This window comes from Balaenoptera physalus (genome assembly GCF_965194825.1).
Source record: "Balaenoptera physalus genome assembly, chromosome: 13".
Taxonomy (NCBI): domain Eukaryota; kingdom Metazoa; phylum Chordata; class Mammalia; order Artiodactyla; family Balaenopteridae; genus Balaenoptera; species Balaenoptera physalus.
The window spans coordinates 59,250,621-59,369,467 of record NC_138892.1 but is presented as its reverse complement, the minus strand read 5'-3'; the positions used below and the strand labels follow the sequence as shown (position 1 = coordinate 59,369,467).

The 118,847-nt window shown below is 49.1% G+C and overlaps 8 protein-coding genes and 1 pseudogene across 14 annotated transcripts; 2 read left to right on the top strand and 7 right to left on the bottom strand.

Annotated features, from left to right (window-relative positions):
* Window positions 1-11,990: 11,990 nt before the first annotated feature.
* SDR9C7 (short chain dehydrogenase/reductase family 9C member 7) lies at window positions 11,991-24,082 on the bottom strand. Its single transcript, XM_082421729.1, has 4 exons — window positions 23,705-24,082; window positions 20,340-20,598; window positions 19,520-19,692; window positions 11,991-12,907 (listed from the first exon to the last, which is right to left on the bottom strand). Exons 1-4 carry the CDS (start codon window positions 24,003-24,005, stop codon window positions 12,690-12,692), a joined length of 951 nt encoding a protein of 316 aa, XP_082277855.1. The 5' UTR covers window positions 24,006-24,082; the 3' UTR covers window positions 11,991-12,689.
* LOC309641321 (retinol dehydrogenase 16-like) lies at window positions 24,007-37,378 on the bottom strand. The gene is made up of 6 exons (XM_082421169.1): window positions 36,064-37,378; window positions 35,594-35,666; window positions 33,864-34,383; window positions 32,802-32,916; window positions 31,963-32,236; window positions 24,007-30,987 (listed from the first exon to the last, which is right to left on the bottom strand). Exons 1-5 carry the CDS (start codon window positions 36,394-36,396, stop codon window positions 31,982-31,984), a joined length of 1,296 nt encoding a protein of 431 aa, XP_082277295.1. The 5' UTR covers window positions 36,397-37,378; the 3' UTR covers window positions 24,007-30,987; window positions 31,963-31,981.
* Window positions 37,379-39,257: 1,879 nt separating this feature from the next.
* LOC309641595 (retinol dehydrogenase 16-like) lies at window positions 39,258-53,945 on the bottom strand. The gene is made up of 5 exons (XM_082421725.1): window positions 53,820-53,945; window positions 44,190-44,572; window positions 41,822-42,080; window positions 40,800-40,963; window positions 39,258-40,245 (listed from the first exon to the last, which is right to left on the bottom strand). The coding sequence occupies exons 2-5, from the start codon at window positions 44,500-44,502 to the stop codon at window positions 40,028-40,030; spliced, it is 954 nt and encodes a 317-aa protein (XP_082277851.1). The 5' UTR covers window positions 44,503-44,572; window positions 53,820-53,945; the 3' UTR covers window positions 39,258-40,027.
* Window positions 51,628-58,668, bottom strand: LOC309641601 (17-beta-hydroxysteroid dehydrogenase type 6 pseudogene; annotated as a pseudogene). Its single transcript has one exon. The product of its transcript is annotated as a 17-beta-hydroxysteroid dehydrogenase type 6 pseudogene (transcript).
* Window positions 58,669-62,214: 3,546 nt separating this feature from the next.
* Window positions 62,215-65,883, top strand: ACKR5 (atypical chemokine receptor 5). 3 transcript variants are annotated; one of them, XM_082420486.1, is made up of 2 exons: window positions 62,215-64,111; window positions 64,522-65,883. In XM_082420486.1, exons 1-2 carry the CDS (start codon window positions 63,977-63,979, stop codon window positions 65,824-65,826), a joined length of 1,440 nt encoding a protein of 479 aa, XP_082276612.1. In that variant the 5' UTR covers window positions 62,215-63,976; the 3' UTR covers window positions 65,827-65,883. The 3 variants fall into 3 exon arrangements, with proteins under 3 accessions (XP_082276612.1, XP_082276613.1, XP_082276614.1); XM_082420487.1 differs by having other exon boundaries at window positions 64,018-64,207; window positions 64,632-65,883; XM_082420488.1 differs by having other exon boundaries at window positions 64,032-64,111; window positions 64,632-65,883.
* A 56-nt stretch (window positions 65,884-65,939) lies between these two features.
* ZBTB39 (zinc finger and BTB domain containing 39) lies at window positions 65,940-76,051 on the bottom strand. Of its 4 annotated transcripts, none has more exons than XM_082421690.1 (2): window positions 75,910-76,051; window positions 65,940-74,364 (listed from the first exon to the last, which is right to left on the bottom strand). In XM_082421690.1, exon 2 carries the CDS (start codon window positions 74,318-74,320, stop codon window positions 72,185-72,187), a length of 2,136 nt encoding a protein of 711 aa, XP_082277816.1. In that variant the 5' UTR covers window positions 74,321-74,364; window positions 75,910-76,051; the 3' UTR covers window positions 65,940-72,184. The 4 variants fall into 4 exon arrangements, with proteins under 4 accessions (XP_082277816.1, XP_082277817.1, XP_082277818.1 ...); XM_082421691.1 differs by lacking the exon at window positions 75,910-76,051 and adding an exon at window positions 75,379-75,768; XM_082421692.1 differs by lacking the exon at window positions 75,910-76,051 and adding an exon at window positions 75,441-75,768.
* LOC309641320 (uncharacterized protein) lies at window positions 74,391-83,998 on the top strand (the record flags this gene model as incomplete). The annotated part of the gene is made up of 5 exons (XM_082421168.1): window positions 74,391-74,443; window positions 75,416-75,662; window positions 75,761-76,337; window positions 76,905-77,252; window positions 81,328-83,998. The coding sequence occupies 4 exons, from the start codon at window positions 74,391-74,393 to the stop codon at window positions 76,997-76,999; spliced, it is 972 nt and encodes a 323-aa protein (XP_082277294.1). The 3' UTR covers window positions 77,000-77,252; window positions 81,328-83,998.
* Window positions 83,999-84,334: 336 nt separating this feature from the next.
* TAC3 (tachykinin precursor 3) lies at window positions 84,335-96,503 on the bottom strand. Its single transcript, XM_082421728.1, has 8 exons — window positions 95,545-96,503; window positions 91,151-91,242; window positions 90,463-90,581; window positions 87,939-88,047; window positions 87,717-87,746; window positions 87,170-87,223; window positions 86,693-86,767; window positions 84,335-84,614 (listed from the first exon to the last, which is right to left on the bottom strand). Exons 1-7 carry the CDS (start codon window positions 95,634-95,636, stop codon window positions 86,694-86,696), a joined length of 570 nt encoding a protein of 189 aa, XP_082277854.1. The 5' UTR covers window positions 95,637-96,503; the 3' UTR covers window positions 84,335-84,614; window position 86,693.
* MYO1A (myosin IA) lies at window positions 91,173-118,520 on the bottom strand. The gene is made up of 29 exons (XM_082421689.1): window positions 115,346-118,520; window positions 115,124-115,239; window positions 114,768-114,862; window positions 114,473-114,577; window positions 114,242-114,288; window positions 114,035-114,098; window positions 113,735-113,833; window positions 111,602-111,705; window positions 111,339-111,486; window positions 110,745-110,863; window positions 110,578-110,664; window positions 109,158-109,223; window positions 108,901-109,005; window positions 106,849-106,911; window positions 106,443-106,643; window positions 106,043-106,269; window positions 105,478-105,678; window positions 105,121-105,214; window positions 104,515-104,664; window positions 104,337-104,405; window positions 103,818-103,892; window positions 99,040-99,174; window positions 98,000-98,106; window positions 97,477-97,609; window positions 97,210-97,362; window positions 96,904-97,031; window positions 96,498-96,628; window positions 91,469-95,600; window positions 91,173-91,242 (listed from the first exon to the last, which is right to left on the bottom strand). Exons 1-27 carry the CDS (start codon window positions 115,457-115,459, stop codon window positions 96,502-96,504), a joined length of 3,132 nt encoding a protein of 1,043 aa, XP_082277815.1. The 5' UTR covers window positions 115,460-118,520; the 3' UTR covers window positions 91,173-91,242; window positions 91,469-95,600; window positions 96,498-96,501.
* Window positions 118,521-118,847: the final 327 nt, after the last annotated feature.

Genomic DNA, 118,847 nt, shown 5'->3' with positions numbered 1-118,847 from the left:
GGGATCTTCCCAGACCAGGGCTCGAACCCGTGTCCCCTGCATTAGCAGGCAGATTCTCAACCACTGCGCCACCAGGGAAGCCCCGACAGTTTCTTAAAATGTTAAACATACCATATGATCCAGCAGTTCCATTCCCAGATATCTACGCAAGAGAAATGAAAACATATGTTCATATAAAGGCTAGTTGAATTTCACAGTCACATTATTTATATTAGCCAAAAACTGGAAGCAATTCAAATGTCCATCACTGGTAAATGGATTAAAAAAATGTGGTATGTCCATATTATAGAATACAATTCAGCAATAAAAAAGAAGGAACTATTGAGATAAGCAGCAACATGGATAAGCCCCCAAATATTATTCTAAATAAAGGAAGCCAACACAAAATACTACATATTGTATGATTCTATTTATATAAAATTTCTAAAAAAGGTAAATCTATAGAAACAGAAAGCAGATCAGTGGTTGCCTAGAGGAACCTGGAGTGGAAGTAGGAATTGACTTCAAACAGGCACAAGAGAACAGTTTGGATGAAGAAAATTTTTTATTACTGGACTGTATGATACTTGCACAAATTGTATAAATTTAGTAAACAATTCTCAAACAGTACACTTAACATCTAATTCAGTAAGTGAATTTGAGGTATGTAAATTATACCACAACAAAACTGTTAAAAAAAAAAGGTAAGGCTCTCTAACTGCAAAGGAATCAAAGACCAAAACTGATTGATCATAAGAAATGTCTCTGTACTCATCTCAAATCTCTGCTGTTAAGAGAGGCCCAGGTATGTTAGGAAAGGAGAATTCCTAGGGTCTGAAAGTCCAATCCAAAGAAATCTCAAATTCCAACCATTTGATCCATAGATTTAGAAACGCAATTATTAAAACTTTCTATCACCAAAGACTATAAAGGAAGAAACTGTTGCTAAAGATGTCACAGAAGAACTGACTTATTCTGTGTGGCAGAGACTGCCAGCTGTCCCACAATATATATTCTCCCCTTCATCCATAATAATGGAATTTTTAGGTGAATGCATGGCTGCTCAGAGTGAGGACTACAGTTTCAGTCTGTCTTGCAGCTAGGTGTGACAATGTGACTAAGTTCTGGCCAATACATGTGAGCACAAGCCAGATGTGCTATGCCCTTAAAGGGCAGACGCCTGTCCTTCCTTTCCCCATTCCTGCTGGCTGGAGCCACCTTGGACTGTAGGATGGCAGAGCAAAAAGACAAAGGAGTCTGAACCCCTGACAGATTAATAGAGAGGAGATACTGTATCCTTCCAGGTTTTTCCATGAGGAAGAAAGAAACATCTGTCTTGTGTAATCCACAGTTAATTTTGGTGTCTGTGACATGCAGCTGAAACCACACCCTACAATAAGAATATGATCTCTTGTATACAATCCAGAGGCTATAGAGTGTGGGCAGTTATTTCCAAATGTATCCATTAACCATTCAGAAAGGAACGAAGGATGGGAAGGACAGAGGGAGGAAGGAAGGAAAGGTGAGGGAAGGGTGAAGGGAGGAAGGGAAAGAGAGACAGAGGCAGAGGCAGACATTTCTATCCAGCCCTGATATGGAGAGTTTTCCTGCTGAGTAAACAAGAAGACCAGTATATACCTAGGGAGAATGGTTGTGATTCTTAAACCTCTCTTTCTTCATGTAAAGGAGAACAAAAGCCAAATGAGAAATGCCAGGAACTACTGAAGCCATTCTGTCATGGAAAGGGAGGCTCTTCCAGGCTTCTGGTTCCAGATCTGAGCCCAGAGCTCATGAAAATCTCCCATGATGAGGCTGTGGACTAAAACAGGACAGGACACTGGAGAGTCAAAGGGTGACCCAATGAGACTGCCTGGGCAGGAGAAGAGGAAGAAATTTTCTTCAAGATAAAATTGCAAAAGGCAGGAAATTATTTTGAAATTATTATGCCCCAAACTATGCCAGTGCTGGAGGAGGAAGGGCATAAACATAGATGGGAGACAGACATTGTGGTGGCCTCTGGGATTCAGACAAATTCTTGCCTTGTGAAAACACAAAGAGTGAAGGAGGGTTCGGAAACTGGAAGAGAAGGAACCAGCCTCTTCCACAGGCTTGCAAGAGGGGGCACCTGCAGGAACCAAACAGGCAGAAAAACACTTTTCCCCAGGAACAAGGATCTAGCAGAATACATCAAAATTCTAAAACCTCAAACTAAGCCACCAAAAAGTGTAATAAATTGAAGATGAAGAAGAAACTGATCAAATATGCCCTTTCTAAATGCTGCCACTAGCAAACTAAGAAATCTCTATTCTTGCTTGAGTAGATGGCTGGAAGGATATGCAACTGCTACAAGAGCAGATTCTGTAGAAAACAGTCACTGCCTCCAAGAATTTGAAGTGTCAGACTTGGAGAGGCCCACAACCCTGATTAACTTGAAATGCTGCCTTTTTCATCTATTAAAAAATGTACACATACATATTAATTGTAGAAATGATACCTAGGAATAAATTTAACCAAGGAAGTGAAAGACCTGTACTCTAGAAACTAAAAGACACTGAGGCAAGAAATAGAATACGACACAAATAAATGGAAAGATACACCATGCTCATGGATTGGAAGAATCAGTATTGTTAAAAAAACAAAAACAAAAACAAAAAAACAAGGCAATCTACAGATTCAATATAATCCCTATCAAAACACCAAAGGCATTTTTCACAGAACTAGAACAAATAATCCTAAAATTTGTATGGAACCCCAAAATACCCTGAACAACCAAAGTAATCGAGAAAGAAGAACAAAGCTGGAGACATCACACTTCCTGATTTCAAACTATAATACAAATTTACAGTAATCAAAAGAGTACGGTACTGGCATAAAAACAGACACATAGATCAATGGAACAGAATGGAGAGCCCAGAAATAAATCCATGCTCATATAGTCAATTAATCTACGACAAAGGAGGCAAAAATATACAATGGGGAAAAGACAGTCTCTTCAATAAGTGGTGTTGGGAAAACTGGACAGCCACATGTAAAAGAATGAAACTAGACTACTTTCTTACATCATATGCAAAAATAAACTCAAAATGGATTAAATGGAAGATGCCATCGTCTTAGAGATCCCACCCAACACCAGCTCCCATTGATTAATCAAGGGAAGGGCCTCTGACCCAAGCTAGGCTTATGATAGAGCCCTCAACCCCTGATTACAATTAACTGATTCAGGGATTGTCATCTGATCCAAGTACTTTTTTTTTAACTTAGCTCCATGATGATGAAGCTATGAGATGTGAGGTTCGGAAGTGTCAAAGGCCATGTGTCATTGTGAAGAGGAAACCAGTCTCAGAGAGAAGCTAAGGTGTGGACAGGAGCCAACACCTCCACTTATACATTCTTTCCTACTGAAAGTTTCCAGCCCCTCTTTCCTACTCTAAGATACCAACTCAGCAACCTACTCCTCTCTCTCCTTCCTTTCACCCACTGTCGTATCATTGCCATCAGTACACAAACATGATGCTATTTCTCCCATCTTCAAAATGAATGGAGTCTCTTGACTCTGCTTCCCTTCCAGCGACTGCCCCATTTCTCTATTTCTTATTAGAGCAAAACTCCTTGGAGGAGCTCCCTGTACTCATGGTCTCCAATTCTTATCCTACCCTTCACAGAAATGACTTTCTGAGATAGATAACCAAGAGGGAGCAGGCCATGGAATGGAGATCACCTGATGATGAGAAGAGCCAAAACATGGGACCTGGTCTGGGCAGGACCCACCCTGGGAAGAGTGGAGGCTGTTCCATGAGGCTTTGCATGAGCCCACCAAGGTTGTGGGGATGGACATAAAGAGGGCAGAAAAGGCAAGTGGAAGTGAGGGATTGCGCCAGGACCAACCTCATAATCGGCGGTGGTGCCAATGGGTCATTTGGGGAGAATTTGTCCTCCCAAATAGCATATAATTACGTAGCATTTACTGTGGACTATGCACTATTCTATGTGCTGTACACATATTTTTTTTTGCATGTCTTTTTTTTTGAATTTTTGAATTTTATTTTATTTATTTTTTTTTATACAGCAGGTATTTTTTTTAAACAATCCAATTTATTTATTTATATTTATTTATTTATTTATTTATTTTTGGCTGTGCTGGGTCTTTGTTTCTGTGCGAGGGCTTTCTCTAGTTGCGGCAAGCGGGGGCCACTCTTCATCGCGGTGCGCGGGCCTCTCACTATCGCGGCCTCTCTTGTTGTGGAGCACAGTCTCCAGACGTGCAAGCTCAGTGGTTGTGGCTCACGGGCCTAGTTGCTCCGCGGCATGTGGAATCTTCCCAGACCAGGGCTCGAACCCGTATCCCCTGCATTGGCAGGCAGATTCTCAACCACTGCACCACCAGGGAAGCCCTACAGCAGGTTCTTATTAGTCTATTTTATACATATTAGTGTATATATGTCAATCCCAATCTCCCAATTCATCCCACATATTACACATATTAACACATTTAATCGTTGCTACAACCCTATGCAATAGATACTATTATTATCCCCATTTTTGCATATGAGGAAAATGAGGCACAGAGGGATTAAGTAATTTGCCCAAGGTCATACAGCTAGTAAGAGGCAGATGAGGATTTGAACCCAGGAAATCTGATTCCACATCTATGATTTTTAACCACTATTTGAAGGGAAATAAAAGGCTTGCCGTGCAAAAAGCAGCAAGCGTCCAGGTACCTGAATCCACCCAAATCGCCTCTCTCAGGTCCCTCCTATAAAAAGTCTGGAGCCAGGACCACTGGGGTGTCCATGACTATGCAGTCATCACAAAAAAACTGTCGCCCTGGAATCTACAGGTGGTTCATATAAGCTCAGGTCAAGTTGTTTCTTTCTTTTGAAATGTTTTCTACCTCATTCCCTTCCTCTCTGTCTTTTTTTTTTTTTTTTTTTTTAAATTAATTAATTAATTTATTTATTTTTGGCTGTGTTGGGTCCCCGCCTCTGTGCGAGGGCTCCCTCCAGTCGCGGGAAGCGGGGGCCACTCCTCATCGCGGTGCGCGGGTCTCTCACTATCGTGGCCTCACCTGTTGCGGAGCACAGACTCCAGACGCGCAGGCTCAGTAGTTGTGGCTCACGGGCCCAGCCGCCCCGCGGCACGTGGGATCCTCCCAGACCAGGGCTCGAACCCGCGTCCCCCGCACCGGCAGGCAGACTCTCAACCACTGCGCCACCAGGGAAGCCCTCCTCTCTGTCTTTTGGAAACTTATTCCCTCTCCTTGCTTTCCCAGGTATTTACTCCTGTAGCCCCTTGTCAACAGTTTCCTTCCTCTTCTAGCTCTCGATAGGAATCTGCTGGATGCTGCCAGCAGACAGAAGTCCAAAGTCCAAGAAATTAGGGGGATTCAGGATGAACAAGGGAAATTTGGGAGAGAGTAGGAAAAGAACCCCCTCTCTCCATAAATTGCTAAGTCTCCCCAGTTGCACAGAAGACAGGGCACTGATTCTCTAGCTTGGCCTGTGACTTCCCAGCTCCATCATCTGGCTCCATCTCACCTTTACAAAGTTTTTTATATACATTACCTCATGTGTGCTTTACCAGAACCCCTTGAGGGGAGATATTATTATTCCCACTTTACTGGGAAAGACATTGAATCACTGAGGGGTTAGATGACTTACCTAAGGTCACTCAGAGTGGAGAATTTTATCGCAGGTATCCAGACTTCAACTCCCATGTCTCACTGCACCAGCATGAGCAGGAACTATGAGCAAAGACCTCTGCTCTGGGTCTTGCTTTTCCACACTAAAAGTATTCAAATGATCTGGGGTGAAATCAAAGTTCTTTAAACAGGACATGGCGTAATGTATATATAAGAACTTTGTAAAATTGTGAAGTGCTATACAAATATTATTTGTTATTAAATAGTTTGTACTTATATGAAGCATGTTTATATACCTACAGCTACATGCCATGGAGTGTGACTAAGTAGAATCAGCTGCTGTCTTGGATACAGATGATTGTTCTTTTCTGTCAAAGTAAATAATTAAGAGCTCATTTTATAACTTGATAGTATCTCTCCCTTATTTAAAAGACTGGTGTCATCTCATGGGGCCACTACTTGGAATAAGAGGACATTCAGATTAAGAGAAATATACCTAAGTCATACTTCTGTCCCCCACACACTCCTTTACTCAGTGGGTGGCTACAGCAATGTTGTCTTGGTGACATCCAGGGTGTCGCCAGCCTGTCTGATGTTTGGTTCCTCAGCTGCTGGACCCGCTTCCCCATCAGACATGCAGCCAGCACCCTCAAGCCTCACAGGTCCAGCTGCCTGGCCAGGAGGTTCCCAAAGTCTGAGTCACATGTCACAATTAAGTCGTAGTTGTCTTGGAGGTGGCTCACCCCTCACTGGTCTTCCCAGATAACAGTGCAGAAGATGGAAGAACCCGCTGGGGGAGTTTTCCTCCTCCTTCAGTAGAAGGAGCAATTCAGATCTCTCCTTTCCTGGCAACCTTGGAAGAGTTGGCATTTCTCTCCTTACCTACAAAGCCCTCTGAAATGTCTCCTAAGTGGAGTCTCAATTCTGCCTTTGAAAATTGTTTACTTGCAGTTCATATTCATTTCCTGGTTGAAACTTGTCCCTGACTATTAAATAAACACACACAATTAAAAAAAACCCTCACTCCTCCTGTTCCTCTGTCAGAAATTCCAAAAGGAACATTTTGTTATTGTTTCAAGTTTGGCATTAAAATTCTCTGTATCTTTTTGTTTTGGTCCAGATGTAGTATTTACACTGCTGTTGCTCAAGAATATCTCAAATAGTCTGGCCAGGCAATAGTTCAGTGACCAGCAAGCCCCGATTACTCTGGATGGTGCGCTGTCCTCCCACCTCCCATCATTTCTGAGTTGAGGTTGATAGGAGATCAGACAGCTGAGGCTCAGGGGAAAGGCAGGCATGCCCCACAGGAGAAAAGGAGGCCATGGAGGACAGAGGCTCCCCTCCTTTCATGGGGAAAGAGCTGGAAGAGAGGCCCATGCAAGTCTGGTTAGAAGAGGTTCAGAAGGTTCATGGAAACAGAAGCAAGCCACATCACAGCTGCTGGCCAGAAAACCCTGCTACAAATGTGTGTGTACGGAGATGCTCCCCAGGGTGAAATTAAGCACATGCCCAAAGAGTAGGATTCAGAAATAGAAGGACCTGCTCTGCCAGTTACTTTTAAGGTATGTAATTACCCTCTCTGAGTCTCAGTTTCTTCCTCATTAAAACTGAATAATAATATCCTTCTTTCAAGGTTGTTGTGAATATTAAAGTGCTTAGAACAGTGCCTGGTATGCAGTAAGCACTACGTAAGTGTTTGCTATTGTAGTGTGTGGTGAACCGCAGGGACTGGAATCCTCTCTGCCATTTATTAGCTATGTAATTTTTTTCTAAAATTAATTAATTAATTTCTGGCTGTGTTGGGTCTTCGTTGCTGTGCGCAGGTTTTCTTTTTAGTTGCAGCAAGCAGGGGTGGCTAGTGGGGGCTACTCTTCGTTGAGGTGCGTGGGCTTCTCATTGCGGTGGCTTCTCTTGTTGCGGAGCACAGGCTTTAGGTGCACGGGCTTCAGTAGTTGTGGCTCGCGGGCTCTAGAACGCAGTCTCAGTAGTTGTGGTGCACGGGCTTAGGTGCTCTGCGGCATGTGGAATCTTCCCGGGCCAGGGCTCGAACCCGTGTCCCCTGCATTGGCAGGCGGATTCTTAACCACTGTGCCGCCAGGGAAACCCCATCAACTATGTAATCTTGTACAAATCTCTTAACTTTCTGAGTCTTGGTTTCCTCCTTTATAAAATAGGGATAAAACCACAGGGCTTGTTGCAGGGATTAAATAAAAATTAAATGGATAATATATGGAAAACACAGTGCTTGGGACAGAGTAAATGTCCAATAAATGCTAATTATTATTATTTCTATGATTTTGTTGTTACATTTTTTTCATCATCTCTAGTCTTGCTCCTCTTGTACCCCTCCAGTCCAGTTCATTTCAACTCATTCCTCAATGGCAGCAAAATTATCTTCTTTAAAAGTAAGTAGCCTCAAAAAGAATCTATAGTGACAGCAAGCATGTCAGTGGTTATCTGGAGCCAGGGCAGAGGAGAGGGAGGATGAACTGCAAAGGGGCACCAGCGAAATTTCTAGGATGAGAGAAATGTTCTATCTATTGACTAATGGTGGATGCACAGGAATATTCATATGTCAAAACTCATCAAACTTTACAACTTAAAGGATGCATTTTGTTATATATAAATTTTGCCTCAATAACAATGGTTGTTTCAAAAGGTAAGCAGCCTCCCTGGTCTTCTATTAATTACATTACTATATTTTCTCTTTTCCATGACATTTATCAGTATATAAAATTATTTCATTCATTTCTTTATATGTCTATTCCCCAACTCCTCTCCCCATCAGAATAGAAACTCTTTGAGGGCAAGGGCTCTGTCTGTCTTGTCCACCACTATAACTCTGGCATTTAGAACTATGCCCAGAACACAGTAAGAGCACAGTAAATTCTTCTTGAATTTATTCAGACTAACTGATTAAAATCCTTCAATGGTTCTACCACAAATTATACACTGATTTCATCCATTCTCATCATCCTCACTCCACTACTTTAACCTAGGGTAACAATAATTTCTTGCTTGGATTATGCAATGGTCTCCCTGGAGGGTGTCCTTGCTTCTACCACTGCCCCTCATTTCAGTCTCCAAAGAACCCTTACAGTGATCTTTAAAAAATTTAAATCAGATCACGTTACTCCTCTGCTTTAAAAAAAAATGTGGAAATAATTTGATTAAGAGGCTGAATAAGTGAATAAGAAAAGGGAAGTCAATTTAAAACTCTAGGAAAATACAAAAGCTATATAAGAAAAGTTGTGATCCTAATATGAAATAAACTAAAATGTAAAATTGGAGCACTATAAATTTCAGTCCACAAATTCAAAACTACCTCAACTATTAATGATGGGGTGGGGGAATAGCCCTCAGAGCAAAAAACTAAGTCTTCTATCTGCATAGGTTACCTCTTAAATGTCTATTGTGCCAGGACTTCCCTGGTGGTGCAGTGGTTAAGAATCTGCCTGCCAATGCAGGGACACTGGTTTGAGCCCTGGTCCGGGAAGATCCCACATGCTGCGGAGCAACTAAGCCCGTGCGCTACAACTACTGAGTCTGGGCTCTACAGCCCGTGAGCCACAACTACTGAGCCCACGTGCCTAGAGCCTGTGCTCTGCAACAAGAGAAGCCACCGCAATAAGCCCGCGCACTGCAATGAAGAGTAGCCCCTGCTCGCTGCAACTAGAGAAAGACCACACGCAGCAACGAAGACCCAACGCAGCCAAAATAAATAAATAAAAGAAAATTAAAAAAAAAATGTTTGTTGTTCCAGTCTACATGCCTTTTTTTTTTTTTTAATGTAAGTAAGCAGAGTGCCTTTTTTTTTTTGGCTGCGTTGGGTCTTCATTGTTGCGTGCGGGCTTTCTCTAGTTGTGGCGAGCAGGGGTTACCCTTGGTTGTGGTGTGCGTGCTTCTCATTGCAGTAGTTTCTCTTGTTAGACAGCATGGGCTCTAGGTGCGTGGGCTTCAGTAGTTGTGGCACACAGGCTCAGTAGTTGTGGCTCGTGGTCTAGAGCGCAGGCTCAGTAGTTGTGGCACACGGGCTTACTTGCTCTGCAGCGTGTCAGATTTTCCCGGACCAGGGATCGAACTCTTGTCCTCTGCATTGGCAGATGGATCTTAACCACTGCACCACCAGGGAAGTCCCTACATGCCCTTTATATCTGGTGAATCTCTACTGCCTTCTTGCCATGGTGGGACACATGTGTCTTCTGTGAGGTCACCCAGAGTCTCATGTGCCTAAACACACAATGCAGCTGGGACTCTCTTGAGTCTTGCCACTTCCCCAACATACTACCAAAAAGTGAACCCTGGTCTTCCCTCATCAGAATTCACCAGAGTGAATCTCCTAGTCTTAGGGGAAAGGCCCTGCTTCTCTGAGACATTGTATAAACCCACAAGAAACATTCCCTTTTGCTTCTTTCCCTAAATCCTATAATTTCTCTAAAGATATTAAGGTTGGGGGAAACTAAATCTGGAGAAAGTACAAGAAATGTATTTATTCTATTCCATTAGATATCTCACCCTAGGTAAAGAAGTACCAAATTGGCTCCCTACTTGAGTGGGGAAGGGGGAAATAAGAAACCAAGGAGCAATGAAAATGTGTAAATTAATATCTCAAAATATTACCTAGCTATAGGTAGTATGGCTACTCCCCCTAGTAAATTTTTGTGTCTTCAACAAAGAAAATTTATTTTTGACCTAGATTTAACCTTCTCAATAGCATGGAGTCTGAGGTTTGAATTTTCCAGGGCAATAGGCACTGTGACTGTCTCCCCAACATTCCCATTCTGTCTCGTGATTAATCTAAACAATTCGTGGCAATTTACCCCCTTGTCAGTGACTGGTCCACAGATGGACAAACCTAAGCCATCCAGGTCTCATTTGGGTCAATGTGATTTTTTTTTTAATATAAATTTATTTATTTATTTATTTTTGGCTGCGTTGGGTCTTCATCGTTGGGTCTTCGTTGCCATGTGCAGGCTTTCTCTAGTTGCAGCGAGCGGGGGCTACTCTTCGTTGGGGTGCACGGGCTTCCCATTGAGGTGGCTTCTCTTGTTGCGGAGCACAGGCTGTAGGCTCAGGGGCTTCAGTAGTTGTGGCACGAGGGCTCAGTAGTTGTGGCTCATGGGCTCTAGAGCACAGGCTCTGCAGTTGTGGTGCATGGGCTTAGTTGCTCCGTGGCATGTCCCAGACCAGGGCTCGAACCTCTATCCCCTGCATTGGCAGGAGGATTCTTAACCACTGTGCCACCAGGGAAGTCCCTGGGTCAGTGAGATTTAAGGAAAGCCTCGGTGAGGGCTCTGGGAAAGAAACTTCCTAAATCTTTAGTGTCATGGAAAGACAGGCTCTTTCTTTTCTTATAAGTTGTGAATGAGGAAGCACAGAGTTCCCATTGCCACTGGCAGTCATGCCACAACAATAATGGTAATTGGATTTAGGGTGAAGACTAAACTGTGGATGCCAGAGTAAAGAAGCAGAAAGATGATGCAGTTATCATTTAGCTATGGGGTCCTGCCCTAACTCTTTCTTTGTTGTTTAAACCAATGTGAGTTGACTTTTCTGTTACTTGCTGCTACCTGATACAGAGAATTTGGTGCCAGGAATAGACGTGATGCAAATAACAGACTTAGTGGGTTGTATGGTGGCCCTCCAAAAAATACGTCCACACCCTAATCCCTAGAACCTGTGAATGTTACCTTCCTTGGAAAAGGGGTCTTCGGCAGATGTGATTAAGTTACATTTAATTATTTTCAAGTTCAGCTGGATGTTGAAGAGACACCAACTAAAGACATTTTAATTTTAAAAATTCACATTTGACCTTTATTACATGATCACTCATCAAGATCAAAAGTCTTTTCAATAGAACTTCATATGGCTAAGAAGTTTAAGGCTTTTTAAAGAATAATAATTTCATTTCATGACTTCTTTGACAACGTTACTAATTTCGGGAATTTATTCTCCTGTAACTAAAATCCTAGTCTGGGAATCTAAACACCTGAGCTCTGTCAAGGCTATGACGCTAGGGGACCTCCCGTAAGTCACTTCCTCCTCTGAGCGTTAGTTACACCTATGGAACTATCAGCAGTTTCCAAGTGCCCAGATGCATCAGAATCATCTAGGTCCTTTTTATAAATACAGATTTCTGGGCCCCACCCAAGCCTAATGAATCAGATTTTCTAACACCAAGGCCCAGGAATCTGTATTGTAATTAACCAGGTGATTATGATATACAGCCAAGTTGGGGAACTACTGAATTAGATAACCTCTAGTGTTCCTCGTAACTCCAAAAATTTGATTTTCTGATTTCTGTTTCTTCTATCGCTATCCTGTCTCTGCTACTAGATATTGTGCTAAAATACAAAAACAAAACCACAAAATAAAGAGTGAAAAACCAAGACCATGATTTAATCATATTTGTATGCTTCCAGCACCTACACAGTGCCTCGTCTATAGCAGGCACTCAGTAAATATTTGAAGAATTAATCAATGGTGATTAAACGAATGTTACTTCATGTGAGTCCCAATCACCTATGGATACAGAAATCCATAAAAGAGAGAGAAAATACTATGATAAACTTTTGCGTGATATAATCTTGCATTCCCTGTTTGTCCTACTACATACTTCAAATAATGGTTTATGTGAATAAGGTTAATGCATATTTAGAGACACAAGAGGAAAGTGGTTGAGTTCTCCTGTGGGCTACATTATCCCACAAAATTTCCCAGTGGTGGTGATAACTGAGGGAGGCTCATGATTCAGCAGGAACTAGTTTTCCTCTCCTTGACTCCTCCAGGTCAAGAAAAAGCCATATCCTGATTGGGTGACAGATGTTCTTGGGACCAGGCTGCAGGTCTTTGAACCTGTAAAGGCCACCTCAGGTTTCTGTGAGGCCCCAGTGAGTGGGAAGAGGCATTCACCTTCTCTTAGAAGTTATCCGTAAATTCACCAGCAGCAGGTAGGGTGTCAGCCAAGCAAGGTGTCCCCAGAATATCTGATACCCCCCTCATGTGACCCTACAGTGCCTTCTCCCGCCCCCCTCCTCCACACTCCACTGACCACCCCTTAGGCTTCCCCAGCTCAGACACTGTCTGCTGGCCTTGGAAGGTACCGCCTCAGGATGAAATCTGTCACGGGGGTGGGAAACTTAGCCAAGGGGAGGTAGAGGAGTTTGACATCCAGGCCAGGGTGGTAGCGGATGCGGGGGTTCCGGGAAACAATAGCATGCTCCATGCTGTTGGTGACTTGGCTGATCCTTGGCTCTGCCAGCTGCATCGTGTTCTTTAACTTGTCAGTATCTGTTTGAGGGTACAAGAGGGGGGAAAATCAAAGGTCCTATTATTCTTCATTAAAGATAGTTTCTTCTGAATTCCATCCAAGCTCCTTTTTCACCAGACCACTGATCTAACATCTCAGGCAGATCTCACAAGCTCCAGGTTGCCCCTTAAACAAACACCCTATAAATAATCTTATTTCTCTTCCCGAATTCAATAGTTGTGAATTGAATTCCTACTATTGCATTAGACTAGCAATGAGAAGAACTGTGCCCAGTTCTGCCACTTATTAGTTGTGTGACTTTGAGCTTAAACTATCATCATCTGTAAAATGGGGATAATAATACCTGCCCTAGAGAATAATAGCAGCGTAGACAGTGGAGGAAAGAGGATAGAAAACAGGTGAATATATGTGCACAGAAAAATTGGAAGGAAATAAGGAAAAATACTGTCTGTCTGGTGAAATTCCTAGTTGCTAGAGGGTTTTTTTTTCCTCCTGTGGACTTCCTAGAGTTTCCAAATTTTCTACAAAAGCATGCAGGGAAAAGATGTTATTAAAAAATAGTAACACTGTCTTTGCTTTGGTCATAAGGTCATTATGGGGTTCAGATGAGCTAAGGCACAGACCGGTACCTTGTAAGGCTCTAGCACATGTGAGGGGCTGTTCTGTCAGCCTGGTACACACGGGTGTGGAGATGGGTCCAAGTCTGCTGTAGCTTACAGCACAGGAGACAAGCCACACAATACGCTTCAGGGGCCCTGATGTGCACCCTCACCCCAGGACTCTGGGAAGGGGGCAGCTCAGAGGGACTCATACTTCACTGAGCGCCCCAAAGACTCAGGAGGAAGTGGTGCCTGAGAGTCAGACTTCGTGATACGGGATTAGAACTTGAAAACAAAGAGGGAGCAAAAGCTAGCCTGACTTTGGGGATGGTCCAGGAAGGCAGAGAAGTCACCCCTTCTGTGCAGGATACTGGTGGGCAGTTGATGAGGGCAGAACAGTGTCGTTCAAGTATGCTTTACCCCCCTCTCTGACTCGGAGGAACTCCCTTTCTGTTTCTTAAAGAGAAAACTACTGCAGTGAAAAGAGGCAAACTACATTTTGGGGGTCCCAAAAAGAGCCACACTGACTTAAAGCCAGATTGTCTATAGAGCAATAACGTCTTAGCAATCCGACACTCTCTGCTCCGTCCTTGGGTCTGACACAGAGTCCACCACAGCAGGTTCCAGGCGGGGAGGCGAGTGTCAAAGGACTCATTCGTGAAGCTCAGGGTTATGGCTCCCTCAGAGGCAGGGAAGGCTGTGTGGGCTGATGAGGATGAGGCAAGCTGATGGGATGAGATGGCGTTGGAACTAGGCTCTGAAAGATGGGAGGACCCACACAGGCAGTGGGGTGGGAGAAGCTGCCTGAGACTCTGAAATAGTCTAAGGCACATCCTTTCCATGTTCTCTCAAATATTTATTGCGCCCCTGCTTTGTGCTGGGCACCCAGGTAGACATGGATTGAGGGAGAGAGGGGTACCCTTTAGCCCCTGTCAGTCTCCTGGACAGTGAGGAAGAACTCGGGCTTTGCATTTGGGCATCCAGGAAACGTTTGTGCTATTGTGAGAATTTAGCAAAATAAAGTCTATAAAATAGCAGGCACTAGGCTTTGGCACTCAGTATGGACCCAACGGTCCTAGTCCCTCCCTAGGAAGAAAGGGGACTAAAAGGGGAATTTTTGGTGGCTTCCCTGGCAGGGTTGAGATAAAGAAAGAAACTTGGCAGGTGGCTGTGTTGCTGCGAAGTATGCTAACAAGCCAGGCTGTGCTCTGTGAGGACCAGAGCACTGTGTCCTGTTCGCATGCTTATCCCAGTGACTCTGTGTGCTGCTTCCTCGGGAATGTGCCTAGGTTAGGTTGCTATTAACTAGCCATTTCCAATATGGTTCTATTTTGGGGGTAGCTGAAAATCACTCCAAGATACCTGGCCTGTTCCCGGATTCACAAGCCAGGGGCCTGTTTGATTGGTCATAACAGCTTGCTGGAGTTCGTGTCCCGTGGTGCTTGTGACCACTCCTAAGTATTTCTTCAGTCTGTCTCCACAGCACCCACCCCCCCCAAACACTACCCCACATACATACATACTTCCCACAATGACCAAGACCTTTCACTTCATGCCTTTGTCAGTCCTTCACTGGGTTTCTGAGGCGGCCTCCCAGCTGGTCTCACATCTCCACCCTCATCCTTCCCAGAGCACACAAATCTGATCAGGTCATTTCAGAGCCATTTAATAAAAGGCTCTCCAAAGCCCTTCAGGATGAGAGCCACACTTCTTCGTTTTTCTTTTCTTTTTTTTTTTTTTAGAGCAACACTTCTTATTGGAGCCATCAAAGTCTTCTACTATCTGACTCGTAATGTCTCCCAGCTTCATCCCCACCCCCACCCCTTTACACTTTACATTCAGGCCAGACTAGTCATAACAATGATGGCTAAGATTGTTGAGCCCTTATTATATGGCTGAGCTGAGTACTTTACAGTCTTGTTTAATTCTCCTAACAACCCACGAGAGAGGAATTATTATACTTTATCGTGGAGAGACTGAAGTTTAGAGAGCTGTGTAACATGGTTAGAGGGACTACTGTCGTCTATACCTTGCATCCACACCCCCTTCGAAAGCACGCGAGTGCTATATGCCAGGTCTCCAAACTGTTGCTCATGCTCTTCCCTCTGTGAAACATTTGCCACCTCTTTCCCTTTGGTGAGCTCCTATTTATTCTTCAGAACTCAGTAGGACACCAATGGGCACCTCTGTGACGGCTTCTGTGACAGCAGAATTAAGTCCCTGTACTGTTGCTTTGTTTTGTATGCATGTCCATTGTTGCACAATTTGTGTGGCATTATACTTGCTTTCAGACCTCCCCTTCTAGATTCCTAGAGATTTTGTCTCATCTGTGTATCCCAATAAACACTAGTAAAACTGAAGTAAAAATTAGAGTATGATCACTCGGAAAATTTTTTATCTAAAAGTAGTCAAATGCCTGCGTAAAAATTTTCCTCTGAAATCATGGAGAGAACTACAGACGAATCAGCCTATAGTATTTTATAACCCAACCCTTACTTTTCTTCTGAAGAACATCAGCTTTTCAACAATGGTTTTCAGAGGAAGTTTGCCTTTCTACACATTCTTTTATGGACCTCACTGAAGACTCTACAGCTTCTGCCTGCATCGAGCTACTTAGAAAACGCCTTTGTGAGGTTTCCAGATGCTGGCTGAATCTGTGTTTCACCCCAGCCTCATAGTGACCCCATAAATAATTTGGATCATGCTTTGCTAACTGAGAGTTTTAGGGGAAACTCACAGGGAATATATATTATCCTCCCCCCAACCCCCAAAAAGCTATTCCCCTTGTTTATAGCAACAGCTACAGATTTCTCTCTGGGAATCCATGCCTCTTCCATTCTGAGTCCTTTGGTCTAGGTAGAGTGCATGACCCAGCCTGAGCCAATCAGAGCTTCACATTTCCCTGGGTACAGTGATGGGCTCAGGGTTGAGTACATCCTGCAATTCCCTCTGTTCCTGTCATCATTGGCCCACCAAGTCAGAGTAAATCTTAGACCGTTTGGGGGAGCTACTGGAAAGGACTATCCTGGGAGGAGATGAGGAGATGCTGCAGCCATGTGACCACCCCAAAGGGGAGAGAGCTGTAAGCCTGAAGCCAGTACAGAAGAAGCAGAGCCAAGAAATAGGGTGATTTGAAATGAAAATAGAGCTTTCCTCAGCTAGTGAAGGGTTTACCATGGCTGGATTGTAAAGGACAAGTGTCAGCTGAGTGAGCACAAGACAAAGGGCAGTCACATGGATTAACACAGATGGTGTATTAGCTCTAATTCTATTGAGTTATTTAGCATTTGAAACATCCAGCCCTCTGTTCAAATATTTATTGCAATTCCTGGTTACTTTAAGACCTCTAACAGGCCTGAATAAATCTATAAGTACTGAAAAAAAAAAAAAAGAAATAGGGTGAAAGCAGGTCCTAAGAACATCATTTGCGGACTGGATCATGCAGTGCCTGAAGCCCATATCTTTATACTTTTTAGTAATAAGCATCAAGAAATTCCTTTTCTGCTTAAATGATTTGGGTTGGATTTTCTGTCACTTGTAACTGAGAAAGCCCTAACTGATCCTCAGGACTTTTTTTTCTCCTCACAGAATTCTAATATGTCCAGAACTGAAAGATTACTTTCCCCAAGGAATACTTCTCCAAATACTTCTCCCTGACTTTTCCCTAAATCAATGAATGAATAATGCCTCCACCCATCAGGTTTCTTGAACTAAACCTAGCACTTGTCCTGGATGGCTTTCTCTCCCTCCCAGTACCAGGAGGCCTAATACACACCGGGCATCTATCAACTTCTTTCCATCTCCTCCACTTCTTTGTAGCCCAAACCACCAACATGTCTAACCTGGAATACTGCAGCAACGACAGCAGTCTTTCCCAATCACAAATCAGATCACATCCTTAATCCTCAGTGTGCTTTGATGCTCTAATTTATCCTGGGTACCCCCTGTTCCACTGCACTGCTCCCTACCCTCTGGTATCTTTAAAGTTCCTCTAAAGAGTTTCCTGCCTCAGGGCCTTCCTGAAAAAACTTTCTTGCCTATCCACTTTCCAACAATGCCTAACTTATTCTTCCCCAAAGTCAACTCAGAGAAGCTCTGCCTACACCATAATCTAAACTGGGGCCCCACTCCCAACCCTATTCTTTTTTTCATGGCCTTGTGTTTCTCCCCATGGTAATTATCCACATTTGTCACTAAATGTGTGTGTTGTTATTAAGATCTATCTCCTCCACTGGGCCTTAAGCTGCAGGCAGCCAGCTGTGTGCCCTGCTGCTTTGTCCACTCTCACTCCCGGCCCTACCCAGTGCCTGGCATGTGGTAGGCTCTCAATAAAATGTGTATTAAGTGAATAAATGGCTGTTATGGTTTTTAAGTTATGGTGTCTTGGCTTTTTACTCTGTGGATGTATGAGGTCCAGGAGAGCATGTCACTAAAATAACCACCCCTCCCCCCCAGACAGTTAGATACCTGCCATTAATTTGATTGAGTGATTATATTTAGCCCATTCAGAGTTTCTGGGTATATGTTTAAAATTCATCACTTTGGATTTTGGATGATTGCTAGTTAAGAATATCTCTTTGCAACACAAGAACTTACAGCTTGCAGGTACCAGTGTAATAGAGAAAAGGAGGCCATGCTCTTTTTCTCTATTACACTGGTAAATAGATAAAAACAACAAACTTTTAAATCAAATTGTTCCTACCAGGAAGCAGATAATATTCTAAGCACTTTTTATATATTAACTCATTTAATTTTTATAACCCATTACAGATGAGAAAACTGAGTAACTGGCCCAAGGCGAGCAGGAGACATGAAATTTACACTCAGGTAGCCTAGTTTCAGAGTCTAAGAGCTTAACCACAACAGGAAAGTGCCTCTCAGGGATGTTCATGGAAGTCAAGTAAAAGAGAGGGAAAAAAATCTGGGTTAGGGAAATATATGACTAGGCCACTGAGGCCCAAATGGAGCAGGACGGGGCTGAGAGCCGGCTGCTTCACTCTGGACCAAGGGAACCTCCTGAGCCAGCAAAATGCCAGCCCCACCTTTCTGTCCCACACAAGGGCAGCTCCAACGGTGACCCTGAGGGGCTGTTCCCCCTCCAGGCACTTGGAGGCGAGAAATGGAGAGAAGCAGGAAACCTTGTGGATGATCCTCTCCTGAAACCAACTGGCTTGGCTTTGGGATTAGATGCTCTGAGTGAATGTGGGGCCTCCTGGTCCTCAGAGTAGGCCTCTCTCTCCTACCACGAGGTACTCCACCAGGTCTTTTGGCCAATCCCTCCTCCGCTGCACCTGCAGCCCACCCCTCCTCTTGTTCCCCAATGGTTGGGGCTCCGTGCATCCCTCAAACCGGAAGAATTCCCCAAACTGTGAGTTTGGGACAGTATAGTAAACAGCTGTGATGTCCCTCCTCTACTCTCCAGAAACACCTGAGATTCACAGGAGACCCTTAGGCCAGGGAGAAAGAGAGCTCCCAGAGCCCCTTCCTTTTAAACATTCGTGTGATTTTCCTCTTTACTGGTTTGACAAGCACTTAGTGCATGCGAGATACTTCACAGATATTAATCCTCACAGCAGCCCTGTGAGGTAGGCACTATCATTAACCCCATTTTATAGATGAGAAGACTGAGGCTTAAGGCGACTAGGTAACATTCTCAAAGTCTCCTAGCCCCTAAGTGGCAGAGCCAGGCTTCAAACCCAGGCAGTCTGGCTCAAGTAGCTGTGCTCTTAATAACTTCTCTGTACTCATGGCAGTGCATTTTCACCTGATTCACCTGCATACGGGTGTTTGGGGGGAAGGCAGGTGCCAGGGGTGGGTGGGCAGCAACTCTCCTAACACCCCCATCTCCCCGCAGCTATGGATTTGTCACTCCCCCAGCAGTTCTCAAATCCCAGCTCTGCCACCAGCTGTGTGGCCTTGGGCTCATAACCCGTCTGAGCCTCCATCCCATCATCTGTAAAATGAAAGTGGGTCAGTGACCCCCAACACCTCTCTATCCCTCTCAGAGATCCCTTCCTCTCCTGGGGAACTCACAGGTATGGAAGTACTCCTCTCCATAGCTCTCGCGGGTCTCCTGAGGCAGCCGCTCCCACAGCTTGCACATGCTCTTCTCAATGCCCTCCATGTTCTTCTTGCCCAGAATGGATGTCCGGTAGTTCCCCGGCTCAATGATGCTGACTTTCACCCCGAAGTAGTGGAGCTCACGCCTAGGAAAGAAGAGCTGGACCCAGTCTGGGACTCCACGATGACAAAGGATCATCAGGGAAAGTCACCTCTGACACCTCTAGAGAAGCTGATCTCCAGAGATCAGGAACCTGGAGGTGTGCCCCCCACCCCTGCACCAGGCCCAGCACTGCTTTCATGCAAATAAGCTCTTTCCCAAGTCTGTCTCTGGACAATGCACATTAGGCCAGCCTAGCCGGGAGGAATCTAGACCAAAGCCTTGCTCCGACCAGGTCCCTCCCACTCAGCCCCACCCCCAACGCCTAGGTGGCAGAGGAGTGAAGGGGTCTACGCAAGGCTTGCATCCTTCTCGGAGGGTTGCCCACAGCACATCTGCCCCCAGACCTCTCTGTCTGTTTGGGGGACCCTCCCTCCTACTCCCACAGGCCCAAGTTGCTTATTCTGAGACAGCTCAAGGGAAGGCTGCTCATCACCACCCCACCTCTTCTCATCCCTCTTCTCTGGGTCCCTGAGGAAGGTCCCTATAGGTCTAGCCTTCCTCCTGCTACTGTTTTAACATCTTCCCTCCAGACCTTGCCTGCCCACAGGGTGCCCCCACCCAGCCCTCTCTTTCTGAGGTGAAACCCCCAGAACTCCTACCCTGAATGGTTTGGCACCTGGGCCCAGTCACCTGATGCTGTCAGAGAAGGCCTCGACGCCAAACTTGGAGACGCAGTAGCCGCCACCAATGATAGCCACACGGCCACCAGAGCTGGACATGTTGACGACCCTGCCCCGGGCTTTCTTGACCATGGGCAGCATATGGAGAGTCACTTCGATCAGTCCCACCAGGTTCACGTTGATCACCTTCACAAAGTCTTCCTTGGTCAGCCATTCATTGGGACCACTGGGCAGGCCTACACCAGCGTTGTTCACCAGGGCCCAGAGGCCTGGGGGCGCAGTGGAGGGAGGGAGAACCAGACTAAAATCAGCAGTGTCTCTGGAAAAGCACCAGGGCCCACGACCCCCCAGCTCAGGGCTGCTGAGGATAGTTGAGCATGTCACAAGGCACAAGACAGCCAGTCTGGCAGCGTGGGGTGGGGAGCTATGACAGCCCAAAGCCTTTTCCTAATGGGCTTTCCCTACAGGGGCAGTTTTTCTGATTCACACAGTCTGCCAGCTAGCTGGACACTGTACCAGCTACAATCCAGGCTTTAGCTAATAGCATCTAAGCTATTGGCTCTGGGAAAAGAGATCTCATTTTCATACCAGTGAATTAATGTTTCAATTCCTTCCCCTATCATGCTTCCCCCTCTCTGTTCACCTGAGTGTAAGAAACCAACTCCATTTCACACATTACCAAAATTACTCTGTTCATTCATTCATTCATTCATTCATCCATTCACACATTCATTCATTTCATTCATCTGTCAGTTACAGAGGAAGGTGCTAGAGACATTAAATGAACAAAACATGGTCTTATTCCTCAATGATCTCAGAAACCAGAGAAGAAATAAATAAGACTTATAAACAAATACAGAAGACATTTAAATAAAATAATTTTGGAAAAATGTGAAAAGGGCTCCCTTTGAGATATTTAAATTGAGTTGGTATAAATGGAGAGAAATATTGCTAGGTATTGTCATTCAGCTCTGCAGGGGCCAGGCTTGAAGAGCCTCAAGTTCTAGTCCTGGTTCTACCTCCAGCCTTGGACAAGTCACTTCCTTTCCCTGGGCCTCAGGTTCATTGTTGACTGGATTAGGACAGTTGTTTCCAGCCTGTGGTTTGCAGTCCTGAGAGCTTTCAGGCTGAACCCCAGAACCTGATAAGGAAGGGAGATGCAGGACAACCTCAATTTTCATTTGTCTTACATATTGAGTTTCCAAGTAAAATTCCACTTGGGGGAGGGGCTTGGGGTTCCTTCCCTTTCCCTCCCCTTATCTCACTACCCCACCTTGGCCTCTGTAGCCTCAAGATACTCTTCCACACACACATGGGCAGGTCTGGATGTAAACACCAATCATGGTTCACCGCTTCCCCTAGGCCTGGGGTCCCCACACAAGCTGTGTCCCCATCCTATCTTCCTGCCTTCCTCCAAGTAGAGACCCCAGGAGACCAACTGGCTGGCAGAACTCAGAGCCTTCCAAGCTAAGGGAGACTCCTGTCTTACAGTGGAAGAAATGAGCTCCTGAGACCCAAAGACTGTAAAACCCAAGTGGTCTCTGCCTGTGGAGAAGGGACACACACTCGCTGCTGCCTCTGATCATCCCTGGTAAATAGCTCTGCCTGCTGGCAAACCAGGACAACCTTAATTTTTTTTTTTTTTTTTTTTTTGCAAAGAGAGCTAGAGAACTTTCAATACAGTGTGAACAGCTTTAGGGCCATGCCAACTTGTCATGGTCCAGAGACTCTGAGGGGCAAAAAGAAAGCATGCAAGTATCCCTTCCTCCCATTTTCCAGTGCTTCTTAGACCAAAGATGTTGCCCAAAGGCCCCCCCCCCAGAGATGTCCCCATACTAATCCCTGGAACCTGTGAATATGGTGGATTACGTGGGTAAGAGGAATTAAGGTAGCAGATGAAATTTAAATTGCTTAACTGACCTTAAAATGGGGAAATTATCGTAGATTAGCTTGGCGAGCCCAATATAATCACAAAGGTCCTTCTAAGTGGAGAGGGAGCCAGAAGACAGAGAACCAGAGAGATGGCAGCATGAAAAGGACTCAGCCCAACCTTGCTGGCCTTGAAGATGAAGAAGGTCATGAGCCAAGGAATGCAGGTAGACTTCAGAAGCTGGAAAAGGCAATGAAATGCAATCTTCCCTAGAGCTCTGTTAACACTTTGATTTTAGTCCAGTGAGACCCATTTTGGACTTCTGACTTCCAGAACTACGAGATAATAAATCTGTGCTCTTTTAAGCCCCTGAGTTTGTGTGCATTTATTACAGCAGCAATAGGAAACTAATATACCCAGTGAGTCATTAACACAAGTGGTTCAAAGCTGAATGTAGGGCACTGGGCGGAGGCAGCCTGTTGAAGAAAGAAACTGACTCTTGCTGAATTATTCATAACTTAGTTCATTTGACAAATATTTATTGAGCACCTTACTAGATGCCAGACACTGTTCTAAGCACTAAGGATATATAATAAATAAAAGGAAAAAACACCTCCCCCACTAGAAGCTTTATTCTAGCAGGAGAAATAGAAAATAAATAAGAAAGATAAGTAAGATATATTGAATATTGGATAGTGGTAAATGCCAAAGAGGAAAATAAAGCAAGAGTTACTGTCTGCCCCTCCTGGGCCCCAGAGCTCTCCTGCCCTGACTCGTGTGCACAGACCCCAGGTTAGTTCCCTCAGGAGTCAGGACTTGCCCCAGGTTGCTGCTTCTACAACTGAGCCATTCCTACACCCACATCTTGCGTGTGGGAAGATCCCTGGGTGGGCCCCCGTCAGTCCTAGTCCATCCCTAGCCCACAGCCTCCTTTCCCAATAAGAGCAGCCACCCTGACATAGGCACTTACCCTTAGGTCAACCCAGTATCCATCATGATATGAGGAAGAGGAGAGATCTCACTCCCCACCCTGCAGTCTAGCCTGACACAGTCAAGGAGAACAAACGTCCCCACTCGGGGAGTCCAACCTCATGTTCACTCTCTCCTCCCCCTAGCCTGATCCCGACAAGAAACGTGCTCACATTTTTATAGGAGCTGATAGTTAGGACTACCAAAGTCCCAGTGAGGCAACTCCATCTTTAAACGTTCGGACAGATGGAACGCATATTCCCTCCCTGACCTGCTAGTGCAATCTCCCCCAAACCCTGCCAACCCTCTGAGTTTCTGGGAAAGAAAACTTCCTTGGGAAATCACCTCTTCATGTGGACAGTCCAAACCCTGCAACAGGTCCAATCCCACTGAGCTACAGACCCGGCCCCTTTCTCTACATCACCTCTCCCATCCCATCTGAACAACAGGGTCCCCGATAACTGTCAGATACCTGTGGGAGAAAGAGAGAAAAAGAAGGATAAACTGAGAAAGCCAAAGAATGCAATTCATCCCACCTTGCTCGCCCACTTGGTCCCTCACCCACTGGGCTGCTGCTTTGATGCTCTCAGTCTTGGTGACATCCAATAGGGTGGTCTGCAGCTGGTAGGAGGTATCCTGCTGAAGCTTCTGGGCCCCCTCCTCAGTGAAGCAAGCAGCCAGCACCCGCATGCCCCGATCAACCAGCTGCATGGCCAGGAGGTTCCCAAATCCCGAGTCACAGCCCGTGATGAAGACGTACTTGTCCGAGAGGTTGCGGACCAGATTGCAGTTCTTGAACCAGCGGTACATAAAGGAGAGGTCCGTGATAGCTGCCATAGCAGAGGGGAGAGGTGATGGCCAAGAAGAATCGGGCTCAGGAGATAGCAGGAGAGGCTGGTCCTCTGAGCCCCAGTCTGCTGGAGCCTGTTGAGAAGAGCTCTCCTCCCTTCTGCTGTTGGCGACAGATGCACAGCCCCTGGGTGAGCCACTCTATAACTTATATAGGTGGATGCATCACCACGCCAATTTGCCTAGATGCAAGAAATTCAAGTCCAACCTGAAGCTTTGTCACTTCAGACAGCCCTGGTGGCTCCCTCTCTCTCTCCCCCAGCCCTAATGGGTGAAGATGCCAAGGATGGGAAAAACCACAGTGGTGATGTTAGTGCTGAGAAGTGGCTCACCTGGGTGGTCTGAGCAGAGGAAAGAAGGAAGGAGGACTCAGCCCAGAGGACCCTCCTGGAAAATCCCCCACTTCCAGCCCAGGGATCAGAATCATTTGTCATGAATGCGGGCATGTGAAGAAATGTAACTGTTATTTTCGGTGGAAAAATTAAGACAAATTCACTAATGCAAAACAAACAAAATTTGTTTTGTGCCCTCCAAACCCCAAGAGAAATGAATTCCAGGTTATCACCTCTTTGGAATTCTCTGTCCTTAGGTGAGTCTCCATTATGAGAGATGATGAGAAATAAAGGGTCTGCCCCAGGGTGGATGTGCCCCCATTGTCCTGAGGTCAGAGGCAGCAGGTCCCCTCTTAAGGGAAACTGGTTATGTGAGGCCCCAACTCCCAGAAAGCAGAAACCCCTGAGGGGCTCAGGGCCTGGGTCCTGGGGAGGTGATGCTCAGGTCACCAATGAGGAGTTCCCACTGCACTCCAAGCAGGCCCAGCACCCCCCTCACCCAGCAACCGGGCAAATGGAGGGAGTCAAGGACCAAGGACACATAAGCTCCCCCGGGCAGGGCCCCCAGTGAGCATTTTTCTTCTACCCCCAGGACCAGATACACGCTAGGCTGAGCTGAGGAGCCTGAAGGGGGGTGATGTCAGTGAATGGAAGGGACTGTAAAGTCAACTGACACAGTGGCTAATGGAAAGCGCAGAGGGAAGGGAGGCCAGGAGTCAAAATGATTCTGATAACAGGTAGAACCACAGGTGTCAAGAAAAGTCAGGAGGAGACACTTTGGGCATAGGGAGAGAAGGCAGGAGAATAGAGTTCTGATATGAGCATTACTGAGACTGAGGCCCAGCTAGATGATAGGCATCATTGAGACTGAAGTCCAGCCAGATGATGAGGATGGCTCATGAATTCCCTGGGCAGCTGTGGGAAGGGCCTGGGGCCAAGTCCTTGGCCCTGAGAGGGGATGACATATGGGAAGAGCAGAGGACTGGGGTCAGGGACTTGGAAAACTCTCAGGGTCAGGACTTGGAGGGAAGGGAGAGATTCCAGGCAATGGGGCAAAGAACACACAGAAAGGTAGAAGGGAAGCCAGTAAAGAAAAGGAAGCAAGGATATGAGACCGAGGTATGAGTAGTGAGGGGCCATGCCCAGGGCTGCATAAAATATGGGGACAGAATTATGCTGGAGTTTGTGGTGATTCTTTGGATAAACCTCTAGGGTCACCATTTCTCAGAATAAGCCTGAGAAAAGAGCCCAGGCTCATCCTGAGGGACCCGGGACCAACTGCCTACACCTTCCCTGTCTAGAGGGTCTGACACAGAAATAGGGCCACAAAGTTCTCTAGAGTGAAGGGACAAGGATGCGTCTCTATGCTCTATGCTATCTATGTACCAAGGTTAGTCAGCTCCAGAATGTCACCACAAATCTCAGAGAGTCTGGCCATTCTATACCAAGGGTGGTGGGAGTAGGGGGGGTGGGGGTCAGTTCATGGACCCAGCCCTGGGGAGCAGACCCAAAGCCTGCAGGGTATGGAGGTAGGAGGTGGGAGGTGGAGGCGAACCTCACCTACTTCATACCCACCCCAAGCACAGCACTGCCTACAGTGGATCTGGGAGGCATCTCAGAAGTCTGTCTGCCTCCTTGGTGAGTGAACAAGGAAGTCTTGGCTGGAAGAAGTCAGACAATGTCACTCAAGGGCTGAGCAGGCCCAGGAGTGTCCCAGTTCTTCAGACAGTCCCAGATGGTGAGATCCAGGGGTTTGTCTCTAGACCTGAAAAAGAATGACTTGGAACTGCCCCAGCACAGGCCTGGGCCTGACTCATCATCTCATGGGCCTGTCTGCTGACTGCTGGCTCAAGCAGCACTTCCCTGGACTCAAACTCCCAACGTCAGAAAAATGCAGGTCATGGAATGGGGGTTGGGAGGGCTGCAGGACCACGCAGAGGGCTCTTCTCCTAGGACTGAGAATGCTGCCCACTCTGATGAGTGGCCTCCCTATTCAGCTGGCACATGAGGCTGATGGGTCAGGCTGGTGGTTGCCCTGTGCATCCCCAACCCCTGCTCACAGGTATTTTCAGTGGAGAGAGGACCCTTTGCCTCCTCCAGGCCATTTCCATCCTGTGGGATGAGGAAACGAAGGCACACTCTGAGGAGATGACCAGAGGCAGAGCAGGTGGAGCTGAGCCCCCTCCCAGCGGCTCACACCCTCCAAACAGTGCAGATTCCTCAGGGTGGCAGGAGGGCCAGGAGGCTCAGAGCCTTGAGAGGCTGCTCAAGAACCAGGGCACAGATGTGTGCTATTGGATCCCTGTTTCTCAGCTGCAAAACTTGGCCCTTTCTTCCTAATATCCCCAGAGCCTCAGAAGAAGCCTGGAGCAGAGATGAGGAGGAGGATGAGCTACATGACCTTAGAGACTGGAGAGCTCCCTCCCTCCACCTTTTCTCCCTCCTCTTGAAGCATCATCCCTCACACAGCAACCCAACTAGACCTCCCATACACCCCAATCTTGACTTCACAGGGCCCTGGCCCTTGAGGAGCTCCAGCAGACCATGGCATCCACCGGGAAGGAGGGTATGTAGCTCTTGGGAAGTAGATGAGCTTGGCATCCCGGTCAGGTGAGTATCATCAGGTGTGTGGGTGGCAGGCGGTCAGAGCGCATCCATGCAGTTCATGACCAAGGACAGAGATTCAACTTGCAATTTTTCAAAATATTTTCAGTTATTTTGATGTTTGTTCAGGATGAGAAAGTTTCCTTATATACTTCCACATCCCTCCTTTCCAATTCACAGCTCTAATATGGGAAGAAAGCTTCTAAGAAATACTGCCCTCCCCCCGCCCCACCCCCACAAACCCATGTCCCAAACTAATCCATTCAAATTCTCCAAGAAGCGCCCGAACTCTTACCCCAGGAACAACTGTTCCACACTAAGCGACCTCTGGCTCTACTTCTGAGAATATCCAATACATAAATTGGATCTCTCTATAAACACTAGAAATCTAAGCACATTAAAACCAGCTGCTCTAATGTCAGTTTGCCATGAGTCCACAGGTGTCTATACTCTCCGGCTTCAGTTTCCTCCCAAAATAACAAGGGGTTCAGATGAGACAGTGGTTCCCAGGTTTACCAAGCCTGGATCCTTTCCTTAGGTCACCAGTTGACCACATGGGATCCTGGGGATGGAACTCATGTCCCCACTGTGTGAGTGAGTCAGAGCCTGGAGGATGGAACTGAGACTGGAGGAGGTGCTAATGATGGACCCAGGCTTCCAGACAAGGGTTTGCTTCTCTCCCCAAGGTCCACAGCTCACTCACCTGAGGCCAGGAATGTCTTCCCATAGAGTTCCTTGACTTCTGGGATGGCCCAATCCCATGCCTCCTGGAAGCCCCAGAAAACATCTCAGGGTTGCTCATGCTGGTCTTGAAGTAACCAGGCTCGATCATAGCCACCTTTACCCCAAACTAGGAGAGCTCCCTTCTCAAGGCCAAGAGGCAGAGGGACAAGGCATTCAGAGCCTCAGGAGACAAACAAAAAACAATAAAATCTCAACACAGATTGGGGTGGAATAAGCTTGAAAACTTGAGGAGTTGTGAAGTGCAGCAGCCAGGGAGAGAAAACTCATGATGATGGTATTACTTCTGCATAGAGTTTGAATATTTTTCTAAAGAGTTTACATATATGGGCTTATCAGCTCTAAATTCTACCAACTGTGCTGTAGGGCACCACTTACATGTTATCTCCTCCTATTCCCCTCACATGTATTCAGTCCCCAGAGTTTGCCCATTTTACTTCCTCCATACTCCTCAGTCTCCTCCCTCCCCTCTCCTGCTCTAGCCAACAACCTGGCCATCTGTCAGCTGGGTTATTGTAACTGTCCTCTGAGGAGCATCTCCCTGCCTGCGGTCTCAGCTCCCCAGCCTTCAGAGCCATTCTCTGCTCTGTAGCCAGTGGGTTCTCTAGAGGTTGCTTTGACTATTTTAGCTCCCCTGATTAAATCCCTTCCATGGGGTTCCATTGCCAACAGCAAGATGGTCCCCAACCTGCCCAGGGCCCACATTCCTCCACAAGCCCACCCATGCCCACCTGCCCCTGGTGGACCCCACAGCATAGGCCATCAACAATTACTCACCCTGGGCCTAGGCTGATACCATTCCCTCATCCAGAAAGCCTTCCTGCCTTACTCTGCCAGGTTGCCATGTTCCCAAGTTCAGTTCTTCAATCCTCAGCTCAGACCCTTATCTCCCGGACCCTCCCCTCATTCTGCTGACTGCCAAGGCTACCATGGCTAACTTAGTCACAAGCATCAAAAATGATGGCCATGGCATTTCTGTATCTCTTGTCCCTTTCTCAACTGTCAGACTTTTTAGGTAAAGGACCAAATCTTCTTGAACCCAAACACATTTATTGAACACTCACAGAAGTGCCCAAGAAGTATCTGTTGATTCGAGTCAAATGTCCTACCCCCAACTCAAGGGCTCCCTGAAGTTGAATATCACAGGGGTTATGGACATGGGCTCTGTGGCCAAATAATCCAGGTTTCAATTCTGCTTCAGATATTTTCTGATTGTGGGCCCTCATCCAAGGCAGGGATAGATTGAAGCAAACTCTCTAGTCCTGGGGCCCATCCTGACACCCAAAACTTAGAAAGGTGCTTCCAAATGATAGACCTACACAGAGAGAGGGGTTGGAAGGAAGGGCCTCTAGGTCTGTGAAGAAAGGAAACCCCTATAAAAGTCTCCCCCACACAAGAAGCACAGAAGCAGGAGGAACCAGGGAGGGCCTCTGTGCCAGGCCAATACCTGAGGGAGTCTGAGAAGGCCTCCACACCATACTTGGACATGCAGTAGCCCCCACCCAAAAGACTCAACAGGCCCATGACGCTGAAGACATTGACCACATGGCCCCTTGCCTTCCAAACTAGGGACAGCAGACTCAGGGTCACCTCGATTACCCTCAACAGGTTCACGTCCAGTATCTTCATCGAGTCCTGTTTGGTCAGCCAGTCATTGGGTGCTGTGCGCGTGGAGATGCCGACGTTATTCACCAGGCCCCAGAGTCCTGGGAACAGTGAGGGTGAGAGGGCAGCACTGTGCTGCGCCTATGAGTGAGGACCCAGCTCTGGTTCCAAATCACCTTCCAACTGAGGTTTTTAATTGAGTCAACAGCAATGTGCCACAAGGTATAAGGGAGAAGAGTTCGGGAGAGGAACTGTGGGCGTGGTGGCTGTAGGGTGTCAGGGTTTGGATATTCTTTGAGCTATTGGAAGGCAGAGATGGTCCTACTCATTTCTCTGCTCCTCAGTGCCTGGCACTCAGTAGGTAATAAACCCATCTTTATTAAGTGCATAGACAGAGTTTGGGAAAATAGAGTGCTGTTCACAAATATCATATAGGAGAGAGACAGAGACAGGTAGAGAGGAATGATAAGAAACAGAAATGAAGGGAAAACTAGAGAAGAGAAAGGAAAAGGGAAATGAATGAAAAAAGAAAGGAAATACCAAAAAGAAAAAAAACATGAATAATCACTTTCTGCAAGCTGGTTGGGAAAGACACACTTGAAAACCCAGGGTAGGAGAATTTAGAGAACAGGGTTGCATTGGACATCAGGGGACAAGCTTTGAAACAACCTGCATCAATTCCAAGGCAACACCAAGGCTTTGAGAATCAAAACATTTTGGGAATCTTCTCAGTAAATAAACACAAAAGAAATCTGGGTTGTATCTCTGCCCCCATTGCTCCTTCAGCCACTCGGTGGCCACAGCGATGCTCTCAGTCTTGGTGACATCCAGGATCACTGTCTCCAGCCTGTCTGATGTCTGGCCCATCAGCTGCTCGGCCCCCTGCTCCGTCAGACACGCAGCCAGAACCCTCAAGCCTCGCAGGTGCAGCTGCCTGGCCAGCAGGTTCCTGAAGCCCAAGTCACAGCCCGTGATGAAGACGAACTTGTCCCAGAGGTGGCTCACTACCTGCCTCTCCCAGTACCAGCGCAGGAGGTAGTACAGGCCCACGAGAACTGCCAGGCACAGTCACATGGCTTTGCAGAGAACAGTGCCAGAAGGCTACAGTCGTACTAGAGTTCCAGCGCTCTCTGCCTTGGAGTCCTCAGATATCTTCCTGATCACACTGGAGTCCCCTCTCATCTAGATCTTATAGTTCAAACTGTCTGTGCTTATGTCAACCCCACTCAGTAAATGTTTACTTCTGTGACATTCCAAATGATTCAATAAGTCAACGCTTTTTAAGGTATATAATATTAAAACATACTGTTCAATGGCATAACATTCCCTGAAGTCTCTATAACCTCATTTTTATAATGAGGAAGGTGAAGTAAGATGACCGGGAGATATCTCCCACTCCAATTTATACTCAGCCCAGAAATCTGCATGACTTTGAACAAATGCTTTCTCCACTGAGTCCATACTCAGACCATCATGAGAAGAGTGGACACATAAAGAGTCGGGGTCTCAGGAAGCACTGGGACATCAAGGGAATTCCTGCCCTGAACACAGTAGGTGCTCAGTAAAGATTAACAGAAAACATAAGACTGGGGTCCAGAAGTGACTCTCACTCTTCTCCACCAGAGGGTCGGGGGAGGGGATCTGGACCAGGGGACCTGAGGGTTGGCGGAGGCTGGATGGTGGTGACTCTAAAGGAGGGGACAGAGGGAGGACCACAGAGAGAGGTTTCTGGTGAGAGAGAGACTAGATGTCTCCAGGGAAGGGTCTGGGCCCCACCTGTCCCTTAGACACCTCTCCTTGTTTGTCCGTCCTGTGTCTAATCCTGGGAACCCATGTCACTTGATAAGCCCCAGAAAGACACATTAGCCCCTCACTTCTGTGGATGAAGGATGACCTCACTTCCCTCTTCAAATCCCTCCTCAGGTCACCCCACTCACCCCTTCTCCTCTGTGAGGTCACCTGACTCTTCCTCTCATAGGCACACACCCACTGCTGCCCAAGGCATCAGTCTCAATCACTGGGCCTGTGTAAACTTTTCAACTTTTATTTTCAGGAAAATATAATTAATGGAAATGCATGGTTTCAAGACAAAACAAAAATTGGTTTCTGTGTCCTCTGTCAGGACCCCTACTGAGGACAGCCCTTTTCCAGCCAAGGTCTGCTGAGTTGGCACCTAGGCTGATGTGTCAGGCTGGTGGTCACCCTCCACACACACCCCTGTCTACAGGTATCTTCGCGGGGGAGGGACCTTTAGCTCCCCCAGACAACTTTTATCCTGTGGGAGGGGGAGACTGGCCAGGGCCAAGGCACACCCAGAAGAGGTGGACAGGGGCAGAGGGTGGGGGGCTGAGACCCTGCCAGCTGCTCACACCCTCCCCAAAGTGTGGATTTTTCACAGCTGCATGTGGATCATGAGGCACTGAGAGGCCACTCAAGGAACAGGACACAGACGTGAGCTATCGACCCCTGTTCCTCAGCCACAAAACTTGTTCCTTTCTTCCTAATATCCCCAGAATCTTAAGTAATGTCCCAAGAGAAGCCTGAGGAGGAGATGGGGACTGAGGTGGGATGGGTGTCCCCGGTGACATGAGAACCCCTTTCTCCACTTTATTTCCCTCCCTCTGATGCATCCCCTCCCCACACAGTCCCCAACTGCCCCCTACCTTGCACCCCAGTCTTTGGTTACAGGGCCTTAGCAGGCCATGAGGCACCCCAATACATCATGAGATCCACCAGGAAGGTGGGCATGTAGCTCACGGGGAGGTAGAAGAGCTTGGCGTCCCAGCCAGGGGAGTATCGGGTGCGGGGGTGGCAGGCGGTCAGGGCATGCTCCATGCAGTCGGTCACCAAGGACAGATCCTGGCTGCACTTTGTCTCCCACAAGCCAACTGATTTCATGCCTGTCCAGAATGAGAAAGAACCCAGATATATTCCCACCTCCATCCACTCTCACTCTGGGATCAACTTATGGAGCAATGTTTCTAAGAATCCCTAGACCCCCTAAATTGAATCCACCTAAATTCCCAAATGAGTGCCCCAACTCTTACCCCAGGAACACGTGGTTCCACACCAAGGCACCTCTAACTCCATTCCTGAGAATGTCTGGATTACATAAACTGCAGGTATCTACAAACAATAAATCTAAGGACATGAAAACCAGCTGTTCTAACGCCAGCTTGCCATGAGTACACAGGTATCTTCCATATTTGGTCTCAGGTTCTCCCCAAATAACTAGAAGTTCAGATGAGACAGTGGTCCCAGGTCTACCAAGCCTGGATCCTTTCCTTAGGTTACCAGTTGACCACATGGGACCCTGGGGATGGAGCTCATGTGCCCACTGTGTGGGTGAGTCAAAGCCTGGAGGATGGACCTGAGACTGGAGGAGGTGCTATGATGGACCCAGGCTTCCAGACAAGGTTTTGCTTCTCTATCCAAGGTCCGCAGCTCACTCACCTGAGGCCAGGAATGTCTCTGCATAGAGTTCCTTGACCTATGGGCTGGCCTGATCCCATGCTGCCTGGAGGCCCTGAGAAATTGCCTCAGGGCTGGTCACAAAGGTCTTGAAGTTACCAGGCTCGATCATCGCCACCTTCACCCCAAAGTAGGAGAGCTCCTTCCTGCAAGGGAGGCAGGCAGAGGGGCAAAGACTTCAGAGTTTTTATAAACCAAGACACAAAAACACACACACAAAAATAAGACGCCAATACAGGATTTCAGTGCGATAAGCAGGAAACTCTGGGAGGCTGTGAAGTACAGAAAAGCCAGAAGGAGAAATCTTATGATGATGTTATTCTGTACAGAGTTTGAATATTTTTCCAAATATTTTATATACATGTGCTTACGCTTCTAAATCCTACCAGTTGAGTTGCAAGTTACCACTTAAGTGTTATCTCCTCATATTCCCCTCACATCCAATTGATCACCAGGTTTTTTATATTTTATCCCCTCTGTACTCAATTTCCTCTCTCCCCTATCCTAACCAGTCTACTCCCTGGTCATTTATCAGCTGGGCTGGTGTAATTGGACCCTAAAATGCATCTCCCTACCTGGGATCACTCCCCTGCCCCATATTCAGAGCCATCCTCAGCCCTGCAGCCAGTAGGGTCTCTACTGCTGATATGATTAATTACTTTCCTTGACTAATTGCTTCCATGGGGTTACACTGCAAACAAGGCTCCCCCAACCTAATATCATAGCAGTAATGTAGGTGGAGCACATTGTAGCCAAATTATATCGGTGACAATTCTATCTCACTTTCTGATTGTGGGCCATCTTCCAGGGCAGAGTAAGTTCATTCAAACTCTACAGTCACCAAGTCCATCCTGACACCAAGAACTTAGAAAGGAGCTTCCCAACGAATGCCTGGCAAAAGCAAGAGAGAAAGTTCTGGAAAAAAGAACTCTAAGTCTGTGATGAAAGGAACCCCCTGTAAAAGGCTCCAGAAGCACAGAAGCAGAAGGACCAAGGTGGGAGGGAGGGTCTCTGTCCCAGGCCATAGCCAGAGGGAGTCCAAGAAGGTCTCCATGCCATATTGGAAATGCAGTAATCGTCACCCCAGAGGGACATGCGGCCCATGACGCTGGAGATGTTGACCACACGGTCCCTCACCTTCCGCAATAGGGACAGCAGACTCAGGGTCACCTTGATCACCCCCAACAGGTTCACGTCCAGTATCTTCATGGAGTCCTGGTTGGTCAGCCACACACTGGGTGCAGTGGGCATGGAGATGCTGGTGTTATTCACCAGGCCCCAGAGTCCTGGGAACAGTGAGGGCGAGAGGGCAACACCATGCTGGGGCCCATGAGTGAGGACCCAGGGGAGGTTCCAAGTCACCTTGCACCCAGTGAGGACTTTAGGAGAGAGGCCGCAGGGGGAACGGCTGGAACAGAGACCAACATGCTGCCTGCGGGTCTGGGGAGACCAGACCCTGTAAGTGGTTGGAGGACAGAAGGTGCGCCGCCCTCCTGACTCAGTCTTCACGCCCAGCCCACTGCCTGGTGACAAGGGGCAAGCACCCCAGATTGGATGAAGGCAGGGACAGAGGCTGAGGAAATCTAGTGGGTCCATAGTTTGGAACTCGGAGGCTGAAGTTTTGGGTTTTCACAGTCCATGTTGCCCTTGCAGACATTATCAATATTCACCTACATTTTCAGATTTTCTGATAGCTGCAGGACTGAGTGCTCAACAACCAGTATGAGGGAAAGAGAGGGAAATATAGAGAGACAATGAGGAAGGGAGGGGAAGAGAGGATTAAAAGAGACAATGGATAAAAGACAAAAACAAAAAGATGAGTAATATCTGGGTGGAGATTGGCTGGGTAAAACATACCTGAAATCTCAGGTTTGGGAGAACATGTTGACAGGCCTGGTATTGACCTCTAGGGCCTGGCCTTGAAATACCCGCATCAATACTGAGCAGTGTTCCTGCAGGAATCTGGGGAATTCCATGGGGTAGGCTTTCAGGGGGAGGCAGGGCTGCCTCTATTAACCACCCTCCCCCAAATCGGAATTTACACTTTGTCCCAGAAAAATCCACCCTCTCTTCCCACCCACACAGGAGGCGACTCTGACCCCGTGACTCTCAGTTCACAGTTCACCCAGCTTCATGGAAACGTCTCTGCAAGACTCAAAGACACATACCAAATACTTAAACACTTACCAACTAATAGAACTCAGGGCAGAAGAGCAGGGTCAGGGGAGTTGGGTACAGGGTGTTGGAATTATTAACACACAGAGTTAGTCCCTCCCCTGCTCAGTACCAAGCCTGCCCTTGTAGGAATGTATATTCTCCCACCGTATTTGACACCAAAGACCCAATTAATATACATGGTTACAACATAGGGAATTGGGTAGAAAGAAGTTTACCAAGACATCATTTATGTTGAATCCAATGAATAAAATGTGGGAAACAATTACATTCATGCCATGAGGTACTTTTTACCAAGCAGTGCTATTCTAAAGTATAGAACATTCTCAATCATTATTTATTATGTTTTTGAAGAGATTTTTGTTATGTGTAAATTTGTTCAACTTCTTTCAGTGGAAAATTAGGATACAAATTATGTACAAAATGTAATACCATGTATGTCAAAATGTTATCAGTACTTATCTGAGGGTGGCGTGAATTGGGGTAACTTTGGTTTTTATCCATGTACTTTTCCCGTTTTTCACAATGATCATGTTTTAAATCTATACTTAGATAAAAGAAATTAAAGTTCTTTCCTTCTACCATAAAACACACACACATAGAAAAACGAAAAATGAAAGAGAGAAAAAGTGATAGTAGTTTTCTGACCTTCCTTAGACAAGTCCTGACAGCTCAGTGTTGTCATCTGAAAATGGGTGACATTTAAACCCAAGTAGGACGACTACGGGTCACCAGCAAGAACATGATCAAGTGCTGAGAACACAGCTCAGCTCCAGCGCTGCCCCCCAGCCCCCCATGCAGCCTTCCAGCCAGAGCAACCGTCTCCACCCCTCCTCCAGAAAGTGCACCCTGGTCACTCAGCATCAAGAAACCCAGACCTTTTGCTGAGAGAGGAGGGGACACCAGACAGGAAGTCTGCAAGGACACATTCTCATCAGGGAAAACTCTCCCCCAGGCTGCAGAGCCTCAAGGTTGGGAGGTGGGTGTGGGATGGAAGAGGCTTGGCTGGTAAGCTGGGTGAGGAGAACACAGGGAGGACTTCAAGTCCTGGAAAACACCTTGGGAAGCTTCCCCAGGTAGCTGTCATGGGGTCTCCACTTCACAGAGAGGAATCAGACTTGAGAAATATGGGTGGTACCTCTGTCCGTCACATGTTCCTTTACCCACTCGGTGGCCGCAGTGATACTCTCTGTCTTGGTGACGTCCAGGATCACCGTTTCCAGCCTGTCTGACGTCTGATTCCTCAGCTGCTTGGCCCATTGCTCCGCCAGACACGCAGCCAGCACCCTCAAGCCTCGCAGGTGCAGCTGCCTGGCCAGCGGGTTCCCAAAGCCCAAGTCACAGCCCGTGATGAAGACGAACTTGTCCTGGAGGTGGCTCACCACCTGCTTCTCCCAGTACCAGCGCAGGAGGTAGTACAGGCCCACGAGGACCGCCAGGCACAGCCACATGGCTTTGCAGGGGACAGACACAGACAGGCTGGGGTGAAACTCGAGTCTGGCTAGTGTTGAGACAGAAAGACTTAAGAACACACACAATGTTGATTGGCCAACCAGCCTCCAGGCTCTCTGGCATGGAGTCCTCAAGATTTTCCTGTTCACTCTCTTTGGTGAGTAATACTGATTCTGGCCCCAATGTTAATGCTTTTTAGTACATTTACACCATTTCTAATAGATGTCATTGCATTTCCAACACAACCCCTTGAGGATCTTTTACAACCACCATTTCCAGGTCCTCCCACTCTTCCCTGTTTCCCCCTGTTCACCTCTCCCCTCCCCACGCACCACATTGGACCTTTATGTCCTTGGTCTCATGGTTCACAGCTATCTTCTTCCCTTTTTCCTGCTCAGCCTGGGACCAGGGTCTCCCTTACCTACTGGAGATTCTTACAAGGGGAATACACGTGGAATCAAGACACAAGTGGCTTCAAAACCCAGCTCTGCTGCCAACCAGCTGTGTGACCTTGGGCAGCTGGCTTAGTCTCTGAGCCTGGTCTCCTCCTCTGGCTCAGCTCACAGAATTCACTCCTGAAAGACTAAGTCCCTCTCAGCCTCTCTAGGATTCGAAGGGGAAGGCAAAAGAGAATAAGGTCTCTCCTGATGAAGTGGTTCTCTGGGCCAGAAGGGTGTTCAGGAGAACAGCGGGGGTGTCTGATCTCAGAGGCAAAGAGAGGGGACAAGAAGGGAATGGGGGGGACAAGAAGGGAATGGGGGCGACACACGCAATGGTGAGACGTCTCCCAGGTGCTGGGCCAGTTGTTGGAAGGACTCACACAAAGCTGGTCTAACAGTTGTTCCCCTTTCACTCTGTGAAGATGCCCTGCCCACAGCCCTGGGTGCCCGGCTACATTGCCCTCTGCCCCTCCTGTGCTGAGTGAGGCCCTGCCCTGCCTGGCACCACACCCTGAATCTAGACCATTCAGACACTGAGAAAAGACTGATTTGAACAGGGATCATGGGATGGGGTGTGCAAACCTCCCCCGATCAGGGAGGTCTGTAAAGCCCAATAATTGGAAAGAATCAGGTCAGTTGTATCAGGGTGATGATGGAGAAGAGGAGGGAGCTGCCCCCTCAGGAGATTAAAGAAAGGACCAGAGGCTGGACCCCAGAACAGCTGTGCATGCAGGGACTTTCACAGTGAGGTGGAGGACGCCATTCAGTAACAGGGGTGGACCCCTCAGGGGCACAGAGCTGGTGAGTGGGGCAGGGACAGAAGGAGCCTGGTTCACTGCGCTGGGCATCTCCTCACTGTCCACACTTACCACAGCTCCGACTGGTAAGTAAGGAAATACGAGAGGCACTGGGAGGGAAGGAGCGGCTTCCCCAAGCAAACAGAGGCTCAAATGCCCCTGGAACCCACCCCAGCAGCGAACAAAGACAGACAGGGGCACAGATTCAGCCTTTAGTGGGAACTGTCAAGTGCAGGGAGCTGACTGTAGTCCTGAAAGTTTGTCCCTCAGGTGGGAGTTGGCAGCAGTAATAGAAAGGCTGGTCCTGCAGAAACCAGCTTGTGCCTGCTTCCTGGGTGACCACCAGGACCCTCCTACAGGGGCTTCCCAAAGGGTGAGGACGAAGAAGGCAAGGATGAAGGATGATGTCCTGGAAACTGTGTGGAAACGGTGTCAGGAAGCCGGGGCGGCATGCAAATCCTAGGCAAACACAAACCCTGCTAAGGGAGAAGGTTGTGGTTTCTTTACTTGAAAGAAAAAGGAGATTTTTTTTTCTCAGTGACCAAAAATTCCTTCAACTATAAATTCCCAAGGGGCCATGCAGCAGACACGTCCCAGCCGTCATGCCATCTGCTTCCCTCTTGTGAACCCTGAAAGTAATATGACTGCTCCTGGGGGTCTCAGCTGTTTCCGACTACATTCCAGGTGGAAACAACCACAGGAAGGTACAGAGAGAGCAGTAAGAGAAGGGAGCCTGGGGTGACACTCACTCACCTGGGAACTGCAGGGGTCAGAAGAAGAAATCTTTCAGAGGCGACCCTGTCAGGGAGACTCTCTGACAAAGATCTCTGCATCTATGGTCCAGGGAGTTGCAGCTGGCCCAGATTCCGAGGCCGCACCTGTGAGCCTGTTTGTGCTGGAGCAGGGGTCGCTCTGCCCAGTCTCAGTAGGACCACTGTCAAGGACAGGGCATCCCACACCATCCCCTCTTCTCATCCCAGGTTGGGTCCCCTGAAGGGGGGAGAGGCGTAGGTAACCAAAGGGGACTAGAAGGTGCCAGGAGTGAGGGCTAATTGTGCAAGCTCTTTTCCAGCCCTACATGTCTGTAGTCCCCCTACTGGAGTGAGCTCCCAAAATGGAGAGACAAATCCCGCCTTCAGGCACTGAATATCTGATACTTGGAGGAGATGAGATTTTCAGTTGGGAATCACTGATCCTTTGTCAAAAACCACTGGGACAGCCAAGGGGAGGATTAGGGAAACTTCCGTGTGACAGCCGCATGGACCCTCATGGCATGGGTTCCAGCCCCCTCACACGTCCATCAGACCAGACCTGGTTCCCTCCCTAAGAAAGGCAGCCTGGAAGGAGGAGGAATAGGGATCTATGGAAGGTCTAGGGTAAGGACGTGGACTGGTGTGCATTGCACTTCTTTTTTCAGTGCTTTTGTTGTTCCATCTTGTCTAAATTGGGGTCCTTGAGTCACAGTTCACACTGCGGGCCATGGAATCCATGTCAGTGCAGCCCTGTACCCCCTGTAAGACCAGCAAGGAGGGCCAGGGCTTTGTAATCTCACAAGCTCTCTGACATCCTGGAGAGGATTCCTGGGGCTGAGTCCAAACCTCCTGAAAACATACCCCCAAGGCATAAAGTGAATCAATGATACTTTATTTGATTTCAGTTTGTTTGGTGTGACTGGCTGGGTCTGTGTGTGTGTATGTGAGTGTTTACGTGTATAAATAATAATTTGAAAAACAGGAGTCTTCAGATTAAGCATGAAGCTCTAGCATGCATTCAAGCAGGTGAACTTTTCAACTATAATTTTAAGGAAAAAATCATCAATGGAAATTCTTGTTTCCAAGATAAATCAAAACCCGGTTTCTTTGTTCTCTGACAGGATCCCATTCCAGCCAAGGTCTACTGAGTTGGCACCTAGGCTCATGAGTCAGGCTGGTGGTCACCCTCCACTGTCAACACATACCTTCAGGCAAGAGGGGCCTTTATCTCCCCTGTCCATTTCTATCCTGGGGGAGAGGGAGACCGGACACGGGAAAGATACATCTGAACAGGTGGACAGAGACAGAGCAGGGGGGACTGAAAACTCCCAGCTGCTCACACCCTCCCCAAAGTGTGGGTTTTTCACAGCTGCATGTGGGTCATAAGGCACTGAGAGGCCACTCAAGGAACAGGACACAGACGTGAGATAATGAGCCCTGTTCCTCAGCCATAAGACTTGTTCCTTTCTTCCTAATATCCCCAGAGAACTAAGTAATGTCCCAAGAGAAGCCTGGGGACTGAGGTGGGATGGGTGTCTCTGGTGACATGAAAACCCCTTTCTCCACTCTATTTCCCTCTCCCTGATGCATCCCCTCCCCACACAGTCCCCAACTCCCCCCACCATGCACCCCAGTCTTGGGTTACAGGGCCTTAGCAGGCCGTGGGGCACCCCAATACATCATGAGATCCACCAGGAAGGTGGGCATGTAGCTCATGGGGAGGTAGAGGAGCTTGGCGTCCCAGCCAGGGGAGTATCGGGTGCGGGGGTGGCAGGCAGTCAGGGCATGCTCCATGCAGTCGGTCACCAAGGACAGATTCCCGGACCATGATGGCTTCAATAAATTAGACGTCTTCATGACTGTCCAGAAGGAGACACCATCCAAAATATTCTCATTTCCCAATGCTCCCACTTTCAGATCAACCTGACAGTTTCTAAAAATTCCTTTCTCTTCCAAAATCATACTCCAAATCAAATCCATGGATTTCATTGGAGTGTGTCCTAACACTTACCCCAGGATCTCTATCCACACTAAGCCCCCTCTGGATCTATTCCTGGGAATATGTCCACTACATAAACTGGAGGTCTTTGCAAACACTAGAAATTGAGGCACCTGAAAAAAGCTGGTTCTAACACCAGCTTACCATGATTCCACGGGTGTCTTCCTTCTCTGGTTTCAGTTTCCTTCCCAAATTAAAAGAGTTTCAGAAGAGAAACTGGTCCCCAGGTCTATCAAGTCTGAATCCTTTCCTTGGGTCACCAACTGACCACACGGGACCCTGGGGATGGAGGTCATGTCCCCGCTATGTGGGTGACTCAGAGCCTGGAGGATGGACCTGAGACTGGAGGAGGTGCTAATGATGGACCCAGGCTACCAGGCAAGGGTTTGCTTCTCTCCCCAAGGTCTCACTCACAGTTAGCCACGAACTTCTCTCCATAGAGTTCCTTGATCTCTGGGCTGGCCTGATCCCATGATGCCTGGAGGCTTCCATTAAACACCTCAGGGCTGGTCATATTGGTCATGAAGTAACCGGGCTCAATCATCACCACCTTCACTCCGAAGTAGGAGAGCTCCCTCCTGCAAGGGAGACAGGCAGAGGGGCAAAGACTTCAGAGGTCCTCTTGCAAAACAAAACACGAAAGAACAGTAAGACACCAACATAGGATTGGGGTGGGATACGCTGGAATTTCTCAGAGGTTGTGAGGTACAGAAGCCAGGGGGAGAAAACTCAGGATGATGGTATTGCTTCTGTATAGAGTGTGAATATTTTTCCAATTAGTTTACATACCTGTGCCTATCAGCTCTAAATCCTACCAGCTGTGCTACAAGGCATCACTTAAATGTTATCTCCTCCTATTCCTCTCACCTCCAATCAATCACCACACTTTGCACGTTTTATCTTTCCCATACTCCCCAGTCCCCTCTCTTCCCTCTCCTGCCCTGCTAACCCCCTGGCCGCCTGCCCCCTAGGGAGCATCTCTCTGCCCGCGGTATCAGATCCCCCACATCAAAGCCACCCTCTCCCTGCAGCCCGTGGAGTCTCCACACTGATTTGATTAAGTAGCTCCCTGGATAAATGGCTTCATGGGGTACACTCCCCACAGGGCTCCCAGAACCTAAATACCGCAGCAGTTGAGCACATGGAAGGGCTGCACAGCCAAATAATATCAGTTCCAATTCTGCCTCCGACATTTGGTGACTGTGGACCCTCACGCAAGGCAGGAATATGTTGAATCAAACTCCTTAGGCCTTGCACCCACCTGGACACCCAAAAGATAAAAGGGTGCTTCCCAGTGAAAGACCTACACAGAGCAGGAGAGAGGGATCTAGAAGGAAGGGCCATTAGGTCTCTAAAGAAAGAAAACCCCTGTAGAAGGGCCCCCAGAAACATAGAAGCAGGAGGACAGAGGAAGGGCCTCCATTCCAGGCCATTACCTGAGGGAGTCTGAGAAAGCCTCCACGCCGTACTTGGACATGCAGTAACCTCCACCAAAGAGGGACACACGGCCCATGACACTGGAGACGTTGACCACACGGCCCCTCGCCTTCCTCACTAGGGGCAGCAGACTCAGGGTCACCTCAATCATCCCCAACAGGTTCACGTCGAGCATCTTTACGAAGTCTTGTTTGGTCAGCCACTCATTGGGTGCCATGGGCGTACAAATGCCGGCATTATTCACCAGGCCCCAGAGTCCTGGGAACAGTGAGGGCGAGAGGGCAACACCATGCTGGGTCCATTAGTGAGGACCCAGCGGTGGTTCCAAGTCACCTTCCACCCAGTGAGGACTTTAGGAGAGAGGCCGCAGGGGGAACGGCTGGAACAGAGACCAACATGCTGCCTGAGGGTCTGGGGAGACCAGACCCTGTAAGTGGTTGGAGGACAGAAGGTGCGCCGCCCTCCTGACTCAGTCTTCACGCCCAGCCCACTGCCTGGTGACAAGGGGCAATCACCCCAGGTTGGATGAAGGCAGGGACTGAGGTTGAAGAAATCTAGTGGGTCCATAGTCTGGAACTCGGAGGGTGAAGTTTTGGGTTTTCACAGTCCATGTTGTCCTTGCAGACATTATCAATATTCACCTACATTTTCAGATTTTCTGATAGCTGCAGGACTGAGTGCTCAACAACCAGTATGAGGGAAAGAGAGGGAAATATAGAGAGACAATGAGGAAGGGAGGGGAAGAGAGGAATAAAAGAGACAGTAGATAAAAGGCAAAAAAAGATGAGTAATATCTGGGTGGAGATTGGCTGGGTAAAACAGACCTGAAATCTCAGGTTTGGGAGAACATGTTGACAGGCCTGGTATTGACCTCTAGGGCCTGGCCTTAAAACACCCGCATCAATACTGAGCAATGTTCCTGCAGGAATCTGGGGAATTCCATGGGGGGTAGGCTTTCAGGAGGAGGCAAGGCTGCCTCTGTTTACCCATCACCCTCAGAGCACAGAGTTCACCCCCTACCCCAGAAAATTCCATCTTCTCCTCCCACCCACACAGGAGTCCACTCTAGCCCCATCTCCTTGGTGCAGATTCATCCAACTTAATGGAGACCTCTCTGCAAGTATCAAAGACACAATCCCAAGGTTTTAAAGACTTGGTAACCATAGACCTCAGGGTGGCAGGAGCAGACTATTGAGGGATGGGGTAGGGCTGCCAGAAGTATCCACACAGAGAGTTGAGTTCCTCCCCTACTCAGTAACACGTGTGCCTTGTAGGAAGAATATTTTCCAACCATTGTCATCAAAGGCACAATCAACATACATGGTTATAGCGTAGGGAACTGGGTAGAAAGAAGTTTGCCAAGATATCATTTATGTTGAATATGATGAATAGAAGGTAGGAAATAATTATGTATCATACCATGAGGTACTTTTTAGTAAGTAATGCTATTCTAAAGGGTAGTATATTCTCAATCATAATTTATTAATTTTTTGAAGAAATTTTTATTATGTTGTAAATCTGTACATCTTTCTTTAGTGGAAAGAAAATGATACTAATATGTGCAAAATATAATACTATGTCAAAATATTATCAGTACTTATCTCTGGGTGGTGAGATTTTGAGAGTGTTTGGTTTTAATACCTGCACTTTTCTGAGTTTCCACAATGATCATGTTTTAAATTATACTTGGATGAAAGAAATTCAAGTTCTCTCCTTCCCCTGCAAAACAAAGGCACAACTGTAGTAATTAAAAAAAAAAAAAAAAAAAAGGAGAAGAAAAGAAGAAAAACAGAAAACAAAGAGAGAGAGAGAGAGAGGGAGAGAAAGTAACCCTTAAGTAGTTTTCTGACCTTCCTTAGACAAGTCCTGGCAGCTCAATGTTGTCATCTGAAAATGGGTGACATTTAAACCCAAGTAGGACGACTACGGGTCACCAGCAAGAACATGATCAAGTGCTGAGAACACAGCTCAGCTCCAGCGCTGCCCCCCAGCCCCCCAGCCCCCCATGCAGCCTTCCAGCCAGAGCAACCGTCTCCACCCCTCCTCCAGAAAGTGCACCCCGATCACCCTGGTCACTCAGCATCAAGGAACCCAGACCTCCTGCTGAGGGAGGAGAGGACACCAGACAGGAAGTCTGCAAGGACACATTCTCATCAGGGAAAACTCTCCCCCAGGCTGCAGAGCCTCAAGGTTGGGAGGTGGGTGTGGGATGGAAGAGGCTTGGCTGGTAAGCTGGGTGAGGTAAAGAATGCAGGGAGGACTTCAAGTCCTGGAAAACACCTTGGGAATCTCCCCAGGGAGCTGTCAATGGGTCTCCCCTTCACAGAGAGAGAAGAAATAAACAGAAAAAAGAAATGTGGGTGGTACCTCTGTCCCCGACACGCTCCTTCACCCACTCAGTGGCCGCAGCGATGCTCTCAGTCTTGGTGACGTCCAGGATCACTGTCTCCAGCCTGTCTGACGTCTGGTTCCGCAGCTGCTCGGCCCCCTGCTCCGTCAGACACGTAGCCAGCACCCTGAAGCCTCGCAGGTGCAGCTGCCTGGCCAGCAGGTTCCCGAAGCCCGAGTCACAGCCCGTGATGAAGACGAACTTGTCCTGGAGGTGGCTCACCACCTGCTTCTCCCGGTACCAGCGCAGGAGGTAGTACAGGCCCATGAGGACCGCCAGGCACAGCCACATGGCTTTGCAGGGGACAGACACAGACAGGCTGGGGTGAAACTCGAGTCAGGCTAGTGTTCAAACTGGAGGACTAAAGAACACACACGATGTTGGTTGGCCAACCAGCCTCCAGGCTCTCTGGCATGGAGTCCTCAAGATTTTCCTGTTCACCCTCTTTGGTGAGTATTATTGATTCTAACCCCAAATGCATGCTATTTGGTACGCTCACAGCATTTCTAATACATGTCATTGCATTTCCAACATAACTTCTTAAGAATGACAATACTTTTCCCAACCACCTCTTCCTGGTCCTCCCACTCCTCCCTGTTTCCCTCTACCCACCTCTCCCCTCTCCACCCCACGCCCAAACGTTGTAACCCTTATATCCCAGGTTTCATGGTTCACAACTATCTTCTTCCCTTTTTCCTGCTCAGCCTGGGACCAGGGTCTCCCTTACCTACTGGAGATTCTTACAAGGGGAATACACATGGAATCAAGACACAAGTGGCTTCAAAACCCAGCTCTGCTGCCAACCAGCTGTGTGACCTTGGGCAGCTGGCTTAGTCTCTGAGCCTGGTCTCCTCCTCTGGCTCAGCTCACGGAATTCACTCCTGAAAGACTAAGTCCCTCTCAGCCTCTCTAGGATTCGAAGGGGAAGGCAAACGAGAATAAGGTCTCTCCTGATGAAGTGGTTCTCTGGGCCAGAAAGGTGTTCAGGAGAACAGCGGGGGTGTCTGATCTCAGAGGCAAAGAGAGGGGACAAGAAGGGAATGGGGGGGACAAGAAGGGAATGGGGGCGACACACGCAATGGTGAGACGTCTCCCAGGTGCTGGGCCAGTTGTTGGAAGGACTCACACAAAGCTGGTCTAACAGTTGTTCCCCTTTCACTCTGTGAAGATGCCCTGCCCACAGCCCTGGGTGCCCGGCTACATTGCCCTCTGCCCCTCCTGTGCTGAGTGAGGCCCTGCCCTGCCCGGCACCACACCCAGAATCCAGACCATTCAGACACTGAGAAAAGACTGGCAGAAAAGACTGATTTGAACAGGGATCATGGGATGGGGTGTGCAAACCTCCTCCGATCAGGGAGTGCTGTAAAGCTCAATAATTGGAAAGAATCAGGTCAGTTGTATCAGGGTGATGATGGAGAAGAGGAGGGAGCTGCCCCCTCAGGAGACTAAAGAAAGGACCAGAGGCTGGACCCCAGAACAGCTGTGCATGCAGGGACTTTCACAGTGAGGTGGAGGATACATTCAGTAACAGGGGTGGACCCCTCAGGGGCACAGAGCTGGTGAGTGGGGCAGGGACAGAAGGAGCCTGGTTCACTGCGCTGGGCATCTCCTCACTGTCCACACTTACCACAGCTCCGACTGGTAAGTCAGGAAATACGAGAGGCACTGGGAGGGAAGGAGCTGATTCCCCAAGCAAACAGAGGCTCAAATGCCCCTGGAACCCACCCCAGCAGCGAACAAAGACAGACAGGGGCACAGATTCAGCCTTTAGTGGGAACTGTCAAGTGCAGGGAGCTGACTGTAGTCCTGAAAGTGTTTGTCCCTCAGGTGGGAGTTGGCAGCAGTAATAGAAAGGCTGGTCCTGCAGAAACCAGCTTGTGCCTGCTTCCTGGGTGACCACCAGGACCCTCCTACAGGGGCTTCCCAAAGGGTGAGGACGAAGAAGGCAAGGATGAAGGATGGTGCCCTCGAAACTGTCAGGAAGCTGGGGTGACATGCAAATCCTAGGCAAACACAAACCCTGCTAAGGGAGAAGGTCGTGGTTTCTTTACTTGGAAGAAACAGGAGGGTTTTTTCCTCAGTGACCACGAATTCCTTCAACCATAAACTCCCAAGGGGCCATGCAGCAGACATGTTCCAGCCCTCATGCCATCTGCTTCCCTTTTGTGAATCCTGAAATTAATATGATGGCTTGTGAGGGTCTCAGGAGCTTCAGACTACATTCCAGGTGGGAACAACCACAGGAAGGTCAGGAGGGAGCAGTAAGAGAAAGGAGCCTGGGGTGACACTCACTCACCTGGGAGCTGCGGGGGTCAGAAGAAGAAATCCTTCAGAGGCGACCCTGTCAGGGAGACTCACTGACAAAAATCTCTGCACCTTATGTCCTGGGAAGGGCAGTTGGGCCAGATTCCAGGACAACACCTGTGACCCTCATGTGAGCTGGAGCTGACGCACACACCCCCGGGCGTAGCCCAACAGCATCTCAGTGGGGACCACTGTCAAGCGTAAGGCCATCTCCCACCCACTCCCTCTTCTCCACACAGGACAAGTCCTCTGAACAGGAGGAGGTGTAGGTAACAACTGGGGGAGCTGGAAGGGGTGGAGAGTAAGGGCTAACTGTGCAAGCTTGCTTCCATCTCTACACATACGCAGTTCCACTGTCTGGAGTGGAGACCCAAAAATGTAGAAACAGACCAGGGCCTTCAGGTGTTGAAGATCTGGTGCTCACAGGGGATGAGGGTTGCACAAAGGGCAACTATGCGACTCACAAAGGGCCAGGACAGCTGAGGGAAAGAGTGACAGCAGCTTCCTTGTGGCACTCCCCTGGATCTTCATGGCATGGGTTCCAGCCCCTGCAAAGGTCCATCAGACAAGACCTGGCTCCCTCTCCAAGGAAGGCAGCCTGGAAGGAGGAGAAATGGGGCTGTGCTGAGGGTCTAGGCTGAGGACGTGGGCTGGTGTGCATTGCACTTCTTTTTCAATGCATTTGTTGTTCCATCTTGTCTGAATTGGGGCCCTTGAGTCACAGTCCACACTGTGGGCCGTGGAACCCATCTTAGTGCAGCCCTTGCCTCCCCAGCCCCGTGTAGGACCAGCAAGGAGGGCCAGGGGTTTTAATCTCACAACTTCTCTGACATTCTGGAGAGGATTACTGGGGGTGAGTCCAAACCTCCTGAACACACAGCCCCAGGGCATAAAGTGAATCAATGATGCTTTATTTGATTTCAGTTGGTTTGGAATCTGGCTCTGTGTGTTTCTCTGTGTGTGTGTATAAATAAAAATATGAAAATCTGGGGTCTTCAGATCAAGTATGAAGCTGTAGCTTTGCATTTAAGAGGTAGACATGATCGACCTTGAGGGGCTGACATGACAGCCTTGAAGGACTCAGAGATCCTTGAGGAACCTCCTAGCCATCTTTGTCTCTTCAGCAGTCCCCTGTCTGACACCAAGCGCTCACTACAGCCTTGAGTTTCAGTGGCCCTGCAACTTTTGAACTCACTCTCTGCTCAAAAATAGTGATACTGTTCTATAACATAAGGTTCCCCTAAAGGCTCCATACCCTCGACTTTGAACAAAAGGAGAAAAATATTCAGGTTTTTTAGTTGACACTTGGAGAGGTCCCTCCCACTCCAATTTGTACTCAGCCCAGAAATCTGTATGACTTTGAACAGATGTCTTCTCCACTGAGTCCATACTCAGACCATCATGAGAAGAGTGGACACATAAAGAGTCGGGGTCTCAGGAAGCACTGGGACATCAAGGGAATTCCTGCCCTGCACACAGTAAGTGTTCAGTAAAGATTAACAGAAAACATAAGGCTGGGGTCCAGAAGTGACTCCCATTCTCCTCTACTGGAGAGTTGGGGGAGGGGATCTGGACCAGGGGACCCGGGGGTTGGCAGTGGATGGACGGTGGTGACTCTAAGGGAGGGGACAGAGGGAGGACCACAGAGAGAGGTTTCTGGTGAGAGAGAGACTAGATGTCCCCAGGGAAGGGTCTGGGCCCCACCTGTCCCTTAGACACCTCTCCTTGTTTGTCCATCCTGTGTCTAATCCTGCGAACCCATGTCACTTGATAAGCCCCAGAAAGACACATTAGCCCCTCACTTCTGTGGATGAAGGATGACCTCACTTCCCTCTTCAAATCCCTCCTCAGGTCATCCCATTCACCCCTTCTCCTCTGTGAGGTCACCTGACTCTTCCTCTCATAGGCACACACCCACTGCTGCCCAAGGCATCGGTCTCAATCACTGGGCCTGCGTAAACTTTTCAACTTTTATTTTCAGGAAAATATAATCAATGGAAATGCATGGTTTCAAGACAAAACAAAAATTGGTTTCTGTGTCCTCTGTCAGGACCCCTACTGAGGACAGCCCTTTTCCAGCCAAGGTCTGCTGAGTTGGCACCTAGGCTGATGTGTCAGGCTGGTGGTCACCCTCCACACACACCCCTGTCTACAGGTATCTTCGCGGGGGAGGGACCTTTACCTCCCCCAGACCACTTTTATCCCGTGGGAGGGGGAGACTGGCCAGGGCCAAGGCACACCCAGAAGAGGTGGACAGGGGCAGAGGGTGGGGGGCCGAGACCCTGCCAGCTGCTCACACCCTCCCCAAAGTGTGGGTTTTTCACAGCTGCATGTGGATCATGAGGCACTGAGAGGCCACTCAAGGAACAGGACACAGACGTGAGCTATCGACCCCTGTTCCTCAGCCACAAAACTTGTTCCTTTCTTCCTAATATCCCCAGAATCCTAAGTAATGTCCCAAGAGAAGCCTGAGGAGGAGATGGGGACTGAGGTGGGATGGGTGTCCCTGGTGACATGAGAACCCCTCTCTCTACTTTATTTCCCTGCCTCTGATGCATCCCCTCCCCACACAGTCCCCAACTCCCCCCTACCATGCACCCCAGTCTTTGGTTATAAAAAACAAGGAATGTCACTCATCATCCGGTTCTACAAGGATTAAGTCATTAGTCACTACATTGCTGACCTACAGTATACCTTGAAAGGAATTCAGAACAAAGATCAGGATGAGGAACTCTGCTCTGGGAAAATAGCAAACAGGCCCTTAGAAATATTTCTGGAGAAATTCTTTATTACCATGGAATCTTGCATTTTTCCATACTTAAGAAAGCACGAAAATCATTAACTGAGATATCTGTTCCTTGTGACTAGGAGTAACCTTCTACCTAGATGTATGCTTGATTGCACATACCCCTCAACCAAAATCACATAGTTGCTGGTTTCTCCTTCTGCCTCTTCGGGGCAGGTCCTCAGAGGTATCTGAGAGACTCTACCCTGGGCCATAGTACTCAGGAAGACACTAAATCAACTCAACTCACAGCTCTTACATTGTGGTTTTTTTTTTTCAAGTTGATGGTTTCAGGGCCTTAGCAGGCCTTGGGGATCTCCAGTAGATCATGGAATCAACCAGGAAGGTGGGCAAGTAGCTCATGGGGAGATAGATGACCATGCCATCACAACCAGGTGAGTATTGGATCTGGGGGTGGCAGGCGTCAGGGCATGATCCATGCAGTCCCTCATGAGGAGATATTCTCAGATCATCTTGGCTTCAGTATTTCAATTGACTTCATGACTATCCAGAAGGAGACGCCATACAAATATATCCTCACTTCCCAATCCTCCCACTTTTAGATCAACTTCAGGAAAAAGTTTCTAAAAAATTCTTGGTCCCGCCAAATCATGTTAAAAATCACTCAAGCAGTGTGTCCCACCTCTTACCCCGGGGTCACACTCCACACTAAACCCCCTCTTGCTCTATTCCTGAGAATATGTGCACTGCATAAACTGAAGGTCTCTACAAGCACTAGAAACATACGCACCTGAAAACCAACTTGCCATGAGTACGGGTATCTTCCATTTTTGGCTTCAGTTTTCTCTACAGATAACAAGGGGTTCCGATGAGACACTGGTCCCCAGGTCTACCAAGTCTGGATACTTTCCTTATGTTACAAGTTGACCACACGAGACCATGGGGATGGAGCTCATGTCCCCATTGTGTGGGTGAGTCAGAGCCCGGAGGATGGACCTGAGACTGGAGGAGGTGATAATCATGGACCCAGGCTTCCAGACAAGGGTTTGCTTTTCTCCCCAAGGTCCACAGCTCACTCAACTAAGGCCAGGAATGTCTCCCCATAGAGTACCTTGACCTCTGGGATGGCCTGATCCTATGCAGCCTGGAAATTTCAAGAAAGCACCTCAGTACTGGACATAGCCATCTTGACCAGGCTTGATCATAGTTATTTTCACCCCAAAGTAGAGAGCTCTCTCCTGCAAGGGAGACAGTGAGAGGGGCAAGGACTTCAGAGGTCTTGCAAAACAAAACACAGACATGCACCAAAAAACAAAGTCACCAAATTAAACTGTGTTGGGTAACTGGAAACCTCTGGAAAGTTGTAAAGTATAGAAGCCAGGAGAAGAAATGTTATGATGATGGTATTACTTCTGTATAAAATTTGAATATATTTCCAAATATTTTACAAACTTATAATTCTTAGCACTAAATCCTACCACTTATGAGGCAAGGCACCACTTAAATGCTATCTCCTCTTCTTCCCCTCACCTCTAATCAAACACCAAACTAGGCACAATTTACCTTTCCCATACTCCTCAGTCCCTTCTCTCCCCTCTCCCACCCTGGTAACCCCTTGGCCATCGTTCCTCTAAGGAACATCACCTTGCCTGTGGACACAGCTCCACACAATTAAAAGCACCCTCTCCCTGCAGCCCGTAGAGTCTCTCCCACAGATATGATTAAGTAGCTCCCTGGATAAATGGCTTCATGGGGTATACTCCCCACAGGGCTCCCAGAACCTAAATACCACAGCAGTTGAACATATGGAAGGGCTGCACAGCCAAATAATATCAGTTCCAATTCTGCCTCCGACACTTGGTGACTGTGGACCCTCACGCAAGGCAGGAATATGTTGAATCAAACTCCTTAGGCCTCGCACCCACCTGGACACCCAAAAGACAAAAAGGTGCTTCCCAGTGAAAGACCTACACAGAGCAGGAGAGAGGGACCTGGAAGGAAGGGCCTCTAATTCTCTGGTGACAGGAAACCCCTGTAAAAGGCTTCCCCAGAGCACAGAAGCAGGAGGACAGAGGAAGTGCATCCCCCCCAGGCCAATAACTGAGGGGGTCTGAGAAGGCCTCAGCATTGTACTTGGACATGGAGAAGCTCCCACCAAAGAGAGACACCCGGCCCAACACTGGAGATGTTGACTACACGGCCCCTCGCCTTCCGCACTAGGGGCAGCAGACTCAGAGCCACCTTGATCACCCCCAACAGGTTCACGTCCAGTATCTTCATGGAGTCCTGGTTGGTCAGCCACACTGGGTGCAGTGGACATGGAGATGCTGGTGTTATTCACCAGGCCCCAGAGTCCTGGGAACTGTGAGGGCGAGAGGGCAACACCATGCTGGGCCCGTGAGTGAGGACCCAGCGGTGGTTCCAAGTCACCTTGCACCCAGTGAGGACTTTAGGAGAGAGGCCGCAGGGGGAACGGCTGGAACAGAGACCAACATGCTGCCTGCGGGTCTGGGGAGACCAGACCCTGTAAGCGGTTGGAGGACAGAAGGTGCGCCGCCCTCCTGACTCAGTCTTCACGCCCAGCCCACTGCCTGGTGACAAGGGGCAAGCACCCCAGATTGGATGAAGGCAGGGACAGAGGCTGAGGAAATCTAGTGGGTCCATAATCTGGAACTCGGAGGGTGAAGTTTTGGGTTTTCACAGACCATGTTGTCCTTCCAGACATTATCAATATTCACCTACATTTTCAGATTTTCTGACAGCTAGGACTGAGTGACCAACAGCTAGTATGAGGGAAAGAGAGACACACAGATAGACCATGAGGAAGGGAGGGGAAGAGAGGATTAAAAGAGACAATGGATAAAAGACAAAAACAAAAAGATGAGTAATATCTGGGTGGAGATTGGCTGGGTAAAACAGACCTGAAATCTCAGGTTTGGGAGAACATGTTGACAGGCCTGGTATTGACCTCTAGGGCCTGGCCTTGAAATACCCGCATCAATACTGAGCAGTGTTCCTGCAGGAATCTGGGGAATTCCATGGGGTAGGCTTTCAGGGGGAGGCAGGGCTGCCTCTATTAACCACCCTCCCCCAAATCGGAATTTACACTTTGTCCCAGAAAAATCCACCCTCTCCTCCCACCTAAGGAGGCTACTCTGGCCCTAAGCCCCTCTATTCACAGGTCACCCAGCTTCCTGGGAACCTCTCTGCAAGTCTCGGAGACATGTACCAAGAATTTAAAGACTTAACCAACTAACAGAACTCAGAGCAGAAAAGCAGGGTCAGGGGAGTTGGGTACAGGGTGTTGGAATTATTAATACACAGAGTTAGTCCCTCCCCTGCTCTGTACCAAGTCTGCCCTTGTAAGAATGTATATTCTCCCACCATATTTGACACCAAAGACCCAATCAACATACAGGGTTATATTATTGTACAACATGAGAAATGTAGCCAATATTTTGTAATAACTGTAAATGGAATGTAACCTTTAAAAATTGTAAAAAAAAATTTTTTAAGGCAAAAACAAACAAACCAAAGAACCAAACAAACAAACAAAAAATATGCATGGTTACAGACTAGAAAATTTGGTAAATAAATTTTACCAAGACGTCATTTACGTTCAACACAATGAATAAAATCTAGGAAACCATTACATATTACATCATGATGTACTGCTTTAGTAAGTAATGTTATTCTAAAGGATACAATATTCCATTATTAAAAATTATGTTTTTGAAATTTTTCTATTATATTGTAAAATGTATTAACTTCTTTTAATGAGAAGAATTAAGATACCACTATATGCAAAATATAATACCATGTATGTCAAAATATTATCAGTACTTATCTCTGGGTGGTGAGATTTTGGATGAGTTTGATTTTCATCCCTGTACTTTTCCGTTTCCACAATGATCATGTTTTACATTTATACTAAGATAAAAGAAATTAATGTTCTTTCCCTCACCAATAAAAAAAGACAGAACTGTAGTAAACAAAAAACAAAAAAACAAAAACAAAAAGAAAAAGAGAAAGTGACCCCATAGTAGTTTTCTGACCTTCCTTAGACAAATCCTGACAGATCAGTGTCGACGTCTGAAAAATGCGTGACATTTAAACACAAGTCGGATGACTAGGGGTCACCAGCAAGAACATGATCAAGTGCTGAGAACTCAGCTCAGCTCCAGCGCTGCCCCCCAGCCCCCCATGCAGCCTTCCAGCCAGAGCGCCCATCTCCACCCCTCCTCCAGAATCTGCGCCCTGATCCCCGTGGTCACTCAGCATCAAGAAACCCAGACCTTTTGCTGAGGGAGGAGGGGACACCAGACAGGAAGTCTGCAAGGACACATTCTCATCAGGGAAAACTCGCCCCCAGGCTGCAGAGCCTCAAGGTTGGGAGGTGGGTGTGGGATGGAAGAGGCTTGGCTGGTAAGCTGGGTGAGGAGAAGAACACAGGGAGGACTTCAAGTCCTGGAAAACACCTTGGGAATCTCCCCCAGGGAGCTGTCAAGGGGTCTCCACTTCACAGAGAGGAATTAGACTTGAGAAATGTGGGTGGTACCTCTGTCCCCGACACGCTCCTTCACCCACTCAGTGGCCGCAGCAATGCTCTCAGTCTTGGTGACATCCAGGATCACCGTCTGCAGCCTGTCTGACGTCTGGCCTTTCAGCTGCTGGGCCCCCTGCTCCGTCAGACATGCAGCCAGAACCCTCAAGCCTCGCAGGTGCAGCTGTCTGGCCAGCAGGTTCCCGAAGCCCGAGTCACAGCCCGTGATGAAGACGAACTTGTCCTGGAGGTGGCTCACCACCTGCTTCTCCCGGTACCAGCGCAGGAGGTAGTACAGGCCCACGAGGACCGCCAGGCACAGCCACATGGCTTTGCAGGGGACAGACACAGACAGGCTGGGGTGAAACTCGAGTCAGGCTAGTGTTCAAACTGGAGGACTAAAGAACACACACGATGTTGGTTGGCCAACCAGCCTCCAGGCTCTCTGGCATGGAGTCCTCAAGATTTTCCTGTTCACCCTCTTTGGTGAGTATCATTGATTCTAACCCCAAACGCATGCTATTTGGTACGCTCACAGCATTTCTAATACATGTCATTGCATTTCCAACATAACTTCTTAAGAATGACAATACTTTTCCCAACCACCTCTTCCTGGTCCTCCCACTCCTCCCTGTTTCCCTCTACCCACCTCTCCCCTCTCCACCCCACGCCCAAACGTTGTAACCCTTATATCCCAGGTTTCATGGTTCACAACTATCTTCTTCCCTTTTTCCTGCTCAGCCTGGGACCAGGGTCTCCCTTACCTACTGGAGATTCTTACAAGGGGAATACACATGGAATCAAGACACAAGTGGCTTCAAAACCCAGCTCTGCTGCCAACCAGCTGTGTGACCTTGGGCAGCTGGCTTAGTCTCTGAGCCTGGTCTCCTCCTCTGGCTCAGCTCACGGAATTCACTCCTGAAAGACTAAGTCCCTCTCAGCCTCTCTAGGATTCGAAGGGGAAGGCAAACGAGAATAAGGTCTCTCCTGATGAAGTGGTTCTCTGGGCCAGAAAGGTGTTCAGGAGAACAGTGGGGGTGTCTGATCTCAGAGGCAAAGAGAGGGGACAAGAAGGGAATGGGGGGGACAAGAAGGGAATGGGAGTGACACACGCAATGGTGAGACGTCTCCCAGATGCTGGGCCAGTTGTTGGAAGGACTCACACAAAGCTGGTCTAACAGTTGTTCCCCTTTCACTCTGTGAAGATGCCCTGCCCACAGCCCTGGGTGCCCGGCTACATTGCCCTCTGCCCCTCCTGTGCTGAGTGAGGCCCTGCCCTGCCTGGCACCACACCCTGAATCTAGACCATTCAGACACTGAGAAAAGACTGGCAGAAAAGACTGATTTGAACAGGGATCATGGGATGGGGTGTGCAAACCTCCCCCGATCAGGGAGTGCTGTAAAGCTCAATAATTGGAAAGAATCAGGTCAGTTGTATCAGGGTGATGATGGAGAAGAGGAGGGAGCTGCCCCCTCAGGAGACTAAAGAAAGGACCAGAGACTGGACGAGAACAGTTGTGCATGGCGGGGCTTTCATGGTGTGGTGGTGGATACCATTCGTTAAAGGGGGTAGAATTATGATGAGTGGGGTGCCTCCCCACTCGCACCCCTGTGGCCTCTGATGGATTGGGCTCCAGTCCCTGCTCAAGTCACCAACTGGACCTGCCTCACCCCCCAGGAGAAAAAAACTGGGACGGGGGTGAGGCATGCTGAGGCTCTGAGGGACTTTGAGGAGGAGGACCTCTTTGTCAGTGTGGTTCTCCCTCCACTGTGACCGGCTCCTGAAGGGAGCTACAGGAAGCATCGGTGGTTTGTGTCCTTCAGGATGTGCTAGCAGAAACCAGGGTCCTAATCAGTCCACTCTTCCCTGACTCTCTGGAGAGGACTCCCGGAGGTGGGCCCAAACCTCTTGAATACCTTTCCCCACGGGGCTACAAAATGGCTCAATAATCATTGTCTGGGGGGAAGAGAAATGGCACGATGTTGGTTGGCCAACCAGCCTCCATGATCTCTGGCATGGAGTCCTCAAGATTTTCCTGTTCACCCTCTTTAGTGACTTCTGGATTTAGTGAAATCCAGAAGTTCCAGGTTAAGCCTGAAGCAATGGTTTCATGTTAATGAAGCCACACGGACTGTGCTGTGTGTGCTGAATTCTAGAGAATTGCTGCCTCAGATCCCCCGGAGGGCAAGCGCTGAGTCTCATCTTCTTGTATTTCCAGGACCTGGCAGTGCCTAGCATCTGACAGAGATGAATGAATGATCACCGCAACATCCTCTTCCACTCTCCTTTTCCCCTGCATTTCTTACCTTGTCTGACAAGATGAAATTCCCCGAAGCCTCCATCTCCCTCATCTTTATAATGGGGGAGGGGAATCCAGATGACTTCAGTGAGTCCTCTCAACTCCAGCTCTCCAGGAGTCTACGAATCCATATGTTGCCATCAAAATAGTGAAACTTTAGGAAGTTGGGGCCTCAGGAAGCACTAGAAAATTCAAGGGGAATTTCTGTCCAGCACACATTAGGTGCTCAAGATGAGTTAGTAGAAACAATAAATCTGGAATCAGAAAGGGACTGTTAGCACGTCTACAGAGACCCAGGGAAGGTGCTTCGGATCAGGAGGTGGGGGAATCTGAGAGAGGAACAGAAGAAAGGGGAGGGATGGAAAAGTGAAGGTGGGGGTGGGGGGACGGAATACTGAGGCATTCCAAGAGGCTGCTGGGTGGGGCCGATTTTCCCTGGGGGAATGGTACCCAGGGCCCTTCCAGTCTCTCTCAGTCTCTCCAAGCTTCCTCTTCCTTAGACTAATGTGCACATCCCCACACACACTTTCCCAAGAGGGAAACCATGAGAGGAAACAGTTGTCCTTCATCTTGTGGAAGGATAAGGGCTGGGAGCAAAGGCAACTCATCTTCCCTTTCTCAAGCCCTTCCCTAGATCATCCCACACATCTCTCAGCCTCCATAAAGGGGGCTTCTCCCCCAACCAAGAAATATCCCAGAACTCCTAGGGCTGAGTCCCCTTCATGGAAGTGTAGGTCCTACCCCACTTTCTTATCCTAGCCCCTATCCATGAGAAGCTCTTCTAGGGTGGTCATTTTTAACCTTTTGGACATCATGGACCCCTTTTTTAAAAATAAATTTATTTATTTGTTTTTATTTTTGGCTGTGTTGGGTCTTCGTTGCTGCTCATGGGCTTTCTCTAGTTGAGGCAAGCGGGGGCTACTCTTCGTTGCGGTGCGCGGGCTTCTCATTGTCACGGCTTCTCTTGTTGCAGAGCATGGGCTCTAGGATGCAGGCTCAGTAGTTGTGGTGCACGGGCTTAGTTGCTCCATGGCATGTGGAATCTTCCCGGGCCAGGGATCGAACCCATGTCCCCTGCATTGGCAAGTGGATTCTTAACCACTGCGCCACCAGGGAAGCCCCATCATGGACCCCTTTGAGCACCAAAGGAAGGCTCGAAGCCCCATAAAAATGACAACACAACAGGCAAGATTTTGTACATACTTTTCGGTGAGTTCACAGACCACCTAAAGCCATTAGGTGCCAGCATCCAGGTCAAGAATCCCTGCAATAAGAGTTTACTGAACTACTAGCAGAGAGATTCAGGCAAGTTGTTTAATCTCTCTGTGCCTCAGTTTCCTTGTCTACAATGGCACCCACACCTCATTGAGTTGTTGTGAGGATTAAATGAGGTGATATTTGGAAAGCGCGTTGCAATCATGCCTGGCAAATGTAACAATAATAGCTGTGAGCCGTCACTGTTACTCCATCTCTTCTGTGGTGATTCATAGCGGCATTTGGGGTTCTTGAGCTTCTGTGTAAGAAACACAATGTCAGATACTAAATAAAAGAGGAAGCTGGTGTTGATCCAGTTCAGAGAGAAAAAAAAAATGGTTAGTGTTGGTGGGACTAGGGAGACGATCTCAAGGTCAATTCCACAAAAAAGGGATTTCTCCCTCCTCATCTCCAAGAAGTGGAAAATGGGGCGTGTTTATGCCAAGCACTTTACATATACAATGTCATGTATCTCATACAGTAACCCCGCGAGGAAGCACCATTATCCTCATTTTACATATAAAGAAAGTGAGGCTCAGGGAGATAAAGTGACTTGCCCAAAGTCACACAGCTACTAAGTGGTGGGACAAGGTGTCAAAGCCAGGTCTGGTCCCCAAGCTAGTGTTCTCGCTACTGTCTCCGGGATGAGTGAGGGAGCAGGGAAGAGCCGAGCAGAGCAAGGATAGGGTCACTGGGCCACATCCATCTTTGGGGAGCCTGGGGAGCTCCCGATCTGGTGTCCCTGGGTAGACAAGGCTGCCTCCCTGGTGTGGGGCAAAGCCATGGCAGGAGGGCAGAGCAACTTCCGAGGTTGGACTTGCCTTCTGCACTCAGTGAGCTTCTGGAAGCTCAGGCTGGGGAAGGAAGTGCAATGGCTGCCAAACTCCTCAGCCTTGACCTGTCCACAATCCACCTGTCCTCGCACACAAAGTAGGGTCCTTTGCCACACAAGCCAGGCAAGTGGGGCAATTCCTGGAACAGCCCACCCCACCCCTTCCTCCAGGGTCCAGACACAAGCTCTTGGCCCTCCCAACCCTGGGAAGCTGCCTGCCTTTATCTGTGCCTTCCAATAACTCCTTCCTGGTACCTTCCTTCCTTTCTGATTGTGATTACAATGTCTTGTCTATATTTTGGGGGGGGAAAATGGTGGGGGAGGGAGAGGAAGGAAAAAGAGTAAATTTCCAGGAATTGTTTTGCTGCTGCTGCTCCCGTTGCTTGGAGCAAAGCTGTTTGCCCTCCTCCTCCTGCCCAGGCTGGCAAGGAGCCTGGGCTCCTACCCCTCCCTCTTTCCCTTCCTTCCAGTCTCTCTTTCCAGCTGCCTCCCTCCTCCCTCCAAAGAAAAACACCCACATGAAAACTGCAGAGTTATCACTCATTCCTTCCTGAGGGAGCAGCTTTCCCTCTGTGCCTCTGCCAGAAGGAACCACCATCACTTCCTCTTGCTGCAAATACACATTGGGTGGTGGGGGCGGGTGGGGGGAGGGCTGGGGAGCAGGTGGCGGTAAGGCGGCAGGGGGTGACTTCTCCACGTGGGAGGGAAAAGGTCCTGGGTAGAAGATTCAGAGACCCAGGACTGAGCCACTAAAATGCGGTCTTGAGAGGAATGGAAATGACCATGGGTTAGAATGTGTGGTCCCTGTGGAGAGAATAGAAGCCAGAACTAGGGTTTTTCTGGAGGGTGCTTGGTCCAATAGAGCCTCCATCTGCATGGGTCAAAGGCATGGAGAAAGAAGTGAAAATTCTCAGAAGACTCCTTACTGAAAAGAGATAGCTGTAGGATAGAAACTGAGATCCTAAACAGAGAGAGTAGAACTGTCTGAAAAATCAAAGTAAACCACATTTTAGGGATTCCCTGGCGGTCCAGTGATTAGGACTCGGCGCTTTCACTGCCGGGGGCCTGGGTTCGATCCCTGGTCAGGCAACTAAGATCCCACAGGCCGCAAGGCCTGTCAAAACACACACACACACACACACACACACACACACACACACACACACACACACACACACACACAATTTTACATCGTCACAGCTCATCATGACAGATTTCTTGACCTAGGAGTGATCTTATGTGTGAGTGGAAGTGTGACATAATAAATATTTGGTCTCTGGACCCAGTTCCTCACACAGAGCTCCTAAAATCCTTGTAATTTCCTGAGTGATGCAAGTGATAGGAGCATCTTACACAGAATTCCTAAATCCCTTGGAAATTCCTGGGTGATAGGAATGTCTTTTGTTCTAATGAGATGACTCTTGGTGGGCTCCAGGATGGCTTCAGGATGGGGCTGGTCACCAGAAAGACCAAGCCTTGACTAGAAGCTTAGAAATTTCAGCCTCACTCCCACCATCCTCTGGAAAGAAGAGTGGGGTTGGAGATTAAATTAATAATTGATCATGCCTATGTGATGAAGCCTCCATTAAGATTCCTAAACTATGAGGTTCAGAGAACTTCTGGGTTGGTGAATGCATCCAAATGCCAGGAGGGTGGTGCATTCCAACTCCACAGGGACAGACCTCACCCTATGTACTTCTTTATCTGGTTGTTCATTTGTATCCTTTATAATAAAACAGTAAACATAAGCAGCAGCAAACTATCAAAATTGCCAGGAGGGGGGTTGTGGGAACACCTGTCTTTGCAGTCACGTTGGACAGAAGTGTGGGTACCTAGGGGAACCCATTGATTGCATCTAAAGTGAGGAGCATCTTGTGAAACTGAGCCCTTAAACCTGTGGAGTTGGACACTAACTCCAGGTGGTTGGTGTCAGAATTGAATTAAATTACAGAACACGCAATTGATGTCTGGAGAGTTGGAAAACTGGTTGGTTTGGGGGAGAAAAGTCTACACATTTGGTGTCAAAAGTGTCATGAGTAGAGAAACAGTTTTTCTAGAGGAGGCTTTAAGGAAACTGAAAATTAAAAATATCTTCTTCCATGGAGATGGTTGGTGGTGATGGTTGCTCAACAATGTGAATGCACTTAATGCTACTGAACTGTATACTTTAAAATAGCCACAATGGTAAATTTGATGTTATGTTTATTTTACCACACTTAAAAAAGTCAATTAGCAGACTTTTAAAAAATCCCCTCCTTCAATGGATAAACAAAATGTGGTATATCCATGCAATGGAATATTACTCAGCCCCAAAAGGGAATGAAGCACAGACACAGGCTACAACACAGATGAACCTCAAAAATGTTATGCTAATTGATGTAAATCAATGAAGTTAGAACACTCCCTCACACCATACACACACACAGACAAACTCAAAATGGCTTAAAGACAAATGTTAAGACATGACACCATAAAACTCCTAGAAGAGAACACAGGCAAAACATTCTCTGACATAAATTGCAGCACAGTTTTCTTAGGTCAGTCTCCCAAGGCAATAGAAATAAAAGCAAAAATAAACAAATGGGACCTAATCGAACTTACAAGCTTTTGCACAGCAAAGGACACCATAAACAAAATGAAAAGACAACCTACAGAATGGGAGAAAATATTTGCAAATGATGCAACCAACAAAGGCTTAATTTCCAAAATATACGAACAGCTCATACAACTCAATAACAACAACAACAAAAACCCAATCAAAAAATGGGCAGAAGGGGACTTCCCTGGTGGTCCAGTGGTTAAGACTCTGTGCTTCCAATGCAGGGGGCATGGGTTCAATCCCTGGTGGGGGAACTAAGATCCCACATGCTGCATGGCATGACTAATAAATAATAATAATAAATGGGCAGAAGACCAAGAGAGACATTTCTCCAAAGAAGACATACAGGGACTTCCCTGGTAGTGTAATGGTTAAGAATCCGCCTGCCAAGGCAGGGGACATGGGTTCGAGCCCTGGTCCGGGAAGATCCCACATGCCGCGGAGCAACTAAGCCTGTGCGCCACAACTACTGAGCCTGCGCTCTAGAGCTTGCGAGCCACAACTACCAAGCCCGCGCACCTCAACTACTGAAGCCCGCGTGCCTAGAGCCCATGCTCTGCAACAAGAGAAGCCACCGCAATGAGAAGCCCTCACACTGCAACGAAGAGTAGCCCCCACTTGCCGCAACTAGAGAAAGCCCGCGCAGAGCAATGAAGACCCAACGCAGCCAAAAATAAATAAATACATTTTTTAAAATAAATAAAAATTCCTTAAAAAAAACAAAGACATACAGATGGCCAATAGGCACATGAAAAATGCTCAACATTGCTAATTATCAGAGAAATGCAAATCAAAACTACAATGAAGTATCACCTCACACCAGTCAGAATGGCCATCATTAAGAAGTCTACAAATAATAAATGCTGGAGAGGATGTGGAGAAAAGGGAACCCTCCTACATACACTGTTGGTGGGAATGTAAATTGGTGCTGCCACTATGGAAAACAGTATGGAGTTTCCTTATAAAACTAAAAATAGAGTTGCCATATGATCCACCAATCCCACTCCGGGGCATATATCTGGATAAAGCTATAATTCAAAAAGATGCATGGGGCTTCCCTGGTGGCGCAGTGGTTGAGAATCTGCCTGCCAATGCAGGGGATACGTGTTCGAGCCCTGGTCTGGGAAGATCCCACATGCCGCAGAGCAACTAAGCCCGTGAGCCACAACTACTGAGCCTGCGCGTCTGCAGCCTATGCTCCGCAACAAGAGAGGCCGCGATAGTGAGAGACCCACGCACCGCGATGAAGAGTGGCCCCCGCTTGCCACAACTAGAGAAAAGCCCTCGCGCAGAAAGGAAGACCCAACACCACTGACAGATGAATGGATAAAGAAGATGTGGTATATATGTGTGTGTGTGTGTGTGTGTGTGTATGTATATATATATATATATATATATATATATATATATATATATATATATATATATATATATATATATCAGCCATAAAAAAGAAAGAAATAATGCCATTTGCAGCAGCATGGATGGACCTAGAGATTATCATACTAAGTGAAGTACGTCAGACAGAGAAAGATAAATACCATATGATATCACATGTGGAATCTAAAATATGATACAAATGAACTTATTTACAAAACAGAAACAGACTCACAGACATAGAAAACAAATATGGTTACCAAAGGGGAAAGGCAGTGGGGGAGGGATAAATTAGGAGTTTGGGATTAGCAGATACAAACCACTGTATATAAAATAAATAAACAACAAAGTCCTACTGTATAGCATAGGGAACTATATTCAATATCTTATAATAAACCATGATGGAAAAGAATATGAAAAAGAATACATATATATATATATATATATATATATATATATATATATATATAACTGAATCACCTTGCTATACACCAGAAACTAACACAAAATTGTAAATCAACTATATTTCAATTAAAAAAATTTTTTTAACATTATGCTAAGTGAAAAAAAACAGACACAAAGGTCACACGCATGATTTGACTGATATTAAATATCCTTAATAGGTAAATCCGCAGAGACAGAAAGCAGAAGGGTGGTTACCAGTTGGCTGCCAGGGGCTGAGGGGAGAGGGGACTTGAGACTGCATGCTTAATGGGTGTGGTGTTTTCTTTTGGGGTGATGAAAATATTTTGGAATTAGATAGAAGTGGTGGTTGCACAACAACGTGAATACTAAATGCCATTGAATTGTAAACTGTAAAATAGTTAATGTTGTCATAGGGATTTCACCTCGGTTAAATTTAATCCCCTCCAGCCAGCACACCCCTGGCCCTACAGCCTACAAAACATGGGCCCAGCTCCAGGCGGTTCTGTTCTCTTTTTGCTGCTGCTGTGTGGCTTGTGTGAGACAGGGAACGTCTCTGGATAAGGAAGCCCATCCTCCCTCCCCACAGAGGTACATCAGGCATCAAATGACTAACTGAGGTGAAAGAGCTCTGAGAAGCAGGACGCTCTGCTGACACTTGATGCTCACCAACAACACAAATCCGGGGGCTCCAAGCCTTCCCCTTGGCTTGGAGGGAGAGAGAGGCCTGGTGTCTGTCTGTCTTCTCTCTCTCCCTCTCTCTCTCCTCCACATGTGGCCAGAGCAGTATGAGCTGTAGGGGGGAGAATGCTGTTCTCCTTCCCCTCCCCATCCAGGAGTCTCCCCGAAGCTCAACACAGCCCCTTCCCCACCCACATTCAGTCTACCTCTCTCTCCAGATTCTCACCTCAGATCACAAAGTGAAGGCTGGGGGAATGGCAGGGATGGCCATTCAGCAAAAGAGCCAGAGTGATTACGTCTGAATAATTTTCAGATTTATTTTAGCCCTCCCACCCCCATCCAGTTCTGCTTCAGTAGGTATCAAGACAGACAGGGGAGAGTGGGAGGCCAATCCCATTTATCGGGTGGAAAATACATACATACGTAAAGCATTAGCACGTCACTTTGATGGCTCATTTAATTCTCACAGACACCCATATTAGTAGATACTATTGCTGTCCCATTTTGCAGAGGAGAGAACTGAGGCTTAAAGAGGTAAATTCACACAGCCACAGGAGTCTGGAATTTAACGCTTGCAGCCTGACTCCTCCCTGTCACCGCTACACTGGATGTTTCGCTGTGACTTCCCCTCTAACTGGATTGGGGGAAGGCAGGAAAAACCCCGACCCTCTCCCACAGAGCCTCAGCCAGTGATACTGCTTCCCGGATGAGAAGGGCGGCCCTGAAGCCTGCAGCAAAGCCAGCCCCACGGCCACAGTCCCTCCAGCCTCCCCGCAGCTCCGCAGCAGTCCAGACCTGCCGGCCCTCCAGGACCGGAGGTGCTCCCAACAGGGAAACTCAGGTGAGTGTTGCCCTCTCTCAGGGAAGAAGGCAGTGGAGTTTGGAGACGACTGGCTTTCCTGCATGATCCACAGATGTTCCCAGGGATGAACTGGAGGTGTGTGTGTCTGTGTCTGTGTATGTGTGTCCCATACACAAGGCCCAAATAGCAAGACAGAGCAAGAGCCCCTAAGGAAGGCCTGTGTGAAAGGGCCGAAGGGTGAAGCGCCAGGAGAGAAGAGGAGGTTGAGCCCCCCTGGGCTGGAGGAGGGCGGGACTGGCCGGGCTGGGGAGAAAGCGTTTGGCCTCTGGTCTCTCCCACCACTGAGACCCCTTAACAAAATATTTCTGTTCGTGGGTTAAAGCCAGCAGTGAGTTGTGTGCTATTTATTCACGGTTTGAATGTTACACTTCCCTTTCTTGCCTCTTCAGACGCAGGATCTTTCCCCGAAGCCTCCTGGCCCCTGTGGCCTGCGACCCTGGGAACACCAGGCTGCTTTCGAGGCCTCCTCTCTCTTCCAACCCTCCCTTCTCCCCACTAGGCACTTGCTGGTCCTCATGTCGGCCACGGGGCCCAGCGTGGCGCCCGCCAGCGAGGCGGGAGAGATCCACAACTGGACGGAACTGCTCCACTTCTTCAACCACACCCTGCCCGAGTGCCACATGGAGCTCAGCGAGAGCACCAAGCGAGTGGCCCTCTTCGTGCTCTACCTGGCTGTCTTCGTGGTCGGGCTGGTGGAGAACCTCCTGGTGATCTGCGTCAACTGGCGCGGGGCGGCCCGTGCAGGGCTGCTGCGCCTCTACGTCCTCAACATGGCCATCGCCGACCTGGGCATCGTCCTGTCTCTGCCCGTGTGGATGCTGGAGGTCACGCTGGACTACACCTGGCTCTGGGGCAGCTTCTCCTGCCGCTTCACTCACTACTTCTACTTTGCCAACATGTACAGCAGCATCTTCTTCCTGGTGTGCCTCAGCATCGACCGCTATGTCACCCTCACCAACGCCTCTCCCTCCTGGCAGCGCCACCAGCATCGAGGGCGGCGGGCCGTGTGCGCCGGGGTCTGGGTCTTCTCGGCCCTCATCCCGCTGCCCGAGGTGGTCCACATCCGGCTGGTAGAGAGCTTTGAGCCCATGTGCCTCTTCATGGCGCCTTTTGAAACGTACAGCACATGGGCCCTGATGGTGGCCCTGTCCACCACCGTCCTGGGCTTCCTGCTGCCCTTCCCTCTCATCGCGGTCTTCAACGTGCTGACGGCCTGCCGCCTTCGGCGGGCAGGACAGCCTGAGGGCCGGCGCCACTGCCTGCTGGTGTGTGCCTACATTGCTGTCTTTGTCATCTGCTGGCTGCCCTACCATGTGACCCTGCTGCTGATCACACTGCACGGGACCCACATCTCCCTCCACTGCTATCTGGCCCACCTGCTCTACTTCTTCTACGACATCATTGACTGCTTCTCCATGCTCCACTGCGTCGTCAACCCCATCCTGTACAACTTTCTCAGCCCGAGCTTCCGGGGCCGGCTGCTCAACGCTGTGGTCCATTACCTTCCCAAGGTCCAGGCCAGGGAGGGCAGACATGCTTCCTCCTCCTCCTCCTCCTCCACCCAGCATTCCATCGTCATCACCAAGGAGGGCATCCAGCGCCCTGCGGCCAGCCCCCACCACCACCCAAGCCTGAACTTCCAGGAAGCAGACACCCCACCCACCTCTGCTCCTCGGGCTCTTATAGCCAGCTGAGGAAGATTCCAGTCTCCTCTACCAGCCAAGTAGAAAGCTGGAAGTGTAGGTGAGAGATCTGGGGGGGGGGGGGGGGCGGGGGCGGGGCAAGGGGAAGACAGTCAGAGCCCTCATGGCCCAATTTTGAGTATGTCTTAAAATATTGAAGTCAGGGAACGGGGTGGGAGGCAGGGAGGGAGAGGGAACGGGTCCTTGGCGTTGTACCATTCCACACAGTCCCTGTGCCGAAGGGAGACACGCAGGGGAAAAGGAGAAATAAAGAATAGAGACAGACATGACTCTGGATCTCTGAAAAAGTCTGCACTGCAAGCTGGGACTGGGAAGGCAGCTGAAGCTAAAGAGATGCTCAGCAGAAACTAGACGCACCCGTTTCAGAAACCACCCTGGCCGGAAGGAGTGAGCTCCACAGGAACCCCACACAACTTTCCTTTTGTGTTTGTGCTTGTTGATCTTCTAGCACACATGTAGGCTACAGGGACAAGAGGCCAGAGGCCAAGGAGCCAGGAGGCCTCAGCAGGCTGTTTCCTAGCAGTGCATCCTCAGTGTGATGATAAATGGAGGGGGTGGGCGGTGGGGACAGCAGGGGCGGGGTGAAGCTGAGGTCTGAGACAGGCACCCTGCAGCTGGGCCGGCTCGAGGATTCTCCACCCCCGCCATGCAGGAAAGGGCTCCATTTCCTTGCTGATACTCTCCCCCTCGTCCATCCTGATCCCCTCCCCCAAAGCAGAGGAGCTGCCCCAGAGTCCATGCTCCTCGTAGCCCATCTTCCCCCAGCTCTGGGTCTAGCAGGTTTCCAGACTTCTACCCTCAGTCCCTCCCTTTTTCTCCAGATCATAGGAAAATATCAAGACATCCATTCTGGGAACAGACTTCGCGACAGGCAGCAGCAGGCACTGACAATTGCTCTGTCCCTCAGCCTTTGCCCCTGCATGGGGTGGGGAAGTGGAAATCTTCCAATTCTATCACAGGGCAGAGTTCTGGTGTTCTCCTACGTCAGGTCTCACCCTCAGACTTCTTTCTTCCTGGCCAAGTCGTCTCATAGTTTTCCTGTCCAGCAACTTCTATTAACACTTGTCCTATAGACAGGAAAAGAAGTCCTCTTGTTAACACGGAGGTCTTCTGGAAAGGGCTCATTTATCAGTTTGGGAAACTAGGACCATGTCCACGAAGCACTCTGACTGAAGTAAAGCCTAAGAGCAGGTCCCAGCCCACCAGTCCCGAGCCCTCCGCCTCTCCATCCTGCCTGTGGAGAACGAAAGGTTTGTGGACACAGTCACTGAGACCTTCTGTCCTGCTCAAGTGCTCAGTATGTCAGGAATGTTTAACTTGGAATAACCACTCGCTGACCTGGAGCACCATCTCCTCTGCACTTAGAAATCTGAGACTGTATTCACCAGATGCATTAAACATGTGCTCCAGCGGTGTATGAACCCGTTTGTCAGGAGCACAGAGGGAAATCTGTGTCTAACTCCCCCTGCTCATTGGGCCCAAACCTGAAAAAGGGCCTTTTCTTTTTTTTTAAAGAGTCTTAACGCTTCAAACAGCTGCTTGGTGGCACAGACCTGAAAACTTTGGGAGTTTGGGTTGTGACTTGGTGCTGCAGTAAGGGCTGAACCTAACAATGCACAGAATGTATTAGAAAGACTTTCCTCACTTGTGCCCACATAAAAACCCAGCCCAGATCCAATGCCCTTATCACTGACCCCTCTGACTCAGGGTCCAGAGGTTGTCTCAGGAAACCCAGTTTTACATCTCTGTCACACCCCAGATTACCTGAGGCCACTTTCCCAACATCTTCTCTTCTCATGGACTCCATTTTGGCAACCAGTGATCACCCTGGCAGCACAAATACTTCCTTAGGGCCTGAGAGGAGAACTGGTGTGCTGATATCAGCAAGGCCCTCTGCTCTACATTTGCAGAGCACTGATGGGGGCCTGGGCCCAAGCAGTGTGCTCTGAGACCAAATGGACCACATCGCACCCTAACTTCTAGAGGTCTGTCTGTTCTCTGTGGGGGGACATTTGTTACCAACCTCATGAAATTATGCCAAACCTCCGCCCCCCCTCTCTGAATCTGCCTCTCTCCACTCTGACATATCACGTCATGGTGAATTAAATGGCACTGGCAAGACAATCTGCGGCCAAATCTCTGGTCCAACCAGACATTAGCAGAATCCCACTGCTCTCTCTGGGCCAACAGAAGATTCCCCTCAGAGATGGTCCCTCTGAAAAGGCTGGGCCATTGAGTTAATTTTCCACTAAAAACAGATCAAGTCAAGCCCGGGGAATTCCAGCTACAGGAAAGGAAAATGTGCTACCTGAAAGAATTCTGGCACCTGCTGAGCAGAATACTGCTACTGAAAGGGTGATGGCCCAGATACTCTGAACTCTGAGGGATGAGCATGATCACAGTAAATAAGAAAAGAATTCCCATTTCAAATTTCCTTTTTTTATTCTAAATAAAAACCACACTTTGTGCCGAACAATGGAGTATAAAAGAATCAGATGTACAACGATTTTAGACATCTACTATTTGGGAAAAAAAGTTTACAAAATATACAAAACTTTACAGCAATAGATAGTAAACACTTAAATATTAGGAGGTCAGTACTTATTAATTTAATGGAAGGAGTTAAGACGTCAACAATTTTTCTTGGTTTCAAAAGAGATTTAGCTAGTAGAGGTGGGAGGGGAGGGTGGACTGGACAGGGTAAGGGTGTTAAAGAAACATCCAAGGTAAAAGTTTCCTTTTCATTCTGATGTTAAGTTTACCATGAGTTATCACATTGAAATCAACGCTGTGTGCCCTGCTTCCTGATTCATTCAGCGCAGGACTTAGGGAAAAGGACACGTGGGGACTCCCAGATGGGCAGATTTCTCCACACAGCCCACTTCCATGCCACCAAATTCATGCCCATCTATGAAGGAATTTAAATTCACTTCCAAAGTTGAGTAGTCTGGGGACTAGGGCACAGCAGGTGGCCAGAAGAGGAAGAAAATCCACCAGCAGCAAAACCTGACTGGGGAGAAGGTATTTAAGCTCAAAGGTTGTCCTAGAGACAAAAGGGTACTGACAGAGCAGAAGAAAGTCAGAAAGAATTTTTATCCATTTCCTGACCCCCACCCCCACCTCCTTTCTTCCCAACTAGCCATGAACTAGAGAGACTCCACGGAGTCTTAAAATTTAGGACCAAATACCAGGGTACAGCAGAGCTTCCCAGCAGGTGCTGTGGCATCAGTGAGCCGTGGATGGGCCAGAGGAGCACCAGGATACTGATCCCTTCCTCTGGCCACAGCAGCTGTTTACAGTGTGCCATTAGCGTATCACCGTTTTCCCTTAGGAAAAGAGTTGGGAATGGCCTCGTGTTTGCTTTAATGCTCTAGTCGCCATCTTGAAATTCTTAATAATTTTTAAACAATGGGCTCTGTAAATATGTAGCTGGTCCTGAGTACAGAACAAGAAAAAGGGGGAAAAGGGAGAAGAAAAGACATTCAAGGATCAAACAGAACTTTGGAACAATACAGCAGGAGACAGTGCTAAACTGGGCTCCAGGGCAGAGAGGGCAACAAAATCCAATGAACAGTTGAAAAAATTTTAAATTCAAAATACGATTAATACCTTCCACCAGGTATCCTAGAGCACCCTTTGCCACAATATAGTGTTTCAAGTAAAACAGTGCAGAAAAGGGTGAGCTGGTGGCAGAGGCAGCAAACATGACTCCAAACAGAGGAAGGGTTGAGGTGCGAACACGGGGGACACGCAGGGGAACAGGGTTTGGTCAATGAGCCTCATGAGCTACTGACCCTGCTACATGTCTGACTGCAACCAGCCAGGCCACCCTGGCTGACCACTTTGCCTCAGGAGGATCAGGGGGTGCAGTTTCTTGTTTAGTGTTTCAGGGGCAAAGTTTCAAGGATTTGCTTTTTGGTTTACTGGCAAAAGGGGAAAACTTCACAGTTTCAGGTTAAGTGTACAGACTACCCAGCAACCACGATATCCTCTGTTAAGGAAGAGGGTTTCTCCAGCATATTGATCCATTCTCAGCTACCTGGCTGGGCTCCAGTGAGTATCCCCACTCTCAAATCCAGCCCTTCAAACCTCAGTCCTCACCAACAATCTGGGAGAAACCACTCAGGCTTGAAAAGCTTAGCAGATAGGTGACTGTAGTCTTTTACACACCTTCCTTCTTAATCGTCTAATGGTCAGCGTGGGAAGAAAGGGAGCAGTCAGTCAGGGAAGAAAAGTCTCAGCACTGCTTTCTGACAAGAATGTCCCAAGGGAACATTTAACTAGTTGGATTCAGATGGTGAAAGGTGGCCACTTGACAAGTCCCTTCATGTAACGGTCACCCCACCAGATAGCCATGCGCACAAACGCGGAGGCTTTATCAGTTTAGGGCTGGGGAGAGAGGCAGCAGGTCCAACAGGGACGGAGCTTTGGTTTACTTGTATGTCTTATTATAGTTTCCCAACTTTAGGAAGGATGAGAAAATATGCAAAAAGGTCCTTCATGTGACTTGATCCCCTCAACCCAGTCCCCAACCTACTCAATCACAGGATGGAAAGGGGATGGAAGGCCTAGGGATTTAACAAGCCTCAACTTTCTAGAATTTACATCCATTACCTAAATGGTTCCCTGGGTCTATTCTGCAAGAGACTCTCTGGAGAGAAAGAAAAGAATTTGCTTGTTTAAAGGCTTGACCTGTTCTCCCCTAGTTTTAGCCCCTGTTTCCCAAATATCTGGCCAGGATTGTCCCCTGGAATATGGCTACTTGCTGGGGAGAAGCTCATTTTCCTGAAGTCTCTTATCCAAGAGATGCTGGGTAATATGTATACAAAAACAAAAATAAATAAATATTAATGTCCAAAAAGGCCTTGTGAGTTAATTAAAACCACTTGCTTGTAAAACAGCCTGGAGTGCTGCTGAGTCCCACGAGGGGCTGTATCAGGGCCGAGGCCAGGGACCCCCAGAGCTCGCCTGAGCAGGTGAGGTAGTATGGGTTACTGAGGTGCCACCTTGTGAGATGCGAGATCCGAGGGCCCTCTCCCTCAAGCCTTCTTTGGGTAAGACCCCCTCAAAAAGGCAACTAAGAACAGAGCCGACCAGCACCCCAGGACTGGGCAGACCCATTCCCGAGTCACCTAGGGAGGGCCTGAACCAGCTGCTGGTCAATAGCGCCCCCTGGTGGCAACGCAATGACAGATCAGGATAAATTCCAGCAGGTCAAAAGGTGAGCTGCCAAAGCTCTGGCCCAGTTAGCACAAAGTAAACAACAGGTTACCTGACTGGGACAGAAAGACACACATCCCGCTACAAACCACCAGTTAGTCGGGTCCCTTTAATCCTGAAGGGCTCACAGTCCACCACTCCACCTCATGGGGTCTTCTCATCTACACTATAGGCCAAACACACTTCTAGGTGGGAGACTGGATGTAAATTAAGGCAAGGCTGCTGCTTCAGAGACATCCCCACCTCTCCACCAGGAAACTCAAGGTCGATGGACGTGGCCAGATGACAGAGGATTACATCCAAGTGGCTCCCTGTCCTTTCTGCCCACAGGGAAGGCCTGACGTCCTGGGCCATCACTCCATAAAATCGTGTTTCTTTGGAATTGAGGAGAAAAGAGAAACCTCCCTTCCTGTCCATCCAGGCTGCCACTTCCGGCAGCACTGCAGGACACCTTTTCTGGCTGGCAAGGATTCATCCCAAAGCCTTCTGACCTAAACAGAAAGCTTTGTCCCCAGTTTGGATCTAGCTGCCAAGAGATTTTACTGTCCAATCAGTAGATTAGAGCCATGGAACAAGCAGGACCCTCCATCCCTGACACCTTTCCCCTGCTGAGGGCTGGGACTGGCACCTGAGGTGAGCTGCCCTGCTGACTAGTCTTTTCTGAATGACCACATTCCCAAAATCTCTCTCATAGCTGGTTGTCCCGGTTGGAGGTCTGGCAGTAATACCCACGGTGAAACCTCTCTCCACCTCCTCCGTTCAGTGAGGCTGTTGGTTGGATTCTTAGCAGCATAAAACCTATCAGTAAACTAAAACTCGAGCGGCTGGGGAAGGGGATCTAGTTGACACCAACTGCCTGACAAGATCCCAAAACCAGCCTCAAAAGAATCAAAAACACAGCCCTTCATGGGCAAGAACAGGTAAGGAGGTAAACATGATAGGGCCTGCTTCTCAAAAACAGTAACAGTGTTCATGTGCTATTTCTTCTTTCTTCTTCTTCAACACAGGACAGGACAGAACTCCTAGCAAGGCAAAACTGTAACTTCGGTTGGGGAGGGACCAACAGCCATTAGAAAACCAACGTCCTGGCTGCTGCCTGGGAGCTCCCCCTGGCTCTGCTGGGAGCCAGTCAGCTGTCCGGGTTCTTTTCGGCCTCTTTGGAATGGATAATGTACATGAAGGTCTGCTCAATGGTGAAGTCAGGTGGGAGGCTGCCTTTGTGCACGCCGACATGCTTGCTCATGAGATTAAGGGTGGAGCTGTAGTGGCCACAGACCGTGCAGCGATACATGAGGGCCCCCGAGTGCGTCTTCAGGTGGCACTTGATGGTCGAGCGGCCTCGGAAGAACTTGTGGCACACCTTACACTGGTACGGCTTCTCGCCCGTGTGGATCCGCCGGTGGTAGTTGAACTCACTCGTGTGGGCAAACCTTTTGCCACACACCTTGCAGCTATACTTGCTATTCCCGGGTTGGCCCTGCAGCACCAGCTCCTCATTCAGGAACTCCTCAGCCGGCAGCTTCCGTTTCTGGAGAGCTGGGTGCTGTAGCCCAAAACCAGGCCGTGTGTCAAGGCCACTGTTGCATTTGTGCTGGCTGACGTGGTAGCGATAGGCAGCCTCCGACTTGAAGCTCTGGCTGCACAAGTGGCAGTGGAAGAGGGCGTCTTCCAGGCTTTGGTGCACAGCCATGTGCTTCTCCAGGAGAGGCCAGTCCACAAAGCTGTTCGCACAGACAGAGCAGGAGAAGACTGAGATGCCGAGATGGGAGAGTGTGTGCCACATGAGGCTGCAGAGGTTGAGGTGGCGCTGGTCACAGACGCTGCAGGCCTGGCCCTTCAGGTTCAGATGGTCAAGGATGTGGCCCCGGACCACGTGGAAATCTTTGGCCAATGCCTTCCCGCAGGTGGCACACTGCAGCTCTGCGGAGGCTGCCCCTGAAAAGAGACCCAGCTTCCCAGGCAGGGGGTCGTTGGGGTGGACGATGATGTTGTTCTCAAATATTCCATCCCGTCGGTGGAGGGTCAGCTGCCACTGGGTAAAAAACTTAGTTTCACACATGTCGCAGGAGAAGAGGAAAATACCAATGTGGGACAGAACATGGGTCACCCGGGAGTTTCGGTCCTGGAAGTGGGTCTCACAGACCTTGCAGTTGCCGGTCAGCAGGTCCACATGGTCCCGAGCATGCTGTCGGATCAGTTGAATGTTGGGCTCTAGAACTTTCTTGCATACCTGGCAGGGCATGGCCTTATTCTCTCGGTTGTCACTCTCTCCAAAAGTCAGCTCGTCCTCACTGTCATCACTCAACTCAATCACCTCCTCAGCTGTGCCTATCTCCTCGGCGGGGTCTTCAAACTGCAAGTCATCATCCCCCAGGTCCTCCAGCTGGAGCTCATCCATCTGCCCAAAGCTCGGGTCTTTGGAGTGGTCGCTATTGCTCAGACAGGAGTTGGTCCCAGTGGTGATGTCTATTGCATTGTCAGGGGTGAAGAAACTGTTTTTACTGAAGTCTCCATTGCTCTGGACTTTGTATGGCTGGCAGGAGCTTGTGCTGGTTTGGACGCCCATGCTGACCGTGCCTAGGACTGGCTGGGTCACCACACTGGGAACGGGTGTGAACGGAGCAGGGGCATCATGGTCTTCTGTCTTTGGCGGCAGTGGCTGTTGCGGCAGAGGCAGGCTATGGTTAGTGTCACCGGTAACGTTTCTCTCTTCCTCTTTATAGTTTCCTCCAGCATCACTAGGCAACGCATAGTTTCGATCAGGACCAAAGTGCTCCCCCGCACCCCGGAGTTCTCCAAGGGGATGGGCTGGTTCTGCTGAGTTACAACTCAGGGTGCTGGAGTGGCTCTCACTGGTGCTGGTCAGGGGCTTGGCCACAGCACTGCTCTCCAGGTCAGGAAAGGTGGAGTGACAGGCCTGGAGGAGATCCTCCATACCCAGACGCTCAGCTACCTCGTAAATGACCCCAACGTTGATCAGGTCCGTGAAGAGCTCTGACGTGTAGACAAAGCTCAGAATCTTCTCAAAGTTGGCGGGGGTGATGAAGTCCACCACATAGGTCCTGGCAGCATCAAGCCCAGTGTTCAGGAAGAGGTTCTGGAAGTAGCCAGCTGCGCAGGCCAGCACGGCTTTGTGGGCTGGGAAGGAGCGGCTCCCCACTACGATGGTGACATCACACATGGTCTCGGAGAGCCGGCACTTGTTGAGTTCCTTCAGCAGGTTGTTGGGGTGGTTGGTGCTTTGCAGTTTGATTCTCATGCCCATCTTAGCAGCTCCTATGACGTTGCCTCCTTATCAGCACGGTTAATCTGTGGACAGCAAAAGGAAAAGGTGGATGGCCAAACATACCCCTGCCGGTGAGGAGTTCCGCAGGACGAAATGCCACCAGTCTGCATGTTTCCAAGCCCCGGGCAGAGAGCAAGAGTGAATGGACAGACACCGGCTCCATTCTGCTCGGGGCAAGGACAGCAAAAGTGACGGGGCAGCGACCTCTCTCCCTGCATACCCCGAAAGACAAGAGCTGTCACTACAAAATCCAAAAGTATTGAAAAAAATCTGATGGGTTGGCCTTTAAGAGTCAGTAAGAGAAGCTGTAGGCCTGGTTGGACAGAAGCTAGTGCCTTAAAGCCAAGCCAGAAGCATCCTCTCGACACAATCTTAAACTTCATTACCAGAGCAACTGGTTCAAATTTTTCTCATATTAAATTCCTAATTTCTTCCTGAATCCAGGCTTTCCTATCTCACTGAGTATATTCTCTTCCCTTATGATGCCAAATGCCATATACATACTTGAACACAATTATCAAGTTCCATTAGCTGTTGGGGAAAAGATAAGGATGCTCTACCCTTTAGTTTCCTATCATTGCTGTGATTGTTCAGGCCGTAAATAAATCTCTTGCTTATTCTTGAGTTCCCATCTCTCCCTACCTAAGCTACTTGCCTCCCCTCTTGTCTCTCCATAGCCCAGAGCCATTCGGATACTGCTCTATCATATTCTCTGTATGCTGTGGATGAAGTGAAAACACTCAGACACCAGAGAAGTAAAGCAAAGCAAAACACAACTGTGGCATTTAATATTACCTAAATATGCTTCAATTCTTCTTCCCACCCTTTTCAGGATTTATGCTTATGTTAACCAGAAGTAAGAGATATACCTGATGCCATAAGAAGGCATCTAATTACATAGGTAACTCCTAAAGGCTTGCTCAGTACCACTTCTTCCCCTTTTTGAGTCCTGCATGCCAGAAAGAAGACAAACTAGCTGCCTTCTCTCTCAGCCTCACGACTCGCCCTGGGCAACACAGACCCTTTCTTCACCTCACCACATTCGACTAACTCCCAACTTTTTCTGGGGCCCAGGAAGCTTCTGAGCATTGGTGGGTACCAGCCAAGCATCTCCCGGGCCCTGGTGGCCACACATCAGCGGTCAGTAGGTTCAGGCACCGGGAAGCCCGAGCGGGCAGTGGGAGGGGACGGATTCGGAACTTCGGAGAAGGCACCCCAACAATCCCGCGGCGCCGCCGTCTCCCCTCTGGAGGGTCGAATCCGAGAGGAAGGGCTTTGCATCCGGCTGGGGCACTCCATCTGGGAGGCATCGAGCACTTCGGTCCCTCCCCAGACAGCGGGGGAATTCCTCAGGGCGACCTCGGGCGGGGAAGGGGGGTGGCGGCGGGGCGCGGGGCCGGACTGGGGTCGAGGGGATAGGCGGCGGGGCCGGATAGGGTCGGCGCGCGGCCGGGGAGGATAGGTCCGGCCGAGGGGAGCGGGCAGGAGGGAGCCAAGCGAGAGCTAGAGAAAGGCCGGGACGGGGGTCGGGCCTCGGCCGGGGCAACCCTCGGCCGGGCCGCGCTTACCCGGCTCCGCGGGGCTCGAGCACCATCGCCGCCGCCGCCTCACACAAAGGCCCCGGCCCGCCGTGCCCGGCCCGACGAGGAGGCGGCGCCGCCGGCCGCGGCCAGACTCTCCATCCGCCGCGCCGCTCGCCGCACCGGCCCGGGCCGCCCCCACCGCCCGGCCCGCAGCGCCCCCCGCCGTCCCGGAGGAGGCAGCGCCCCCCGCCGCTCGGCCGCAGCGCCCCCAGCCGCCCAGGAGGAGGCAGCGCCCCCTCAAGGCGGGGCCGGGCGCGAGGCCAGCGGGCCAAAGCCGCCGAGCCTCCGGCAGCCCTCACCCCTCGCGCCCCCTCCGCTTCCCCGCCGGGCCCTCGCGCTACCTGGGACCCTCGGCCCCACCTCCAACTCCCGCGCGGCCCAAGGACCGCCGCCGCCGGGCCCCGCGGGCAACTGTAAGGACGTTTCCAACACCCCCATCCCCAACCCAGGCCTGGCTTTTCTGAAGCACTGATCCTCCGGGTGCAGGACCACTCCCTCCTCGCGCTAGTACCTGGAGAAGTGAAAAACCCTATCCCAGCTCTAAGCTTAAATCGCCTTCCCTGTTCCACATCTCATATTCCCAGAAGTTTACTCTCAAAACGTCTGCTGTGGGGCTTCCCTGGTGGCGTAGCGGTTAAGAATCCGCCTGCCAATGCAGGGCACACGGGTTCGAGCCCTGGTCCGGGAAGATCCCACATGCCACGGAGCAACTAAGCCCGTGCGCCACAACTACTGAGCCTACGCTCTAGAGCCCATGCTCCGCAATGATAAAAGCCACCACAATGAGAAGCCCGTGTACCTCAATGAAGAGTAGCCCCCGCTTACTGCAACTAAAGAAAGCCCGTGCGCAGCAACGAAGACCCAACGCAGCCAAAAATAAATAAATAAATAAACTTATTTAAAAAAAAAAAAAAAGTCTGCTGTTGTAGTTTTACACGAACTTGTGAGACTATTTGATTAATTTACGTCTCCTCCACCAGGCAGTGACCTTCCTGAAGGCAGGGCGCCGTGGTTCTGCACACTACCGCGTCCCTGCGCTTACCACACGCTTCTGGTTCATATGATAGGTGCTTAACAAAGCCTGTTTGAATGAATGAACAAGTACTTGTGGGTCCCTGGTGGAGCACCCTCTGGAAGTTGTGGACCCTCCTTCCAGCTAGGTGGGCAAATGAAGGAATTCACAGGATCCCACCGCACCTTGGCAGCGCAGGCCTGTTCCCGGCAGCTTGTCCTCCCTGGAGGGGAGCAGAACTTGACACCTCAAAATATGCCTCTTTGGCATAAGGATTATTTTTAAGAAGCAGCAGACAGGGGAGAAGCTCTGAAAAGTGAGTAGAAGTTATGCTTTTGTAAAAGATATTTACATTTATAAGGGAAATGTCCATTTGTAAGGTACCTCTCTATACCAGGAAGAGAAGGGTTACTAAATGTCTAGAAACTCTTAGTTTTCCTGGGTATCTCCCATGTATACAGGAAGTATACATGTTGTTAAACTTCTGTTTCTTTTTTCCTCTTAATCTGTCTTTTATTATTTACTCAGCCAAGAACCTCAAAGGGTGCGGGAGAATTATTTTTCCTCCCCTACTTCCTCAACTCTTTCTAGAGCTCAGTGTCTCTGCTTCCACCCACCCTTCTCCTTTAGTGCAGCAGTTACCCTCCAAATCTCCCCAGATGCTCCTGCCCAAGAATTGTTATCAAACTGAAACTACCTGAGTTTAACTGAGAGATGTGATCAAAATTTAAGGCATTGGCACCATTACCAGCTATCAGTCTGAAGTTCTCATCACAGCTTTTACTGTGACATTCACAGGTCATGAAGGTTTTTTGGTTGAATCTCTGTGGTATTCACAGGTCACGACTTCAGGCTCGCGGTTTTTTAGTTGGTCATATTTTTTATTCCCTTTTTGGTGTTCCAGTCTTAGGGAGATCATTTGCTTGGTGGTTAGCAACTGACAACATGCATTTAAAGCTTTTAAGAGAATACAGGGGGCTTCCCTGGTGGCGCAGTGGTTAAGAATCCGCCTGCCAATGCAGGGGACACGAGTTCGAGTCCTGGTCCGGGAAGATCCCACATGCTGCAGATCAACTAAGCTCGAGCGCCACAACTACTGAGCCTGTGCTCTAGAGCCCGTGAGCCACAACTACTGAGCCCGCATGCCACAACTACTGAAGCCTGCGTGCCTAGAGCCCGTGCTCTGCAGCAAGAGAAGCCACTGCAATGAGAAACCCACGCACAGCAAGGAAGAGCAGCCCCCGCTCACCGCAACTAGAGAAAGCCTGCGTGCAGCAACGAACACCCAACACAGCCAAAAATAAATAAATAAATAAATTTATTTTTAAAGAAAAGAAAGAGAGAATACAGGGCACAAGGAGACTACTATAACGATTATAAGCAGGACAATTCCCAATGTCTAGAGTGCCCTTCAGAGCCATGGTCCCCAAGACCCAAAGCAATCAAAATCAAACAAGTCAAAGAAAGACCCCATTAGAGGAGTCACCTTTTCAAGCCAAGTGGCTTGTTCAGTAATCTTATGCAGCTGAGTTTCAACTTCCCCAGAAGTGTTAATTTAGGTACAGTGGGTGGTGGTGGCCATAGCACAGATACCTCCTTGTTCAGCTAAAAGAAAATCAAGAACAACTTTGGCTGAAGAGTCTAAGGATTTTTGTTGGGCAGGTATTAGTTTAGCAGCACATTCAGCAAAATCTTTAAGAGTTAAGGAGAGATTTCTGATCATAGCCTCATCTGTACTCACTCCTAACCAGGAGTAGAGGGACCTGCCAAAGGAAGCAAATCCTGAATCATGAAAGCCTCCTGGTAGGTCCTTTCTAATTTGATGATGAAATGCGGGGAAGTTGACCCAATGAGGTGTCTCAGTTTGTCTGTGAACAGTTAGGGGCACAGTTAGATAACCTAAAAGGCATTGCCCAGTTATGCACTAGCCATCCAGGCATTCCTAGGCCCAAGGAGAATGACAACCACCACAGACAAAGATAAATTCTGTCAGGGCACAAACCAATTCTGCTAAGGTGGCACTATTTTTTTTTTTTTAATTTTATTTATTTATTTATTTATTTATTTATTTATGGCTGTGTTGGGTCTTCGTTTCTGTGCGAGGGCTTTCTCTAGTTGTGGCAAGTGGGGGCCACTCTTCACCGCGGTGCGCGGGCCTCTCACTATCACGGCCTCTCCTGTTGCGGAGCACAGGCTCCAGACGCGCAGGCTCAGCAATTGTGGCTCACGGGCCTAGTAGCTCCGCGGCATGTGGGATCTTCCCAGACCAGGGCTCGAACCCGTGTCCCCTGCATTGGCAGGCAGATTCTCAACCACTGTGCCACCAGGGAAGCCCCAGATCAGAGTTTTTATGACAAAACCAGCAGTCTGAAATGTTACCCCCCTTAGCAATGGCCTGGGACATATGGATAATGGTGTTATCTTTCCAGACCAATGGCAGAGTAAAGGAAAGAAAGAAAAGAAGTAAGGGTTTCAAGTTTAGTTAAAGTAGGAAGTCTTGATCTGATGTCGTGGGTGGAAGAAGTTTACATCAATGTCAGCTACCCGTCTTCTTTGTCAATTTGATTTTGAGGTCTCCAGCTGGTGTGCAGTTCCTAAAATCAGAAGGAGCCCTTTTTAATTAGGAGCTGTGGACCCAACGTTCAAGTTCCTTAAGTTTGGCTGCCATCCGGGTAAGACCTGGTATAGTCCCTTCCAAGGAGTTTCAAGGGCATTCTATTAGTGATTATTAGTGATTATGAGATTATTAGTGATTCCAAATTAGAAGGGTGGGAGAAAATTGGAAACATTTGTTTGGAGAGTTGTAGCCAGATATTTGAGGAAACTAGAAGAATTCAGGATCTAGTTTAGTTTTCAGGTATATTACAAAACCTCAAAGATAATTAACAGAATTAGAATCTAATATTTACAAAGGTGCAAACATAATTTTTCTCTCTACAATCACCCCATTTTCCCCCAAAGATAACACAACAATTTGTTTGAATTTAACTTGGCCTGATTAGTTACATAAGTGCAACAAGAGTAGTGATTGACCATATAAGCCCTTTTTAAGACTGCTTTAGTAGGAGTTTCAGATTGAACTCTTAAAAGCCTCTGAAGCCAGGAAGCCAAGCCAAGGATTGCCATCAGATTTTACCTGAAAAACCTATAGTTTGGGTGAATTCTCCTCTTCTCAAGGTCCTGAAAATATCCTGGGGTTCCTGGACCTGCCAGGAAATGACCTTCCTTACTTACATGGTAAGGCTGCCAGGAACTCTGTAAGTAGAGTACCAAGCTAATTTTTCCAAGGGGCTTTACTGGCTTTATAAAGTCAACCTTAGTTCCTTAAAGCTACCTGGTCATATCTGAGTCTATGCACATCTCTCTTAAATATGACATTTCAGTCAAAGCCTTGATAATGTAGCCAGCGTTTCCAATTGCATCCTGTTATAAGGAGAGCAGATTTTTATTGGACTTATGCAAATAACTAATCATATTGCCATGAGAAGAATACTCAAGAGTTTCTGAATTCTGACAGCATCAGGTAGGGAGAAAAAGTACATGTTTCATCTTTGTTTACAAAGGTATATGTTACCAAATTGCTGTAAATCATAGCTTAAGAAAAAAAAGGTTTTCTTAAATTTAGAAAAACAAAACCTTAAGGGACCAGCAATGTTGCAAACAAAAAAGTCGTAAAATTTTAAATTCTCCTCCTCAGTTATTCAGTCCCATGTAAGTAATACTTGTTCTGCTTGAATCCAGTTTTTGCATTAGTTCTGGAAATTCTTACCTTGTTCAGTTATATGCTCTTAAAGTTGTCATAAACCTGTACTTACCAAAGTCCTTTCCATGAATCTTCTTGAAAATGAAGTACTTTTGCAGCTGATGTTGAAGAATTTGCATAAGGCCTTTAAGAACAATCTCTTTTCCAGTGTTCCCATTGATTACAACTGAACATCAATCCCTGGGGCAGCATTTTGATGATGGACACCTAGGAGGATGTAATAGGGGAGGCCTAGGTGTTGTTCTAGATACCTTTTGTGTTTTCAGTAAGATTTTGCCATTTTTGTAGATATTTATAGCTTCTGGAACCATCGTTCTTAGACATAAAATAGGCAAGTATGCCAGAAGGTGGCATGCTTGACTCTTTGGAGCTTAAGGATCCTGTTATATTTTTAGCTAAGATTTTGGGTCTCTTGGAGCCAAACTAATACCTAAGAGGGATGTGCCACTGGGTTGGAGACTGTGTGGTGTTTTACAAGTGTACCTCATTGCATGGAAATTTTATTGAGGTTGGCATCAATCTAACCCATTCTATGACCAAATTATCCTAACATGGGATGGGAGTCTTTCGGTTAGGTGAGCACTCTAACAGATTGTTTTGTTGTTTTGTTTTGTTTTTTTTCTAACAGCTTTTAAGTGCTCATCAATTTTTGTAACTTTATGGCTTCCAAGATTCCCATTAACAATAGCCTTTATCTACACTAAGCGAGACAAACAAACATGTGCATCTTAACACACCAGCAGTAACCAAGAGATGTTACTGCAGCTTGGCCAAGAAAAGTCCCTGTGTGCACCACCAACAATTCCCATGGAACTGGGGACTGGAAAAAGATTGAACCAGCAGGCCCCAAACAATGGGGATTGCAGACTGATTCCAAACAAATGAGGAGCTGCAGCTGCCACCAGCAGTTCCCAACATGGAATCTGGGGAAGGATTCCAAACAAATATGAAACTGCAGACCAAACCACCAGCAGTTCCCTGTGTGGAATCTGGGTACAAACCAACAGCTGGGGTTTCTGCTCAAGTGGGGGAATTGTGGTCTGAACCAAGGGCTAGGGGATTAGGTTCTGGATGGAATCATCTGGTAGCTCAAGCTGACCTGCCCCAGATTGGAAAGTCAATTAGATCAGGAGCTTGACACAGAGAGTGGAGCTCAGAACTGAGAGGAACTTACTCATGGCCCTTGGAAACAATGAGAGAGACAGAGAACTCAAAAGGGTTTACAGGGACCATGCCTATGTTTCCCGTTGAGTTGTTAACAAACCCCCTAAAGGTATAGATTAAAGTTTATACTGTTTATACTTGTGATATTGTGATTTATAATAAAAAAAAAATATTTGCTCATTACCCGCATTTCTAGCACAGAACTCCTAAAACACTTGGAATTTCCTAAGTGATGAGAGCCATAACGATGTCTTTTGTTATGCTACCGAGTGACTTTGGGACTGCACCTAAAGATGAGGACTGGTCACCAGGAGAACCAACTTTATGATTAAAAGGTTGGAGCTTTCAGTCCTAAGCCCCTGACCTCCAGGGAGGGAAGAGGGCCTGGAGGTTGAATCAATTACCGTTGGTCAATGGTTTAATCAATCATACCTATGTAATAAAGCTTCCATAAAATCCTAAAAGAACTGGGTTTGGAGAGCTTCCAGGTTGGTGAAAATGTAGAGATTCAAGGAGAGGAGGGTGGCATGCTCAGAGAGAGCATGGAAGCTCCACAACCCTTTCCCCATGCCTTGCCTTATGCATCTCTTCCATCTGGTGTTCCTAAGTTATATCCTTTTATAATAAACTGGTGATCTAGTGAGTAAACGGGTTTCCTGAGTTCCGTGAACCACACTAGCAAATTAATGGAACTCAAGGAGAGGGTTGTGGAAACCTCCAGTCTGTAGAGAGTTAGCAACCTGGGCTTAAGATTGGCATCTGAAGGGGTCAGGGTGGGGGACATCTTGTAGGACTGAGCCCTCAACCTGTGGAATCTGATACTATCTCCAGGTAGATAATGTTGGAGCACTGCTTGTTGGTGTGGGAAATCTCCCCCTCCACACACACTGAACTGGGTCTAGAACCGTTAATATCGAAGTCTTTAAAGTAAAGCATCATGTAATAACAATAACACACATACACAAAGCTAAATGGAGAAGGGCCAGGAATTCAGCCCAAGGTCGTTTTGACCAGGTCCCCTTAGGCATCAACCTCTTTACAACAGGAAGAGGAAGGCCAGGATTCCTTCACACATTCTCCAAGCACAAAAACAGAAATCCGATTTAAAGTTTGTCTTCATTTTGCCTGGAATGCCCAGTACTGCAATTTTCATTAGTCCCACCAGAGAGCAACCTTTCTACACTTATGCTCTTACTTGGCAAGAACAGAACCACCTCGTGAAGCTTTCATGACCCAAATAAATTCCCCAGACTCTGCAAAATTACCCCACTTTTAAACCGTCTAGGTAGATCATTTTGAAAAGCCAACAAGATAACGTGTTGGAAAAAGGCTTGAGGATTTGGGGTGAGGGTGTTCTTTGACCTCTAGCAATAAACCTGACACCAGAGATACTGAGGTGAGGGCCCGCACCATAGAGCTGTGGGTCCAAAGTTGCCCCAGTCAGGTTCTGGGAAGAGAGAACTTTCACTGGGGTGAAGGACCTGCAGGAAGTGGTCTCTGGCTCCATGGCCCTGTCTTTACACAGCCTCGGGAGAACTGAGTGTCGACTTTGTATCAGGGTGGTTCAGGGTCATGGCCAAGTCCCCTGCACCGGGCTAAGACATGGAGCCTGAGGACTTCCCAGGCTATTTCATTAGGGTACAGAACTCCCCTTGGGATCAGTGGGCTGTGATAGTTAGCACATCAGAGTAATAAAAGACACCCACACACACCTCGTTTAAGTGCCTTATGTACACTGCAGACTACTAGACCAGCGTTACAGGGGCTGGTAAGAGATGCATTACAGAAGAGTAGGAAATAAATGTTTTTCCTTTATAACTGGCCACTAAGGTGGCCAGTTAACACTAAAAAGATCTGCTCTCCTCTTTCTCGGCCCCTATAGTAACTTCCCTGTCTATGCCCCACCCTAGCAAGATCAAGTGCTGTTTGCTTGTCTAAGGCCCGGCTACACTGTAAACTGTTTATGGATCACCATCTTATCCCCACGACCTGTTGCAGGACCCAAGTTCAGTATTCGGCGACAGAAAAATAGTACAGTGCTTGGATGCACCCTCCTCTGGGGCTGGATCTTCGCACAGCCTTGATCCCCACTTCTCTTCTTTGAGTAGGATTCAGGGACTGATGTCTCCCAGGCCCATCCTGGAAATACAGACAAGCCATTCAGAATATCTGTATTTCTTTATCTAAATCTGGTCTGCGAAAGTCTTTGAGTGCTAGAAACCATCTTCCAAATTCACTTCTTCTTTTAATCACTAAATAAATCTTCTGATACTAATTGTATGAAGCAAGGAGTAAGACACTGTTGGGGAAACTGATATGTGTACAAAATATACTTCCATTTATATATGATATATTGTGTGTGTATCATATATATATATTTGTGTATGTGTGTGTGATGTAGCTGCAAGAGTCGAGAAAGAGGGAAACCCACCCACCAACCCACCAACCAAATACATCACTCTAGGTCATAATATGTAAAAATCCTTTATTGTTGAGGTGTGGAGAGAGACATCATATTTTTAGGATGCTACAGAAACTCCAGGGCAATCTATAGTCAATGCCTGCAGGGACTGGGGAGGCTCACTAGGCAGTTTCTACAGCGGGTGGGGTAGAGGGTTGGAGAAGGGGTCAAAGCACAAGAGTGTTACAAGGATGTGGGAGAGGAAGGGAAATAGGAGGGCGTGCACCTGGGGATTGGGAGAGGGTGACAGGTGTCTTCATGATGCAGCCCAGGAGTCCAGAAGTGGAGTGCTGAGGACCAAATAAAGAAGAAATCACATCTCTGTCCTGTAAAACTCCCACCAAACACCCACTGGGGAGGCAGGAGAGAAAGGGAGGGGCATCTGTAAGGGAGAAGTAGAGAGAATGGAAGTCTTAACCCTCAGCTATCCCTGTAGACTTTGAACTAGAGGACTGAACTCTCCTAGCCACAGGTGCATGCGTCTTCCCAGCTGCCATGTTTATCACTCTATGGTCTGAGGGGCCCATGCAGAAAGAAGTACTGGCAAAGTTCATAGCATCCTGGCATCCCTATGAGCCAGGCATACACACAGCCCTGTCCAATACACCCTGGCACTAATGCTCCCCTGGCCTCACCCAGTCCCTCCTCCTCTTTCCAGAAACCTCCTAGAGGAAGGACAGGCCCAGGGATCACTTCCTTTTTCAGCAGTTTCACATGAATAAGATGGCACAATGATCTGTGTTGATCCATCTCATCTAACCTCCTTTAAATGCCAGCCCCCAGGGACCTAGTGTCTATTCTTCCCGGCACCTAACAGGTTGAGAATGCACCATCAGTGGTGAGATTATGAGGGCTGCAATTATGGTCCTGGTCCCTCTGAAAGAGCCTAGGTTCACCAGAAAGCATTAAAAGTAGATTTCCACAATGCACTTCTTTCTGCCATTTGTATAAAATACTATGGCAAAATTGCACTGTAATTATCTTTATGGCCGATGCATAACGTTGGGGAGTGTATGTCATCCACATATAGCTGCCCGTATAATTATCTGGCCGTCGGCAGGACTGAAATAACAATCTAATGAGAGCAAAATGATACAGTAAGTACCATGTAATCAGAGAGTTACGGTTATTACGGCTTTTTGTACCCTCTCGCCCAACACTGAATGGGGGGCCAGACCCAGTCTCTACGCCTGGGGAGTCACACACAGGCAGTTTCATTGAGAGCCTGCTCCTGGTCCTTAGGGCTCCCTTGAGACCAATGAATGTGGGTAACAGGGCCACAGAGAGAGGGGCAGGAGTCTCTGTGAAGACTGAGCCTTCCTGATCCCTCTCCTTTCCTCCCCTGACACCTTCAGTGGAAGCCAGTGCAAAGAAAGCCATCAGTGAGCTGCTATTGCTGTGTGTGGGAAGATGGTGTCGAGGCGGACGGTTCCGTGTTTTGACAAGACACTTCCCTGGGGGACTCACACTTGCATACCAAGTAGAAGAGCTGTCAGCCCACTCGGGCCCAGGGTCCAGCCCAGACAGCTCCAGGCAGACAGACCAGAACCCGCCAGGGCAACACTGGGACCTTCCCCACACCTCCCAGACTGCAACAATCACAATAAAGCCAACACACAGCACTGTGTGCCAGGCACTGTTCTGAACACTTTACCTAGACTCAAAACCACAGCCCTGCAAGATAATACTATGACCCCTGTTGTTCAGATGAGGAAATTGAGGCACAGAAGGGTTTTGTAACCTGGCCAAGGGACACAGCTAGTGAGTGGCAGATCCAGGATTCAAACTCAGGCCATGCTCATATTCATTCCACTGCCCAGAGCGATTAAGATATAGTTTCCAGCTACTCCCCATTAGATTTCAGAGTTTGTTGCATTTCTTCCTAAATCACCCTTGCAAATAACTATATAGTGGACCCGGTAACCCGAGATTCTGAATGGTCTGAATGGTTTCAGCCTGCCTGGGAAGCAAAATGCTTCACCTGTGAATAGATGTGGTACCTGTAATTATCAGATGATGATCTCTCCACGTTTTGCACAAATCACAAGAATGGAGTCCAAACAAGAGAAGTTGCTCATCAAAGAAACCCCAGGGGAAACCCCTCCCTTGCCATTTCCTACCACTCAGTCATAAGCGGGGGTCCATGAGACTGGAAAGAGATGAGAAACGGTGTGTGTGTGTCTGTGTGTGTGTGTGATCACAGGCAAGCACACACTTCTAAGTGTCAGGCACTGGTAGTGTATTTAGGCCATTAATTATGAGCATTAATACACATAGCATCAGAGGAAATGCTCCAATGCTCCTCTGGCAACCTACCCCCCCCACACATACACATACACAGTCCCCTCTCCTCTCCCTAAGTCCTTACCTCATTCCACGTTCGAGGGATACTTGAAGGTGCCAAAGCTGGGGACGTTCTCTTGGTTCATATCAATAGGAGTGTCTGGGGTGAAGTAAACAGTGTAGTTAGGAGGGATTTTTCTGCATATGACCTTCACCCTGACCCAACAGCAAAGGGCTGGCTATGCAGGACAACTTTGGAAGACAGAGTTGGGAAGTAGAGGGATGCTCTGTTTGGGCAATGGGGGTGGGGGGCGGGGGAGAAGCAGAGCTTGCCTGACCCCCTCCCAGCTGCAGCAGGACTATCTTATAAAGGTCTCCGTCCTGTGCTCCTGGGGAGGGCTGGACTGTGGATCCAAGCCGATTGGGTAGAAGGGGCGGAGGAACCCTCACTGTAGCTAAGAAAAGTCCTGTCTTTCCCTCTGGTGACAAATATGAAGCAGCTGACTTCTGCCACATCTTTGCCAGCACCCTAGCCCTTCCACCGACCTCCACATGTTCCTACCTGGCTGGATGTTCCTCTTGCCCATGAGACCCACAAAGAAGTCATGCATGTCACCTGCAGAAACAGGGCCAACATTTTCAGCAATGATAGTGAGGGGCTGATACATTTCCCCAGACATGTGTCAAGACTTCTGAGGTTGGGTTTCTGGTCTCTGTTTCAGTGTCTCACCACAGCTTACTCCCCGCAGTTAGCAGGCTGTCCCCTAAGCCCACCCTCTCTGTCTACCTCTCCCTCCCCCGCATTTCGGGAACTCTCTAAAATTCTCCCACCCAGCAGGTGCCTGGCTTAGAATCTTCACAGCCACCAAGAGATCCTCTTGGTTCCCACTAACCTACCAGTGGAGGGAGACTCCACCGTGCCCCGCACACCTGCTTCCTCTGGCTCTCAGCGGCCTCTCACATTCAGGAAAGGCTGGCTGAGCAGTTGCAGCTGGCATGTTGTTTGCGCCAGCTGAGCCGGGGCCAGCCGAAATAGTCACTGGGCCCTGTGCCCATGGAGCTCTAGGCAAGTGGTCAGCAGAGATCGGGAGGGAGAAGAGGCTACTCACGTTTCTGGGGAAGTGACGACTCCTTAGGACCTGTGAAGCAAGAACAGGCATGTAACTGGGGAAAGGAATCTGCAAAGTGATGATTAGAGGGGGTTCAGATCACAGCCCTCAATAATTCACTAAGCCATCTCCAGTCTCCTTCCCACTCGAAGGGGTCTCCCAGGCCTATTTAATCTTCAGAATCCTGCCCCACACGCCCCTCTGCCCGGGGCTGCTTCCTACCCACGCTAGCCTTGCTCAGCATTTTGAGCAATCCATCCAGGGAGACTGAGCGGCTGTCATAGAGTCTCCGGAGCAACGAGGGGGGCAGCTGGTAGAGATTCGAGTCCTTCTGGGGAGAGAAACAAAGAGGGCTGAGGAGGAGGCTCACACCCAATCCACTCACTCTTTCCCCACAAGAAATGGCCTCTTCTTGAGCTCATCACAGCTGAACTTAACGTCCTATTTCTTTCAGGATTTCCTCTGGTTTACACTAGAAGAGAAGTAGGCTCTCAAAGTGTGGTCCGTGGACCAGCAGCATTGCCGCTGGGAGCTTGTTAAAAATACATAATCTTGGTCCTACGCCAGACCTACTGAGACAGAATCTGCATCTTAACCAGGCCCCCAGGTGATTCATAGGCACAGCAAGGTTTGGGAAGTACATGTAAAGGGAACACATCGGGCATCCCTGTAGGCCGACCAACTGTCCCGGTTTGCCCAGGTATGTGGGGCTTTCAGTGTTCAAGCTGGGACAGTCCCAGGGAAGCTGGGACAGTTGGTCATGCTATATCCCAAGCTCAAAGGGGACTGACCCTTGGGGCCCCCTCCCAGCTCCTGCCACCTCTCAGTGAGAAGGGCCATTGGTTCTTTTCTCCCTGGCACACCCGGAACCGGTTTGACCAACGATATGGTTGCCCCACTAAGTGAATGAGCCAGGAATTCCCGCACTCCCAAGAAAGGCTCATCAGACAGAGCTAGTGTCTTCTGGTCTGTGCTCCATGATTGAGTCACAGACAGGCCTCGGTCCTGGGGACAGGTGGGGGTAGGCAGCCAGGGCCACCAGCAATCCTGAAATTGCCCCCACTCTGCACTGTGTCCGTGGATGTTCCTCTCTCTGCGTTTCCCACCACCTCGCCCTCTCTTTTCTTCTCCATCAGGTTTCTACCTCTGGTTTTCTCTCCCTCTCCCCTCTCTCCCCTGGATTTAGAATTTCACGAAGGCAGCATGCTCAGAATGAAGCCTCTTCTTCCCCTCCACAGATGAACCCCATTCTAGACCTGTTGCCAAACAGGGGTTCTTTCTCATCTTGGTGGTTTCTTTTTTAGCAACTTGGGCACAGCAGGATGGTTGGTGGGCACACATCACACACCCAGTTTATTGCAGCTGCAGAGAGATAATGACAATTGATCATGTTTGGAGATTTTCACCTTGAATCTCAGCGGTGCCTCTCTCTCCAGAGCCTAGGGGTCCTTGGGCGGCTGAGCACACGCAGATGGGCATTTACCCAGGATGCACCCACACACGTGCCAACCTGGCTGCCCAGGCACACATACATCCTACTCCCGTTCCGTCCCAATTTCCCTCATCCTCTCGGACCTGCAGGAAGAAGGGGCAGGATGGCAATCTCTATTTTATTGACCAAGAGGGGCAAGGTCTCAAAGCAAGTTTGTCTCAGAGGAATAGACCCAGATATTCTGAGTGTCTCCAGCTGGAACTTTGGGCTCCACAGTGTCCAGCCCATATCTGGCACTCGCTGTGTGTTTTTTGAACTGGTTCTGGTCTTTTGGAGCTGGTGCAACTACTGCAAGGATGCCAACCTATCATGCCTTGGGACACCTCACCAGCTGGATGAAGGCTGGTGATCTCTCTCTTTGCCGAGCCCACAACTTCCCACGCAGCCACTTCCCCAAATTGTTCAAATACTCTGCGCACCTCCTGTAATGAGATGCTAAACAGATCTGAGCTGGAGAGGCAGTTAGACTTCACACACTGAATTTGTAGTAAGTTCCACCTGTAATCATCTTAAAAGCATTCGTACCAATGTAACTGCTGTCTTTTCAAAACCTTGAGAAGACTTCCTCCCTGCTCTCCCCCAGTACCCCTACCCTGACAACTCCTACTCTTTTTCTTAGATGAACTTTGGAAATTGGGGCCCAACCTGTTTTGTGGGTTTTTTCCTATCCTGACTAAGCAGAGGCTAGAGGGGGACATGGGAGAGGAGGGAAGAAAGGGTTGGGATGTTAGGAGCACCTGAGGTTATTGGGGGTGGATGAGCAGGGGATAAGGGCATTTATTTGAGTTCTGAAATAAAATAATACATATAGCTGATAGGTAAAAGAGCACACAAACGACTATTGGGGAGAGAAGTTCTGACTGTGTTTCATACCATCCAGGAAGTGGGGAGGCTCTGCCCCCCTGCAAAGGGACAGAACCTGAGCTGGACCATAGGGAACCTGAGACCACCCTATCCTACCCTCGCAGTACCATCCAATCACCAGGTCACCAGACAATCAACCAACCAAACAACATATTAGTGCCGCACATTTTATGTACAAGGTGTCAAAGACATGCAGAGGGACAGAGACACGGACAGACATACTGGGAGAACATGAGGTCACTGGAGAGGCCGAGCTGTCAAACCCTCTGACGGGTAACTCCCAACCCGCCCGTCCCACCTTCCTCCCTACCATGGTGGGACAGGCAGAGTGCAGCCTATGATGCTGCCCCGTACTCTGCCAGGCTGGGTGAGCCAGAGGGGGTCCCTTACCTTGCTGTGGCTCCCACCGGGCACCCCCTGTTCCTGTGACTCCTCACAGACCGCCCCAAAACTCCGAGCCAAGCTGAGGGCCAGGATAACTGCAAACAGCGGAACACTCCTCATGATGCCTAGGAGTGCGGAGAGACAGGACAGAGGGAGGGCAAGGAGGAGGAGGACACAACGCAGGTGCAGACATGGGAGACACTCACGGCCGGCAGCCTGGCTTGACCCTGCTTCCCCAGCCCCCAACTCTCCCGCCCAAGCCTTAGTCGGGGAGAGTCTCTGAGCTGGGAGGCGCTCAGTTTCCCTGCTCCCCCATCACATATTTCCCCAGGATATGCACCTGGCAATGAGCAATGGTGCGATAATGTGGGGGACTCTAGCCTCCCAGGGAAGATAATAGATTTATAGGACGTGCATGGGTCTATTTCCTTAGTCGGCTTGAGGAGGGATCCTGGATGCTATTTTCCAGCCCTAGGTACCCCAAGACTTAGGCAAAAACTTTCTAATATAGGAAGAATCAGTCTGTACCCACAGGTTCCAAACATTACTACATCAACCCCCATTGACTCCTTCTGCCCACCTTCCCAGTATCCTGCTCCCCGATCAAAGGCTGCCACCTTTATTCCCTCCTGACTCTGCCCCTGTCCTTTGCTGCCAGCTCCTGTCCATCCAACATTCTGCCGCTTGTGCCTACCTGTGGAGCGGCTCTGAGCCTGGGGCAGATGCTCTGGCAGGATCAGGGAGCTGGCCGGGAGCACTGTCTGCTCCCCACACACGCTGCTGGTGCTGCCGTGAAGAGAGAAATGGGGAGTGGAGGGGCTTGGGGAATGTGGCAGGAGCTCCAGCCCAGCTCCCAGATAAAGGCTCTGGGAGGGTCTGGGGGAGCCAGGGGAGGGGCTGAGAATCACCAATCCCAGGGTGGCTGGAGGGGAGGGGGAGGCTGGTGGGGGGAAGAGGTATATAGGCTGCAGCCACACACACACACACACACACACACACACACAGCACAAACCCAGCAGTGAGCGGGGGTTATCCAGCAGCCCACAGTCCAATAGCCCCTGAGCTGTGCATGCTAAGGGATGATGTTGCGTACGGTTTGTCACAAAATTTCCATGCCGGAGCCAACTCAATAGGTGCGGTCCCTGGGCTCTTTCTGCTCCTTGTCCACCCACCAGCTCTCTGCCCTTTAAACTTCCAGCCTCAACTGCCTGGCCGAAACAATTTCCGCCAGGTGCTGCTCTGGCCCTTCCACCACCAGGATGAGCAGGCTCAGGTCCCTGATGATTGAGAGGTGAGTCTGGCACACCCTCCAGTCCTCAGTTCTCCCTCTGTCCTCCTCCCAGCTGGAGGTGACCCATCGCGTTGGTCCTCAGACCAGTAGGGTCAGTACTTCTCCCCACTAGTGAATGCAGAAAACTCCAGGGTCTGCCCCCCTCCACCTCCCCAGTGCCGACACCTCTCCCCATGGCCTCCCACCCCACTCTTGACCCCTGCATCAGCCTGATGTAGTTGCATCCTTCCAGGGTTCTGACTTCTATCCTTCCTGCTGTCATCTCTGAAAGGAGGGACAGAGCACCACGGCTGAGTTGTTCCCCTACCCTCACCCCCGCTCCAGCACTGATCTCTTAACTGCTTCTTTTTCTCCTCACAGTTGCATTTTTTCCCACTCTAATCTGTCTCCCTACAGCTTAGGCATCTTCTCCCCTGAACTTTCAAGCCTCTGGTTCACGCCCCACAGTCGAGGGGCCTTATTCTGCTCACTTCCCACCCAAGGTAAGAGAATCCCGGGGGAGAGGCAGAGTCAGGATCTGACCCAGATCCAGAGAGAAAAGACCCAGAGAGAAAAACATACTGCTGTAGATGAGGGGAGGGAAAGTGAAAGCCGGCTCCAGAGCAATCATCACTCTTAGCGTTTATAATGGGTGCAGAATTTGAACATTTGCAAGATGCTTCGGCAGAGAGCAATCCAACTGATTTTCATCACCTCCACCGTGTGAGTAGGAAATATTCCTATTTTCAGATGAGGGAACTGAGGCTCAGAAAGTTCAGTCACATGCTCTAGGACATATAGCTATTGGAGAACAGCCTCAAATTCAGGTTTTTCTCACTCCAAACCTCCCCTTCATTTTACTGCACTGGTCTGTACTTTGACCAGTAAGGGAACAGTTAAGTCTCCCAGAGGGAGTTGGGGGTCCACCTCTCCAAAAGACCTGGAGATTTGGGACCTTGTACTCTTCTACATCTTGGGATTGGGAAGAGAATCATAGCTGTGTTGCATATTTACTACAAAGACTTCTGCTCACCAGCACCTTCCCCAATCACCCTATTTAAAATTACTACCACTCCGTTCTCCATATCCCTTCTTTTCTTCATACATTACATTAAACATACTGCAATTTTACTTATAGTCTGTCTACCCCACATCCCACCAGAATGTCAGCATTATAAGGGCAAGGACTTTCGTCGCTTTACTGTTGGATTCCTAGCTCTATAGTGCTTGGCATATAATATGTGCTCAATAAAAATTTATTTATAAAACAAAAAAGGAAGCCTGAGTCCAGCTTCTTGCATTGCGGCCCACAATGTGGATCCTCCACAGAGCCTCAAGCACTGCTAAGGTCCTGAAATGTTTGTCTCCCCACCTTACCCACCCTGGGGTTTGGGCCATACAGAGAAGTCATTCCAGCTTCACGGGGCCCCATGTTCATCCCCGAGTGAGGGCAGCAGCTAGGTCTCAAGGCCCCTTAATTATGTAAGAGGCCAATGGGGCCTCATTAAAGGCTTCCCATTACCCAGCTAATTACAGGGCTCCGTGGGGCAACCATGGCCCAGGACTCAGGGTTGGGAGCCTTTAGTGGAATAAAGAGTAGAAGTGGAAGGCTGTTTACATGTTAATGGCATGACTGGTTCATGCCTTTGAGAAGCTCAGATGCTATTCCTAATTGGACTTGGCCATCTCCCACCTCCTCCTCTTCTCCTCCCTCACCAATCTGGAAAAGGAGGTCCAAGCTGGGCAGGCTGGAGGAAATTGGGGGTGCAGTAGGAAGAATGTGTTAGACTGAGGGCTAAGAACAAAAGCCTCCTGGGTCCCATCTCTACATCAGCCTCCCTCCCCCACCAACCCATCCATCCCTGCCCCCAAGCCCTGGGACTAGGGAAGCAAGGCTTCAGCAAAGGTCCGTCATGAATAATGTCCTTTGATGATGAGGCATCTCACAGAGGATGGCAGGAGCCAAGGATGGGGGGAGCAAGGGAATGGCAGGGAGAATTGATCACCCCTTGATCTCTGGGATTAGCAAAGACGAAAGAGCTGATACTAAGTCAGAGAGGTGATGAAGGAGGGAGGCTTCGGAGGGCTAGGGCAGGCTGGGCTTCACTTTGCCCACAAATCATATGCAAATGGCATGTAAAGCAGGTGCTGCAGCTACAGAGAACCTAGGTGTTTTTCCTTTGAACACTTACTCTTTATTTGAGCCACACCTCAGACACTAACTGTCGCTGGCCTAGCAGAGCAGGATCCCTAGCAGATCCTCCCTCTGGAGCCCCCCCTCTTTATTGCTGGTGCAGGTTGGGGGTGACCCAGTAAAACACTGAGCTGAGATGCTTTAGCTGGCCATTCCCAGGGGTCAAGGTGGGCCACGTGCCTGTGCGCACGAGCTGGCTTGCGTATGTCTACCACATGCACAGCTTGGGCGCAACATGTGGACCCCTTCGACATCCTGGAGGGGTGCTGCGGGCTGCTGAGGGAGGGGGCGGGGCCATATGTGACACTGGGTGGAGATACCAGTGAGGAATGGAAGGATGCAGAGTCCTGTGGCCAGGACACAGCCGGGAGACAACCCACAGCACAAGGAGAAGAGTCCCTCAGAGCCTGGGGAAGAAATGGGCTGAGCCAAGAGGGCTGAGCTAGAGCTGGTTTGTGCTGTGAGATGCTCGAATGGCCCCTCTTGGGGGTTAGGGGACTCCAGGATGGCTTGTGCCCCTCAGAGGCTCAAACAGCCTACACTTTGAGAGAGCTGGACTGGCTGTGAGCAGGGGTGGGCAGCAGAACTTTAGCTTCTTCCATCATGATGGAGCCAATTCAAGCCCTGTAACACAGGTGGGGAAACTGAGCCCCTATAGGCTTCAGGGGACAAAAACACACACTCCTGAGCTCCAGAAGAGAAGAGAAGCAGAGACAGGAAAGAGGAGGAGGGAGGGAGAGATGGGAGAGTAAAGAAGAGACGACTCCCCCACCTCCCTCAGCCTAGCATCTATCCACATGACTGACGGGGGGAGGACAGGAAAGAGAGCAGTGGCCCTCCCCCCTCCTACCATTCCCAGCCCGGAGAGCTGACAGTGCCTTCAGCCCTGGGAAAGGAAAAGCAGGATAGGGAGCAGCAGCTGCATATTCTCCTGAAATTGCTTCTGAAAATGACCAGACACTTCACTGGGAAAGTGACGACAATTTGGGCCCTGGGAGCAGGAGATGAGGCGGAGAGCGGGGGCGGTCAGGCTCTGGTCACCACCCCCCTCTCGGCCTGGTTCTGAGAAGTAAAGGATGGGAGAACTGTTGGGGGTGGCGGAAGGGTGGCCAGAGCCCCAACTCTGGACACGGCTCCCCACGACAGCTCTAACCCCTCACCCACTGGGAAGAGCTGCCTCCCTGGGCCCCATCTCAGCTCAGAGCAGGGTGTGCCAGAACACGGGGCTGGCTTGTGCTCTGAGGGCTAGATTAATCTGCAGGCAAGAGTATGAGCTAGTCAGGTCTCCCGCCAGCATGATTACCTGGGGAGTGAGCTGCCTGCCAGTGGAAGCTGAGGTGGAGGGAGACCCAGCCTCAAGGCACAGTGAGCTCAGCGGAGACAGGGAAGAGGCAGGGAAGGTAGAGGTCCGAAAGGAGGCAGAGCCATCCAGACAGAAACAAAAGGCAGCCATTTGTATGCTCGCACAGAGCGCAGTCTACATTTTACTGCAAACCCAGGAGCTGCTTGTTCCCCAAAGGTAGAGAGCAGAGTGGGAGAGGCTTAGACAAGACAGAATCTATGAGGAAATAGCCATGAAGGAAGTGGGGGAGGGTGATATTTAAAGCATTATACAAACTCTTACGTGTTAACATTAGTCAGAGCCCACAGCAACGGGGACAAGGAGATGGTGTGAGACAGCTGGAAACCAAGAAAGAAATAATGACGATGACACATGGAAAATAAATGAAGACGATAGGGGAGAGGTCAGTTATAGGGATGGGAGAGTCCCGGTGGGGGTGGCGTGCCCCCCTGTCAAGTGCCACCAGCTGCAGGCCCCAGCTGTGGGGCAGTGATTAGTAAGATAACTGTTGGCAGCAGCCTGGCATCTCTGGTGTACGGAAAGGAAAGGGGCGCCAGGGGGCAGGTGTGACAAAGCCCAGTGCTGAGCTTGGGGTGGAGGGTGCTATGGAGCCGGGGACCCTGCATTCCCCAGCTCACCTCAGCTCGCATGAGCCCTCCAGCCTTGGGCCTCTTTTCGGGCTAAATCTCCAAAGGATCCCAGTTTCTGCCAAGAAACTCCCAGTTTCCTCACTTCTTCCCTCCAGGGACACACTTAATGAATCAGCTCATTGGCCACCTGCGACCTGAGCCCCATCCCCGACTGCCCCACCCCCACCCCAGTCTCTCCAAACCCCGCCAGAGCTCAGCCGGTCAAGGAGCCCGGAGACAATTTCCCTTCTTTTTCATTCTTATTATCTGCATTAGCTGGCTCCAAGGAGCCTGAGGAGAGGAAAGGGAGGGGGGCAGAGGGTCTAAGTATAAGCCAGTGAAAAGATGGGGGAACAGGGACCCACCCACATGACCAAACGTTTGCAAAGCCTCTTGTTTTATTAGTGGGCAAAGAGGCTGAGGGTGGGAGGGAGCTAAGTTTGGAGAGAGGATTGGAAAGGATTGGGAGAAGCAAGGTCCTCTTCAAGGGTTCTGCACTCTCTGAGCCCCACCCCCCATCAGAGGGTTCAGGCACGAGAGCCTCCCACGAAGGTGGGCGGGTGGGAGTGGGGCTGGTGCTGGTCCAGGAAGAAGAAACTGCTGCACCTCCTCACTGTACAGTCACCTCCAGGCAACGACTCCCCTTCTTCTTGCAGCTCAGCTTGCCATTCCCACCACCCCCAGGGCCCTGGATGACCTTGACAGCCAAGCTGCTCTCCTTGAACCTCAATGAGAACCTGGAGGGGGAACAGACAGAAAGACAAAGCTAGTGCCCTCATCCCCTCACCCCTACTCCTGTATTTTCATGGTGGCTTCCCCTCCCCTTCTTGAGGCAAGTACATCCCCCCACCAGCCCCCTATGTCAGAAGACTCAAGGCCGCAGAGAACTTGGGTGGCCCCGACCTGACATAGTACGCTTCACTTTCTGACAGGACAAATCTTCCTGGTCACAATGACCGCCAGCTTGGTCATCTGCCCCAAGCCATCCCTCACCCCCAGCTCATGGCCTTACTCCTCAGTCACGGTGACTGGAAGCTGCCTCTGCGTGGCATCCAGCACAGCCCGGTACATTTTGGTCAGCAGTTCAATCACATGCTTGCTGACCAGCAGGAAGTCCCCCTTGGAGCCCACTGATGATATCTTAGGAAGGAGAGAAACAGCAGGGAAGGGATTCGTTTTTTTCTCCTCAGGAGCAGCCTGGGAGATATCAAAGGCCCAGAGTGAGAGGTCTGCTCTCCATGGCCTCCAGCTCGCCCCAGCCCTGTGATGCCCACCACCTTCTCCAGTCTGGGGCCCTGCCCCCACCCAGCTCTGATACCTCATTCAGATGCAAGCTAAAAAGCCCATCCTTGAAGCTGGTGACTGACACCCCAGCCACACTGTTTAGTGCGACGACAGTCTTGGCCCGGGAATTCTTGGTGTCTGAGATAATCACATGCCCCTTGGTCAGAAGGAGAATTCGAGAGGAAGTCTAGGGACAGAACAGGAAAGGGTGAGGAAGGGTTGCGATGCATCCCCACCCTTCCAGCTACCAGCCGAGGCTCTGAATCAGGCTGGGGAAGGAGTTCAGGATATTGGCCTTCACCTTGCCATTGCCACGGTTGACCTTCATCACAGTCTCAGCCACCAGAACAGGCCCTTCCTCCCCGCCCTTCAGCTTCTGTAGCTTGGGGTTTCCTTGCAGCCCAACGTAGTCACCGTGGAATGGAATAGGGACACTGAGGACACACAGGAGGTACGCAGTGGAGATAAGGTCCTTACCTCCGACCTCCAAGGTCCTTGTACCTCCCCCCACTGAGTTCCCATCTTGGTCCTCATGTGCTCCATCCCCCATCCTCCGCCGTACCCTGTGTCTCAGCGGTTCTCAGAGCATGGTCCAGGACCGACATCAGCATCCCCTAGGACCTTGTTAGAAAGGCAAATTCTTTGGCCCCACCCCAGACCTCCTAACTCAGAAACTCTGAGGAGGGCATGCAGCAACCTGGCTGTTACCCAGCCTGCCAGGTGATCCTGAGGCACACTGAAGTTTGAGAACCACAGCTCTGTTCCACCTGGGGAATCTTCTCTTTGCTATTGATGAAACTGCACAGGGTCTGGGAGGCACTCACCTCTGGGGGTATGAAGCCTTCTTGCCCTTGAACAGTTCGCTGGCACAGAGCTTCTCCCTTAGGACCTCTACCTGCTTCGGGGACAGCTGATCCCGGAATTTCTTGCACTGTGACAGGGGAGGGGAAGGAGGACACTTCAGAGAGGGCAGGGGGGCTTCCCTGGTGGCGCGGTGGTTGAGAATCTGCCTGCCAATGCAGGGGACACGGGTTCGAGCCCTGGTCTGGGAAGATCCCACATGCCGCGGAGCAACTAGGCCCGTGAGCCACAACTACTGAGCCTGCGTGTCTGGAGCCTGTGCTCCGCAACAAGAGAGGCCACGACAGTGAGAGGCCCACGTACCGCGATGAAGAGTGGCCCCCGCTTGCCGCAACTAGAGAAAGCCCTCGCACAGAAACGAAGACCCAACACGCCTCTAAATAAATAAATAAATAAATAGATTTATAAACAGAGAGGGCAGGGGCTGGAGGAGCATTGGGGAGGGGAAGGGGGACTGAGGGATGCTGGGGGAGGGGGATGGAAACAGTCAAATACAAGCCCCAGGAGGGCTGTGTGCCCAGCGCACAGCACAAGGCCTAGTCCCAGACAGGTGCTCAAAAGTATTTCCTGAGTAGAAGAACTCTGTGCTAAGTGAAATAAGCCAGACAAAAGGACACATGTGGCATGAGTTCACTTACATGAGGTACCTAGAATAGTTAAATTCATAGAGACAGAAAGTAGATCATACTTTCTGGGGGCTGGGGGACAGAGGAATGGGGAGTTATTGCTTAATGTGTACAGAGTTTCAGTTTGGGATGATGAACAATAGTATGGAGACAGATGGCGGTGATGGTTGCACAACAATGCGAATGTGCTTAATGCCACTGAACTGTTTACTTAAAAATGGTTAAAATGGTAAATTTTATGTATTACCACAATAAAAAAAAATTTAAGTGGAAGAGGGAGGCAGAAGAGGAAAATCAGGAGGAGGAGAAAAAAAAAAAAAAAGAGATGAGAGAGGAGTTGCCTGAGCACCAGGAGAGGCTGCCCAGGCCCCGCTCACCTTCCATTGGTAGAAGAGCTTCTGAAGCTCGTGGTTAGCTGTGTTGAAGTACTTGTAAGGGGCAGCTGGCCACCTTCTGTCCAAGACATTGGTAGACGGCAAATCATTCTTCAGCCCCAGTAGGAATTTCCGTGCCTGGGTTGGGAGCAGGGGAGTTGGGAGTGGGATGATGAGAAGACCTCCTGACAGGCAAACTGGAACCCAGATCCCACCACTTTAAGGGAAAAGGCCACCCACAGGGAGAAGCAACAAGTGGAGCTGAGGAGATGGAAGGGAGTCCCCTCCTGGTCTCTTTCAGTGTGAATGTAGACTTGAGGTTGGGCAGTAAGAGCGTGAACGGGAGATGGAGGGGAGAGAAGGAGTAGTTCCAAGCAGATACCTTCTACCCAGGGTAGTGAGGTGGGAGGAGCAATATGAAAACTGGCCTTAATATTTTGCTTCTGTAGCTTCCTATTCTTGAGGCTCATAATTGCCTATGGATGGCTGCCCCACTGTCTGTGTTGGGGCTATTGGACAGGTACCAAATCTTCCCTCCTCTCTGCTCAGTCAAGCCCAACACCTCAACCTGGCATTCAAAGTCCTCTACTTAGAGCCCAACCTCATGTCACAGGATCCCCTGCATTATCTTATCCTGGCACACCAACCAGACTGGACTCCCTGACTTGCCCTCTGCCCAGCCCATTCATTATCACTCTGTGCCTTAGCTCATGCTGCTCTCAGCTCAACTCTGCCAACCCAGATTCTACCTATCCTTTGAGATGCAGCTCAAAGCCCTTCCAGATTCCCTGGGCCAGTGGTGTCTCTCCTTTCTTTGAAGCCCCATAGCACTTTGTCTATACATTTGTTTTTGTACTACTGTTATTTGCATGGAAATCTCCCTCTTCTACAGGGTGAGTCTTTGGGGGTCAGGATGCTAGGTCCTGAGTTTTTTCACAATTCAACATCATTGAGCATCTGTTCTGTGCCTGGCACTGTTCTAGGTATGGGGACACAGCAGTGAACAGAGTAAACAAAGTCTCTTCTCACTGAGTTTACATTCTACTGTGGGTGGAGAAGGAGACAGCCCACAAGCAAATAAACATAGACTGTAGCTTCCAATAATTATATACGCTATGATGCAAAAAAAGCAGAACTGAGACAGGAATGAGTGGTAGCATATTCCAGACAAGAAGGAAAGCCAGTGTGACTGGCCTAAATTGAGCAAGAGAAGAAAAGATCAGAGAGTAGGTTAGCCAAGGAGAGATCATGAAGGGCCTTGTAGGCTGTGGTAAGGACATTTGGCTTTATGTGGAGTGAAATGGAACATCTTTAGAGGGTCTTAGGGGAAGAGTGACATAATCTGACTTAAGGTTTTACTTTTTACTTTTTAAAATGTAATACAACTTATTTTCTTATTTTGAAATTTTTAAAATTTGAGTGAAAGTTGAAACAACATTGCAATGAACATCTGAATAACATATACTTCTCACCTAAATTCACCAGCTGATAATGTTAACATCTTACCCTATCTTTGTGCTCTTTCTAACACACGCACACATAAATACAAATGCATGTAAGTATATAAATACACGCATATGTACAAATCTTGGCTACTATAGCATCCTAAAGTAGGTTACAGTTATCATGACATTTTCCTCTAAAGCTTAAGCACACATTGCCCAAGAACCAGGATATTTTCCTACACAATCATAATTCTATCACCATACCTAAGAAAATTAACATTAATTGGACACACTCACCCAACAGTAATGTATATGCAAATCTCTTCTAATGTCCTTTATAAACTTTAAAAATGTACTCTTTGACTTTGTTTTTATTTCTTCTGATCCAGGATCCAATCAAGTTTCACCCGTGGCATCTGACTGTTTAGTCTCCCCCAATCTAGAACAAGGACTCTTTAAGTCTTTATATCTCAGGGAGCACCTAGCACCCTGTTTATTTATGGGATAGAATTACTGAAGGTATAGAAAATGACTTGACCTTGAACACTTCCAAATTTTTGGAATTTTTGTGAAAACTTTTTGCTGAGATATTAGGTTAAAAAACTAAAATAGAAAAAGGCAGAACACACAGTATATTGCTGTAACTCTCCAGGAACTATCCAAGCTCTTTGTATCTTCCACTACAAAGATCTAGTGGGCTTGGTCTAACCACCCTGGAGTCCCCAGTCCTTGGCCTGGTTTGATTTAATTCAATAAACATTCCTTAGCATGTCCCATAATCCCCCATGTTCCAATTGATGTGGAGATTCTGAGGTTTTTCTTTTTTGTTTGTTTTTTTTATATCTAGAAAGTTCTGCTTTTCCCTATGCAGGCCTCCTGCCTGCAGGTCTACCCAGAGCCATGGATGCCTGGGTTGCCCAGGCCTCTGTGAGTGTGTTGGGAGTGGTGAGGCAGGAAGGAGAGGGGAACAGTCGTAGGTGGTGGTTAAAACTAGAGTCAAATAGCTTGTATCCCAGCTCTACCACATACCAGCTATGGAACGCCTACAAGTTATTCAACCTCTCTGGGCCTTGGTTTTTACCAATAAAATGGGGGAAAGAGTTTATTTTATTTTTAAAAAACATATACTTTGAATAACAATTTTCTGGGCATGTTTAACTAACCTAGGTAAGAAAACCATGGTGCTGTTTAATTGTAAATAGATTGATATAAGATTAGACCAATACTTGATGTGTACAATTTTAGTATATAGGGTTTTGTGCTTTTAAAAAAAAAAAGTTTGGTTCTTCCCTGGTGGTGCAGTGGTTAAGAATCTGCCTGCCAATACAGGTGACACGAGTTCGATCCCTGGTCCGGGAAGATCCCACATGCCGCGGAGCAACTAAGCCCGTGCACCACAACTACTGAGCCTGCACTCTAGAGCCCGCGAGCCACAACTACTGAGCCCACGTGCCACAACTACTGAAGCCCACGTGCCTAGAGCCTGTGCTCCGCAACGAGAGAAGCCCTCGCAATGAGAAGCCCGCGCACTGCAACCAAGAGTAGCCCCTGCTCGCCACAACTAGAGAAAAGCCCATGCGCAGCGACGAAGACCCAAAGCGGCCAAAAAAAAAAAAAAAAAAAGTTCAATTAATTAATTAATTATAAAATAAAATGAGGGAAATATAAGGGCCTACCTCAGAGGGTTGTTGAAAGCATTAGAGTTAATGCATGTAAAGGGCTTAGCACATAGTAAGTGAGTTATATATAGGCAATGCAATGGCAAAATATGGACTACTCAGAAACACCAGGGCAATCAATGCCCTGTGGTCCCCTACATGCAGACTTCCACAGTGGGTTTGATTTATTGAAATACTGGTTTAAAGGCAACAGCTCCTGTGGTGACATTCAGCAGATGCCTGATGATATACAGGTGAAAGAGAAGGTAGACTAGAGGTCATTCAGGAGATAAGAGCAAAATCAGATTACAGGTCTCAGGTGTGCAGCAAGAGAGCACGTACTCTGGTAAGGCAGACACCCTGGAGCCTGCATGAGGAGAGCCCAGGCAATGGAAGAGGCCTAGGACAACGGAGCTTCCCCGGGGAGGGGGAGGAGGACACAGTGAAGACTCAGGGAGGTGGGGAAGAGGCCCAGAGCCCCCAATCCTCAGCTTAGCCAAGGGAATAGAGAGGAGCTCCAATGCATCTCGTGTCTTTACAAGCAAAGTCAGTAACAGTCCTAACAACCGTCAAAAATCAAATCAGGGGCTTCCCTGGTGGCGCAGTGGTTGAGAATCTGCTTGCCAATGCAGGGGACACGGGTTCGAGCCCTGGTCTGGGAAGATCCCACATGCCGCAGAGCAACTAGGCCCGTGAGCCACAACTACTGAGCCTGAGCGTCTGGAGCCTGTGCTCCGCAACGGGAGAGGCCACGACAGTGAGAGGCTCGCGCACCGCGATGAAGAGTGGCCCCCACTTGCCGCAACTGGAGAAAGCCCTCGCACAGAAATGAAGACCCAACACAGCCAAAAATAAATAAATAAATAAATTTATAAAAAAAAAAAAAATCAAATCAGCCGAGGTCAGTTCTAATTCACTCCAGCCCTCAGTCCAAGATCTCCTGCTCTTCTCTCTGGTCTTTCCCAAGGTTTCACTGGAGTGCTGCTCTCCCCCATCTGGTTTCCCTCCAACACTTCTCAGAAGCACTACTGCTATCGGATATATGTCTCTGGAAATCACCCCTCTCTGTCCTTGTTTTCCTCTCACTGGAAACTGTCCATAGTTTGAACGTCCAGGCCTGCTCTTGGCTTCTTCCTGCCCACTCTGACCCGAGTTCTCCAGAATTAAGGTCCTTCCTGAGATTCAGTTTCAGCCTGGCCTGCTACAGTGTCAGAAGAGATAGAAGGAAGATATGATTCCGCCATCTTCATCCCTAACCCTAAAATGAATCTCGGGAGGTTGGGTTACTTAACCCTATGTGTGTCCTCTCTCTGCTCTTCAGTGAGGCTCAGCCTCTTCAACTGCTGTTAACCACCCAGCCCCAGTCTCTTCTCCAGCCTACTCACCATGGACTAGTTGGTGGGTGTGCTGGGACCCCTTCCTGCCACAAGGTTGCCTGCAGAGTCTATTCATGCCAAAATGTGCTCTGATTCTGCCCCTAGGCCCCTCGGCGCTGGGGCCCTCCCCGTGCAGGCTGCTGCCCCATCCCCTCTGCTCCCAGGGTTTAAGTACATCAGATAGAGGAGGCTCTTGGGGGAAAGCTTTGAGTCACCTCCTCTCAAACCCCACATACTTCCGCTTCCCAACCTGTCCCTCCCTCCTCAATGCCCCGTTTCCACCCTCAGTCCCCACCACTTACTATGCTCTTGTAGATGAAATCTGACAAGGTGAGGGCAGCCTCTGACCGGAAGTACTTTCGATAATTCTTGCGGGCCTGGCAGGGACATACAAGAAAAGGGCCAAAGTAAAGATAGAGAGTTATACCTGGAAGATAGAAGACAGGCCTAGAAGAGGTTCTACTATTTTTTAACCACACAAAGAACCGAGTAAGATAAAGAGCTGAGACTATAGCTGGAGGGAGAGAGTAAAGTCAGACAAGCTGGCAATCAGGAGGACACTCAAAGCAGAAGGCAGAGCTCTGCTGCTAAGTCAGAAACACACCCAAGCATATATTCAGATCTCCCCAAGATGCATCCACACTCCCAGACACACACAGAGCAGACCCAGAAACACACCAAGACACAGACATACCATCACACAGAGATGTGTCCTGGGTGCGGGCAGGACCTTCTCTCTGCTACTCTTCCCCACCAGCAGCAGCTGGCATGACCAGGAGGAGCCATGTGAGGGGAGGAAACCCCCCTCCCTTCCCCATTACCTTCCAACCTCTCACAAAAGCCTGGATCAACAACGCTGATGCCTTCATCTTCCCATAGCGTTTCTTTTGCTGTAGAAAACAGTGGGCCTGTTAGAAAAACTCCACCTCCTGAACCACCTCTCCACTTCCCACTCTCCTATTAGAGTAAGGGGGATAGGACTTTGGGGATAACAGGTACCATGTTGCCCCGAAACCAAGAGGAAATGAGGATCTGACTCTTGCGCATCAGTTGGTAGTGGACGCGGCAGCGCCAGCCTCGGTACGTCTTCTGTATGAGTGTGGCCAGCTGGTGGATTCGTAGGCGCCTCTGATCTTCCAGGTAGAAAAGCTGTGGAGAGGTGGAAGGGGGGCACAGAGAGGCTCACCTAGGGGAACCCCACGGCACCAAAGGCTTCCCAGCCAGTGTTTTATTCAATCGTTCTTTAGTCCTCTTATTCATTTATGCATTCATTCATTTAATAAGCAGCTACTGAGCTCTGACTCTTTAGCAGGCATTGTGCTAGGACTTGGAAACTCAGACACCCTGACTCTCAAGGAGTCCTGCTTCAGGCAGAGGCGCTCAGACCAGCAATGCAAGCACACCTAATTCCAGGGCTCAGGGCAGGCAGGGCAGGGACCAAAGAACTCAGTTCCCAGGGATAAAGTCCCTGCAGAGAGGAGACTTCCTCATCTACTATCCATTCCAGGTTCTAGAAGCTCCCGTCGCCCAGCCTCTCACTCAGGTGGGCTCTCCAACTCTTCCACCTTCCAGCCCCACCAAACACAAGTGCACCCTCCAACTCACAGTCTTGGGGCTTCTGATGAAGATCTTTGTTTTCCCAAAGGCCACCTCCTCTGAGGACACACTCAGCTCCCCCAGGACCTTCTCGACCCCCTCCCTACAGGAGCAGGTGGGGAAAGCTGCCAAAGGGCATCCCAGGGGAGGGTCCTCTCCCACCTTTCCTCTACCCCCTTTCACCCCAGGAAAAGAGTTCAGGGTTTGAACAGACTTCAGAGCCTCTGAAAAGTGATCATTCAATTCATTTCCCCGAGAATCCCTTCACCGAGCTTCAGCGATACACATGGCACCACCTGGTCTCTTCCCCCACAGAGGTTCCCTGCACTGCCCTTCCCTTCTCCCCAGTCTCCCACTGAGTCTTACCGGTCTCCACCGTCCCAGCGAAGCCAAGTGCTCCGGCTCAGCAATCGGTACCTTTCCAGGAAGGACCCATAGGCCTGGCGGTAGGCATAGCCTGCTCGTCGCACCCGCACATTCTCCAGCAGCCCCAGGTACCGAGCTTGGATGGCCACCAGCTCCGAGGAGAACTCACCTCGCTGCTGATGCTCATTGGGCTTTATACACCTGGTGGGAGGTGAGGCAAGGCCCAGGCTACAGGGGCTTCACCCTTGCCAGTGTCACCCATCCTGGTCTCTACACCTCTGTTCTGTACACATTCCCATTAGCTGAAAATTTTCAGAGGAAGCAGACACACTGGCCTTCCCAGTTTCACTCACTATAGCATGGTCCCTACTTGACCATGACGTGCTCCCCCTTACAGGACTCTCAGCTCCTCAGCTGGCTCTGTTTTTCATGAGGAAAAGGGATCTGGTATCCTATTCCAGAGACAGCCACCCCCCCGCCCCCGCACAGACATGTTCTACCATGCATGGACCCTGCAAGTGTCATCACAAATGCACCACGTTCCCCTATGTGCCCAGCATGTCACCTGATGTAGTTGGGTCTCTTGGAATACAGGTTCTTCATGAGGATGGCCACAGAACCCTTGAACTGGACCCCAGCAGTTGGGGGGCGTTTGAGAGATGCCTGCTTTGGATCACCCTCAGGAAACAAGGACCGAAGGAGGGGGTGCTGGGCCTTCCACATGGCCTGGGACAAGTCCCGGAAGAGTAGGTCGTTATTCTTGTCGATGAAGCTGTTCACGTTGTAGGTCACCTGTACAGGAACAGCACTTGATCTGGAGAGCCCACCACATTGTCTGTCGTGCGCGTGGCCCTCCCAGTCTCACTGCGAAGTGTTCCTGGTTCTCACCTCCCCCCAGTGCCTCCCCCATTGCCTTCAGCCTGTGCCCAGGCCCTAGTCTTCACCCTCCAGCCCCGCGACATCACCTTGCCCGCATAGTGGCAGATGCGGAAGCAGCTGAGGCCCATGCTGTGGTCATACTGGTGCTGGGCGTTCTGGGTGACTTTGCTCTCATAGTGATCATGCTTGGAGAAGACCTGGTTCAGCTTTGCTAGGAAGGTGGAGTCACTGACCATCCCAGGCCGCAGGCACTCCTCGTCCAGCATGGCCAGGATGCCTCGTTGATTCTGGCCAGGGGAACAAGATCAGCCCAACCTAGACCTGGTCCTTCAAGACATCCACATCCTCACTGCCGCTGCTCTGCCCCCTCATCCTTTGCCCTCTTTACCATCCTTATCAAGTGGGGTGGGGAGGAGGGGAGAGAGAGACAGGGGAAAGGTGTTCAGGCAGTCTGGAGGGGGAGGTCCCAGAGATGAGAGAAGGATAACTTACATGCTCAATGAGGTTACAGATAATGCCATTATCAAAGTAGTCCACCTTCACCCACGGTATGCCCTGGCAAGGGGAGATGACAAATTACATGGAGCAGGTCCAAGACAAGTCTCCAATGGTCTCACCAGAACCAGGCCCCCTTTCACCCACCCGACAAAGGACCATCAGAAAGCCCTATAGTTCAGAGGGGTCCTTGGTGTGGTTTCTATCACATCCTCATCCCTCCAAGGTTGATGGAGAATTTGTGGGGTGGGTGGGCAGACGTGTGGGAGGACCCAGAGCAGTTGTGAGAGAGGGTGAGACACTGCAGAAAGCCATGTAGGTGCTGCAGGTTGGAGAAGGAAGTGGAATATGTTGGGTGAAGACTGGGATAGGGATTACCCCACTGTGGGAGTGGGAAGGGTCCTTGAGTATGTAGAAGAGCAAATGGCCATACTGTTCTGGCAACAAGCTATGGAACCAAAGCACATAGGTGAGTTTATCATCAAACAACAAAGCTAATTTGATACATCTTCAAAGACCTTCATCAGTGAGTCGCAAACTCAAGTGTGCCTCACAATCACCTGGAGGGCTTGTTAAAATACAGATTGCTGGGCCCCACCCCCAGGTTCTGATTCAGCAGGTCTGGGATAGGGCCTGGGAATTTGTCTTTCCAACATGTTCCCAGGGAATACTGCTGCTGCTGGTCCAGGACCACACTTTCAGAACCACTGATCTACATGATACTTTGGGGCTGTATAATTTGTTTTTTAAAAAGCAAGAATAGTATAGAAGCAGAAGACCCATAAGAACATGCATCTCTAATTTAGAGATTTGCTGGCTATCAGGCCTATAGACAGAAGAGCTCCGGACCAGCCAAGTGCCAGACCTCCCAGGCTCAGGCCATTCCCAGGTGTGGTTGGGGAACACGAGCCTTTCTCTTCCTCCTCCCTCACAGGTCTTTAGGGAATGCAGAGTGGAATTAAGTAAAGTTGCCCGTCCACTTCATCCCCAAAATACCTCCCCCAACTGGTTAAATGAACAATCCTATGCAGCTGTAGAAAAGCATCTTTACGTACTGATACAGAAAGGTCTCTTGTCAACTGGTGAAAGCAAGATGCAGAACAGAGTGTATTCATTGCCACTTGAATAAATTTTGAGGGAAAATATATTTACAGATTTTTTTGATTACACATAAAAGACCTCTGGAAGGAGGCCGACTTCAGTTGCCTCTAGATGCAGGAGGGAGAACTAGGAGGCTGGGATGGGGTGGGAAGGAGACCTTTCTTTATATACCTTTTTAAGCTTTTTGAATCTTGAAGCATGGGAATGTATATCTATTTGATAATTTAAATTTTTAAAGTAAAAACATACAAAACCAAAAAAACTTTTAGTTGTGACCACATTGCCTGAAATTCTGCCACAGCAGGTTCCTGAGAGCTCACAAGGAACATCCCTGGGAGGGTTTTGATGAGTGAGATTCAGCCATTCACACTTTGGAGTGAATTAGCTCAATCAGAGAGCTTTTCTAACACTTGGCCATAGAAAACGGGGCGGTTTTCGCTGACCAGGGGAAGGAGTGTGGAAACTTTGAGCCACGGGGCATTTCTGGTGAGGAAGTCTGGGTGCTACAAGAGGGGTGGCAACATCAGTCCAGCCCAGAGGAGACAAAAGATTCTGAGACGTCAGAGAAGGGCACCGAAAGGGATGTGGTAGGGTGCCAAGCCCAGGAGAAATGCCCCTTCTAAATTCGGCTCACAGCCTGCCCTGGGCCAAGCACAGCTGTCACTTCACTCTTGTCAGGTCTCTCCCCCACCCCTACCCACCCAGACACCCTTCCATCAATCTGCCCCCTTCCTCTCCTGGCCTGGAGGGCAGGATGGGGAACTGGGGGTGGAAAGCAGAGAATTAGGGCTTCTTGGTAATGCTGGAATATTCAGCTGTGCAAGGGAGACTTTTTGTCCTTAGTGTTCTCGTCTGGGGACAATTGAGAGGAAGCTGTGATGAAGGAGAAAGATCTGGCATACCGCTAGAAGTCATCTGAGAGAGGGGAAGCAGGAAGTCCTCGTTTACCTCTCTCTTATATTCCTCTTGCTCCTCTTTCAGCGTTATCTCTATGAACACCTGCTGTAGCTTCTCATTGCAGTAGTTGATCACAAATTGCTCAAAGCTATTATCCTGTGGTGGGTACACAGGTTAGAGAGTGAGACCAGCTCAGCCCAAGACCCTTCCTCCGTCTCAGCCCTACCTCCCCTCTCTCACACCCCCCTTGAGCCTGCCGCTGCTAACCCTCAGGAAGCAGGGTGCTGAGGTTGCTGAAGCTCTCTCACCTCTAATATTTCAAAGCCATAGATATCCAGGACCCCCATGACCTTCCTTTTCTCCCCAGTGCCCACCTGAAGAGGAGGAAAAGATAAGTCTGAGGACCGGCCCGCTACACAGCAGGCCAGGCCCCTCTGGGATGGATGTGAGTAAAGCAGGAAGCAAACAGAGCTTGGGTGAGCTTGACCAAGCTGGAAAGGAATTGGTGTAATTTTACTCTCCCTCTTCCTCTATATGCTGAAGGACAAGCAAAGAGGGAGGAAAGGAGGAAAAGGAAGATGTAATAGATTCCAGGAAAATGCTCTCATGGTACAAAGTAGAAAGACGTTAAAATCTTCTAGGGAAAATAACCATCCCTTATATTTGTAGAGCATTTTACAAAAAATCCTATGATCTTATTTCATTAATCCATCTATCCCTATAAGGTGTGATTATTCCCATTCTACAGATGAAAAAAAATCGAACTTCAAAAGAGCTAAGCATTTACCCAAATCTGGATTCAAATCCTATATTACCCTGCTGCCTTCTGGTAACAGATTCTAAATTGATGGCACTTTCAGATACGAATTTTTAAATAATAGCTCTATTTTGACCTGATTTGCACACCATAAAATTTACCCTTTAAAAGTATACAATTCAGTGGGATTTTTTTTTTTTTTAGTATATTCAAAAGGTATACAACCATCACCACTAAATTCCAGAGCATTTTCGTCATCCCCAGGTGAAATCTTATACGTGTAACCCATTAGCAGTCACTCCCTATTTCCCTGGCAACCACTGATCTACTTCCCATCCCGATGGATTGCTTACTCTGGACGTTTCATATAAATGGAATCATACAAAATGTGACCTTTTGTGTCTGGCTTCGTTCACTCAACATGTTTCCAAGGTTCATCCACATTGAGCATGTATCAGCACTTCATGCTTTTTAATGGCCAAATAATATCCCACTGTATGGATATACCACATTTTGTTTATCCATTCATTAGTTGATGTACACTGGGGTTGTTTCCACTTCTTGGCTATTATGAATAATGCCTCTGTGAACATTTATGCACAGGTTTTTATGTGGACATCTGCTTTCAGTTCTTTTGGATATATACTTAGGAGTAGAATTGCTGGGTTATATGGTAACCACGTACACAATTTCATCTGATCCTCACTAAATCCTGTGAAACAAGTAGGCATTAGTGTGTCTCATTTCCCAAATCAGGAAACTGAGGTTCAGAATCTTTGTGAAACTGAAAGACCACACAGTTGGTAAGTAGGGAACCCAAATAGATGAACTCAAAAAAACAGAGATGTTTCCAAAACACTACATTATCATAAATAAATAAATACACCCTATCCTCCTTACTCTGTTCATCTCAGAACCCAAGGCATGGGGCGGGCAGAGGAGAGTGCTGAGGGAGGAGGGCAGTCTCTCACCTTGATACTCTCATTGATTCGATTCACTAGCCAGTTGAAAAGGCGGCTGTAGACGTTCTTAGCCAGAGCATCCCGAGCGTACTGAGCCTGCAGGGCAGTGCCAACTGGTTAGTGTGGCAGCCACAGAACAGACTCAAAACTCAGCCTCCTCCCACAGGGCCCCTCACCTGAACGACATTCAGTGCAGTGACCACTTTTTCTTTGGCCGTTTCCATGGTCCTTGAGCACAAAGCTCTCTCTAGTTCCGCTGAATTCAAACCCACCATTTCCCCAATCTCTTGAATACCTGGAGTGATGAGGAAATACAACATGGCCTGAGAGAGGGCTTGCTCCCAGGGGAGGGAGGGAGGGCTGAAAAGTGAAACTGCTGAGAGCCTGCTGTTCCTGGGTCTTACTGGGAAAGTCCTTACAGCCAATCCAGAACATAGCTCTGGAGGGATCTCTGGGGAGGAGGAGGAAAGGGAGATCTTGACACTTTGCATGCATTATCTCCTTTAATATGAGAATCTCCTGAAATGAGTGTAATTGTCCCCATTTCTGCAAAGAATCCACTGAGACTCAGAGAGGTCCCAGAACCTAGGTCTACCGAACATCAAAACCTCATTCCAATATGCCTCACAGGGAGTTCTGAATGAGCATGTTTGGGGAAGAACTCCTGAGCGGGCAGAGGGGGACTGAATCAGAGGGAGGTCTATTGTGCTGGAGATGGTGGAAGAACAGAAATTGTAGCAGGAGATTCAGGGAGCTGGTTGGGTGCAGACCTTTCCCATCACGGATGCCACTTGCTGGTACCCCATTGGCCTGGAACTCGTCTGCCAGTTCCACATTCCCCAGCTTTAACACCAGGGCCACCACCTCTAGCACTTGCCGAATCTCCTCCTTGGAGAACCCAATCACAGTCATCGCACTCTTGGAGAGAAAGGAGAAGTCCGAAGCTGAACTGCGGTGCCAGTCCAACGCTTCCCTTCTCAAAGCCAGAGCCTGGGCTCAGGGCATGGCCTAATGGCCCATCCCAGGTACTCACCTGGAGGGCCTTGAAGTTGGCAGTGTCGTCCATGCCATTCACCCTGGATGCCCCCGGGTTCAGGTAGGCATAGCCATTTGTGTCCCGTTCAAGCTTCAGGGCCTCTGGGAGGGCCAGCATGAGGGAACAGGGTCAGTACACATGCTTTCTGGAGTCCTCCAGCCTTGACCCTCCCGGTCCTTGTCCTAGGTTGGTTCATTCCTTTATTCAAGGAGTCATTTTTGTTTTAGGTTCTTCCCCTGCCTCTTTTGTTTTGGGATCGCTAATTCCTGTGATGATAGACTACATTTTTAAGTGGTATTTAGGGTTTGGGTGTTCATAATTGTTGAAGTTTTCCCCAACTTTTATGAAAGAAAAGCCTCATTCTACTCTTTTCCCCACCCTCAGGGTTCCAAACAATAACAACAAACAAGAAACCTCTCTGTCCTGCTCAGTTCTCAATGGTTCTGGGAGGATGAAGGTGAGGAAAGAAGGGTGAGCACACATCTCCCACCCACCCCCAGCCTCAAGGCCTCGCCCTAGGCCCAGGTTGGCGCACCCACTATTTGTTCACAAAGCACCAACCAAGTGACAGATACTACGTCCCCCAATCCTGACTCCCTTCTGGAAGGTTTTCTCTGCGTGTAGCTGAGCCAAATGGCCCTCTTGTGTTCCCCCATTGTGCATCTCTACCCCAGACCACACCACATGGGCTGGGCTTTGGGTTTTTTTCTGTCCCTCCTACCAATGAACAACTTGTGAGTTGGGACTGTGTTTTTCATCTTCATATTCTGTGTGCCTGGCTGGCATGCAGGAACTTTTTTCTTTTTAATAAATGAATCAAGGGAATGGTCAAAGCCGTTCACCTGAGATGGGAAGGAATGGGTTAATCATGGAGCTTGAAGGGTATCAGTTATCTGTTATCCAAATGATCTGAGAATCAGGGAGTGACCCTCAAACTAGAGTTTAATGGCAGTTTCCCCTGAGACACAAATTTTGAAACAAGAGCCTGCTAAAGAGGGGTGTCTGGAAGGAGAATGAGTCAGAAAGGCCCGGGGATGACGACACCAGGGAGGGAGGCCCCACCCAGACTCAACTTAAATCAGTGAGTGAAAATCAGCCAGAGCACAACTCTAGTACCTATGATTCAGACAAACGGAATACAATCAAGACAATTAAGCCAGGAGGGAGGATAAGACCAGTGGGGGCTCTTGAACCATAGAGATCTCCAGGAGGGGGAAAGGAGATAGGCACAAGTCCAGCATAGAATAACCAGAAACCAAAGGGACAGGTTCTTGGTGGCTAGACACCCACAGTGCCCACAGTTAGAGGGGGGGATTGAGAGGGGAAACTCTGGCAGGGCTTTAAGTCCCATCAGACCCTGCAGTAATGCCCATCCAGAGCCACCTCAGGCCCATCCAGCATCCAGGCTGAGATGGTCTCTTCCCCAAGACAAGGTAAGGTGCTCCATGCCTTCTGCCCCTCTAGCCAGCTACAGAGCCTACTGGCACTGATCACACTGTATTGCGACGTAGCTGTTCATGCATCTGCCATTCCTAGAAGACTATAAGTTCTTTGAGGACAAGGTCTCTTACTCATCTCTGTATCCCTAGAAGCTAGCACAATGTTCAAGCATAGTAGGTGTTCAAGAGATGTTTGATAAATGATTGAATGGAACCTCCACAGAACTATCTAAGAAGAGAAAATCAAGGACAAGGTCCTGGGCAAGGCAGATGTAGACCCAGGACAACTTCAACTAGAGCTCATTGAAAGTTCTTGAACACTTGTAACATCCTGCCTGCTTTCCTGCTGAGCTATGGATAAAGTCCCTTAAATTGAAGATAGGAGAGATGGTAGATGGAAATAAGTGTTCCATTTTTGAAGCCAGCTTGGGGAAAGAGGAATCCAGACAAGACAGAGAAATAAGAGCAGTGAAGAGGTAAGAAGGCTTATTCCTAGCAATAAAACCCCAGAAAAGGAAGAGAACACAAAGGTCAAGGGATTTGTTCCCAACAATGGGTGGATGAGATTCAGGGTGGGGACTGCCCTGAGATTCAAGGGAAGAGGGCTACAGGGATCCAGAGGGGCCCAGGGGTTCTGGGCATTGAATGGAGGCTAGGGATGTTCTGCCACGTGTCGGGGGCAGGCACATACTCAGCAGCTGTGGATCTGCTCCAGCCAGTAGCTGATAGAAGATGTGGAAGTTCCTTTCTCCTTCAAGGTGCTTCACCACACGGGATTTCTCAAGCAGATCTGGCAGAGAATTTGAAAATAATGTTCTGAGGACCTGAGAGGTACTGCAGCTTCCCTCTAATTCTGCCCTCATCCCTAGTGTTCCTAGTGGTTGGGAAGCCTGGTAGTCTAACATTCCTCCTTCCTACAGCAGCAGATTAGCCAAAAGGAACACCGTGGGGCAGGTGGGACAGGTGGTAAGCGGGATGGGGAGACACATACAGTTTGTGATGACACCACCAAGGGGGGATCCCTTGAAGTCAAACTCAACATCCATGTATTTTCCCTTCAGAGACCAGAGAGAGAGAGAGAGAGAGAGACTTGGCTTCCTCCTCTTCTCGCCACCCTGTCCAGGAGGGAGCTGTGCCTTGTTCCTCCCTCTCAAGGCCCCACACCCTCTCGTCCCAGTCCGGGGAGATGTTCACTCACAAATCGAGAGGAGTTGTTGTTGCGAATGGTCTTGGCATTGCCAAAAGCTGTGGAGATGAGGGGAGGGGGAATACGATGGCTGAGGGGAGAAGAGGGACTCCAGAGCGGGGGAAGGGGGAAGGCCCTCCAGCCATGAGGCCGATCTCAGGTTTCTCAGGCTGAGCGAGAACAGCGATTTGGGGAACACTGGGGTGGGGTGGGGGTGGAGAGGGCAGAGACTGGACTTCTCACCCTCCAGCACTGGATTTGACTGAAGCAGTTGCTCCTTCACAGAGTTCACCCGTTCCCCTTCCCCACAGACAGCCGCCACGTAAGTCATCACTAGCTTACTAGCCTCTGCAAGAGAAACCCTCACGTGGATCCCCCACCTATGCCCTTAACCTCCCTCATCCCAGCACCTCACACCACTCAGTCAGAAAAAGCCGGGGAGGAATTTCAGGGGGTGGGGGCAGAACTGGGCCTGGCTTGGAAAGAGACAAGGGGTATTTCCAGCAGTGACTCCATGGCTTCCCCCCCGGCGCCTCACCTGTCTTGCCAGCTCCACTCTCGCCCGTGATGAGGATACACTGGTCTTGGTCCTGGTCCCTCAGTGACTGGTACGCCACATTTGCCAGTGCATAGCTTGCGGGGAGGAAGTGGGTGGTGACTAGTGTGGGACCAGTCCAGGACAACATCTTTCACTCGACCCCCAACCCCCAGACTCATTCGCCCTCCCCACTTGGACCAGACCAAGGCAAGTGACAGGCCTAGGAAGGGGCCTCCAGAGGGCCAAGGGAGGAAGGCAGCTGGAGAACCTCCTTCGGGAGGAAGGATAGAGGAAGTTAGGATGTGTCGTCATAGCGAGCTGGGGCCCTGTCACCTTTCCTCGGTCCCTCTACTCACATATGGGGCTTCAGCTCGTAGAAGGTATAGTCACAGTATTTGGCAATGAACTCTGGGCCATAGATGGGCAGCTGTTGGTAGGGATTCACTGAGACCAACACGTTCCCAATGTAGGTCTGGTGCCAGGGAAGATGAAGGGAATGAGAGAGGGTGGGGTTTAGGGGGAGGCACGTGAACTCTCTGGCCACACGGCCACAGGCAGGGGCACCCGTAAGCACTCACATAAATCTCCCCCTTTTCATAGCGCAGTTGGAGGTTCTTGATCAGAGACTCCTGCTCCAGGGGTTCCAGGAGCACAAGGTCCTCCACCCCAATGCACCCTTCCAGGAGAGTCATGTCCAGAGGAGCAACTGATCCTGGGATCAGTCTGTTGATGTCTGCTCAGCTTTAGAGGCCAGTAACTGTTTGAGGGGAGGAAGGCAGAAGGACCTAAGAGAGGTTTCCCCTCCCCTAGTTCTGGCCCTAGAGAGAGCCCCCAACCTGGGAGAGGCCTCTGGACCAGCCCAAGCTAACAGTGGAGGCTGCAGAAACTCTTGGTGGGAGGCGAGGGAATCCTCTGCTTCCTGAATTAGGGTTGGTGGGGGCGGGACAGGACCACCAGGGTGAAGAAGGCACCCAGTAGGCAGCAGCTGGGGGAGCATCCTTGTACTTGCAGGGGAGAGGGCTGGGGAGGAAAGGGTAAGCAAACTTCATGCCACAGCACCGAGAGCTCCCTCCCTCCTGCACTGAGGCTGCGGCCAGGGTCCAGACTCCCTGACTCTTTGTCACCCGTTCTCCTTCTCAACTCCCCGCCTCTCACGGCCCCTGTTTCGGTCACCCAGCGCACCCATACCCCTTTGAAAAATTGTGCCAATGTCTTTCCTCCCCTCTCATTGCTACAGTGAGATTCATTTTTTAAATGGGGACTGGAAGAGGTGATGAGCTCAAGGACAGAGACAGGAGTTCCTCCGTAAAAGGCTGGAATACCCCAAAGAAAGTGAAAATGAGGTTGGTTTCCCCAACAAGCAAGTAGCTGTCAGGACCTCTGGATGTGCCTACACGTCTGTCCCTATTTTTCCATGTCCAGCTTCTACACCCATGACCATAAGCTTCTGGCATGGACTTTGCCCCAGAGGGACACACCTAGCTTTTTAGTAGCTGGTGGGAATGGGCAAGGAAAAGCAGCGTCAGAGGGGCAGGGAACACCGTGCGGCTCGGCCTCCATGCAGTAGGCACACGGCAGGTGCTCCCCAGAGTGGAAGCCCAGCCCTCCTCAGCCTTTCCTGGGGGACTGAGTAGGCAGGGCGACCTGGTGCAGGGCAGGATGATTACAATGGTCAATGCCACTCCCTAACAGGAATAAAAGAGCCACATCCTCCTGTCCTGCATTGCTGAAACTGAGTGGGGGAAGGGAGGGAAGCAGGAAGGGAAGGTGGGGCAAGAAAGGGGCACAGGCTGCCTTCTCCCTTCACTCTGCCTTACCCAAGCTTCGGGAAAAGGGAGCACCTGTCACTTCCTGTAAAGTCACAAAGGAGGGAGCAATGAGAATACTGATTATAGCAACCTTTAGCAATCAGGTAGTATGTACTAGGGGCTAGGCAGGCTCTAAACACTTTACATACACTAATTCACTTGATGCTTACAATATCCCCATGAAGTAGATATTATTATCATCCCACATTTTCTAGATTAAAAAAAAAAGTTAAGATTTTAAATAACTTGGCAGGGAAGGGCGAGAAGTAGAAGCGGGGCTGGGCTTTAGATTTTAAAGGAATGGGAATAAGATTGGTTTGGCTTCTTCTTTGGCTTTAGATTTGAAAGGAATGGGAATAAGATTGGTTGGAGGTGGGGAAGAGGGAAAAAAAGCAGCCCCCACATGGGGCACCCAAAGATGTGAAAAGAGGAGTAGAGGCAGGTTAAGGCAGGACTCACCAACACTGGAACTAGGATGTAACTTCAGTGTCTCTTGGAGAATGGTGGATGAAATCCCAGTTTGACAGGAAGGGGGCATAGGAGTCCCAGGCCCCAAGGCTGGAGAGGTGCCCTCGTTAATGGGAGCTGTCCATGGTGTCAGGGAAGACAGGAAATATTCGACCCTCCTCTTCCCAGTGTCCACGATTCTGACCTTCCTCTGTGCAGCCTCCTCCAGCCAGGGCTCCCTGTGCCAGTCAAGCCAGGCGAGCCCTGAGATGGCTGCTCAGCACAAAGTCCGAGGCTGTTCCTGCTGAGGGTGTGGCTCACTTAACCCTTCACAGGCCTGCAGCCCCAAACGGAGACACTCAGTCGCATGAGACAGCCCCTCTAGGTAGGAAGGGGTATCTGGCTGGCCTTAGCTGAGGGGTTCAAGCAGAGTTCTTGCTCCATTGCCCCCCAAATTTGGAAATGAGGGCAGAAGGAGCAGACTTTATAGCCAAGGAAAAGCTTTTTCCAAAAGTCAGGAATATTGTCAAAGAGGAAGTTAGGCTGGGGTGTCTTCTGACCAAAGAAGTAGTACCTCCCTCAAACCTACCCTTCCTATCTTGTTGGGAGCCAGGGGGTATTGATGATATTACTGGAAGAACTAAGCAGACAAAATTCCCAAATTTCTCTCCACTTCCCTCCCCCCATGAATCAGACCCCATCGTACAGGTCCAAAGATTAAAGTTATTCATAACACCTGACATTTCATTCATTCAGTGAACTCCCACCTGTGTGTCACCTCATTGAATCACACCACCCTGTGAGGTAGGCAGTGAAGACTCACTCCATTAAAAAGGAAAATTAGAGACAAACACCGAGGCTCAGAGAGGTTACACAATGTGCCCCTAGTTCCACAGACAGCACATGGCAGAACCAGGAACAGAAAAATGCAGCTTCCTGACCCCAAGTTGGCCACAGGTTCCAGCCCAAGTCCTGGTATTTCTCATTTTATTCCTTCTGTGCTAGAATACCGAATAAGACCCTGGGATGCTCTTTCCTGGGCACTATCTCAGCTGGAAATAACTGCCTCCAGTGGACAAGAAGCTTTAAAATCCTATTTCCCAGGGTACCCCCTCATCCACCCAGGAAAATTCCTAAACAGCAGGCTCCCTATGCCCACCATCCTCCCTCCCAGGCATGCACAAAGAGCAAATTAGGTAATTACAAACACTTAGCTGAAGATAGAGACTTGATTCTCCAACTCCCAGCCACAGCTGCTTGGTTCAAGGTCCAAACTCTACTGCTCTCACAGAAGCACTCTGCATAAGCCTGGCCCATCAGCAATTCCATTACCAACCTGCCCTTACATAAATTATTGATCTACTAAATATATACGTATTTGAAGGGGGTAAAAAGCAAGAGGCGAGAGAGAGAGAAAGCTGAGTGGAAGTGACATCAGAACATAATCCCATGTACAGGGAGAGCAGTATCACAGCAGAGGCAGAAATGACTAAAGATCCCCTATTTTGCAGTGGAGGAAACATACTTAGAGTGAGAAACCATTTTCCCAGGATCACACCGCTGCAAACCTGGCAGAGCCAGGACCAGAACACAGGTCTCCTGTTCTCCAGGCCAGGAATCTGCAGCTGTCTACAACTGAGGTTCATTTGTGTCCATCCACAGACTCATTTATCGAGTGCCTACTATGTGCTCACATGACAGAAGTGACTCTAAAATGAGATGGCAACCTCAGGCTTAGAAACAATGGCATGAACATCACAGCTAGGGTGACCAACCATCATGGTTTGTCTGGGATCTGAGATGAGTTTTCTGGACATGGGTATTT

Coding starts and splice junctions, on each gene's coding strand:
- SDR9C7 (XM_082421729.1), bottom strand. CDS start 24,005: ATGGCAGCTATCACGGACCTCTCCTTTATGTACCGCTGGTTCAAGAAC. Junction 20,599..23,704: donor GGACCAAGTGGGCGAGCAAG/GTGGGATGAATT, acceptor CTGCGCCCCCAG/GCCTCTGGGCCCTGGTGAAC. Junction 19,693..20,339: donor GCCTTCTCTGACAGCATCAG/GTGACTGGGCCC, acceptor CTTCTTTCCTAG/GCGTGAGCTCCACTACTTCG.
- ZBTB39 (XM_082421690.1), bottom strand. CDS start 74,320: ATGGGCATGAGAATCAAACTGCAAAGCACCAACCACCCCAACAACCTG.
- LOC309641595 (XM_082421725.1), bottom strand. CDS start 44,502: ATGTGGCTGTGCCTGGCGGTCCTCATGGGCCTGTACTACCTCCTGCGC. Junction 40,964..41,821: donor GCTTTCTCAGACTCCCTCAG/GTAATGGCCTGG, acceptor TCTCCCTTGCAG/GAGGGAGCTCTCCTACTTCG. Junction 40,246..40,799: donor AGAGAAGTTCGTGGCTAACT/GTGAGTGAGACC, acceptor CCTTCTGGACAG/TCATGAAGACGTCTAATTTA.
- LOC309641321 (XM_082421169.1), bottom strand. CDS start 36,396: ATGTGGCTGTGCCTGGCGGTCCTCGTGGGCCTGTACTACCTCCTGCGC. Junction 35,667..36,063: donor GTACCACCCATATTTCTCAA/GTCTGATTCCTC, acceptor GGTGACCCGTAG/TCGTCCTACTTGGGTTTAAA. Junction 32,237..32,801: donor TCCAGGCAGCATGGGATCAG/GCCAGCCCATAG, acceptor GAGTGGATGGAG/GTGGGAATATATCTGGGTTC.
- MYO1A (XM_082421689.1), bottom strand. CDS start 115,459: ATGACTCTCCTGGAAGGGTGCATTGGGGTGGAGGACCTTGTGCTCCTG. Junction 106,270..106,442: donor TCTGCCACTATGCGGGCAAG/GTGATGTCGCGG, acceptor GTTCCTGTACAG/GTGACCTACAACGTGAACAG. Junction 104,665..105,120: donor TCATCAGAAGCCCCAAGACT/GTGAGTTGGAGG, acceptor ACCTCTCCACAG/CTTTTCTACCTGGAAGATCA.
- TAC3 (XM_082421728.1), bottom strand. CDS start 95,636: ATGTGTCATCGTCATTATTTCTTTCTTGGTTTCCAGCTGTCTCACACC. Junction 87,747..87,938: donor GCTGAGCAAGGCTAGCGTGG/GTAGGAAGCAGC, acceptor CTTGCTTCACAG/GTCCTAAGGAGTCGTCACTT. Junction 87,224..87,716: donor GTCGTCACTTCCCCAGAAAC/GTGAGTAGCCTC, acceptor CTGTTTCTGCAG/GTGACATGCATGACTTCTTT.
- ACKR5 (XM_082420486.1), top strand. CDS start 63,977: ATGAGAAGGGCGGCCCTGAAGCCTGCAGCAAAGCCAGCCCCACGGCCA. Junction 64,112..64,521: donor CTCCCAACAGGGAAACTCAG/GTGAGTGTTGCC, acceptor TTGCCTCTTCAG/ACGCAGGATCTTTCCCCGAA.